The sequence below is a fragment of the Bos javanicus genome, unplaced genomic scaffold (genome assembly GCF_032452875.1).
Source record: "Bos javanicus breed banteng unplaced genomic scaffold, ARS-OSU_banteng_1.0 tig00000391_1, whole genome shotgun sequence".
Lineage (NCBI taxonomy): Eukaryota > Metazoa > Chordata > Mammalia > Artiodactyla > Bovidae > Bos > Bos javanicus.
Window position 1 is genome coordinate 705,080 of NW_026893628.1, and position 107,299 is coordinate 812,378.

At 45.9% G+C, this 107,299-nt stretch overlaps 3 protein-coding genes across 5 annotated transcripts; all 3 read right to left on the minus strand.

Annotated features, from left to right (window-relative positions):
• Positions 1–13,441: 13,441 nt before the first annotated feature.
• LOC133243946 (uncharacterized) lies at positions 13,442–15,905 on the minus strand. The gene is made up of 2 exons (XM_061410650.1): positions 15,266–15,905; positions 13,442–13,757 (listed from the first exon to the last, which is right to left on the minus strand). Exons 1-2 carry the CDS (start codon positions 15,873–15,875, stop codon positions 13,675–13,677), a joined length of 693 nt encoding a protein of 230 aa, XP_061266634.1. The 5' UTR covers positions 15,876–15,905; the 3' UTR covers positions 13,442–13,674.
• A 129-nt stretch (positions 15,906–16,034) lies between these two features.
• LOC133243951 (uncharacterized) lies at positions 16,035–28,301 on the minus strand. Its single transcript, XM_061410654.1, has 6 exons — positions 28,255–28,301; positions 27,752–27,843; positions 26,890–27,103; positions 22,059–22,281; positions 17,086–17,166; positions 16,035–16,444 (listed from the first exon to the last, which is right to left on the minus strand). Exons 1-6 carry the CDS (start codon positions 28,299–28,301, stop codon positions 16,193–16,195), a joined length of 909 nt encoding a protein of 302 aa, XP_061266638.1. The 3' UTR covers positions 16,035–16,192.
• On the minus strand, positions 27,195–98,777 carry LOC133243947 (liprin-alpha-1-like). 3 transcript variants are annotated; one of them, XM_061410652.1, is made up of 4 exons: positions 97,593–98,777; positions 84,068–84,164; positions 83,641–83,845; positions 82,584–83,013 (listed from the first exon to the last, which is right to left on the minus strand). In XM_061410652.1, the coding sequence occupies exons 2-4, from the start codon at positions 84,100–84,102 to the stop codon at positions 82,909–82,911; spliced, it is 345 nt and encodes a 114-aa protein (XP_061266636.1). In that variant the 5' UTR covers positions 84,103–84,164; positions 97,593–98,777; the 3' UTR covers positions 82,584–82,908. The 3 variants fall into 3 exon arrangements, with proteins under 3 accessions (XP_061266637.1, XP_061266636.1, XP_061266635.1); XM_061410653.1 differs by lacking the exons at positions 82,584–83,013; positions 97,593–98,777 and adding an exon at positions 27,195–29,801 and having other exon boundaries at positions 84,068–84,318; XM_061410651.1 differs by lacking the exon at positions 97,593–98,777 and having other exon boundaries at positions 84,068–84,313.
• Positions 98,778–107,299: the final 8,522 nt, after the last annotated feature.

Genomic DNA, 107,299 nt, shown 5'->3' on the forward strand with positions numbered 1-107,299 from the left:
GCATGCGCTGATCACGTGGCTATCATGCACTGATCATGCAGTGCCCCTGCAGGCAATAATCAAAGAGCTCAGCTGGCACGAATCACGCAATCAGCAGGCAATAATCATGGAGATAAGCTTGAATGAATCACGAAGCCCAGCTGACAATAATCAAGCAGCTCAGCCGGCAGGAATCACGCAGCTCAGCTGGCAGTTATCAAGGAGATTAGCTGTCTGTAATCCCGTAACTCAGCAGGCCCTGATCACGTGACTGTGCAGACACTGATCACCTGGCTGATCAAGTACTGATCACGTGACTGAGGATGCACTGATCACGTGGTTATCATGCAGTGATCACGTGATTGAATGGCGCTGATCATGTGACTGATCATGCGCTGATCACGTGGCTATCATGCACTGATGATGTGCCTCAGGAGGCAATAATCAAAGAGCTGAGCAGGCACGAATCACACAATCAGCAGGCAATTATTATGGAGCTCAGCTGTGACGAATCATGCTGCTAAGCTGGCAATAATCAAGCAGATGAGCAGGCAGGAATCACGCAGCTCAGATGGCAATTGTCCAGCGGATGAGCAGGCAGGATTCACGCAGCTTAGCAGGCCCTGATCCCGTGACTATGTGGGCACTGATCACCTGGCTGATCAAGTACTGATCACGTGACTGAGGATGCACTGATCACGTGGTTATCATGCAGTGATCACGTGATTGAATGGCGCTGATCATGTGACTGATCATGCGCTGATCACGTGGCTATCATGCACTGATGATGTGCCTCAGGAGGCAATAATCAAAGAGCTGAGCAGGCACGAATCACACAATCAGCAGGCAATTATTATGGAGCTCAGCTGTGACGAATCATGCTGCTAAGCTGGCAATAATCAAGCAGATGAGCAGGCAGGAATCACGCAGCTCTTCTGACAATTGTCAAGCAGATGAGCAAGCTGGAATCACGCGGCTCATCAGGCCCTGATCAAATGAGTGTACAGGCACTGATCACGTGGCTGATCAAGTACTGATCCCGTGAGTGAGCATGCGCTGATCACGTGGCTATCATGCACTGATCATGCAGTGCCTCTGCAGGCAATAATCAAAGAGCTCAGCTGGCACGAATCACGCAATCAGCAGGCAATAATCATGGAGATAAGCTTGAATGAATCACGAAGCTCAGCTGACAATAATCAAGCAGCTCAGCCGGCAGGAATCACGCAGCTCAGCTGGCAGTTATCAAGGAGATTAGCTGTCTGTAATCCCGTAACTCAGCAGGCCCTGATCACGTGACTGTGCAGACACTGATCACCTGGCTGATCAAGTACTGATCACGTGACTGAGGATGCACTGATCACGTGGTTATCATGCAGTGATCACGTGATTGAATGGCGCTGATCATGTGACTGATCATGCGCTGATCACGTGGCTATCATGCACTGATGATGTGCCTCAGGAGGCAATAATCAAAGAGCTGAGCAGGCACGAATCACGCAATCAGCAGGCAATAATCATGGAGATAAGCTTGAATGAATCACGAAGCTCAGCTGACAATAATCAAGCAGCTCAGCCGGCAGGAATCACGCAGCTCAGCTGGCAGTTATCAAGGAGATTAGCTGTCTGTAATCCCGCAACTCAGCAGGCCCTGATCACGTGACTGAGCATTCACTGATCACGTGGCTATCATGCAGTGAGCAGGTGACTGAGAGGCACTATTCATGTGATTTATTATGTGCTGATCAGGTGGCTATCATGCACTGATCATGTGCCTCAGCAGGCAATTATCAAAGAGCTGAGCAGGCACGAATCATGCAATCAGTAGGCAATAATCATGGAGCTCAGCTGTGAGGAATCATGCTGCTCAGCTGGCAATAATCAAGCACATGAACAGGCAGGAATCACGCAGCTCAGCAGGCCCTGATCACCTGACTGTGCAGGCACTGATCACGTGGCTGATCAAGTACTGATCACGTGACTGAGCATGCGCTGATCACGGTGATGATCATGCAGTGATCATGTGACTGAAAGGCGCTGATCATGTGACTGATCATTCGCTGATCACGTGGCTATCATGCACTGACCATGTGCCTCAGGAGGCAATAATCAAAGAGCTGAGCAGGCACGAATCACGCAATCAGCTGGCAATTATCAAGCAGATGAGCAGGCAGGAATCACGCAGATCAGCTGGCAATTATCAAGCACATGAGCAGGCAGGAATCACACAGCTCAGCAGGCCCTGATCACGTGACTGTGCAGGCACTGATCACCTGGCTGATCAAGTACTGATCACGTGACTGAGCATGCGCTGGTCACGGTGATGATCATGCAGTGATCATGTGACTGATCATGCGCTGATCACGTGGCTATCATGCACTGATGATGTGCCTCAGGAGGCAATAATCAAAGAGCTGAGCAGGCACGAATCATGCAATCAGCAGGCAATAATCGTGGAGCTCCGCTGTGACGAATCATGCAGCTCAGCTGGCAATAATCAAGCAGATGAGCAGGCAGGAATCACCCAGCTCAGCTGGCAATTATCAAGCAGCTGAAAAGGCAGAAAACACGCTGCTCAGCTGGCAATTATCAAGTAGATGGGCAGGCAGGAATCACACAGCTCAGCTGGCAATTATCAAGGAGCTGAGCAGGTGCTAATCCCTTAACTCAACACGCACTTATCACATGGCTGATCACGCACTGATCACGTGGCTATCATGCAGTGATCAGGTGACTGAGAGGCGCTGTTCATGTGACTGATCATGCGCTGATCACGTGGCTATCATGCAGTCATCAGGTGACTGAGAGGCGCTGTTCATGTGACTGATCATGCGCTGATCACGTGGCAATCATGCACTGATAATGTGCCTCAGCAGGCAATAATCAAAGAGGCGAGCAGGCACGAATCACGAATCAGCAGGCAATAATAATGGAGCTCAGCTGTGACGAATCACACAGCTCAGCTGGCAATAATCAAACAGCTGAGCCGGCAGGAATCACCCAGCTCATCTGGCAATTATCAAGCAGCTGAGAAGGCAGGAATCACGCAGCTCACCTGACAGTTATCAAGCAGAAGAGCAGGCGCTAATCCCGTAACTCAGCAGGCCTTGATCACGAGACTGAGCACGGACTGATCACGTGGCTTAGCATGAACTGATCACTTACTGAGCATGCACTGATCACGTGGCTATCATGCAGGGATCATGTGCCTCAGCAGGCAATATTCAAAGGGCTGAGCAGGCACAAATCACACAATCAGCAGGTAATAATCTTGGAGCTCAGCTGGGATGATCACGCAGCTCAGCTGGCAATTATCAAGCAGCTGAGCAGGCAGGAATCACACAGCTCAGCTGGCAATTATCAAGCAGATGTGCAGGCAGGATTCACGCAGCTCACCTGACAGTTATCAAGCAGATGAGCAGGCGCTAATCTCGTAACTCAGCAGGCACTGATCACGTGGCTGATCACGCACTGATCACGTGGCTATCATGCAGTTATCAGGTGACTGAGAGGCGCGGTTCATGTGACTGATCATGCCCTGATCACGTGGCTATCATGCACTGATCATGTGCTTCAGCAGGCAATATTCAAAGAGCTGAGCAGGCACGAATCACGCAATCAGCAGGCAATAATCATGGAGCTCAGCTGGGACGAATCAGGCAGCTCCGCTGGCAATTATCAAGCAGCTAATCCGGCAGCAATCACACACCTCATCTGGCAATTATCAAGCAACTGAGCAGGCAGGAAATGCGGAGCTCAGCTGGCAATTATCAAGGGGATGAGCAGGCACTAATCCCGTAACTCAGCAGGCCCTGATCACGTGATTGAGCATGCACTGATCACGTGGCTCTCACGTGGTGATCAGGTGACTGAGAGGCGCCTATCATGTGACTGATCATGCTCTGATTAGGTGGCTATCATGCACTAATCATGTGCCTCAGTAGGCAAAATCAAAGACCTGAGAAGGCACGAATCATGAAATCAGCAGGCAATAATCACAGACCTCAGCTAGGACGAATCATGCAGCTCAGCTAGCACTTATCAAGTAGATGAGCAGGAAGGAATTGCGCAGCTCAGCTGGCAATTATCAAGGAGATGAGCAGACAGGAATCACGCCGCTCTTCTGGCAATTATCAAGCAGAGGAGCAGGCGCTAATCCCGTAACTCAGCAGGCCCTGATCACTTGACTGAGCACGAACTGATCACGTGGCTGAGCATGCACTGATCACGTGAATGGGCATGCATTGATCACGTGGCTATCATGCTTTGATCATGTGCCACAGCAGGCAATAATCAAAGAGCTGAGCAGGCACGAATCACGCATTCAGCAGGCAATAATCATGGAACTCAGCTGGGACAATCACGCAGCTCAGCTGGCAATTATCAAGGAGATGAGCAGACGCTAATCCCGTATCTCAGCAGGCACTGATCATGTGGCTATCATGAAGTGATCAGGTGACTGAGAGGCGCTGATCATGTGACTGATCATTTGCTGATCAGGTAGCTATTATGCACTGATCATGTGCCACAGCAGGCAATAATCAAAGAGCTGAGCAGGCAGGAATCACGCAATCAAAAGGCAATAATCATGGAGCTCAGCTGGGACGAATCAAGCAGCTCAGCTGGCAATTATCAAGTAGATGAGCAGGCAGGAATCACACAGTTCACCTGGTAATTATCAAGCAGATGAGCAGGCAGGAAACACGGAGCTCAGCTGGCAATTATCAAGCAGATGAGCAGGCAGGAATCCCACAGCTCAGCTGGCAATTATCAAGCAGATGAGCAGGCGCTAATCTGGTAACTCAGCAGGCCCTGATCCGGTGACTGAACATGCACTGATCACGTGTCTATCATGCAGTGATCAGGTGACTGAGAGGCACTGATCATGTGACTGATCATGTGCTGATCAGGGGGCTATCATGCACTGATCATGTGCCTCATCGGGCAATAATCAAAGAGCTGAGCAGGCACGAATCTCGCAATCAGCAGGCAATAATCACGGAGCTCAGCCGGAACGAATCATGCAGCTCAGCTGGCAATTATCAAGTAGATGATGAGGCAGGAATCGTGCCGCTCAGCTGGCAATTATCAAGCAGATGAGCAGGGGTTAATGCCGTAACTCAGCAGGCCCTAATCACTTTCCTCAGCATGCACTGATCACGTGGCTATCATGCAGTGATCAGGTGACTGAGAGGCGCTGATCATTTGACTGATCATGTGCTGATCAGGTGGCTATCATGCACTGATCATGTGCCTCAGCAGGCAATAATCAAAGAGTTGAGGAGACACGAATCACGCATTCAGCAGGCAATAATCATGGAGCTCAGCTGGGACAAATCATGCAGCTCAGCTGGCAATTATCAAGCAGATGAGCAGGCAAGAATCACACAGCTCAGCTGGCAATTACCAAGCAGATGAGCAGGCAGGAATCACGCAGCTCAGCTGGCAATTATCAAGCAGATGAACAGGCAGGAATCTCGCAGTTCAGCTGGCAATTATCAAGGAGATGAGCAGGCAGGAATTGCGCAGCTCAGCTGGCAATTATCAAGCAGAGGATCAGGTAGGAATCAGGGAGCTCAGCTGGCAATTATCAAGGAGATGAGCAGTCGCTAATCCCGAAACTCAACAGGCCCTGATCACGTGACTGAGCATGCACTGATCACGTGGCTCTCATGCAGTGATCAGGTGACTGAGAGGTGCTGATCATGTGACTGTTCATGCTCTGATCAGGAGGCTATCATGCACTAATCATGTGCCTCAACAGGCAAAATCAAAGAGCTGAGCAGGCACGAATCCCGCAAGAAGCAGGTAATAATCATGGACCTCAGCTCCGACGAATCATGCAGCTCAGCTAGCAATTATCAAGTAGATGAGCAGGCAGGAATTGTGCAGCTCAGCTGGCAATTATCAAGCAGATGAGCAGACAGGAATCACGCAGCTCAGCTGGCAATTATCAAGCAGATGAGCAGGCGGTAATCCCATAACTCAGCAGGCACTGATCACCAGACTGGTCACGCATTGATCACGTGGCTATCATGCAGTGATCAGGTTACTGAGAGGCACTCTTCCTGTGACTGATCAGGCGCTGATCACGTGGATATCATTCACTGATCATGTGCCTCAGCAGGCAATAATCAAAGAGCTGAGCAGGCAGGAATCACCCAATCAGCAGGCAATAATCATGGAGATCAGGTTGAACGAATCTCGCAGCTCAGCTGGCAATTTTCAAGCAGCTGAGCCGGCAGGAATCACTCAGACCAGCTGGCAATTATGAAGCAGCTGAGCAGGCAGGAATCACGCAGCTCAGCTGGCAATTATCAAGGAGATGAGCTGTCGATAATCCCGTAACTCAGCAGGCCCAGATCACTTGACTGAGCATGCACTGATCACGTGGCTATCATGGAGTGATCACGTGACTAAATGGCGCTGATCATGTGACTGATCATGCCCTGGTCACGCGGCTATTATGCACTGATCATGTGCCTTAGGAGGCAATAATCAAAGAGCTGACCAGGTACTAATCACGCAAAAAGCAGGCAACAATCATGGAGGTCAGCTGTGCCGAATCATGCTGCTCCCCTGGCAATAATCAAGCAGATGAGCAGGCAGGATTCCCGCAGCTTAGCAGGCCCTGATCACGTGACTGTGCGGGCACTGATCACGTGGCTGATCAAGTACTGATCACGTTACTGAGAATGCACTGATCACTTGGCTATCATGCAGTGATCACATGACTGAATGGCGCTGATCCTGTGACTGATCATGCCCAATTCACGTGGCTATCATGCACTGATGATATGCCTCAGGAGGCAATAATCAAAGAGCTGAGCAGGCACGAATCACGCAATCAGCAGGCAATTATTATGGAGCTCAGCTGTGACGAATCATGCTGCTAAGCTGGCAATAATCAAGCAGATGAGCAGGCAGGTATCACGCAGCTCTTCTGACAATTGTCAAGCAGATGAGCAGGCTGGAATCACGCAGCTCATCAGGCCCTGATCAAATGAGTGTACGGGCACTGATCACGTGGCTGATCAAGTACTGATCCCGTGAGTGAGCATGCGCTGATCACGTGGCTATCATGCACTGATCATGTGCCTCTGCAGGCAATAATCAAAGAGCTGAGCCGGCACGAATCACGCAATCAGCAGGCAATAATCATGGAGATAAGCTTAAACGAATCACGAAGCTCAGCTGGCAATAATCAAGCAGCTCAGCCGGCAGGAATCATGCAGCTCAGCTGGCAGTTATCAAGGAGATTAGCTGTCGGTAATCCCGTAACTCAGCAGGCCCTGATCATGTGACTGAGCATGCACTGATCACGTGGCTATCATGCAGTGATCAGGTGACTGAGAGGCGCTGATCATGTGACTGATTATGTGCTGATCAGGTGGCTATCATGCACGGATCATGTGCCTCAGCAGGCAATTATCAAAGAGCTGAGCAGGCACGAATCATGTAATCAATAGGCAATAATCATGGAGCTCAGCTGTGATGAATCATGCTGCTCAACTGGCAATAATCAAACAGATGAGCAGGCAGGAATCACGCAGCTCAGCAGGCCCTGATCACGTGACTGTGCAGACACTGATCACCTGGCTGATCAAGTACTGTTCACGTGACTGAGGATGCACTGATCACGTGGTTATCATGCAGTGATCACGTGATTGAATGGCACTAATCATGTGACTGATCATGCGCTGATCACGTGGCTATCATGCACTGATGATGTGCCTCAGGAGGCAATAATCAAAGAGCTGAGCAGGCACGAATCACGCATTCAGCAGGCAATAATCATGGAGCTCAGCTGTTCCGAATCATGCTGCTCAGCTGTCAATACTCAAGCAGATGAGCAGGCAAGAATCACGCAGCTCAGCTGGCAATTGTCAAGCAGATGAGCAGGCAGGAATCACACAGCTCAGCAGGTCCTAATCACGTGACTGTGTGGACACTGATCACGTGGCTGATCAAGTACGGATCAGGTGACTGAGCAAGCACTGAGCACGTGGATATCATGCATTGATCACCTGACTGAACAGCGCTGATCATAATCATGTGATGATCACGTGGCTATCATGCACTGATGATGTGCCTCAGGAGGCAATAATCAAAGAGCTGAGCAGGCACGAATTACGCAAACAGCAGGCAATAATCATGGAGCTCCGCTGTGAGGAATCACGCTGCTCAGCTGGCAATAATCAAGCACATGAACAGGCAGGAATCAGGCAGCTCAGCAGGCCCTGATCACTTGACTCTGCAGGCACTGATCACGTGGCTGATCAAGTACTGATCACGTGACTGATCATGCACTGATCACGTGGCTATCATGCACTGCCGATGTGCCTCAGGAGGCAATAATCAAAGAGCTGAGCAGGCACGAATCACGCAATCAGCCGGCAATAATCATGGAGCTCCGCTGTGACGAATCATGCAGCTCAGCTGGCAATAATCAAGCAGATGAGCAGGCAGGAATCACGCAGCTCATCAGGCCCTGATCACGTGACTGTGCAGGCACTGATCACGTGGCTGATCAAGTACTGATCACGTGGCTGAGCATGCACTGATCACGAGGCTATCATGGAGTGATCACGTGACTAAATGGCTCTGATCATGTGACTGATCATGCCCTGGTCACTCGGCTATTATGCACTGATCATGTGCCTTAGGAGGCAATAATCAAAGAGCTGACCAGGTACGAGTCTCGCAAACAGCAGGCAATACTTATGGAGGTCAGCTGTGCCGAATCATGCTGCTTAGCTGGAAATAATCAAGCAGATGAGCAGGCAGGAATAACGCAGCTCAGATGGCAATTGTCAAGCAGATGAGCAGGCAGGATTCACGAAGCTTAGCAGGCCCTGATCCCGTGACTATGCGGGCTCTGATCACGTGGCTGATCAAGTACTGATCACGTTACTGAGAATGCACTGATCACTTGGCTATCATGCAGTGATCACGTGACTGAATGGCGCTGATCATGTGACTGATCATGCCCAATTCACGTGGCTATCATGCACTGATGATATGCCTCAGGAGGCAATAATCAAAGAGCTGAGCAGGCACGAATCACGCAATCAGCAGGCAATTATTATGGAGCTCAGCTGTGACGAATCATGCTGCTAAGCTGGCAATAATCAAGCAGCTGAGCCGGCAGGAATCACGCAGCTCAGCTGTCTATTATCAAGTGGATGAGCAGGCAGGAATCACGCAGCTCAGCTGGCAATTATCAAGCAGCTGAGCAGGCAGGAATCACGCAGCCCAGCTTGTCCTGATCACGTGACTGAGCACGCACTGATCACGTGGCTATAATGCAGTGATTACATGACAGAGAGGCGCTGATCAGGTGACTGATCATGCGCTGATCACATGGCCATCACGCACTGATAATGTGCCTCAGCAGGCAATAATCAAAGAGCTGAGCAGGCACGAATCACGCAATCAGCAGGCAATAATCATTGAGCTCAGCTGGGACGAATCACGCAGCTCAGCTGGCATTATCAAGTAGATGAACAGGCAGGAATCACGCAGCTCCGCTGGCAATTATCTAGCAGCTGAGCAGGCAGGAATCACGCAGCTCAGCTGGCTATTATCAAGTAGATGAGCAGGCAGGAATCACGCAGCTCAGCTGGCAATTATCAAGCAGCTGAGCCGGCAGGAATCACGCACCTCAGCTGGCAATTATCAAGCATCTGATCAGGCAGGAATCACGCAGCCTAGCTGGCAATTATCAAGCAGCTGAGCCGGCAGTAATCAAGAAACTCAGCTGGCAATTATCGAGCATCTGATCAGGCAGGAATCAAGAAGCTCAGCTGGCAATTATCAAGCAGATGAGCAGGTGCTAATCTCATAACTCAGCAGCCCCTGATCACGTAACTGAGCACGGACTTATCACGTGGCTATCATGCACTGATCACGTGACTGAGCATGCACTTATCACGTGGCTATTATGCACTGATCACGTGACTGAGAGGCGCTGATCACGTGCCTGTGCATGCACTGATCACATCGCTATCACGCAGTGATTACGTGACTGAGAGGTGCTGATCATGTGGCTGATCATGCGCTGATCACCTGGCCATCATGCTCTGATCATGTGCCTCTGTAGGCAATAATCAAAAAGCTGAGCAGGCACGAATCACGCATTCAGCAGGCAATAATCCTGGAGCTCAGCTGGGAGGAATCACGCAGCTCAGCTGGCAATTATCAAGCAGCTGAGCCGGCAGGAATCACACAGCTCAGATGGCAATTATCAAGTAGATGAGCATGGAGGAATCACGCAGCTCAGCTGGCGATTATCAAGCAGCTGAGCAGGCAGGAAACACACAGCTCAGCTGGTGATTATCAAGCAGAAGAGCAGGCATGAATCACGAAGCTCAGCTGGCGATTATCAAGCAGATGAGTAGGCAGGAATCACGCAGGTCAGCTGGCAATTATCAAGCTGCTGAGCAGGCAGGAATCACGTGGCTCAGCTGGCGATTATCAAGCAGCTGAGCAGGCAGGAATCACGCAGCTCAGCTGGCAATTATCAAGCAGCGGAACAGGCAGGAATCACGCAGCTCAGCTGGCAATTGTCAAGCAGCAGAATAGGCAGGAATCACGCAGCTCAGCTGGCAATTATCAAGCTGCTGAGTAGGCAGGAATCACGCAGCTCAGCTGGCAATTATCAAGCAGCGGAACAGGCAGGAATCACGCAGCTCAGCTGGCAATTGTCAAGCAGCTGAGCAGGCAGGAATCACGCAGCTGAGCTGGCAATTATCAAGAAGATGAGCAGGCGCTAATCCCGTAACTCAGCAGCCGCTGATCACGTGTCTGAGCATGCACTGATCACGTGGCTGAGCATGCACTGATCACGTGGCTATCATGCACTGATCATGTGACTGAGAGGCGCAAATCTCGTAGCTGATCATGCACTAATCAGGTGACGGCTCATGCACTGATCACGTGTTTATCATGCTGTGACCATGTGACTGAGAGACGCTGATCACGTGACTGAGCAGGCACTGATCACACGACTATGCATGCACTGATCACGTGGCTGATCATGCAGTGATCACGTGGCTATCATGCAGTGATCACGTGACTGAGAGGTGCTGATCATGTGACTGATAATGTGCTGATCACATGGCCACCATGCACTGATCATGTGCCTCAGCAGTCAATAATCAAAGAGCTGAGCAGGCACGAATCACGCAATCAGCAGGCAATAATCATGGAGCTCAGCTGGGACAAATCACGCAGCTCAGCTGGCAATTATCAAGCAGCTGAGCCGGCAGGAATCACGCAGCTCAGCTGTCTATTATCAAGTAGATGAGCAGGCAGGAATCACACAGCTCAGCTGGCAATTATCAAGCTGCTGAGCAGGTGCTAATCCTGTAACTCATCAGGCCCTGATCACGTGACTGAGCACGCATTGATCACGTGGCTGATCATGCACTTATCACGTGACTGAGCATGCACTGATCACGTGACTGAGAGGCGCTGATCACGTGACTGTGTAGGAACTTATCACGTGGCTGATCATGCACTGATCACGTGACTGAGCATGCACTGATCACATATCTATCATCCAGTGATTACGTGACTGAGCGGCACTGATCATGTGACTGATCATGCACTGATCACGTGGCCATCATGCACGGATCCTGTGCCTCAGCAGTTAATAATCAAAGAGTTGAGCAGGCATGAATCACGCAATTCTTTCCTTTCCTGGGTTGATGTGTACACTATATTCGAGGCACAATCTAAGGCATGAAGACATATCCATACATATAGGTTCTAGCTTTCAAGGAACTCATACAGCAGATTTCTACAAGTTAGGGCTTTTCAAATGTTCTAGAAGAATGTGAACGTTCAGTATGCTCCATTTTCATTTTAAAGAAAGATCGTTTGACTTCCATAGCAAAGGTGGAGACCTTCCAACATTTAGTCCAATACTTATACGTTGACCATTTCAGGCAAGTCTTGTGGTTCCTTCTGGAGGTGTGTGGCTCTTGCAGAAATGTGAAGATCTTCCATCGTCCTCAGACTTTGGTGTCATTTGCAATCATCCAGAAAGCTTCCAGGTCTAGGTTCCAGACCACCACCACACACAGTCAGTAGCCAACGGAGTGGATTCCAGGAATATGCGTTGTTAACCCGCATTACCATTGATATTGTTGCTGCACACTTAATGCAGTGGGCAGGGCCTGGATTGTCCACTGAGTCTCATGTGGAATGGAAAGAAGGGCTTCCCCCCCCACACACACCCCACCCCCACTGTTGACAGCCTTGTGACTAGAAACGGTCCCCGAAACAAGAATCACACAAACCAGAGAATCCCAGATGATAGTCCTTGAGATGAAGGAACTAAGCAGCTGGTTGAGATGGCACCAAGGGGAAAGGTTGCTCTTTTTGTCTTCCCCTCTACTCCTTTCTTCCTGGACGCCTTAGGGGTTCGTCATGGAGATTTGAAATAAAGTTCACAAAAGTCTTATGTGTTGAATCAAGATTTTGCATTTAACCATCTCTCAAAAAGGAAGAGAGCTTCACCTGCACATGTTTCTTTCAAAAACGTCAATTGCTTTTCAATTCTGGGGTTTCTCTCTTGCCTTGTTCAAGTAGCCTTAAGAGTAAAAAGCAACGAAAACTACATAAAGATTCAAAGATACCAACAAAGGACAGCTTCTGTTTCTGAAATCATCTTTCCATTTAGTAGAACACGAGCTCTATTCTTTGTATTTTGCCTAGGGAATTAGCAATGTCCTGGTTCAGATGGCAAGGCATCCACGCGCAGGAGACTGGGGTTTGATCCCTGGGTTGGGAAGATCCCCCGGAGAAGGAAATGGCAACCCACTCCAGTATTCTCGCCTGGGAAATGCCACGGACAGAGGAGCCTGATGGGCCGCAGTCCATGGGTCGTATCAAAGTTGGGCTCAACCCAGCAACTACGAACAGAAGTATTTCCAAAGACCACACTCAAGTGTGTGTGTGTGTGTGTGTGTGTGTGTGTCTCCTCTCACCGTCTTGGAGTCTGTCTCGGAATCTTCATGTATTTCTGCCTCTGTATCTCCTGACAGCCGGCCGCCGGCCCGTTCGTCTGGCCCCGGCCTCTGCCAGGTGCTCTGGCTCTGGCTGAGGAGCTTGCGCAGGCCAGCTGTCTCCCTTGGTGTGGGTGCGTGCGAGTGTCTGTGTGTCTGTCTGTGTGCCTGCCTGTGGCTCGTCTGCTCTCACAGGAAGGTCGAGTGCTTGGCCGGCGGCTTGGGGGCAAAGGGGGGCGTCGGTAGTGCGAAGGGGCGGGGCTGAGGCGCTCCAGTGGATCGCGCCTCCCTGGGTCCAACTGTGTTTGAGCACCAGGCAGGTGCCGGGCAGGATGGGCGCTCAAGATTCCCTGCGCCTAGGCCTGAAGGAGGTTTAGAGTCCAGTGGGCCACTGGTGTCGGGTCACGGCAGGCCCCGAAGATTGACACCTCTAGGGCCGCGTGGCCCTGATCAGCAAACCGGATTGGGGGGAGGCCCTGCTCAGCGAGGGCAGCCAGGCTTGGAGTGGCTGGGGGTGGGAATGCGCCAAGACCTCCGCACCCCTCAGCCTACCCCCCAGGCCCCACGTGCAAACACGCCCACCCTCCCAGTCACTGGGATGTCCTGGAAGCCCTTCGGGCCCCCGGGCCTTGCCAGGTGGTTGCTGGTCTGGTGTTGGCGGTGTTCGGGGGGCGGGCCGGCGTCAGCAGGCTGGTGTCCTTTCGCAGGTCGTGCACCTCAAGTACAGCACGCCCCCCAAGGAGAGGTGCGGCCTGTTGGCCCGACCTGCAGGTCAGAGTGAAAGGGCAGCGAAGAGCAAGGCTCTTAGGGCGCCCCACAGCAACCGCCTCTGTCTGGCTGACACGGTTGCCGTGGGGTGGCATGTGTTTTCCTCTTTACAACCTGTGCTTGCTGCTCTTCCAGTTTAACTTAGGAGCAGCCCTTATTTTCTGCATTTCTAGTTGTCACCGTTCACTGGGGCTTTCCATGTGGTGCTTGGGGTAAAGATCCTGCCTGCCTGTGCATCAGATAACAAGCGATGTGGGTTCGATCCGTGGGTCGAGAAGATGCCCTGGAGGAGGGCGTGGCCACCCACTCCAGTATTCTCGCCTGGAGAATCCCATGGACAGAGGAGCTAGTGGGCTACTGTCCCTGGGGTCGCAGAGTCAGACACGACTGAAGCAGGTTAGCACACACTCAGGTTTTAGTTCAGCCACTCAAGTGTGTCCGACTCTTTGCCACTCCGTGGACTGCAGCACTCCAGGCTTTCCTGTCCTTCAGTATCTCCTGGAATTTGCTCCAACTCATGTCCATTGAATCATCATGCCATAGAACCATCTCATTCCGGTGGCATCCACCAGAGAGGTGGCTGGGGTTTGGCAAAGTGCCTGGTCCCGCTGCGTGGGTGTGAACCTGCCCTCACCACTCCCTGACTGTGTGACCGTCACCATGTCCTCCTCTGTAAATTGGGAGGGGGCAACACCTGCTTGGGAAGGGGCACACACAGCATCTGGTATATAATCAATGCACCATCCATCGCAGCATTTTATATATTAATATTAGGGATCGCATTTAATAACCTGCTCCTTTTTCTCTCTTGTCACTTAACTGTGCTCCAGATCACATCTGCTTTACTTACCCCCGTAAATTCCACACCCAGCACAAACAAGACTCAACAAATTTGTGGCTGAAGAGGCAGGAACATACCCTGTCTTCAAGGAGATGAAGCCAAGCGAGATGAGGGCCTAATGATAACCCTGTGTGATGAGGGGACCCCAGGAGGACCTGCGTGGCTGTGGGGTGGGGTGGGGGCATGGGCAGAACCCCTGATGAGCTCCTGGGATGGGGAAGGTGGCAGGAAGGAGGGCGGGCTGTTCCTTGTGGGGTGTCCACAGATTGTACTTCACCCCTCACTGATGAGCACTTAGGCCGTTTCCAAACACGTGTCACTGTTAGGAGGAAACAATCATTGCCCAGCTCCTACTCAATTGATTTCGTACAATATGTTTCTAGCATTGGAGTACAATCATCTGCTTTTTTCATTCCATGCTCCATCCATCCACCCATCCAGCCAGCCATCTGTTCATCCAACCATCCACTCACTAATCAATCAATCCATCCACTCATTAACTCATCTGATCATCTCAGATCCATTGAGAAGACAGACGCCTCTTCCGCTCCTGCTCCCAGGAGGACCCCCAGCGTGAGTGACTGGAGCGTTGTGGGGACAATGGGGGAGACACAGAAGGGAGATGCCTGCAGGCCCTCCTCCCTCTGAACGGTGAAGCACCTACCTGGTCCTAATGCCTCCTTGTTGGGGTGTTCAGGCCGGCCCTTTTCCTTCTTGAGAAACAAGAAACAAGGGGCTGATGGAGGACTTGACTGATGCCCTTTTTCTTTGGGGCTTTGTTCAGTGAGTCCTGCCTGCTGGTGCTGCTGCTGGGGTTGTTCCCAGGGTTGTCCTGAGAGCCTGTCAAGCTTTAGGGAGAGAAAAGGACCTTTCACTGGCACCCTCGTGCAAACACACACCCCTCCACAAGAGCTACTGATAGAAATGGGCACCCAGCAACACTCGCACCTCAACCTCGCAGCAGACAGTGGAGTCTCCTTCACCAAACACACTCCACACGAGCAATGCAGGCTCCGAGACACAGAGAACCAACCCAGGAAGTTGAGATTCTCTGCCTCGAGCTCTCCCCCAAGGAGGCCTGGACTCCAGGCCAGCTGGTGCAGAGGGCACTCCGACCCTCCATCAGGGTCACTGCTCAGCAGGTGAAAACGCTCCAGCAGAAGGCAAGCTCCCCTGCTCTGGGCAGTTCCCCCTACCTCCTGCAGGGTTACTGTCCCCGGCCATGGCAGGAGAGCGACGGTCACCATGCAGGTCTGCTGGCCAAGTGACCACATGTGTCCTCCATGGAGTGCTGCCTGGCTCAGGACGGGAGCTTAGGTGGTGGTCTCAATGAGGACAGTGTCAGTCACAGGAGGGGACAGAGTCTCCTGAGAGGAGACCCCTGAGGAAAAGGGAGGGACCCTCAAGAGTGAACCTGAGAGGCACAGGGTCATCACTGTCAGGAACGTGCCCCAGGTCCGGCAGACCTCTACCAAGATCAGGAAGAAAGCTCCCACAGGAGTCAATCTGTAGAGAAGGACGTTTTCTAAAATCACTGAGGTCACTGAGCTCTTCTTCCCCAGCACCTGAAGTTCACCACTAAACACAGGCACTAAACCCAAGGGTATTCCTTTAAAATCATCCTTGCAACTCCTTCAAGACAAGAGGCACAGGGCTCCTGAAACTGATGGCGCACACACAGGCCGCTTACTTGTGGGCATCGCTGAGGTCCTCGTGGGTGGGCTGTGTGCAGCACCCCCGTGTGCAGGCGGTCCAGCCAAAGGGACCGCAGTGAGGCGGGGGTCGAGGTTTCACATTTGATGGCGGTCTTGTCATCTCCTACCTCTTCCCATAAAGCTGGCAGCTGAGGGAGTGAGGTAAGTGTCCAATTGGCTAACAATAGACTGTTTTGAAAATGGCAATCACATAGGCGTTACATTATAACCAGAAACTTATTTGAAAATCTATTAGCTATGCTAATAGCTAAGTACAAAAAAAAAAAAAAAAACCTTGTTCTAGCTTAATGCCATCTTAAAGGACTGTCTTGTTCAAGAGAAGCAGGGCTATGGGGCAACGAGAGCATCCAATTGAGTGCAGAGACCCTGGATGGGAGCCTCCCTGCAGCTGGGCCCCACCCTCTCTGGAATCCAGTGACCAGATGGCCCTGCCAGGCAGGAAGCAGAGCCACGCCAGCACTGTGGACCCTGCAAGGCATGAACTGCCCTGATGAAAGGACTTTGCTCATTGCCAGATGTTGCTCAGAAGCACCACAGCTAGAGTACGAAACCTCTCAGCAAAGCCGTCCAGACCTTTCTGTTTGAAGGAGAAAAAGACACAGCTTGTGCCACCACCCAAGATCATTTGTAATGATGATGCAGGTTACTGGAACCCATGACAACAAGAGAAACACAGAAAAGGTACCTAACCCCTCCACGCGAACACCATGTGCCTGGATCGTATTTCTCGGTAACATACAGACTCGGGGCTACTCACTGAAGTACTTACACGCAGTTCGAGTGTCATTCGCTCACAGTGGTTTCCGTAAAGCACCCCCTGGTCTTCACTAAGAGATGATCTTGTATCACCCTAGTGGGGTGGGAGGTTCAAAAGGGAGGAGATATATGGGTACCTATGGCTGATTCATGTTGAGGTTGGATAGAAAAGAAAATTCTGTAAAGCAATTATCTTTCAACTAAAAAATAAACAAATTAAAAAAAAAGAGAGAGAGAGAGAGAGATGATCTCTCCTGGACTCCCAGCGTTTCTGTTGGTCCTGGGTGTGAGGACAGGAAAGACAGTGGTGGCAACAGTGTGGGGAACAGATTAACCCCTCAGGGTCCAGACAGGTCTCACTGACACATCTGGGTGTGTGGTTAAGCCAGGGGAGGTTTTAGGAGACATGCATGGCATGTATTTTTATAAACAATGAGTGTGTTGTTTTAACCAACTAACCTGTGCCTTTTTAGTGGGATTCTGTAAAGAATACTGATCCCGTGCAGTCCCACGGGAGCTTGGTGACAACAAAGTGACAGTGCAAAATACAGCTGAACTCGTTTAACAGCAGCTGGATAAACTGGGCACCCTCTCCTGAGCTCTAACAAGAACCCTCAGACAACAGAAGGCTACAAAGGCTAGAAATTATCCACATGGAACTGAACAGGGATCGATCTCAAATTCAAGTTAAAATAAGCATTTATAAAAATCAGAAAACAGCAACGAACAGAGCAGGGAAGTGACACACCTGGGTTGACTATGGACTCAGTGGAGACAAACACCTGCCTCAAAGTCAGGGACTGCGGCCAGCCCCTTTGCCTGGGCCTTCTCCTGAGGAAGGCCTCTGGGTCCACAGCCTGGCTGCCCTCCCCCAGGATGGGAGCCACACCACTGGTGCCCACGTGGCCAGGATGGGCAGCACCATGTCCACTTAACAGGAGGGCAAAGCAAGCCACAGAGCAGGCGAGCAGCACACCGAGGTCACCAACCCCAGGGGGACAGCTGGTCTGCTGTGCCCAGCAGAATGGCTCCTGGGCACTGAGCTGCCTGAACTGGAGCACAGCCACCCCAGTCCTGTGGGAAGGCCCAGGAGTGCTCGGTCAGCAGGCTGGGAGCAGGAGAGGGACAAGGAAGGCCAGCCCTTGGGGCACTGGACTCCAACAACAGGGGCTCATCCAAATGACCCGAGGGGAGAGGCAGAGAGCTCCCTCCTGATGCTCCCTCCATCTGGGATGCCGTGATGGACACGAGAGCCTCTGGAGGAAAGGTAGCTGGATGGCACTACGTTTAAGTGTCCAGGCTCTGATCAGACCAGTCTGCACTGCGCTGCTGGCTGTGAGAGCCTGGGCAGGGGGCCCGGCCTCGCTAAGTCTCAGTGTCTATGTCTGCTGAATGGGGATAGCAGCAGCCTTGATCTCACCTGCGGCTGAAATGACAGACTCGGAAAGCACGTGCCCGGCACACAGAGTCTCCTGCACACTGCTACCCACCATCATTAAATTGCCTTCCCGTAAATCTAACATCTATGGCTCTGATTCAGTCATTTCTTATAAGAAAACACTAAGCAGAAATTCCATGGTGGTCCAGAGGTTAAGACTTGGCACTTTCACTGCCAGGACACTGGTCTGATCCCTGCTTGGGGAACTAAGATCCCATAAGCTGTGCAGCATGGCCAAAAACATAAGTAAAGAACATTTTAAAAATAAGAAATAATACTATGTCTATTATAAACAAGCATGAGATGATCAGAAGGCAAACAAGTGGGAGAAAGGCACACTGTTACAACTGTCCCAACGAATGACCTATTTCCAACAGAACCATCAGTACATTTTAAGTGGTGGGTGAGTTTCATCACTTCCATTAAAACGTCAATTATTCACCAGGACATAATCACACAGTGTTCATTCATGTTAAACGATAAGGACTCTTCAATACTTCACAGAGAAACAAAGGCGTGCTACATTACTAAATAGTTTACCTTTCGACACTGCTTCCTTAAATCACTAGGCTGATAGATGCATGCAAAGAAATGAAGAGAAACCAGATTTATTGCGACTTTGAAGCTAAAATTTCAAGTATCCGTAAAGACAAATACAGTAAAGCAAAAATGATGGCAAACATGTAAGTGACATGAAGATTTACAGAACATATGACTGGAAGCAGAACATTTTTTTTTGACCACAGAAGTTAAATAAGCTATTCAAGATTTACTAGAGAAACAGTATAAATTATTACTCATGAAGATACCATTCTATTACAACATCATGATTTATTAAAGCACAGCATTCTGTACAACAAAGGGCCTTAACAGTTGTCTATTCTCAGCCAAATCTCTCTATAAGTTACTTTCTCTTAATCAAAAACATGTTATACTTTAAATTAGTAATTTAACTGATGAGGAAGTTACCATAATATCTATTTTAACATTGAACAAATCTAACCAGCTCTTGGACATTAATGTAAAATCCTGACATAGAATTTGATTTAAAACTTCTTACAATAAATTCATTAAAGCAAGTTCCCTGTGAAAAATATGTAAGAATGAAAGCTAGCATAATAGCAGGTGCAGTCTTTACATTTTATTAACCATAGAAGATACTTTTTTAACGAGTCTAATAGAGACATTAACTGTGCAAAAGCTGATGAGATTTACAGTCTTAAATACAAGCACCAACACAGAAAGGATATTGTGTCAGTTCAGTTCAGTTCAGTTGCTCAGTCGTGTCCGACTCTTTGTGACCCCATGAATCGCAGCATGCCAGGACCCCCTGTCCATCACCAACTCTCGGAGTTCACCCAAACTCATGTCCATTGAGTCGGTGATGCCATCCAGCCATCTCATCCTCTGTCGTCCCCTTCTCCTCCTGCCCCCAATCCCTCCCAGCATCAGAGTCTTTTGCAATGAGTCAACTCTTCACTTGAGGTGGCCAAAGTACTGGAGTTTCAGCTTTAGCATCAGTCCTTCCAATCAACACCCAGGACTGATCTCCTTTAGAATGGACTGGTTGCATCTCCCTGCAGTCCAAGGGACTCACTCTCAAGAGTCTTCTCCAACAGCACAGCTCAAAAGCATCAATTCTTCAGCGCTCGGCTTTCTTCACATCCCAACTTTCATATCCATACATGACCACTGGAAAAACCATAGCCTTGACTAGATGGACTTTTGTTGGCAAAGTAATGTCCCTGCTTTTGAATACCCTATCTAGGTTGGTCATTAACTTTCCTTCCAAGGAGTAAGCGTCTTTTTAATTTCATGGCTGCTATCACCATCTGCCATGATTTTGGAGCCCGCAAAAATAAAGTCTGACACTGTTTCCCCATATATTTCCCATGAAGTGATGGGACCAGATGCCATGATCTTAGTTTTCTGAATGGTGAGCTTTAAGCCAACTGTTTCACTCTCCTTTTTCACTTTCATCAAGAGGCTTTCTAGTTCCTCTTCACTTTCTGCCATAAGGGTGGTGTCATCTGCATATCTAAAAGTCCATTAATTCTACACTTAAGAGGATCATTTCTTTATGTAAGCACAATCTCATTTAAGAATTACACATAATATGTAGTTTAGGATCCATCTACATTATGCTTATACCTGCGTGCTGCTGAGGCTAAGTCCCTTCAGTCCTGTCTGACTCTGTGTGACCCCATGGACTGCAGCCTACCAGGCTCCTCTGTCCATGGGATTTTTCAGGCAAGAGTACTGGAGTGGGTTGCCATTGCCTACTCCTGTAACTGCATAGTGATACACCTATTCAAATTACTGCTATGGGGGAAAAACACCATTTAACGAGACAGGAAGACAAAGCACAAACCCGACTAAGGGGACTCACGCTGTGGACCACAGCACTGCTATGACCAGAGGAAGTGGGGGGACGAGGGAGGGGAGATGGATGGGTAAACTACAGCCTCGTGGGCTGGGGGCGGGGGTCTGGATTGATGACGACTAAGCAGACAACAGGATGAGACAGGAAATCAAAACCAATGATGAAAGCAGACACACTGTCAGAGAACTCCAACAGCAAGGAAAACATACAGAACTGTTCTTTTCATAAATATTCGGAAAGAAATCAAGCATGAAACCACAGAGAAATCGTCAAAGAATTTTAAATATCAACTAATTAGCCAATGATGCAAATTATAAAAACAGTGTCAAAAGACCACAAAGTGGACTAGTTACCACTTCACAGGCCGCTAAAATGATTCACGGTTAATTTAATTACAAGCTGACTAACAATGCAGCTAACATGAAATGGGTGGTAACAGAAAAAAAGAGATAATACAAGTCCAGTTACAAAGCAGAGTGTTGTACACGTGGTTTCATGGGGTAAACAGCAATGCACTCACAACACCTAAGCTAAACACCCAAGAAAGCTGGAACATGTGCTTTAGAGCCGCACACTTTGTCACCAAAAGCCCTAGGTCGTCATCCCAGTTTTAGACTTGGAAAAGTGAGGCAGCCTGACATCTTCCCTGGGGCCCTGGGGCACTGGGCTTTTAACCTGGTTTCACACGCAGAGCTGGGCGGAGTGCGTGGCCAGGTCCATCAGCAAGCAGACCAGTGTAGATTCTTGGTTTTGTTCCCACCACATGCCCTGCACCCTGTAGCCAGGCATCCTCAATGGAAAATGTGCTGCACGGCTTTCCCACGCCATGACAGCTGCCTATAGTTACTTTCACAAAGCTGTCTGCTCCCTGAGAACAGAAACTTCCCTACAGCTGCTGTGCACAGCACAGGCCAGGTGCAACATTACAGAGGCAGGCTCTGGCTGAGTTCATGATGATGTGCTAAGTTGGTGGTCCAAATATCAAGACTAATTTGTCGCTGTGCCATCGTGGAATGATTAAAGACTAGGCAGTTTAAAAACTTTTAGACCTCTGAGCATAGCAAATGTACCTGATTTTCTTCTGGGTATAAAGAGAAAAAACAAAAAACAAACAAAAAATAGCGTGCTGGGGGAGGGATGCGGCAGGGAGGAGGCAGACACATACCAGAGTCATGATGCCCAGCTGGTCTCCCTCCTGTGCCAGGCTATGCCACCTCCTTCTGGGCTTGGGCAGGGGCAGGCAGGAGCCAGCATGAGAGGAGGTGGGAAGCAGGTTGAGGGAGCTCACTGATTTAAAACGACGGAGGCTGCCTAAGCTCCCCCTGCCCTCCCTGCTCTCAGTCTCCTCGGCCCACTGCTCCGTGTTCTCCTTCTCTTCTTCGATCAACCTATAATAGAATAAAATGCATCACCTGCCTTTGTCAGCAGAGGGACCTGTCTGGACAATAAATTTGGGCTGGCATTCTGTGTCATGATTAGCAAATTCCAGAAACAGTTGCTCAATGAACATCTCAGCCAAAAGGTTCTACTTTTCCTCTTTTGAATATTCTCAAACTTAGAATAACTTAGCGTTGAGTCTTACTGGCCCCTGATCATTCACGCTTGATTTCACTTATTTACTCTAACATTCTGAAGGGACCCTGGTGGCAACTCTCTTCCTCTGAGGAGATACCTCAAGTTGACAACCCTTACTTCCGCTGCTCTTGGGGCAGAGATGCACGTCAGTGCCTCAAGTCTTTTCCACTGGGAATCAGGAACTCTGTATAATCAAAACAGCAGTTCACAAACAAGCTGCAGTTTCTAAACACAAGTCTCCAGACCAGATGAAGTGCTGAGTTGATCTTTTTTTTTTTTTTTAAGGTTGTGTATATACAGACGCATCACTTGATGAAGTTCTCCACCAGTCTTGTCTGAGTTTCTGGATTCATGTCAATGTTCTGCATTAACCTAGAATTCAGTTTCTGCTCTTCTCCCCTAATGTGTGGTGGATGTTTTTATATAGCAGTTTAAATACACGATTATGCAAATAAAATGATTTTCAAATTAAAATACAAGATTCTTACAGACAGTAAACTCTCCAGCTTCACTTCTACTCATACATCTTGAAAGTTTTTCACTGTTGATTACAAGTTGATGGACAGAATTGACCATTTACATCAAGTCAACTTGTTGCATAAGGAAAAATCACTTTTACCTGACAACTTGCTGTAAAATAAAAATATTAATCTATAACCGTTCCATACTTCCTGCAGGGATGCGGAAAGACCATCTTTCTGAGCTCGTCTGTGCTCAAACACGGCCCACAAAGCTGTCTGTCTTGGCGTCAAATGGGCAGGCGACACCACCTGCATTTGCTGGTTGTCCCGTTCACCCCCTGCCTTTCCCCTGGAGCATCCCGCTCGGCCGACAGGAACGGGCACCTCGGCCTGGGCTGACGTGGCGAGAACAGTCTGAGCAGCAGCTCTGCCTGGTCCTGTGCAGGGTCACCAGCCTGCGGCCACTCTGAACATGGACTCGGGACACGGGCATAGCTGTGTGGGTGTGGCACCAGGCAGGCCTCGGGGCCCCCAGCCACCCGGCTGCACCCAGACCCAAGGCCCCCTGCTCACCACAAGGCAGGCCTTTGGATTCTATCCCGTTTTGAAAATTGTTATAACTGCCAAGATGGTGTCTAAAGAAAACATCTTAAATATACTGATGAGATGAGAAAAACTCAAACACATGTCCTTGGACCACTGTCTTACAACAAGCCAATCTTCACACTGCATTAAGTTAAAAAGGAAAATGCAGATCTGAGTGGGAATTTGCCAACCCCAAAACTCCAGCTTTCACCAGGTGGCTTTTCACCAGAACGTGGGGGGCTCTGAGGGACACAGGAGGGTGCACGGGCCATAGGGGACACCGCCTCGGCACCTCACCCACCTTGGGGCTCAGAGCTGACGGGGAACACCCCACAACGCCCCCCCCCCCCACAGAGTGCTGACACCACACCGTGGATAGAACGCCCTGGCTGACCGAGCTCTATAATCAAGGGCAATCTCAAAACTGAAAATTCTTGAAGTAGACCTGAGGTCAGGTTTCTTGCTATGGAACACTCAGACGTCCCTAGAAGACAGCTCCTCAGAGAAACCGAGTTTCTGGGGAGCCGAGTTCGCAATCACCCACTGGATCTCTTCATTGATGGTGTCCGGCTGCTCCTGATGCATCACAGTCAGAGTCTTGGCATCGGCCTGCCCGCTGGGCGACAGCTGAGTGGCTGAGCTGAAGAGGGTGACCCTGTCGCCCTCGCCGTCAGACATGCCCTCATCACTCTCGAACGCCTGGGCCACGTCAGCCAGCATGCTGGCTTGCTCTGCGTGCTCCCAGTCCTGCTCCTTCAGGGTCTGCATCTGGGCACGAGAGGACCACGTCTCGTCAGCAACATTCAGGGCAGCTCAAGTCTATCAGGAACTGAACCCAATTTTACATGGAAACCCTGACTGTGGATAAATGGGCCATGTTCATGAGACACTGCCATCTCTTAATTGAGCAGGACTGAAGAAACGGGCAGGGGGAGAATCCAGTTCCTAGATGGCCTGGTGACACCCAGGACGGCAGGCATTCTATGAGGTTATTCACAAGGGTGGGCTGATGGAGTCAGAGACAGAAACTGAAAATTACAAAAATACATCCATGCCTCCATCAGCCAGGCTGGAGGAAAATAAGAAAAAAGAACCCTTCAGCTCGGCAGCCGCTGGGTCCCTATCAGCGGTCATGTCTGGTACCAGTTCACCAGAGAGTGCCATCCTCGCAGGCTTCCAGCCCTCCTTTTCCCAGGCTGGTCTGAACACCCACAGACAGGAGCGAGCAGGGTCAGCCAGGAGACAGGAGGGCCAGCCCCCCTGCGGCTCTCCTCTCGGGGCACAGGCCCTCGGGCTGTTCTGGGGGATGGCCCCTCGCACCACAAGGGTGGCTCTGTCATCAGAGACACACGGGAGAGGGCCCGCAGGGCCCTGTCCCGCCCTCCGGCTCTCACACCTCACACCCTTCTCTCTGAAAACGTCCCCCCTGCCACACTGTCACCCAGGTGCTGCCTTCTTTCCCAAACATGACCTCAAAGGAACTGAGGGGCAGCCTCGAGGTCTTGGCTTGCTGGCTCCCTGTTCCCTGTGGCCAGTGACCTTGCCTCCTGTCTTCATCACAACCCCACCCCAGGGCTGGGCTACCCCCTTCGCTGGCTCCAGGACCACCTGCCATCATTCCTGCTCTGCTCTAGCAAACCAGCTGCCTATGGGTTCACCCCCATCAGCCCGGTCAGCAAATCCTCTCCCTTCTCTCGCCTTCCAATAGCACAAGGGGAACCAGCAGATTCCTCCTCCAGGGCTCCCTGCAGCACCCACTGTGGGTCTCTGAAAGCTCCCTGGGAGCAGCCTCTATGGTCCCCTCCCACCTGGTCTCTAGCTCTCTGCCAGCAGGCGGTGGGTGTGCCCAAACCTGCAGGGCAGCTCCCTGGGGGTTTGAGGAACCCATGTTACCAAGCCCCCTCCACTTTTTGCCCTCCCCCACACCCGCCCCAGCATATCTCTCCCTGGGCTCCAGGCCCTGCCCTCCCTGGGATTATTCCTCAGTCTCTTGCACCCCTTCTCAACCTTGGAATGCAGGGTTCCCCACAGCCCTACCCTTGCACCCCATCTCTCTCCACCGGCACCCGCCTGGTGACTTTAACATGCTCGTGGCTTTCAATGCCTTCTGTATGCCCACAACCCCAAGTCCACCCTGAGCTGAGTGAGTCCTCTCCCGGATGCAGGCCGGAACACTCAGCTGCTCTCCTCACAAGTCCCTGGGACACCCCATGGGCTTGTCCACCTCAACAGGGCTGAGGCCCGGCTCTTAGCTCCCCGTCCTGGCAGCCTTCCTCACCTCAGAAAACAGGCTCTGGCCTCGAGCTGCTGAGGCCTGAGCCCGGGCTCCTCCCTGACGCGGCCTGCTCTCTCCCTTGTCCCCACTGGTTGACACGACCCTTTTTCTATCTCCAAGTGGCTACTTCTCTTCCTGCCTCGGGGTCTCTGGTTCAAGGTCACCCTCCTGGTGTCACCTTGTTGGACACCTTGTTCACACACAATAGTCCCCTCCTCCTCGGACAACTTGGGCACTCTGGTCTCCTTTCCCTGCTCATTACTGTTCGACAGGCTGTGCGGGTTTAAAAAGGGGTCCACAAATTCTTCCATCCTCCTCCCTTCAAGAGGCAGAAGGGGCAACTCCTGCTCAGCCCCTGAGCGAGGCAGGACTTTGCAGCTCACTCTTGCAAACAGAAGTGAAGGTGTGCGGCCTCGGGACCAGGGTGCAAAAGGGCCTGGGCTAAACTCCACGCTCTCGCTCTCAGAGGGTGTTCCGAGAAGAGGCAGGCCATATGGGAAAGCCACACGGCAGGGACCTGGGCCTGTCCCCAGCAGCCAGGTGAGTCTGAGAGCCTGCCATCCAGCCCTGGGGAGCCTTCCTGTGTCTGTGCCCTCAGCAGGCCCTGAACCAGGCCCGCCTGCTACAATGCACAGGCACTGGGGACTTTGAGCTGCTCCCTAGGAAGTCACTAAGCTTTGCAATGATTCGTTACATAGCAGTGGATAATGAACACAACGGTTTTTAATTCACTGCTGGAGTCCTACTTCTGACCATGTCTGGCCCAAACTAACTGCTCATTGAATGTGGAAGCTCAAAACACAGACATGTATGAACAAACACATGGCATGAATGAGGTGAAAAGATAAAGGCACTTAAACTTCCAATGAGAATTCTTCTCACTATAAGCTGATGGATATGTGTATCCATTTACTCATAGGATGATTTCAAAACTGTGCTAATTAGTACCATGCTGGGCCTCACAGTAGGCCACAAGTTATCCAAATTGGTTATTTTAAGAAAAAAAAAAAAAAAAGCATGCCTTAAAAGTAAACTCTTAGCCAGAAAAAGGAAAATGGGAAGACATAAAGTGACCTATCAGCGCTTTGTTCCAAACCCACCTCAGGACCACAGTGTGAGGGGGCAGGTGCCTCACAAGGTGCCCACCAGGGACGGGAAGAGGGCCGCAGCATCTTTGCCTCTGACGGCTCATCCTGCAGCACTCCCAGCTGGCCTTTCTGGGGGCATCGCAGCACTGCCCGATCTCCTGAGTAGTCTGCTGGCTGGTCTGCCACAGGGAACCTGAGGTCCGGAGCCCTGCCCAAGTGGGGTCAGCTGAAACACACGGCAAAGCGCAGCGTTGTTAGAAGAAAAGAGAGCTCACTCTGTCAGTTGAGCCAGAGCCTGTCCATTTGGAAGATTGGCAATTTCACAGCAAAAGGGCCCCCGGGAGGGCACTGCCCTCCTGGCTTCAACAGCAACAGGCCGCCCGCTGCTCCGCAGACACTCAGGGCTCATCCCCAGCAGCTGGAAAACTCCCATATGTGGGGAAGGCAGTGCTGACACGAGGGTGTGGAGCTGACTAGGACAGGATCGGCTGTCTGGGGCTGGGGTGTCCAGGGTCCCTCTGGAGCCGACTCTCAGGTCCCAGGGCAGGGCCTGCACCTGCTCTGCTTTCCCCTTGGCACCCCACCTCCCCTTTGGCCCACGCCTGCTCTGACCTCCCTCTCCCATGTGAAGTCTGTGGATCACAATCACCGGTCTGCATGGAACACTGTCTGCACCGCTCTCATTGTTTTTAAAGGTGTCACAGACAACCCACAGCAGAAAGGGCTCGGACCCACAGGTCGGAGCTGAGCACCACTGGTGTCTCCCATTAAAACAAAGGCGAGCGTGTCACTGGACTCTGGGCTGAACAAGGCCCAGCACAGATGCTCAGGCCCTGAGCACTAAGGCCTGGGCCTGCAGGTGCCAGGAGCTCACTCAGCAGGGGCCTGCTGAGAGGCAGGGCAGCCCCGCCTTGACTGTGAGCCACCTGCACTGCAGGACCGCCCGGGCTCTGCTCAGTCTTGTCCCTGGGAAGAGGGTGGTGCCTTCACGTGCAGGAGTCCCTAAACCTGGGAGACAGGACCTTCCTCCGAGGACAGGACACCCCATATGTCTGCAGAGTGGCCAGGGCCGACCACCAGCTCAGCCTGCTCGGGGTCACACACTGCTCTGCTCGACGGTTTTGCAAGGAACACTGTGTTGCATAGGAGATGGAAGTCTGGAATCTCCCGGAGCCACACCTGTCTTCCCTCCTGTCTCCTCTCCCTCCTGACAGAACTGCTCCCTTCTCTGCTCCACATCCACCCAAGGGCCTGGGGCAAGAACACACTTGGGAACTGGGTAGGGGGTACGACACAGTCCCACTGTGGACTGTGGACCCTCGAGGGTCCTCTGAGGGCCACAGAGGCCTCCGGGTTGGGTCGCCCCCCAACCATCACCTCCCAGTCCCCTCGCGGGATGCAGCCTCCATCTCTTTCCCCCTCATCACCCGAAGCTCTATCCCCCCGGAGAAGGTCTCAGAGACAAGGTGACCAATTCCTCTGGGAGGCCCACTAAATATGCTGTGCCTGCCCTGCCTGTGAGCCAGGTTTTCAGTCCCCACTCCCTTTCTCCTGAGCCAGCATAGTGCCCCCCACCCAGCCCACAGTGCCTGCAAGCCCCACTCCGAAGCCCCACCTGTGCTGCTACGTCACTGCCGTGACCCCTCGAGATCTGCCTCCTGGAGACACCCCTCCCTCTCACCAGCCGCTGTGGCCCACTGTCTTCAGAGCACAGCGGGCCCTCCTGCCCCGCGGCTGCTTCCTCTTCTCGTCTCTCACACTCACTGACACACAGGGGACTGGCGACCAGGCCCCAGGTTTCTCCATCTGAGCCCCCCAACCATGCCAGGCCTTGGGTCCTGGCACCAGGGCCCTCCTCATTACCCAAAAACCCCCAAGAGCAGGAGGCCATGTCCACCTCCTCTTTCTCCACTGTCTACACAGTCTGGCTCACACTCACCTTGTCCACCCCAGGAGCAGGGGTTCCCCACTTCTGACAGCACCAGCTTCTCACCTTGGAGGAGCTCTACCAGCAAGTCCAGCCATGTCCCCTATCCATATTGCAGGGCATGTGCTCTCCTTGAACTACACCCACTGTGGTTTCAGACTCCACCTGCCAGTTTCTGGCTCTGCCTTTGTCTCAAGTGATATCCCCTTACTCTAGAAGAAGGCTGGGTTGGGGCCCTGGACTGTGAGGATCCCCTAAGTACACAAACACAGAAATATGCGTATGGGCTCCAAACTGTCTCCTAAGTCAGGCTTCAAGCAGTAGCCGATTTCCTACAGATGAATGAATGTCACCAGTTAAGCACTTAATGACCTTTGCTAAAGTTTGTCTCTCACTTGTGACCATTTTCCGTGAAGAAGCCAAAGAAACATTTAAATACTTAATAAGAATTACCACCCCTCGAACAATGAGTAAGAAAAATTCAGGATGCTCAGTAATCTGCTCGCCTCATTCACAAGCCAGGTGATTCCTCCCACCGCAGTCAATGGCAAGTCATGTCTCAGTCTCCATTCATGTAAAAAAGACTACAGGTCATTAACCTTCTGTGACTCTTCAGAAACATCAGTGTCACAGTCTGTCAGGCCCCTCAAATGAATACACCCAAATATCAACTGGTCACCCCCCACTTCCAAATCTCTGCCTGTGGTTTTGAGTGTTGTCAATACTGTGACTACCACTCCATGGTACCAAGTTTGACCCTAAGGAACGATGCTTGTCTCTTCCCTCTCGCTGGCCACGAAGCTACAGGCTCCTTGAGGTGCAACCATGAGCAACACCCAATCATACTGTCCACACACCAGACAGGCCCTTGTCACACTCGACAGCGCTGAGGGGAGCTGCCCGGGGGAGCAGCCTACCCATAGTGGAAGGGAGCCCCTCGCACTCTCATCTGGTCCAGTTCAGCTCTCAGGGTTTCCAGGTTTAGAATCAGCTGGTCCTAAGAAACAGCAAATGACACAGCCTGCACTGCTTGCTTTCCTGATGTAAAATGACTTGCACCAAAATGTGCAGAACAGGTTATGTGTGTAGGTATCCACTCTGAACATTTTAATTCTGAGAAAATGTTCTCTAGGAGTCCCTAGAAAATATAAACACTCAGAACAATATTCACCCATAAACCATAATGAGGAGGAAGTTCCATCTCAGGTGTAGAAAAGGTTTCTCTGGAGGAAACATGGCAAGCCATTAACAACGATGAAGTCTGTAGAGAGAAGCTGGACTTCAGGTGGGGGTTCGGGTCAGGGGGACACAACTCACTCTATTGCCCTCACTCCTCTCATTGCTTTAAACGGTCTCCATGGAGCTCACCTGCATTCCTGGGCATTCCACACATTCATTCCTCTACAGCCCACTTCGCTTCCTTATGGGGTAAAACAAGTCAAACGGGCCAAGTTTCCGAGTCGCTTGACTCAACCTGGCAGCTCTGTGCTGTCGGCCATGGCAGTCACTCGCCTCGTGCAGCCCCTGAGCACGTGAGACAGGCTGGTGCAACACTAGATGTGGAAATCACACAGAAGATTTCAAGACTCACAGTGAAAGAAGGATGTCAAGTAGCCCGTTGGGTTTTAGGAAATTTTTGATTGTGTAGGTGGCTCGTATTATCTTTCTGACGCACAGCACAGTCCACGTGAATGGCTCACGTTTTGTCTGAGCTTTTGGGTGATCCCTGAAAGGACTACTCAGAATTCTGAACCACACATAACAGCCACACACTCTAAATCCATCTATAATGCAAACACATTCAGTGTTCAAAACCAGAAGTGCTATACGTGTTATAGCAGTGGATTAGCCATAAGGAAAATGTAACTTGACTTCTGCTAAGCATCTGCTCAAACTCATGTCCATTGAGTTGGTGATGCCATCCAACCATCTCATCCTCTGTCATCCACTCTCTTCCTGCCTTCAATCTTTCCCAGCATCAGGGTCTTTTCCAATATGAAAATTCATATTAAAAAACTGGAAATAATTACCTCAAGCATTTTTTAAATGTAATAACAAAGTTGGCAAGGCTGTGTTTTATAAAATGAGCATCAATTTCAAGGTTTAAAAAGCTGTTTTAGAACCTACTGTATAAAAAAAATGGAGAAAAGACAGAAGAATGATCTAGTTGAGATTGGCTTTGTGTTAAAAATTGCTGAGACTAATTGACGGGTCATGGGTATTTATTATACTACTCCATCCACTTTTGTGCATGTTTGAAATTTTCCATTGTAATACGTTTAAAAACAGTTTATTTTCTGTTAGAACAGAGTCTTCTCCAGCAACACAATTCGAAAGCCTCAGTTCTTCAGGGCTCAGCCTTCTTTATGGTCCAATTCTCACACCCATCCGTGACTACTGGAAAAACAATAGCTTTGACTATATGGATCTTTGTCAGCAAAGTGATGTCTCTACTTTTCAATATGCTGTCTATGTTTGTCATAGCTTTCCAAGGAGCAAGCATTTTTTAATCTCATGGTTGCAGTCACCGTCTGCAGTGATTTTTGAGCCCAAGGAAATAAAACCTGTCACAGCTTCCACAATAAAGCATCGGCATTCAAAGATTTTTAAAGCAAAACAAAAGTTGACTTTGAATTGGCTTAGTCATAAACAGCATCCTGATCTCAACAGCCTCTGAACAGCAGATCTGAAAGTAAGGAAGAGCACCCCTGATCGGGAGCCATTGAGCTCTCTGCCTAAGCCGGGAAGGCGCCTCACCACAGGTCTCACAATGGGAGTCAGAACCACTGCCCCCTGGGAGCCCGTCTTTGAGGCTCTGCAGTCCAGGCCCAAGAACACAGGCATAGTGGGGACAGTACTGACATGTGAGGCTGGACCTGGGATCCCCACTCCATTTGTGAATGGTCTGTATCGCCGTATGGCCAACCTTTCCAGGAAACCTCTCTCAAGACTCGGTGATGCGAGCCTCCACCATCACCCTTTCCTGATGCGCCTTCTGTCATCCTACACATACACCGTGTCTGGACCAGCAGTTTGGCATGTGGGACTCCAGCGCCATGTCCAAGGCAAGCAGGCTCCACACCTGGGCGCCATGCCTTCAGTTTCATGGGCCCCGGGCTGGCATACCCAGGTTTGTCTGAGGGGCAGTCGTGAGGTCCACCTGTATCCCAAGCAGCTCCCAGACTGGCTGGTCAGAGCAACAAGCAGCCTCTTTGAACGTGGGGACGCCCTGGCTCCTGCCCACCACCTATGGGCGACCACCTCTGGCCCTGCTCCCAAGGAGGTGGGTGCCCGGATCAGCAGATGGGGCCACACATGCACACACTCGGAGGCAGAGAAGGGAGCGGCGGAGAAAGGCAGCCCTGGCCCCCGCCCAAGCCGTGTCTCCTGCCCAGACGCTGCCTCCGCGTCAGCACAGGCACCCGCTGCAGCTCCTTGTTCTCCTCCAGTTGGGCCTCCATCTGGCACAGCCTATTCTCGATGCTGTCATGACTCTCTTCCACCTGTCGGCCAAGAACAGCATCAGCTCCGCTCTCAACGACCCTGTCCTGACGGCACGCGGGCTGTGACCGCAGGGGCGGCAAGCGGACCATGCTCTGTGTGGACCACGGGCCCCGGGGTCGTGGGGGGCATGCCTGCATGCCTGCTCACGCAGCCTGTGCAGCTTTGTGTGTGACGCGTGGCTCACGGAGGGTGCTGGTCACCGGCTCGTGAGAGGAGACGTGCTCCCCTCTGCCCTGGGCCCCTCAACCGCCACTGCTGCGCCCCCTCCTTGGAGTGCATGTGGCAAGCCAGCGCAGGCAGCAGGCAGCGCCAAGTGTGGGACACGCGAGGCACACATTCTACCTTCCTAAGCTGGGAAGGAAGTTCGAACCGTTTAGCCTCCTTAGTGGCAGAGCTTCTGGAAGACAAAAGGTCGGACTACAAGGCCAACCGGGGACGGACAGCAGAGATGCCAGGGGAGAGGAGAAACCAAGCCTGGAGAAGATCACAGGCAGAAGGGCGCCCCCTGGCGGTTGTTAGTGACCCTGCTCTGGGAGGGTCTGCGAGCACCTGACACCGCCCACTGCCCACCAACGGACGGCCCCTCAGCTGCTCACTGAGCTCCGGGCAACGCTCCCAACAGCCACGCCAGCACAACCCCGCCTGACTCTCCTTCCCCAGCCAGTGCCCACTGGCAGCGCAGGGCAACACTTTCCCACCAGAAGGACAGGGTGGCTGACTGGCTGGCTGGCTGGCAGTGGGGACGATTCCCGTAGCAGCACCACATCCCTGGAATGTTTTTCATAAATCATGACCCCCACAGACACGACCGCCAGAAACATCATGATTCCACATGGTCACACAGCTCGGGCCTGAGGATCTGAGGGTGAGCAAACATCACTCGACTTGTCTGACTGTATCACTGTCACACATCCCTTCAAGGAGCGGAACCTCAGAAAACTCGAGAAGATGGCCAGGCAAGCTGCCTCAGCAGAGCCCACACAGCATGCTCCCATCTGTGAGAGAACGGGCTCCACAGATGTCACCAGACTCGTCTGAGGGAATCAGAAGGAAATTTCAGCATTCAACAGGCAGGTGGAGGTGGGGATGAACTGGGAGACTGGGGTTGACATATATACAGTACTGATACTACACATAAAGTCAATGAGTAAGGACCTAGGGTACCTAGGAAGTCTACTCAGTGCTCTGTGGTGAAGTAAATGGGCAGGAAATCTAAAAGAGAGGCAGATAGATAGACAGATAGATAGATGATTGATTCACTTTGCTGTACAGCAGAAATTGATATAGCAGTGTAAAGCCACTATACACCAATAAATGAATGAATGGATGAATGAATTTTTACAAAAGGAGCACAATGGGCCCCCTAGAACTTGTGGAAAGGAGGAGTCCACACCCAGGGTGCAGCACAGCGCCAGGGCTGCCCTCATGTCAGTCCACTGCCAACGGACTGCCTGGACCAGGCCTCTTCTACCCCAGAGACCTCGACGCAGAGGTGGGGAGGCAGCCAGTTGTGGTCTCTCCAGTGCTCTGCTCTTACGCAGCCATCCCAAGGCTGAGATCACCGGGAGAAGAAGGGACCCACAGTCCACCTCAGGCAGACACGACCACCGTCACTCCCTTCGCGGATGTCCCACTGCAGTTTCCTGTTCATGTCCTTGGACTTGAGGAGGTTCTTCCTGGCCATGTCCAGGTCTTCCTCCAGATCTGTAACGTGGAAAGAGAGGGCTGCCAGGCGCTCCTTCAACTGGCTCTCCTCCTGTGACTGCTTTTCTATGACTTCCTTAGTGCAATCACCTTAGTCAGGTCTTCCTCGTGGCTTAGAGAGCCGTAGGAGGGTCTCTAAGGGGGAAAGGAAGCCTTAGCCTTGTTTTGACAGGGAAGGAACACAGCACTTCCAGGCAATCGGTGAGGTCAAAACAAGGCACTAAGTGTACAAATCCAGGATGGATGGGTGGCTGGTACCTTCTCGTCCAGGGCCTTGTGGTGCTCAAACAGCAATTTCAGCGCCCTGAGCACCTCCACCTCACTCGTCATGTTAGCTGGGAACTGTGCCTGCCGCTTGCCCACTGTAATCCAGAGGGATGGAACGTACTGGGCAACCAGTAACCCCAGGTGCTCCAACAGCAGCTGCAGGGCAGGGCCAAAGGGGCACTTTCAACCTCATGCTTGACTTCAGGGCCCATAACTCCTTTCAGCCTAATGCTACAGCTGGAAATATGCTAAGGCACGTTGGAATCCTGCCAGATCAGTCTAAAGTTAAGAGTGGACTTCCCCAGGGGCCCAGTAGTTAAGACTCCACCCTTCTGCAGGGGTCATGGGTTTTAATCCCTGATTGGGGAACTAAGATTCCACACAAAGTGTAGCATGGACAAAAATGTAAGTTGAGAACTCCCCTCTCAAAGGTACTAAAATTACATTAGCTCTCATCATAAATTTGAAGTAAGGTATGAGAACCACGAACTTATCCACCCTGGTCTGCTCAGTGGGAAGATGTGAAAAATGACTTGAAAATCAGACAGAGTTTAAAGACAGCAACACGGAGGCTAGCGGTGACCCACGTGGGGCAAATGTCAACAAGTGAGAATCCCCCTACTGACCCTGGTATTGCTTCTTTCTTCTTTCAGTTCAGCAATTTCTTTTTCTCTTTTAAGAAGCTGCTCCCCGCATATTTTGAGTTCTACACTAGGAGTTGGAAACTCCTAGAAAACAGTTAAATGAGAAACTAAATGCAAACATAAATTAAAAAGAGAGCGAGACTGTGAAGACTGACCCTGTCAAGTCTCTCCAGGCTTCACACAAAGGATCTCCTTGCCCCTCCAGAGAAGAGGGGGTCCACTGACCCCAAGACCACACAGACCACCACAACTCAGACTGGCCTTTGGCCTCCACCTCGACCTGGCAGGCACGCGGCAGGGGAGAACCTGGAATCCAAGCCTGCCTTCTCAAGACCCAGGGACGTCTGAGAAGCTTTCCAAAACATAAACCTAACAACAAAGTGGATAAAGAGATTCTTAAATGACACACACACCAATGACCTAGAGCCACTGGGGAGAGTGAAGAAAAAAGGGAAGGTCGACAAGGCCACCAAGCTTTGGAGTGTTCCTCTGGGAAAAAGGCGGATGGCACCCCAAGGCCATCTGTTAGCCTGACTCCACTGAAGCCACCCAGTCATTCAGTCAACTGGTTAAAATGTTAAATTTATGTTATATGTATTTTACCACAATTTACATGCATGCAGGGCTGTCCACGTGGTGAACTTGCTCAAGCTGAACCACACGGAGTCTTTCGTTCTTCTATTTTTCTTTGCAGAAATAGAAAGATCCTGGACTACATATGCCCTACTACATACTGAGTGTCCAGCACCCAGAACAGTGCCCAGCACTTGTAAGAGGCATGTAGTAGACATGTGAAGCTATGAGGGTGTATGTCATACACGTAAGCAGTAGGTACCCATCATTAAAATACTGGACACATTGCTCTGTGGTTTGTAAGATGGGAGACATTAACGGGTTTAGCCTTTTTGCTTCAAAGAGTGACTCTCTCGCTCGATTCTCATGCCCCAGAGACTCCTCCAGCCAGTGTATTCTTTCCTTGGAAGAATGGAGACGTTAAGGGGCTTAGCCTTTCTGCTTCAAGGACTGACTTGATAGCTCAGTCCACGTGCCCCCGTGACTCCTCCAGCCAGTGTTTCCCTTCTTGTGGGGCCCCCGCCCATCCTCTACGTGGCACCTGCACAACCTCTTACAAGGTAAACTGCTGGGGTCGATCCTGCCCACTAAGGCCAAAATGCCCTGGCCGGCAGGGCCCACAACTATGCTAACAAAATGAAACACAACCCCAACGCTTCACTGGGTGAGGGCCAATCCGACGGGCGTAGTCCCTGGCTGCTCTCACCTTGTTGAAGTCCTTTAATGGACTGGAACCTGGTGGTCTAGAGTCGACGATAAGAAGGTAAAGGAGAGAAAAAGGCTGATATTCCTTGATTTATGCAGAAAGCCAATAAAGCCCCCGACACGGGACTTGCTCTGTTCACAGAGGCCTCAGGTGCCCTCTCGATGGAGTGAAGACGGAGAACACCTTCTCGAGAGGGTCTTAGAAGCCCGGGTAGGAAAGTGAACTCAGAGAGCCTCTGCGCTCCAAGAGATCACCCTGAAAGAGAGAGAGAGAGAGAGAAATACACGGGGACCAGAGCTCTGATGGAGCAAAGGTGTTTTAATCAACATGGTGTGGGCATATATACTGTCTTACAAGGTAGTTATTCTCAGCAAAGATAAAGATTAAAATTCCAGACTTACAAAACATAGGTGATCCATATTAAAGGGAGAGAGAGTTGTATATGATCACTTTTACCGTATGGTTCACAGGAAGGAAGAGGGTACTTATCACTGTACAGAAAAACTAATGAAGGAAATGCCTGGATTCTTCAGCCCACGGGAGAGGCTTGCCTCTCCTCTTCAGGAATTAATAAGGAGCAGAGAATTCCTGACAGATCCAAAACAGCACACAGGAAGCCTCTTGTTAAATGCTTCCTGACAATTCCCTCTATTTTATTATATTTGTAAAAAAAAAAAAAAAAAAAAGATCTTGACCAAAAGAGTTTGGTTAGTATTAAACAACCTTATAGAAAGGCGACAGTAAACAACAAATATAATTATCAAGACAATCACCAAAGCTACAGTTCCAGACCTGATACTGTGGGTAATACTTTGAAACCATCCTCATGGGTCTAGCCCAGGTAATTTGTTCAGCTAAAGTTTCCAAATTAGGGGAAGAGGGCAGATTTTTAGAAAAGGTTTTAAAGATTTTCTTTTATAGTAATTGTACATTCAGAGAGGCATTATCACATATATTTTGTAAATGAAATTTGATTTGTTCCCAGTTGTAGGCACTATGATTGACGTGAACAGGAATAACACAAAAAGCTTAAGGAAATAGAGGAGTTAATACAAGTATATAGTTTGCAATTAATACAAGTTACAGAACGTAAAAGTCTTATTAAATTGTAAATTTTCTATGGCTATAACAAAAGGAAGTGGGACACAGGCCTGTATAAAATATGACTGACTGTAGCAAAAGAAATAGTTACTATGACGACTGGTCCCTATGAAATGTCCAGTCCAAGTTCCAAGCTCTTCTGTGCTCTGATGCTCGCAGCAAGTTTCCAAATGGCCCATTGTTCAGGCCCACTCTGTTTATAGAGGACGATCTTAGGAGGAGGTGGGGCTAATCCACGGTCAGGCCACTCAAGAAGTCGTTTGCCATAGTAATGTTCCATCATAGTGTCAGTGACCTTCTGTATCACACACAGTGTTGTTAATATCATCTGAGCAGTCAGATAACCACATACCATGGGGTCCCCAATCAACAATTGTATGATTAGCCACAAACATTGATTTTCTTGATTTGGTTTGACATTTGTCCCAAGGAATGGGAGTATAAGTAAAGTTTTCATAAGTAAACCCTTTGCATAAAGTTCTTTGTTCTTTCCCTAACTCTTTCCCTAAAGTTTCAGTAGTATAAACATGGTTTACAGACAAAGAAAGGGCAGTAAATAATCCAAGCAGTGTCTGAAAGTCTTCTTTTGGAGGCAGGACGAAAGCCCAAATTTGTCAGCCCAAATTTGTCGGTTGACGTTTATGCACAATTTTGCTGGGCCCATGCACAAGGGAAGGACTTCATAGCCTAAAGAAATATTAACTAGTTTTCTTTCCTGCCCAGGGTGTGAAGGCCCTTTCATGTACTAGGGAGAAAGCATATGTATAGAGTCATTAGTTGAAATGATTGGTCCTCTCTCCGTCCATTTGACCACCTGTAATAGAGGGGGGTTGGGTATTAGTCTGAGCTTGAGCAGGGGGAGGTACAGGCCAAAAGACTGAGCATTGCCAGGAGGATGTATTCAGGACTTGGAGGCAACCCCTGTTGAGAGACCAAATTTTCAGCTTGATTAGTAGGGCTTTTATTTGTCTCCAAGTGAGGAGATCATCGGGGTGATACTGCCGAGGGCAGTGCTTTCTGGAGATTTTTGGAGCAGACATGGCCCGTATTGGAATTTCTTCTTCCTGGGGTTCTTATTTCATCTCCATTTTGAATGCCAGGGGGTTGAATCTTAAGAAGAGGTTAAAAAATTTAAAACAAATAAAGCTGTAGTAACAATAGTTATAGGTTTAGAAAATATGTTAGAAGCTAGTAAAGTCTGCTTTAGATAAGGAAGACAGTAGTGTACCTGTGTATTCCCCTTTTCAAATTTTTTTTATTTGTAACTTTAGTGTGTGATGTGTTTATTTTGACTATGTCTTGTGTCTGTGGATTATAAGGAATACCTGTAATATGTATTTATTGATAGGTATTACAATTTTATGAGGATCGGAGCCAATTAGAATTTTAGTCCTAATTCTTCCATTGATAACGATTAGAGCAATTAAATCGAGGTCGGGTGTAAGTGACTTTATTTCCATAAAACGGGTATAGATCCATTTACTGGGTGTTCTTGTTGGGCAATAAGTCCTGTGGGAGAATGAGAGGGGAGTATAAACAATTCTAGAGGTAAATCTGTTTGGATGCGAGTAAGAAATTGTTTTTGTAATTTATTTTGCACCAAACAGAGTTCTTCTCGTGCCTCTTGAGAAAGTGAACGAGGGCTATTTAAATCAGGATCTCCTTTTAAAGTACTAAATAGACTATTCAGTTGATAATTAGCAATGCCTAAAGAAGGTCTAATCCAATTAATATCACCTAAGAGCTTTTGCAAATCATTTAAGGTTGATAATTTATCAGCACGGATCTGAGTTAGTTGGGGAGTAATGTGTTGCCTATTAACAACGAACCCCAAGTAATAGTAAGGTGTAGAGGTTTGAATTTTTTCAGGGGCAATGATTCATCTAGAGTTTTTAAAGCATAGTTGAGCTATATCAAACATGTGTTCAGTGTTTAAGATAGATGGAGCCGGAAACAATGTATCATCCATATAGTGAATAACAAGAAAGTTAGGAAATTGCTTTCTCACAGGCTCAAGGGTTTTGGCTACGTAGTACTGACACATGGTGGGAGAATTCATCATCTCTTGTGGCAGTACAGTCTATTGGTACCATTTATGAGGTCTAATATGATTAGGATAAGAGAGAGAGAAAGCAAATCTCTATTGGTCTAAAGGGTGTAAAGGTATATTAAAAAAGCAATCTTGTCCTGGTTGCAATGCACCCATAGGTTTCACAGATGCACTAACTTTTCTAAGGTCTGTTAGGAGACTCCATTTGTTTGATTTTTTTTTTATGACAAAAATAGCAGAGTTCCAAGGAGAACAAGATTCTTCAATATGTTTTAATTCTAGTTGTGCATCTATAAGTTCCTTAGCCGCCTGTAATTTCTCTTTCGTGAGGGGCCACTGCTCTGTCCAAATAGGCTCGTCTTTCTTCCAAGTTATTTTAATAATTGTATTGTTTGTTAAATGAGGAGTGGCCACCAGGGAAAATGTGGAATGTATATCTGAGTATGTCATATCTTGTATCTTTTTATTAAAAGCATATATCTCACTTTTCCTTAGCAACTATGAAGTGTCTTGTATATTAGCATTTTATAGATTGGTGAATATATTTATTACATATAAATATATATTTATATTTATATATATCAATATATTATACATTATAAAATATATTTATTAATAGTTTAAAATCTCTTTAGTTTTTCTGTAAGAAAAACTTTTTGTAAGAGGAATTTAATGTTTAGTAATTAATGTTTTAAAATCTTATTTTTTTGGAAATGACCTAGCTATTTAATAAACTTTTATTATTTAGTTTAGTACAACTCTAGAAATTTAAGTTATTCCAATCCTAAGAGACTATTTTAGATTATAATAACAGATTATAATAATAGATTATTCTATTAAAATATAATTACTTTTAATAGTTTATCCAAAAATTTTTATCTCACACACACATATATATATATATAAAGAGTTATCTTTTTGTTGACAAATTTAGTTTACCTTAAACCTAGGCATAATAAAAGTATTATATAATGTTGATGATTTAAGACGTGTCTTAATTAGATTAGCAAACAATTATATTTAAATTATATTCATATTTAAATAATTATATATATTTAATATTTTTCAATTCACTTGAATTTGAATTTAAATAGAGCTCATTAACTTCATAGTGTCTAAAAACAAAGCTGGTATATCGATGGCAGCACTGCCAGATGTTGAGGGTTTCAGGTAAAAGATGGAATTTGTCTCAGGTTTTTGCTGAAGCAGACCTGGGGTTCCCTGCTTGCAGTTTTCTGGAATAGGTTTCCTTTCAATGTCAGATTTAGACTTACAATCTTTTGCCCAATGCATTCCTCTACTGTAGCGAGGGCAGATTTTTGGAGGTCTTTTATCTTTATATATTTTTCTTTTCTTTTTTTTTTAAGCTTTCTTAGGGCTGTCCCTTTTCAAATGGTTCTTATTTCCACATGTAAAGCATCCTTTATTTCCCTTTCTTAAGGCAGCAGCTATTGTTTCAGCTACCATTTGCATCTTTTGAGTTTCTAATCCTAGATTGCGACAAGCCTTCAAATAATCAATAGTCCCTTTCTCACGAATTGGAGCCATAGCTTTTTGACATCCCTGATTTGCATTATCACATAATGCAAGTAATTTGCAAGTAATTAAAGGTGTTTTAATCAACATGGTGTGGGCATATATACTGTCTTACAAGGTAGTAATTCTCAGCAAAGACAAACATTAAAATTCCAGACTTACAAAACATAGGCGATCCATATTAAAGAGAGAGAGAGTTGTAAAGCAAATAATTTCTCTAGTTGCCTTTTGGCTTCTCCAAATACACTACGGGAAATAGCAGTTTCTAATCTAGCTAAAAAATCAGCATGCATTTCGTTAGATCCCTGAACTTTAAATAAGTGATGAAGTAAAGTAGATAAGTGATGGGGCTTTCCAGCCTTTTTACCCATGTCTTAGTACTTACCGGCCTCAATAGGCCCTGGGGTCACTCTGTCCAAGAATCTGCCTACGTGCACCAAGTCCCTGTTCTGGGTGCCACTTGTTGAGGTCCTTTAATGGACCGGAACTTGGTGGTCCGGAGTTGACGATAAGAAGGTAAGGGACAGAAAGAGGCTGATATTCCTTGGCTTATGCAGAAAGCCAATAAAGCCCCCAACACAGGGCTTGCTCTGTTCACAGAGGCCTCAGGTGCCCTCTCGATGGAGTGAACATGCAAAGTGCCTTCTCGAGAGGGTCTTAGAAGCCCAGGCAGGAAAGTGAACTCAGAGAGCCTCTGCAGAGCTCCAAGGGATCAGCCTGAAAAAGAGATAGAGAGAGAGAGAGAAAGACACGGGGACCAGAGCTCTGATGGAACAAACGTGTTTTAATCAACATGGTGTGGAAATATATACTGTCTTACAAGGTAGTTATTCTCAGCAAAGATAAAAATTAAAATTCCAGACTTACAAAACATAGGCGATCCATATTAAAGAGAGAGAGAGTTGTAAACAGTCACTTTTACCGTATGGTTCACAAGAAGGAAGAGGGTACTTATCACTGTATAGAAAAATTAATGAAGGAAATGCCTGGATTCTTCAGCCCGCAGGAGAGGCTTGCCTCTCCTCTTAATTCCTGAGTATTCAGGAATTAATAAGGAGCAGAGAATTCCTGACAGATCCAAAACAGCACACAGGAAGCCTCCTGTTAAATGCACCCTGACATCACCTCAGGCCACTCTCCTTACAGGACTTGGGCCGAGGCCAAGTTCTTCCTTGTCTTGGCCTTTGTCTTGGGGTTGCAGCACTGAAAAAGCGCCCACAGGCGGGCCCTTCTGCAACCCATCCTCGCGGATGGGGGCAGCCCCCCATTCGGGGGCAACTGCTGTTTCACGGTAGGATACCTCCACTCCTGAGCTATAACCACCTATCTCACAGTACAACTACTGCTATTCACACTATGACCACCGCTCTCACACACACTGCTCTCACACACACCACTCCCACACTATGACCACTGCTCTCACACTATGACCAATAGCACCACTGTCTCAAGGAGAAATGGCACGAAGGCTCTGCCTCCAGCACGTCTCCCAGGAGCTCCGAACCGGAACCCACTGTCATAAAGGGCTCTGTGGTAACAGGAGGGTTGGGCTCAGGCCCACCGTCAAGGGTACAGAGGGGGGATGGGCTGCCAAAAAGACGACAGGTGAGTGTGGGGTGCAGGAGAAGGAAGGCCGTGCCCATGGCTCAGGCCCCCTGTCAAACATGACCCTGCAAGGTACTGGGTCACAGTCGAACCGACCAGTATAAACTCCTTCAGAAACCACCACCCCTGGGAATGAGCACATCTTCTAAGTGGGCTTCTGCCCCCTTTAAGCCCCAAACAAGCCTCCAGTGAGGCTACTGAAAGGGCACCCATGAACTCAAGGCCGTCCCCAGAACCCACCCGGCTGAGGAGGACTCACCACGCTAGCTGCCCCTCACTTTCACCCTGAGCTCGGTCCTCCCTGACTGACTCCCTCACTCAAGCTCAGCAAGGGCTTGACCAACCTCGCTCCAGGCACTTAAAATGAACCCACAGTGGGTACAGGGGTTCATTCAACCTGCTGTGAACTCGACCTTTTAACTTCAACCCTGGGCTGTCAGACGACTCTGCTCCATGGGGGCTGCAAGGTGGAGGTTCAGGGGTGTCCCTGCCTCGAGCCGCAACAGCCAGTGCCTCCCAGACCCCACCAGGTGCTGCCCCACCCTCCGCCCCCGAGTCTCCCACCCCTCTCCTGGCCCCACTCCCACCCTCGCCACTCTCCACTATCCAGGGCACAGGCCACTTGCTCCTGGCTCAGCCTGGACCTCTGCTGTCACTTGAGGGCCTCAGTCCGCAGGGTTCTTGGGGTCCTATATCCACCCATCTCACCAATTACACATTCTGGGAGAGACAGAGTACAGTTTGGAGTCCTGCCCACAGTTCACCCTGAACACGTTCTCTTTTTTTGGCTTTATCTACTGGAGTTCTCTGAGATGTGTTTTTAAAACCTCAACTGTTGCTTTCAAAAAGACTGTAAAATCACTGTGCTCAACTTTAAGAATAAAATCTTCATTTTCCACCTTAAAGTAAAACTGGAGGGAAGACTAAAAGCAGTCATTTTTTCAAACTGAAAAGAAAACCTACATGTGACCATGTCACAGAATACAGGTCACGTAACCCCTCCCTCCTCAGCCTTCTCCTCCACCACCAGCAGCCCGTTATTGCAAGGCCTGCCCTGGGCTGGCAGGGGCAAGGGAAGAGGGGAGACCAGCTCCTCTGTCTCCAGGCCACGTCGGCTGCTTGCTCCACCTCCTTCCCAAGTTCACGTGGCACTGAAACAGCCTGGGCAAGCTGGGGATTCTGACCAGAAACACAACCGTGGGTACTAAGCAAGGACACCTGGTTCTTGTTTTCCCCAGTATCAAAGTTGATCAATACAAGTACTGTGACTGTTACATGTGGCTTCAGATGACAGACTACACCCAGGGTGTCCCCACTTCCAGTGACAGATGCAAGCAGCTTGTAGGTCAGCCTACCGAGAACTAGAAAAGCTAAATACAGTTTAAAAAGAGGTCCTTAGGCAGCCACAATCCAAGATTTCAAACAAAAGGGAAGCCCAATGAGGGAGCTGAAGACTGAGAGGCCCGCTCCTTCCCTTGGGCCATCTGAACAAAGCCGACTCTGCAAAGAAAAGGCAGGATAAAAGTCAAGCAGAGGGGACTGGATAACACAGCTCTGGACGGTTCCTTGGGCTGGGAAGACAAAAATTTGAGTGCAGGCCTAGTGAATCAGTTCAGATGTCAGAAAATGTACCCAACACTCTGCCCGAACTGGTTGAGCACTATCTGTCACCTCGTGGTGCTCAGGAGACATATGGTGGGCTTCAGGACCTGCTGAGAAGAGGGCGGCCCTGGGAGGCAGCCCAGGCTTCCAGATGGAGACGCTGGAAAGCTCCTCCCTGGGCTCGGGGGGAAAGGTGGGTGAAGGCTGCTGAAACTGAACTTACAAGGAACCCCTAGCCTCAAGTTCATCAGGCCCTGAGTGAACAGACAGCTCTGTCCCCACTGGAGGTCTGTGTCAGAGGAGACTCTGGAGAAGACAGCATCACTCAGAACCTCTAGGGTTTTCCAAACATAATGTCCAACATGCAATCAAAAAAGCAAAAGAGGGTGTAACAACAAACAGGACCAAGAGAGAGAAAAAAAAAAAAAAACTGAACCAGATCCAGAGGTATCAGATGTATATCAGCATATCAGAGGTATGCTAGAGGTATTAGATGCAAATGTCACCTGTTGAAAAATATACTTGACGAAAGGAAAACTTTCTGAGAATCAAAACCGACTCTCGAACTTTACAATAACAGTGACTGAATTTAAGAACTCAGTCTCTGGCCTTAACATCAAATTGGACATAGCTGAAGAGATGATCAGTGAACTGAAGGATGGGTCAGGTAAATATATATATATATATATATATATATATATATATATATATATATATATGAGAGAAAAAAAAGATAGAATATATTGAAGGAGCCCCTTGTTAAACTATGTTGTTAAAAAGTATAAATGGGGACCCTCATGGTGGAGAAAAGAGAAAGGGGAATAAGAAATGCCTCCAGGGGTTGAAACGAAAGACCCTCTTGATGAAAGTGAAAGAGGAGAGTAAAAAAGCTGGCAAAACTCAACAGTCAAAAAAATGAAAATCATGGCATCTGGCCCCAGCACTACGTGGCAAATAAATGGGGGCAACAATGGAAACAGTGACAGACTTTATTTTTTGGGCTCCAAAATTACTGTAGACAGTGAAATTAGAAGATGCTTGCTCCTTGGAAGGCAAGCTATGCCAAACCTAGACAGCATATTAAAAAGCAGAGACATTATTTTGCCGACAAAGGTCATTTAGTCAAAGCTATGGTTTTTCCAGTAGTCATGTATGGATGTGAGAGTTGCCCCGTGAAGAAGGCTGAACGCCAAAGAATCGATGCTTCTGAACTGGGGAGTTGGAGAAGACTCTTGAGAGCCCCGTGGAGATCCAACAAGTCACTCCTAAAGCAAATCACACCTGAACATTCACTGCAAAGACTGATGCCGAAGCTCCAATATTTTGGCCACCTGATGCGAAGGACTGACTCATTGGAAAAGAACCTGATGCTGGGGAAGACTGAAGGCAGGAGGAGAAGGGGACGACAGAGGATGAGATGGTTGGATGTCATCAATGACTCGATGGTCATGAGCCTGAGCAAGCTCGGGGAGTTGGTGATGGACAGAGAAGCCTGGTGTGCTGCAGTCCATGGGGTCGCAATGGGTCAGATACTGAGAGACTGAACTGGCTGACAGGGACTGTGGCAAGAGTTGGTTCAAGAATCAGACCACTGACTCAAAAATGAAACCACACATTGGTTTCAGCAGCTTTGCAGGTGCCTAAGGCAAGAACAGCATGTTCAAGCGCTCAGAGGAAAAAAGGTGTGGCTTTTAGTGGCACAGCAACACTGAGAGCTGACTTTCCAAGGACAAGGAGGTCAGAAGATAATGGACTGGCATCTGTAAAATGCTGAAAAACAAATAACCACCAACCTGGAATTCTATACTCAACAAAAATACTCTTCGAAAGTGAAAGCAAAATAGAGACTTTGAGGGCAAATGGAAATGAGACAACTCATCCCCCACACACATGCACTAAAAAAATATTAAGGCAGTGCTTTGGGAAAAAGAAAAGTAGTCTCTGACGGAAATATAAAAAAACAAGTAGAGACCAACAACGAGCTAACTGTGAGGGTAAATATTAACTCTACAAAACAATGATGTTAACGCCAAATATATATCTAACAGTTCAAAATGTAACAGTGACAAGGAGGAAACAGTCGAGTCAGGGAGGCAGTAAAAGTACTAAGTTAGTCTTGAGTGTAAAACACACGTTGTGTCTGCAAATGTGCACCTAACAACCTGACAGAGGAGCACAGAACTAGAGAAACACTTCATAGCTTTAAAAGAAGGCAAGAGCAAAGAACACAGACTAGGTGGGACAAACAGAAAACACACAGCAACATGGTGTCTACACACTGAATATCAACATTATAAATAGAGCAAACACTCTCATTAAAAGATAAAGTGTCAAACTGATTCCAATGAAAACTGTACACTATTCACAGAGCTACATGTTAAGATGGAATATCTTTTAGACAGGTGACCCTAAAAGATACCCAGGCCAACAAGGACAGAAAACTGATGTGGCAATATCACTGTCAAATAGTCTCTAAAGAAAGAAGCATTATTAGTGATAAAAACGAGCATCTCATACTGACACAAGTTCAGTCTAGCAAGAAGATGAGGATTCTAAATTTGAATATACTTAATAACATAACCTCAAAATATCAATACATAAAAACTGATAGAAATAGAAAAGGAGTAACAGCCGAGTTCATAATCCCAGTGGGAGACGTTAAAGACACATCTCTCGTGGAACTGGGCCCCCTGGTATGTAGTCACCTGTAGCCATGAAGTACCTGAAATATGGCTGGCTCTACAATGAGATGCGCTGCAAGCCTAAAACACACACTGGATTTTAAAGACTTAGCATGAAAAAAAGAACGTGAACTATTTCATTAGGTTTTATCATGTTGATTACACACTGAAATGATATTTTATGTGTGCTAAAATAAAATATATTACAGGTAATTTCACCTACTTCTGCTTTTACTCAACGTGGCTACTGGAAGCTGAATGACATGAGTGACAAGCCTGATCTGACTGATACACATGGAACATTGCATCCCACTGATACATATTATTTTCAAGAGCCCAAGGAACATATAACAAAAAGAATATACATTGGGCCATTAGAAAAGCACAAATTATTTCAAAGGACTGAAATAATGTAGGGTATACTTAGGGATTGCAATGGGCTGACGGTTTATGGGCCCTCAAACTTCATCCGGCAGGTGGTGATGATCCTAGGAGGCAGGCACTCTGGGAGGGGTCAGGCCAGGAGGGAATGGGCTCCTGTGCTGCGAGAACAGGGAGAAGCAGCAGGCAGTCTAGGAACCAGGAAACAGGCCTCACCAGACGAGGCACCTGCTGGTGATCTTGGGACTCCCCACCCTCCAGGCCTACAAGAAACAACTTTCTGTTGTTTATCAGCTAGTCTACAGGATTTATAACAGTAGCCCAAAAAGACGAAGACAGGGCTCTTCATGGAATTAAGCTAGAAATCAAACAGGGGTCACTGGAAAAACCTCCACAAACATTCGGAAGTTAAATGACATACTGCTTGAAGAATTTCCTGATTAATAATTTTAAAAAACACAATGAAAATTAGAAAATATTTTTCCATAAAAGATAATGAAAATCTGGCTTATTCAAACTTGTGGGATGCAGCGAACTATGTTTAGAGGGTAACTTAAAGCCTTAAACACGTATACTGGAAAAGAAGGAAGGCTAAAAATCAATTAAGCCTCTCTCCCAAGAAACCAGAAAAAACACCATAGCGAATGAAACACAAGGCAGATGGGAAAAAAAAAAAAGAGCAGAAAACAAGGAAACGGAAAGCAAATATGAAGTTTCTTTAAAAAGAAAGCCAAAAGTTGGCACTTTGAAAGGAATGATAAAACTGATAAACCCCAAGAAAGACTTATTAAGAAAAAGAGACAAAGCACAAATCACCAGCATCAAGGGTTTTTAAAAGGGGAGACAACACATCTTGCAGATAAGAAAGATATTATGAACCACAGTTCACTTACTAATTGGAGAGTCTACTCATCTCAATAAATTCCTGGTAGGGGGGAAATGCTTTACTGAAATAGACCCACGAAGACATACAATATGAGAAAATTTTATTTTCATGAAAAAAATTACATCTGAAATTAAAAGCCTCCCCACAATGAAACCAACTGGTTTTGCCAATCAATTTTTCCAAAAATCTAGGGAAGAAAACAATAGTCTCACAGGAATTCTCGGGGTAAACAAGGAACACTCTGCAAACTTGTTTTATAAGACTAGCATAACCTTGATACTAAAACCAACAAGGAAGAAGTACAAGAAAGTAAAATTACAGACTCTGAGTATAGATGAAATAATCCTAAACAAAACACTAAAAAATAAAGTCCAACTGAAGGAGAATACATTGAGGTCAGGTTGGGGTTGTTGTAGAATCACAAAATTTTTAAAAGTTAAATCACCACAGAAAAGAAAAATCACCTGTTTCAAAATCTGCAGAAGATAAACTTAAGAATTTTTAATGTAATAATTTTAGTTCATGACTAAGAAAAAACTGCTTAGTAAACTAACAGAGAAGAATTTACATATTTTGATAAAAATATCTACGAAAAAGCTAATATCCTGTGTGATGGTGAAATAGTGAAAGCTTTTCCTCTGATAATTGGACAGAGACAAGGATACTTATTCTCACTACTTCTGTTCACCACTGGACTGGAGATCCTAGTCCGTACAATAAGTCAAGAAAAAGGAAAGGGTTATCACAGTTGCAAAGGGGAAAAAAAAGAACTTATTTGCAGACATAATTGTGTATACATAAAAAATACAATTAGAATGATTTGAAGTAAGTGGATTTACCAAGGGAATATAGACAAGTCAATTCTATCTCTATTAGGAATTTATAATGGCACTGAAAATATCAAGTTATCTAATTAAACATGTGCAAAACATACAGCAAACTATAAACTTCTAAGATAAATAAGATCTAAAAAAATGGAGAGCTATCTGTATTGTGTTCATGGATTACAAGAACAACATAAAAGGCACACACACACACAGAGTTAATCGTGTGAGGCGATGCATATGTGGGGCAATCATTCCACGACGTCTATGGGCATGAAGTCATCACAACGTAGACTTGAAATACACACAAACTGTATCTGTCAATGACTCCTTAGTGAAGCTGGGGGTCTAAAATCGGCGCCTGGCACCTGGTAGCTGGCAGGTGTGGGAACCCGGGTTCACATGCAGGCTGTACACACTCTTAATCACAGGTGAGACTTGAGGCAACCCAGCAACTCTCCATTTTTTTTTTCTGTTTTGCTCTGTTCCCCTTGCCATTTGTGTTTAACAGATATCCAGTATCGAGTGAGCAGCGTCAATGCAGCAATAATGTTTTCCCATCTAAGGCGGGAGCATGTAACACTAGCAGACTTCCCAATCGCCCTGAGATAACTGGAGTGCCCCATCACAACAGAAAGCAAAGAAACACGACATTCCCCGAGAGAGAGCTGCCCCACGGCAGGGGGAACTAGGTCCACCAGACGTCCCAAGGGGACCCCCAGGGGCTTGGAGCCCAGGCTGGGCCCCTCAGCTTGAGACCACACTTGCCTTTCCACCATTCTGCCGGTCCTGGCAGAAGAAAGCCAGGCCATGGAAGGGGGAGGGTGTGGCTGGCCCGTGGGACTCAGGGCAGGACTGACTTCCATCTGTGTTGGGCTCTATGTCCAGTTACCACCCTAGGTGTGTACAAAGCTCTTGGGATCATTGTAGGTTTTTGGCAAAAAGCAATGGAGCTGAAGTCACTTAGGATGGCTTTTAAGGAAAAAAATCCTCACTGAGGATTCACTCAGTGCCAGCCTCGGCCCCTAGTGAGATGCAGACTCCTGGTCATCCATGGCTGTGCCCACAGCCCACCAGCTCCAGGAAAGGACTCCGCCTTCTCTTCTCTGTGTGCCATGAACCTGCACAGTGGGCCTTCAGAACCTCAGGAGACTCACCCCACCCCCACTGTAGCCAGAACCCTCCCCAGGCATTAAAACAGCTGTGGAGTCACTTTGGCCCAAGCCCTGGTTACGGATCCCTAGAGCCCACTACAGCCTCTACAGCATGATTAATCAGGCCCTTTACACACAGATTCCTGCCTGTCAGATCTGAGCTTTGGATTCATGGTCAGCTCTGTCCCTCCCATGGCAGCCAGGTGGGACGCAATGCAGACAAAGGAGCTCAGGAGCTGAGTGTCAAGGGAAGCATTGAAAGGAAAGCGATGGATGCAACCCGTTGCAAACTGAAGGAGGGTCCCTGCATGTCTCAGAAATGGCCTCTGGTGTGCAGGTGTGGAGGAGGGCCCCCACGGTGCAAAGGAAAGAGAGGTACTCAGCGGCAAAGATACTCAGAGGTACTCTTGGCCTCTCCGGTAGCAGCTCCAGGTGGTAGCTCGTGAACAGTGGACAGCCAATGTGGTCACATGAGTGTGACACTTATTCCCTCACAAGGAAAGAGAAAGGGGGCAGGGTGTGGGAGTACCTGGAGGGTGTGGTGGGGAGGATGAAGAGAGGTGTCCCTCCTCTCTTCAGTGCAAATTGCTTTTGTGAGTCTCAGAGCTGCCAGAAGGCAGTTACCAAGTCAGGTCCCCACAGTATCCAGTGCGGGCTGGGTGCCTTAGCCCCCGTCACATGGACAAGCCACACCACATGGCTTTCCTGAGTTCTAACAGAAGATCTGGGGGTTTTGTCTAGGTACACACTTCCTTGCTGTAGCTGTGTTACCCACTTCTGTGAGCCCCCGTTTTGTCCTCTAGATAAAGGACATCAATTGCTACCTTAGCGGGTTGCCAGCTTAATCCCATGAAGACTAATTAGGGTAATCCTACAATTAATATCTGGCCTTAAGAGATATCAATGAATAGCTGGCCTTAAGAGATATCAATGAATAGCTGGCCTTAAGAGATATCAATGAATAGCTGGCCTTAAGAGATACTGGGATTCCCTGATAGCTCAGCTGGTAACGAATCCTCCTGTCATGAGGAGACCCTGGTTTGATTCCTGGGTTGGGAACGCTGAGCCACTACATAAGGGACAGGCTACCCACTTCAGTATTCTTGGACTTTTCTTGGGGCTCAGCTGGTAAAGAATCTTCCTGCATTGCAGGAAACCTGGGTTCAATCCCTGGACTGGGAAGATCCCCTGGAGAAGGGAAAGGCTACCCACTCCAGTATTCTGGCCTGCAGAATTCCATGGACTGTATAGCCCATGGGGTTGCCAAGAGTTAGACACGACTGAGGGACTTTCACTTCACTTTCAAGAGATATGACCTGAATTCAGATTAAACTGGAGTCTCCCAGTGTCATCTGGCATTTCTTCCCTGAAGCCAGCCAAAACTCACAGAGGAGCATTTCCAGGGTCTCCACGTAGCCAGCTGGACAGAAAATCCAGTGTGGTTCAAACAAGCTGACAGACAAGCAGGAGAGGACTCATGGGCAGACGGCCTCCCTCCGGCCTCAGGGGAGCTCCAGAACCACAGCAGGAACCGGCGCTCTCAACCCCTGGGCTCAGCAGTGCCCTCCTTCTCAGGCCAGCGGCTCTGCCCTGACGGGCGCAGGAAGGCCACCAACTGCCCCAGGCTGACCTCACTCCCCTCCCATGGCTGTAGCCTGACCTCACCTGGCCTCACCCCTTCCGGCAGAACCAGCCCTCCTCTTCCCTTGATTCCAGTGTGAGGCCCAGCCCTGGGCCCTGATTGGTCACCGCCCCAGTCCTGAGCCACTCACGGTGGCCAGGGAGGATGGAACACACCGATTGGCCAGGTCCAGGTCATGTGACCATACTCTCCAGGATACGTGCGAGCTGCTCACCCTGTGTCAGGGGTAGAGATAGTGTGATGCCCCCAGAGCAGGGCTGAGAGTCCAGTCCATGTGTCCGTGTGCTCAGTGTCCTGGGACATGCCTGCACATCCTCTCTACACACCGCTTTGTCCTCTGCAGACAAAATATTCATGACACACCTCTTCCCTTCCCAAGCGCTGTTTCACACACCCACATTCAAGGGAGCAAGACCTCCTGTTTGAAGGTAGGTTTGGAGATCCTCTCTTAACCTCTGGACTTGTTTCTTGTATTGCTACCACTGCTACTGCTAAGTCACTTCAGTCGTGTCCGACTCTGTGTGACCCCATAGACGGCAGCCCACCAGGCTCCCCCGTCCCTGGGATTCTCCAGGCAAGAACACTGGAGTGGGGTGCCATTGCCTTCTCCAGTTTCTTATATTGTTAGAATAATTTATTCAGTCTAAAACCCCCCACAAGCACCACCATATGCTGCTTTGCCTATTCAGGATTCTTAGCTGTTCTGACAGAGAAGGCAATGGCAACCCACTCCAGTACTCTTGCCTGGAAAGTCCCATGGGCAAAGGAGCCTTGTAGGCTGCAGTCCATGGGGTCGCAGAGAGTCAGACAGGACTGGGCGACTTCCCTTTCACTTTTCTCTTTCATGCATTGGAGAAGGAAATGGCAACCCACTCCAGTGTTCTTGCCTGGAGAATCCCAGGGACAGGGGAGCCTGGTGGGTCTATGGGGTCGCACAGAGTCCGACATGAGTGAAGCGACTTAGCAGCAGCAGCTGTTCTGAGGGCATGGCCCAAGGGCCTCCCAAAGGGAATGAATTTTGTCCAAGGAAGCACCTAAGAGGCTGAATCACTGAATCACTTTGCTGTACACCTTAAACAAACTATTGTAAATCAACAATACCTCAATTTAAAGAAAAGATATTCCCTCATCAAAAATTGTTCAAAATTTGTAAAGTTTTTCCTTCAATTGTTGGTTTTTAGTATGTGCCTAATTGGTTTGGTGGTGTTTTGTGAGGTAGGGATCCAACTTACCTTCCCCCATGGATACCAAATTGTCCCAATGGGACGATTCCTTTGTCCTTGAATAATTGAATATTTTTAAATTTAATAATGGAAATTATTAAATTAAATTATTGAGTTAATTTAATTATTAAATATTAAATTATTTTTATATTAATATTATAAAGTAATTTATTATATTGATTACATTAACTATTAACTATTAAATTAATTTATTTAAATTAATATTTAATTTATTTTAATTTAAATAATATTTCAATTATTGTGCTTGATTTATTCATATTTTCTATTTGTTCCTGATTCAGTCTTTAGAAGATTGTACTTTTCTAAGAATTTGTCTTTTTGTTCCAGGATATCCATTTTATTGTCATGCAGTTATTTCTAATTGTCTCTTATGACCCTTTGTCTTTCTGTGTCGTCTGTTGTAATGTCTCCTTTTTCATTTCAAGTTGCTTTGAGTCTTCTCCTTGTTTGTCTTGATGAGTCCGGCTAATGATTTGTCAATTTTGTTTATGTTCTCCAAGACGTATCTTATTGTTTTATTGATCTTTGCTCGTGTTTCCTTCATTTCCATTTATTTCTGCTCTGATCTTTATGATTTCTTTCCTTCTGCTAACTTTGGAGGTTTTGTGGCCATTTTCCTCTTTTTTCTACGTTCTTTAGGTGTTAGATTAGGTTGTTTATTTGATGTTCTTTTCATTTCTTGAGGTAGGCTTCTTGCATTGCTATAAACTTCCCTCTTAGCATTGATTTATTGCATCACATAGGTTTTGGGTTGTCATTTATTCATTGCCATTTGTTTTTAGGTATTTTTAAATTTCCTCTTTGATTTCTTCAGTGACCTGTTTGATTTCTCCATGTGTTTGTGTTTTTTACAAATTTTCCTATAAATGATCCCTAATCATGTATCAGTGTGATCAGAACAGATTCTTGCTGTGATTTCAGTTTCTTAAATTTTGCAAGGCTTGATTTGTGACCGAAGTTGTGATCCATTCCAGAGAGTGTTTCATGTGCACTTGAGAAAAAAAAATGTATTCTGCTGTTTGGTGATGGAATATGCTAAAGATATCAATAAGGCCCATCTAGTCTAATGTGTGATTTAAGGCTTATGTTTCTATATTAATTTTCTTTGTGGATGATCTGTCCATTGGTATAAGTGGGGTGTTAAAGTCCCCTAGTATTATTTTCTTACTGTCGATTCCCTGTTTTATGGTTATTTGTATTTGTCTTACGTATTTAGGTGCTCCTGTGTTGGATGCGTGTGTATTATTATTGCAATATCCTCTTCCTGGGTCGATCTCTTTATCATTAGGTAGTGTCCTTCCTTGTCTCTTGTAATAGTCTTTATTTAAAAGTCTGTTTTATCTGAGATGAGAATTGCTACTCCAGCTTTCTTTTGATTTCCATTTGCATGGAATACCTTTTTTCCAGGCCCTCAGTTTTAGTCTGTGTGTGTCCCTAGGTCTGAGGTGCATGCATTATCGACAACATTTATATGGGGCTTGTTTTTGTTTCCATTCAGCCAGTCTGTGTTTCAGTTGGACCATTTTATCCATTTCTAGGTAAGGTAATTATTGCTATGCATGATACTATTATTTACTTTATTATTCTGTTTTTTCCATGTCTATTCACTCCCTTCTATTTCCTGCCTAAAGAGCATCCTTTAATATTTGTTGTAAAGCTACTTTGGTGGTGCTGAATTTTTTAACTTTTGCTTATTTGTAAAGGTACTGAGATCTTTGAATCTGAGTGAGGTCGTAGCTGGTTGGAGTAGTCTTGCTGGTAAGTTTTTCCCTTTCATTACATTAAGTATGTCGTGCCACACCCTTCTGGCCTGCAGCATTTCTTCAGAAAGATCAGCTGTTAAACTTATGGGGATTCCCTTGTTCTTTGTTGCTCTTCCCTTTCTGCTTTTAATATTTTCTCTTTTTGCTAAGTTTTTCTTAGTTTGATTAGTATATGTCTTGGCATGTTTCTCCTTTGGTTTACCCTGTGTTGGACTCTCTGTGCTTCTTGGACCTGGGTGTGTTTCCTTCAACAATATAGGGAAATTTTCAGTCATTGTTTCTTCAAGGGAGAGTTTATCTTTCTCTCTTCTCCTTGAATTCCTATAATGTGAATGTTAGTATGTTTGATATTATCCACCAAATGCCTTAAACTATCCTCAATTTTTTGGCTTATTTTCTTCTTTTTGGTGCTCAGATCGGGTGATTTCCACTACTCTGTATTTCTTTGTCTTTTTTTTAAATATAAATGTATTTATTTTAATTGGAGGCTAATTACTTTACAGTACTGTAGTGGTTCTGCCGTACATTGACGTGAATCCGCCACGGGTGCACATGTGCTCCCCGTCCTGAGGCCCCGCCCCCTCCCTCCCACCCCACTTCCTCTGGGTCAGCCCAGTGCACCGGCACTGCTCTGTGTGTCAGCTTACTGATCTGTCCTCTGAATCATCCAATCTCTTGACTCATCTGCTGTATTTTTCATGTCAGTTATTGTATTCCTCCATTATAATCAATTCTTTTTTATACTTATTGCCTCTTTGTGGAGTTCTCACTCTGTTCTTTCATGCTTCCCCTGATAGAAGTAAATATCTTTTATTCGTTTATTTAATGGGTCCACTGGGGCTTGCTGTGTCATTGGCTTTCTCTAGTTGCATAGAGTGGGGGCTGCACTCAGTTTTGGTGTGTGGGCTTCCCATCGTTCTGTCTTCTCTTGTGGAGCACAGGCTCTAGGGTACATGAGTTCAACAGCTGTGACATGCAGCTTTACTTGCCCCGCAGCCTGGGATCTTAGTTCCCAGACCACGGGTTGAACCCTTGTTGCCTACATTGTCTGGAAAATCTTAACAAATGAACCAGCAGGGAAGACCCAGTAAATATCTTTATGACCCTTACTTTGCAGTCATTTGATGTAGATTATTTATCTCCATCTTGTTTAGTTCTTTTCCTGAGTTTATGTTTTAGCTGTTCATTTAGCGTAGATTCTTTGTCTCTTTTTTTTTTTGCCTTTTTGTTTCTATGCATTAATATTAGGTAGATGAACTGTGTCTCCATGTTGAATAAGTGGATTTTTGTAGAGTGTCTCCTATGCGGCCCAAAGGAACAGTTCCCCCAGGTCACCAGAGACAGGAAATCCAGGGTGTCTCCTGTGTAGGCTGAGTTTGGTGTTCTGTTAGATGTACCTGCGTTGCTTTGGGCATGCTTTACTTGCCCAAAGTAAGTGGGCAAGTGGGTCTGGCTGGCCCCCAGTGCAGCTGAATGTAAGCCCCACCTCAACAGTTGCAGGTGTACTTCTGGCTGGAGCTGACCTGGAGTGGGAATCACCTTGAGGGGATGCAAGTCACGGCTGAGTCCACCCACCGTGAATGGTAGGAAAGGAGGCGATTGTGTGGGAATCCAGGCCTTTGAGGGCAAAGCCATTTTGGAGGAGCGTTGTGGGCATGGCTGGGCTGGATATGTCTGTTCCACAGGGAACACAGAGACACAGCAGGGCAAGCAGTGCTAGCAAGGTAAGTGAGGAATGTCAGAAAAGTCTCCTTCTAGCACTGAGACAGCTGGGTACAGGGAAGATTTTTTTAAATGTCAAGTGATTTCATCCCTGGATAAAGTTTCAAGAAATCCTTGCCCCTTTGGCATGTGTCCTAAAATTAGTATATAATTCTCTTTCCCATGTGACCTGTGGCTACATTGAGCGTCATTACTGACAACATTCAGCGTCAGTAAGTTTGGCACTAATCTATTAGGCATGGGATCTTGGCTTACCACAGCCCCCAGCTCTCTCCCATACGTAGCTCTGCTGGTTTCAAATCAAGATATGGGGGCTTGTCTTCCTCATTCAGGTCACCAGGGCTCAGGTGCTCAGCATGTCCTCCCAGGGAAGATACCAAGTTTGTAATGTCCCCTCCTAATTCTGGGTCACCAATCAGGAGTATGGGTCCTGACTAGACTCTATCTCTCCCTTCCAATGCATCTCCATATTGTTTTTTCTTTACAACCTTAGTTGTGGAAGAGCTACTCCGCTAATTTTCAAGTTGGCATCTGGGTTTTCCATGTGAGGAAGCTCTCAGAATAAAATAGAGTAAGTGTCTCAAAAAGTGCCGTTTCAGTTTCTGTGGAAGCTGTCTCCTTGCGTAGGTCAGTGGTTCCCAAAGTGTCATCACTGGACCAGCCGTGGGAAGTGGTTAAAACTGGAGTTTCTTAAGGTCCACCCTGATCTACTGTATGAGACACTCTGAATCATTCCTCCAAGCCATACACATGCTCAATACTAAATTAACCTGAAACACATCTCCCCCAAGGTTCCAGGCCCACCGTGCCCCTTAGCTTTAACCAGGTACTACTGTTTTGCAATTCTTAGGAATTTTAGGAATTTGGGGGGCATGTTTCACCACTCTCACTTGGAAGATATTAAGGAATATCTAAAAAGTTGGACACGATACTTCTCTCTCGTCACCCATTGTGAGAGTTCTTAGTACATAAAGTAAAAACAAAGAACAATCTGATTGGTAAAGAAAATCCTACAGCAGGTTGGAAAGGTGCAGATGCTGCATTAAGATCAAGGTCTTGTACAAGGTTCATGGGAGTACAGGATGTACAGATATTTTGTAAACTTCATGGAAAAGAAACAAGGGTGGAGCAGAGTAGCCACTGGGCTTCAGTGACCCCCTACTGCTTAGCTGTGCACCTTCCTGCAGGTGTGATCACCACTGAACCCTGGGAAGAGCGCTTCACACCTTGAACTGTGAGGCTCCCCAGCAGGCTGGCCTGTGACCTCCTGGGCACCATCACCTTCTGCTGCTTCCTGAACTGGCCACGTTTTCTCCCTCTGCCTTCATCTCCTCTGCCTTTATCTCCTCATCTTTTGTGGGGTTGCCAGTACCTTGTGGTCTGTGCTGGGCCAAGGAAGACGCACCTTTGCACTTCTGAACCCTACTGGCCACCTGATGACACGTCATCCTCCCGTGATCGTTAACTCTGGCCCTGATGGGAGAGAGCTGTGTTCACTCACCACTGATATACTCTCTTTTAGCTAAAGAAGGAATCCGTTCTAATCATGCTTTTTAGGTGGCTGGATTTACCAAACAGAAATACACGAATCCCAGTTAAATTTGAATTTTAGGGAAACAATGAAAACTTTTTTTTTCTTTTGTTTAGTAGAAGTCCATCTCCTGCAATACTTGGGATGTACTTATACTAAAAAATTATTCACTGAAAACCAAATTTAACTAGATGTCTTGTGTTTTACCTGACAGGCTTACTCCCAAGGTAAAGGGGTTCCCATTTTAGCTTCCCATCCTAGGAGTGGCACTTTGTCTTAGAAAGGAATGTATTTAGTCATCAAAATAAGGTCAGACTTACCTGCACGCCAGCCATGACTTGTGACATATTGATCACATGTTGAAATGATAATACTTTTTGTTTACTGGATTAAAATATAATTTGAAAATTAATTTCATCTGCTTCTTTATGTTTTTAAATGTGGTTACTAGAAAATTTAAGGTATTATATGGAGCTTGAGTTTGTAGTCCATAGTACACTTCACTGGACAGCTTTGGCCTAGAGCAAAAGCCATGCTGGGGGACCTAACGACCATCGGGCAGGGAGTGGGGCACCCCTCTCCCCAGAAAGAGTTAGACTCTCCCCTTTGGAGTCGTTTGTAGCTGAACTGGTCAGGGGCATACAGATTCCTTGAGTGTAGTTTGTCTTTACAAAGATTTTATTGTTTGAATTTTTCAGTTCTGACCAAATCTTGGTGGTTTTTGATTGACGAGAGACCAAACAGGCCTGGAGTGCATTTCCTGTTAAGTATATTTATAGCAGGGTGCTTCCCAGGTGACTCTGGTGGTATAGAACCCATCTGCCAGTTTAGGACACACAGAAGACTAGGGATAAAAGTTTGATCCCTAGGTCAGGAAGACCACCTGGAGGAGGGCAAGACAACCCACTCCAGTATTGTTGCATGGAGAATCCCATGGACAGAGAATCCTGGTGGGCTACAGTCCATGGGGATGCACTGAGTCGGACATGCCTGAAATGACTGAGCATACACGTGTATTTGCAGTTGAATTATGACAGCAGATTGCGACACATGGGAAGAAGCAAGATGGGTGTGGAAAGGGGGTGATTTGGGAAAGGGTCTGATTTCTGGAAGCTGTACTGTGTTATCCTATTTACTCCTCTTTTTCTTCTTTTGGTTTTATGATTGCATACTGGTGGTGGCAAGACAACACTGACTGCATTTGCTAGAAGCAGATGTCCCCATTAATTTAGGTTTTAGAGACTGAAAATTAAGGAGGATGCATTATGCAATATGAAAGAAGGAATGAAAATTTCTTTGGCAGCATTCAAACTCCGAATATCTCCTGAGTTGGGTTCGTGGAGGTGGAAGTCTTTTTATATAAGTCTTATATAAGATATAAGACAATATCTTAGGATGATAGTTTAGTCGTAGGACTACAATTCTCCTTGATCATTCACTGCTTTCCTCTCCCTACCCCCTAACCTTCTGAAGTTCTTGGAAAGTCAAGAAACAGTAGTGAGAGCAAAGCAAATAAAAATTCAAGAGCTTTCAGGGGCCAAGGGCTTGGTCTCTGGTCAAATAACCTGACCTTTACTCAGTTCCATTTACAATCTCTCTTCTGGGAAGGCTTGGATGGTAAAAGAATCTGCCTGCAATGCAGGAGACGTGGGTTCGATCCCCGGGTTGGGAAGATCCCCTACTCCAGTATTCTTGCCTGGAGAATCCCCATGGATAGAGGAGCATGGAGGGCTACAGTTCATGAGGTCGCAAAGAGTCAGACATGACTAGCAACGAAGCATAGCACATGCCAAGCACAGCAACTCGGAGAACCTGCTCTTGCTGCAGGATCCACCTTCTGTCCACTTCCACTTTTCCCTCCAAATCTCACTACATGCTGATCATGTTGCCAGAGTGTCCTTCATAGGTGTCTTGTCACCAGTTTGAGGACATGACCTCCAAGATGTCAGGCCAGTGGGAAGTTGATGCCACATACCTTAGCAGCTGGCAGTCTGGCGCATCTGGTGATAATTTCATTAAGCTCAGCCCTCCCCCACCCTAGGTCTTCTTGTTGGCATTGTTGTTAATTTGAGGATTTCTGTAGGACACGTGTGACACATGGCTCTTCAGTAAGAGGAGCTGACAGCCTTGGCTGGCAGAATGAGGCATGGGGCTGTGTGCTAGGTTCCATTTTCTGAGAAGGAGAACACCTCAATTTCATGAGGCCTTGAGCTCTCAGACCCAAAGGAGAGAAACCAAGGGTGTAGAAGGTTGACAGGCACTGACTGGAAATCTGTGTGAGAAGGTGTTACTGCTGGCTGTGTCCTGTGTCTCATGCTGAGCGCAGAAAAACTGATGCTTTTGAACTGTGGTGTTGGAGAAGACTCTTGAGTGTCCCTTGGACTACAAGGAGATCCAACCAGTCCATCCTAAAGGAAATCAGTCCTGGGTGTTCATTGGAAGGACTGATGTTGAAGCTGAAACTCCAACATTTTGGCCACCTGATGCAAAGAGCTGACTCATTTGAAAAGACCCTGATGTTGGGAAAGATTGAAGGCTGGAGGAAAAGGGGACCACAGAGGGTGAGATGGTTAGATGGCATCACTGACTCAATGGACATGCTTTGGGTAAACTCCAGGAGTTGGTGATGGACAGGGAGGCCTGGTGTGCTGTGATTCATGGGGTCGCAGAGTCAGATTCGACTGAGCGACTGAACTGACTGACTGACTGACCACCACCATCATCGTGCATGGTCACTGGCCCTTGTTCAAGTCCAACAGGTCCAAGTCCCCTTATCCCCTGGCAGCCTTATTCTACTTTGTGTTTGCAGTGGACTTATCTGGACATCTCACAGTGGAATCATAGATTATTTGTCCATTACTGTTTAGCTTGTTTCACTTGGCATATGACTTCAAACTTTACTCAATTTGCAACACATGTCAGAATTTCCTTAGTTGTTAAAAATAAATAGCACACAGGCTCACCATCATGTACAGTCAGGGAATTACAAATGAAAATCGTGATATATCACACCACACCTCTTAGGACTGCTAAACGCCAAATATAAGATAATACTAATTGCTGGAGGGTGAGGAACAACAGCAATTCCTCATTTCTGGTGGAATGCATGTACAGCCCCCATGAGAGACAGTCTGGTAGTTTCCCCCAAAGCTCAACAGGTTTCACCTTGGGATCCAACAATCATGCTTTCAGTATTTACGCAGTTGCTCTGAAATTCTACATCCAAATGCAAACGAGGATGCAGTTTTGCACAGCAGTTCTATTCACAATGGCTACAAACTTGAAGAAATCAGGATATCTTTCAGTAGATGAATGTGCAAGCAAATTGGTATACACAGATATCAAGGGGACCAGATAACACCACCCCAAATTATGTCTGACATGAGTTAGTTTAGTTTAATTTAAAATAATAATAATAATAAAAATCTGAGTAGAGGTTGCCCCCTATTTTTTTTTAATGTGTTCATTTCTTTATGGCCATGCTGTGTCTTCGTTGCTTTGAGAGGCCTTTCTCTAGCTGTGGAGAGCTGCTTCTGCTCTTGTTGCAGAGCGTGGGCTCTAGGTGTGCAGGCTTCAGTAGTTGTGGCGCCTGCATGTAGTAGTTGTGGCTCCCCAGCTCTAGAGCGCTGGCTCAGTAGTTGTGGTGCATGAGCTCAGCTGCTCTGAGGCATGTGGGATACTCCTGGATCAGGGATAGAACCTGTGTCCAGCACATTAGCAGGCAGATTTTTAGCAGCTAGCTCACCAGGGAAGACTGAGGTTACCCTTTTGTGAGGTACATTTACATTTATGAGAGAAATCTCCATTTGTAAGGGTGTCCCCCTTTGAACCTAGGAGAGGAATACTTACATCTCAAGGAAGGAACACTTATCAGTGAAGAAGTCAGGACTTAAATCTGCAAACAATCATCTGTTTATTTACTGTGCTTTGCATGATAACCTGCCATAAATGGCCTCCGCCTTCCCCTCAGGTCTTTCTTCTGTTTGGGGTTGAAGAGCTATTTGTGGTGAAGTCTTTGGTCATTTCAGGGAGGACTCAGTTTTCCTTGGCATCTCCTGTCTATGAAAAAGGTATACATGTTCATTAAACTTCTTTCTCCTGATAACTTGTGTTTAATGATGGAGAAGGAGGGCTCAACCAAGAACCTGGAAGGGGAGAGGGAAATTTATTTTCCTCCTATATACATGCAAAGGAATAACACTCAACAGTGGAAAGGAATGAAACATCAACCTTGAAAGGGATAAATCTTAGATGCACATGGCTAAGTGAAAGAATCCAGTTGAAAAGGCTGCACCCAGTATGACCCCATTGTGACATTCTTGGAAAGGTAAAGCTACATAGATGATAAGCAGATCACGGAGTGGGGAATTGGAAGTGATCATTTAGGATGGATACCTGTCAATATGCATTTGTCTAAGCCTGTCACTTTATATAGTGCAAAGGGTCAATCAGAATCTATTCAAATGTACTTATGCATTGTATAAGTAAGTCATAGGATGGCATACCAAACACAACAGAATCTCAACATCACTCACTATTCTATCACTATTCAGTTCAGTTCAATTCAGTCGCTCAGTCATGTCCGACTCTTTGTGACCCCATGCATTGTTGGTGGGAAAGTAAATTGACATAGCCACTCTGGGGGGCAGTATGTAGGTTCCTTAAAAAACTGAAAAGAGAACTACCATACCACCCAGCAATCCCACTGGGTTTGCTGAGACTACCATAATTCAAAAAGACATATGCACACTCATGTTCATTGCAGCCCTATTTACAGTAACTAGGACATGAAATCTGGAGAAGGAAATGGCAGCCCACTCCAGTACTCTTGCCTGGAAAATCCCATGGATGGAGGAGCCTGGTAGATTACAGTCCATGGGGACAGGAAGAGCCAGACAAGACTGAGTGAGTTCACTTTCACTTTTCACTTTCATGCATTGGAGAAGGAAATGGGAACCCACTCCAGTATTCTTGCCTGGAGAATCCCAGGGATGGGGGAACCTGGTGGGCTGCTGTCTACGGGGTTGCACAGAATCAGACATGACTGAAGTGACTTAGCAGCAGCAGGACATGGAATCAACCTAAATGTCCATCAACTGTGAAATGGGTAAGGAAGAGTGCTACATATATACAGTGTAATATTATGTAGGCATTAAAGGAATTAAAGTGGGTCCTCTAAAGAAATGTGAATGGACGGTCAGTCATAAAGTGAAATGAGACAGAAAAACAAAAACATATATTGTATCTTTATATATATATATATATATATATATTCGTATATATGAATTTATACGTTTATCTGTCTATCTATAGGCTTCCATAGTAGCTCAGCTGGTAAAGAATCTTCCTGTAATGCCAGAGACCCCGGTTCAATTCCTGGGTTGGCAATATCCCCTAAGAAAGGATAAGCTACCCGTTCCACTATTGTTGGGCTTCCCTTGTGGCTCAGAGAGTAAAGAATCTGCCTGCAATGTGGGAAACCTGAGTTTGATCCCTGGTTTGGGAAGACACCCTGGAAAAGGGCATGGCAACCCACTCTAGTATACTTGTGTGGAGAATCCCCTTTGGCAGAGGAGCCTTGCAGGCAACAGAATGAACAGGATTGAGCAGCTAAGCACAGCGTATATGGAAAATGGTGCTGAGGCCCTTATCTCCAGAGCCCACATAGAGGCACAGACACAGAGAAGGACCTTGACGATGCAGCAGGGGAGGGGAGAGGTGCAAACTGAGAGGCCAGCAGGGACATGCATGCCCTTCTAGGATGTACGTTTCCTGTTGTTGCTTTTGTTTGTTTTTAAATTTCCTTTATTTATTTCTAATAATCCTCAGGTCTTTAACCAGACAGCTAGTGGAGAGCAGCTGTCTAATATACGGAGCTCAGCTTGGTGCTCTCCATTGACCTAAAGAAGAGGAATGAGGGGTGGGTGGGAAGCTCAAAGGGGAGCAGATATATATGCACATATAAATGATTTACTTCATTGTACAGCAGAGAATAATGTAACATTGTAAAATGACTATAACACAATTTAAGAAAGAGAGAGAAAACAAATAGGTGGTCCTGGTGCTACGACTCTGCACTCCCAAAGCAGGGAGCCCAGATTTGATTCATAGTCAGGGAACTGTATCCCACAAACTGCAACTGAGACCCAGCGTAGCCAAATTTAAAAAAAAAAATGAAAAATTACGAATGGCACAGACAGACAGCATAAAAAATAAAATAGTATCCATATATTTCTGATAAATGTTATAAAAAATGGGGACATTTCCTTTTCAGGAAAAGCCCTGACGGTTACTAGAAATAAATTAAGGAAATTTAAAAACAAACAAAAAGCAACAACAGAAAACCTATTATGCCAAACAAAAGAAGTCTGACACAAATGCAAACACATGATCCGGTTTTTATGAAATCCTAGACAATAGATCTAATCTCTCGAAACCAGCAAATCATTGGCTGCCTGGTGTTGATCAAAATGGTTGGGAAAAGGACAAGAGAAAATTTGTGGTGATGGAAACATTCTGTATCTTGCTTGTGGTGGCTGTACATGGGTGTATTTATCTGTCAGAAAACATACAACTATACTCTTAAATTTTACTGCATGTGGATTATACTAAGGTCATGAAACGATACTTAACATGGTTTGTCACTAGAGAAATGCAAGTTAAAACCACAATGAGAAACTATCTCACATCTAAGATAGCTTCAATGTAAAGATCAGAAACAACAGAATATGACAAGAGTGCACAGGATTAACAAGTGGTGGGAGAACGTGGAGACACTGGAACCCTGTATCTTGCTGGGGAGAATGGAAGATGATGTGGCCACTGTGGAAAAAAGTTCACACATTCCTCAAAAAGTTAAAATTGACCTATAAGCTGGCAAAACTGTTAGGGGAAGCACACTAATTGAAACTGCCCACCCTGGCCAGACACCATAGTAACCATTTGCATGAGTTGTTTTATGACAGGAGATCCTGATAAGGAATACGTAACTAATAAGCCACCACCAACAGGAAGAGTTCGGGAAAGGTTAAAAGGAGACACCATGTGTCCGTCCACTTCCCAGAATCCCTCTCGCTAGCATCCATCTTGGCTGAGCGATGCGAGTGCCACCAGGAAAGACTCTGAATTAGAATGATTGGCCAAAGACCACCTGGAAACTAATCCCATCACCATAAACCCAAGACTGCGAGCTACGCAGCAGAGCAGTTCTCCTGGGTTCCCTTACCCTACTGCTCTCCACCCGGGTGCCCTTTCCCAATAAAATCTCTTGCTTTGTCAGCACATGTGTCTCCTTGGACAATTCATTTCTGAGTGTTAGACAAGAGCCCAGTTTTGGGCCCTGGAAGGGGTCCTCCTTCCTGAAACAAAACTACTCTAGGTCTAAACCCAAAAGAATTGCCAGTAGGGACTCCAACAGATACTTGTACACGAATATTCATACCAGCACCATTCACAACAGACAAAAGGGAGGTGCAACCCAAATGTTCATCCATGGGCAATGGATAAGCAAAATGCTTTAGAAACACAGTTACCCCTCAAACAACACAGATTTGAACTGCACAGGTCCACTTACACCTGTATTTTTTTCAATAAATATATACTATGGCATGTCCCATGGTTTTTGAATCCACAGACATTTGAATCCACAGAGGTTATAGAGGGCTGACTGTAAAGTGTACACATATTTTTGACTACATGGAGGATCTTAATACTTTTTTGCTTTCAGAGAACTAATTTTGTAAAGGGAATGGTGCTCAGAGATATAACTTGATACTTTCATCTCCACCTGCCTACCTCCCATCTTCATTCTGAAGTCTAAGATCTGCCTCAGTATCAGCAGGGCCACAGCCATGACTTTCTGCCTCTACTCTGTTCCTGCAGGTGCCCCCCACCCCTCCCCCCATAGTAATCACTGCTTATTGTTTCTCAGGCCCAAACGATTCCATTCTTGGCTCCTTCCTTCCACCAGCTCGACATGAATTGAATAAAATAAAGTTGATTCTGTCTTTGAGATATATCTAGTTCTGCCCATACATGAGTACTTGCTTTATTACACTACTAGTAGCAGTGACTTCCCTGATAGCTCAGATGGTAAAGAATCTGCATGCCATGTAGGAGACCCCAGTTCGATTCCTGGCTTGGGAAGATCCGCTAGAGAAGGGATAGGCTACCCACTCCAGTATTCTGGCCTAGAGAATTCCATGGAGTGTACAGTCCAGGTGGCTGAAAAGAGTCAGACACGACTAAGTGACTTTCATTCATTCATTCACTGACTCAGTACCAGTGAGCAGGCAAGTAGATTTAAAGTAAATGCTGCTTAATTAACTGCCCATCTAGATGGAATAAAATCGATCCAACAAAAGTCAGTGCCAAGTGAATAGTGAACCTAAGTGGAAAGGAAAGAAAAACCGGTAGATGACATAGGGGAATATCTTCATGACCTCGGGTAGCCAAAAGTCCAAGGGCAGGAATTTGTGTCTGCTGCGTTCATGCCGCATCTCCAGTATAGATGCCCAGTGTTTCCAGAGGGAACATAAAGGAAACTTCAACACCATCTGGAGGAAACTACACACATGCAAGCACTTGGGTCATTGTGAAGACACACAGTGTTCTTAATGATCAGATTGAATGTCATATAAATGTCACTTCTCCTTAGTCTAACATCTAATGCAATCCTAATTAACAGCCATTTAGACTGATTTTCAGGATAAACTGATTCTAAGTTTCACATGAAAAATGAGCAAGAATACCTAGGAAAGCCTGAGGGAAAAAAGCCAGGTCCAGTGATGAGGTGTGATAAGGCCTAGCAGGAGATAAGACAGATTTTAAAGCCAGGATTATTATCATTTTTTTTTGAAGAATCCAGGCCACTACTGTTACAAGTTTCGTTATTGGCTCGGATACCACTACATAAAACACTATTCCGAAGACTCTTGACTTGTTAGGTGCCTCCCGATTCAGAGATCGGGAGGGCCCTGGGAGGCGCAAACGGAGGCGGCCGCGATCGCCTTAAATCAGAAAGTGGTGGATAAGTTTTTAAAGGTTTGTGCAGAGGGGCAAGGGGCTCGCCAGGGCGCCCAGCTGCAGTGCCCTGTAAGCCCCCTCCTTTCTCAGGAGGTAGAGCACAGTCTCCCTCCTTTTCTTCATCAATGGCAGAAACATATGATCTGCGCAGAAAGTGGAGACCCACCACCATCCACCGCCATAGCCTCCCCCACAGGCTATCTAACAGCCTCATGACAGGGGTCCAGGACATTTCTAATCACATTCCATAGAGCAAAAGCCTCTACAGGAACCCTTTTTGGCCCATGTTTCTCTTTCCCTGTTCCGGAGATCTTTTAACTGTTCGGTGACTGAATCTTTTTTTTTTTTTTAATTTTATTTTATTTTTAAACTTTACATAACTGTATTAGTTTTGCCAAATATCAAAATGAATCCGCCACAGGTATACGTGTGTTCCCCATCCTGAACCCTCCTCCCTCCTCCCTCCCCATATATGGTGACTGAATCTTATGGATGGTCTGATTGGGGATGTTTCTCTTAAGCTCTTAGGAGCATTTTTAGTTAAAAAAGACCAATCTTTATCAGAATGGTATTGGGCTGCTGCCTCTTTTAAATCTTTCTCATCTTGAGGTGAAGTATATTAATTATAAACAATTAACGAATTGTTTTTATTAATAATTTATAATTATTTATGCATTGTCATAAATAAATATATGTATTTATATAATCGTACATTTTAATTAATTAAAGTAACATACTGTAAATATAAGTATTTACAATAAATGTTTGTAATATTATTTAGGTAATGTAAATATAATGTAATTCATAGCTAATATTAAATATTAATCATATATAATGTATATACATAAGTATAATTAATATATATAATATAATAATGTAATAATAGCATTATTTAATAAATGTAATACATTTATATATTATTAGATTCATAAACATTAATATTAAAATTATATTATTTAATTACAAAATAATATTAAATCATTTTAATAAATTAATGTAAATTATTTATATATTTTATTACTAAATCACTTTGGCAATTAATGTAGCGGATTAACCAGATTCATGAGCAGGATCTAAAGCGTCTCTAATCATATTTCATAAAGAAAAGGTGTCAGTGGGGACCTTTTCTGGGTCATGTAAAGCATAATAAGTTTTTAGGGGCTTCCCTACTTTTTCCCAGATATCTAGGTTAACAGTGCCCTCTTCTGGAAACCAAGGACATTGCTCTTGTACAAATGTAAAAACGATTGAACATTAGCTTTCTTAAACTTAATTCCTCTTTTGTTTAACAGTTGTAAGATTACTCCTATAAAGAGTTGTCGTTCTTTTGAGTCATTGTTACCCGTGTCAGAAAATTATCTTTTTTACCTCTTCGTCGAAAAGATTTTTACTTCCCACTGTTTTTTACTTTACCTATTTTATGCACGGGGGTCTGCGGCATCCTGAGTGGGGTCCTAGCCATCTGAAAAACTGTACAATGGGGGAGACTTACCTTCGGGACTCTGTTTCAGGTGCCACTTAGCGGTGTCCAGCCCAGTTGGATCCAGGGATTCCCTCAGGAGAACGGTGTCGGCAAATAGAGAAAGTAAAGGAGATAGATAAAAGGGAAAAAAAAATAGGCTTAATCTTCCTTGGTTTACACAGAAAGCCAATAAAGTTCCTGACACAGAACTTGTTCTGGTCACGGAGTCCGCAGGCGCCCTCTCAGGTGGGGTTAGGACGCAGGACGCCCTCTCCCTGGTGAAGACGCAGGGCGCCTTCCCGATAGGGTCTTAGAAGCCCAGGCAAAAAGTGAACAGAGAGCCCCTGTGTTTTAAGTAGTCATCCTAAAAAAAGAATGGAGAGAAAAAAAGAGTGAAAAGGAAAAAAAAATGACACCGGGAGACCAAGCTCTGATGAAGCCGGGTCTGTAGCTTTATTTTCAAAAGGAGCTTTTATACCCTAAGTTGCATATTTCCAGAAGTGAAAGATACAGAGTTATATAGAGTCAGCTCAACATTACATCAGTTTCACCCTTATCAAAAGCAGGACATTTTTTGTATAGCTTTTTATAAACAAGGTTCTTATGTTGTGCACACCATCTTCTGGCCCTGTGGCCTGTTAACATTTTGAAACTCTTTTTTGATAAAGGTTGGTCGCCCAGAAAACCTGTTTTCCCTTTATCTTTTTAGTCTGCAGTCCCCCTCAAGAAACAGAGATACATTCTTATGGAACAAAGGCACAGTGGGTTACAACAAAGAAAGAACTTACTAACTCAAGGGTTTTATGTTGCTAATGCCAAGGCGACTGCTTGTTTTTCTTGCATACCAACTATTTTTGTTAATGTACTCCCAGGCGCACATTGGGTAAAGGACAAGGAAACTCGGCAGCAAACATTGGCTCAACAATGCAGTATTATTTTAATAAAGCTTTTTTATCGCTCGAAGGTTATGCTTGGGGTGTTGTGAACAATCATGTGCATTAGTTGTAAGAATGTGGATAAACCTGCCAAACAAGCTAAAATAGTAACAGAGGGGTTACAGTAAAAATGTTCCTTTCAAGCCCAGGAGACTTAGTAACTAGAGCCCTAAGTTGATTTGTTTCAGAAAAAGGTGGTCAGGGATAGCCCCCTGTAAATGTCAAAAAAGTTGGTGAAAAGCATAATATAATAAACAGTAGACAGACAGATTTTAGTTTTGGGGTAGATGCTGGAGCAGGACTAGGGAATCCCTTGAGTCCTGTTTCGCCTTTGTCTGTCAGGTCCTCTCCACATGATGTTTGTCATGGTTGGGATCTCTCGTGGTGGCTCCCAACATATATCAGAAGCTTTCTCTATCTCCTTTATACTTTAATAAAACTATTACATAAAAAGCTCTGAGCAATCAAGCCTCATCACTGGCCCTGGATCGAATTCCTTTCCTCCAGAGGCCAAGAATCCTGGCATCTGTCACAGCTCATCGCAGCAACATTTCAATACTGAAGGGATCCTTCAAGAACTAAAGTCTTTTAATAGTACAAAGCCATAGATTACAAAATGAAAATACATATGACCCCCCTAATTTGTGCAGCTTCACAGGTGCCACTATGTGGGTCAGGAAGATCCCCTGGAGGAGGGCATGGCAATCCACTCCATTGTTCTTGCCTGGAGAATACCATGGACAGAGGAGCCTGGCAGGCTACAGCACATAGGGTCGCACAGAGTGGGACACGAATGAAGTGACTTTACACTCACGCACCTTAATTTGTCAAGAAATAGCTGGAGTAACAGCAAATTTAGCCTTGGAGTACAGAATGAAGCAGGGCATAGACTAATAGAGTTTTGCCAGGAGAACACGCTGGTCATAGCAAACACCCTCTTCCAACAACACAAGAGAAGACTCTACACATGGACATCACCAGATGGTCAACACCGCAATCAGACAGATTATACTCTTTGCAGCCAAAGATAGAGAAGCTCTATACAGTCAGCAAAAACAAGACCGGAAGCTGACTATGGCTCAGATCATTAACTCTTTATTGCTAAATTCAGACTTCTATTGAAGAAAGTCGGGAAAACCACTAGACAATTCAGGTATGACCTAAATCAAATCCCTTCCAATTATGTAGTGGAAGTGATAAAAGAGATTCAAGGGAATAAATCTGATAGAATGCCTGAAGAATTATGGGCGGAAGTTGGTGACATTGTACAGGAAACAGTAATCAAGACCAAACCCCCCCAAAAAGAAATTCAAAAAAGGCAAAATGGTTTTCTGAGGAGGCCACACAAATAGCTGTGAAAAGAAGAGAAGCGAAAGGCAAAGGAGAAAAGGAAAGATATACCCATTGAAATGCAGAGTTCCAAAGAATAGCAAGGAGAGATAAGAAAGCCTTCCTCAGTGATCAATCCAAAGAAATAGAGGAAAGCAATAGAATGGGAAAGACTAGAGATCTCTCCAAGAAAATTAGAGACACCAAGGGAACTTTTCCTGCAAAGATAGCACAATAAAGGACAGACATGGTATGGACCTAACAAAAGCAGAAGATATTAAGAAGAGGTGGCAAGAATACACAGAAGAACTGTACAAAAAAGATCTTCACAACCAAGATATTCACGATGGTGTAATCACTCACCTAGAGCCAGACATCCTGGAATGTGAAGTCAAGTGGGCCTTAGGAAGCATCACTACAAACAAAGCTAGTGGACGTGATGGAATTCCAGTTGAGGTATTTCAAATCCTGAAAGATGATGCTGTGAAAGTGCTGCACTCAATATGCCAGCAAATTTGGAAAACTCAGCAGTGGCCACCGGACTGGAAAAGGTCCGTTTTCATTCCAATCCCAAAGAAAGGCAACGCCAAAGAATGCTCAAACTACTGCACAATTGCATTCATCTCACACGGTAGCAAAGTAATGCTCAAAATTCTCCAAGGCAGGTTTCAGTAGTATGTGAACTATGAACTTCCAGATGTTCAAGCTGGATTTAGAAAAGGCAGAGGAATCAGAGATCAAATTTCCAACATACGTTGGGTCATTGAAAAAGCAAGAGACTTACAGAAAAGCACATACTTCTGCTTAATTGACTACACCAGAGCCTTTGACTGTGTGTATCACTAAAAAAAACTGTGGAAAATTCATCAAGAGATGGGAATACCAGACCACCTGACCTGCCTCCTAAGAAATTTGTATGCAGGTCAAGAAGCAACAGTTAGAACTGGATATGGAACAACAGACTGGTTCAAAATCAAGAAAGGAGTAAGTCAAGGCTGTATATTATCGTCCTCCTTATTTAACTTATATCCAGAGTGCATCATGAGAAATGCTGGACTGGATGAAGAAAAAGCTAGAATCAAGATTATCAGGAAAAATATCAATAACCTCAGATATGCAAATGACACCACCCTTATGGCAGAAAGCCACGAGGACCTTGATGAAGAGCCTCTTGATGAAGGTGAAAAAGAGTGAAAAAGATGGCTTGAAACTGAACATTAAAAAAAAAAAAAAAAAAAACTAAGATCATTATTTTGCCATCAAAAGTCCACCTTCTTAAAGAAACGGATTTTCCAGTAGTCATGTACGGATGTGAGAGTTGGACCTTGAAGAAGGCTGAGCATCAAAGAATTGATGCTTTTCAACTGAGGTGTTGGAAAAGACTCTTGAGAGTCCCCTGGACTGTATGGCAATCAAACCAATGAATCCTAAAGGAAATCAGTCCTGAATATTCATTGGAAGGACTGATGCTGAAGCTGAAGATTCAATACTTGGGCACCTGATGCGAAGAACACACTCCTTGGAAAAGATCCTGATGCTGGGAAAGAGCGAAGGCAGGAGGAGAAGGTGCGACAGAGGACGAGATGGTTGGATGGCATCACTGACTCGATGGATATGAGTTTGAGCAACTTCTGGGAAACAGTGAAGGACAGGGAAGCCTGGCGTGCTGCAGTCCATGGGGTCACAAAGGGTCAGACATGACTGAGCAACTGAACAACAGCAATTATTTCAAAGAATTCAAGTGATGTTGCATGTAAAGACAAATATGTGAAAGCCTATCTCCACTGGCTTTTTTTCCAAAATGAATTTTCTCACCTTTTGCTTTATAAATTGAATTCATTTTACCCCCTTAATCCAGACTCAAGATTCTGTTTGTATACTGGGAAATTCCTCCACCAACATGTGTGTAAGCCGATCCCCTTTAAAGTCTGCTTGTTTCTGAGTGTAAATCTGCTTGCTCCCCAAGCCCCTGCGATGAGTAATGTCTGGTGACAGTAAGGCCCACCAGGTGCTCTGCCAAAGAGAAGCATTGGGAGTGACCTTTGACAAGTGAAGTCCCTGCCTCCCTCTGCACCTGCCCATCTGCTCTGGTGATGCTTAAGAGCCCACCAGAGGTGGCCATGGGAGGGGACCGCCTCGGGAACCAGGACATAGGCCGCTCACGTCGCGGCTCCCTGGTGTTTTAAAAGAAAGACCATACTTGAAGTATGGTATGGTACATTAGCTCTTGAAGTTTATGAGTGTTTGTTTTTCCTGTTTTAGGCGATGCAGAGATTAAAAATGAAGAGCACAATAAACACTTATCAGATACCGTGGATAAGCTTCTATCCGAATCAGATGAGAAACTTCAGCTTCATCTGAAGGAGAGAATGGCTGCTTTGGAGGATAAGGTGAGCCAGCCCCACGGCCTCTTTAGAAAGAGGCGCATCTGGCCTGGCCTGGCCTGGCCCGGCCTGTGTGTGGGGGAAATCTCCAGGATAGGAGTTGGAAAACTCTTCCCATAGAGGGCCCCAGAGTGAATGTCTTTACTGGTATGAATAATTGAGTAGCAGCATTTCATGCTAGTGAATAAGCGTGACAGCATCCACAGGCAGTGTGTAAAGGAACAGACATAGATGTGTGCCTGCAACCTTTACAGAAAGCATCAGAGAGCCAGATCCACTGATGGCCCCAGTGTTACCAGCCACCATGCTAGAACTTTCTTCTAGGTCCACCCTCACCCTTTCGTTTCTTTCTTAGAAGTTTATTTCTGGGGCTTTGCTGGCAGTCCAGTGACTGAGAGTCTGCCTTGCAAGGTCAGGGACGCAGGTTCGATGGCTGGTTGGGGAGCTAAGAGCCCACAGACCACGTGGCAACCACAACAAAGGAATCCCACATGACGCAGCTAAGCTAAGGCCTGACACAGTCTAATCGATAAGTTTAGTTCAGGATCTTTTACATAAAGTGATAGAAAAGACTGAATCAACTAAAAGCAAGTATTCTCATATTCCAACTCCAGCCTTCTCTCTTTTCATTTGCTTTGAAATATGGCTGAGAACCTCCACCAGAGCAGCTCAGTGGGCAACACTCTGGTTCAGGTTCGGTGAAAACCTGTCCCAGCTGCACCAGTGCCCTAAAGGCGAGGCCCAGAACCTTCCCTGAGGTTGGCGTTTGGGCAACACTTGTCTGAGAGAGACCAATGGTCACTACAAGTTCTGTGGCACGTTTTCCCCCCACAAAACCCAAGATGAAACACACACCTCACTAGAGACCACACAGTGTGGTCCCCTCACTTCACCCTGACCTGTGGGCTGGCCCTGAGGTGGGGATAGTTTTGTCTCAGGCTTGAATTTAGCATGTGAAACCTGTGCCAGTTTCCTGAGTGACCACTGAACTGCAAAAAGCTATAAGCAGTTTCACTTGTCCCGGGACCTGGCCTCCTTGTATCTAAAAGATCAGTCAGGGAAGGAGGAGATTGTCTGTGTACAAGTTAATGTTAAAAGTTGTCATCCAGCCTCGTGCTGGCACTTCACTCTGGGCGCGAGGTCTGCCACTCATCCCGAGGTGCTTTATGCTTTCAGACAGAAGAGTAGCCATCCCGCAGTCCATGCAACATCTGTAAGAATTGACACTAAAGCTGTTTGTATCTTTTTCAGAATGCTCTCCTATGGGAAGCTAAAAATGTTAAAAAGCAATTAGAAGAAATGCAAAACAACAAGCTACTTAAATCTCTAAATCGTTTAGCAATTTGTTAAGAGCTGAATTGAGCTGGGTTCATTGTTCCAGTCACTAAAGATGCTTAGCAGATGTCGAGTTACATTTTCCTTATGGCTAATCCACTGCTGTAACATGTATAGCATTTCTGGTTTTGAACACTGAATGTGTTTGCATTATAGATGGATTTAGAGTGTGTGGCCGTTGTGTGTGGTTCAGAATTCTGAGTAGTCCTTTCTGGGTTCACCCGAAAGCTGAGACAAAGCGTGAGCCTTTCACGTGGACTGTGCTGTCCGTTAGAAAGATAATATGAGCCACATATGCAATCTAAACTTCCTTAAAAACCAACGGGCTACTTGACGCCCTTTTTTCACTGTGAGTCTTGAAATCCTGTGTGATTTCCACATCTAGTGTTGCACCAGCCTGTCTCACGTGCTCAGGGGCTGCAGGAGGCGAGTGACTGCCGTGGCCGACAGCACAGAGCTGCCAGGTTGTCAAGTGACTCAGAAACTTGGCCTGTTTGACTTGTTTTACCCCGTGAAGAAGTGAAGTGGGTTGTAGAGGAATGAATGTGAGGAATGCAGGTGAGCTCCATGGATACAGTTTAAAGCAATGAGAGGAGCGAGGGCAATAGAGTGAGTCCTGCCCCCCTACCCGAACCCCCGCCCCAAGTCCAGCTTCTCTCTACAGACTTCATCATTGTTAATGGCTTGCCGTGTTTCCTCCAGAAGCTTTTCTACACCTGAGATGGAACTTCTTATTCATTATGGTTTATAGGGTTTAATATTGTTCTGAGTGCTTCTATTTGCTATGGGACACTTAGAGAATATTTTCTCACAATTAAAATATTTGGAGTTGAGGAAGGAGCCAAGATGGCGGAGGAGTAGGACAGGGAGAACACTTTCTCCCCCACAAATTCATCAAAAGAGCATTTAAACGTCGAGTAAATTCCACAAAACAACTTCTGAACGCCGGCAGAGGACATCAGGCACCCAGAAAAGCAATCCAACTCTTCGAAAGGAGGTAGGAAAAAATATAAAAGACAAAAAAAGAGACAAAAGAGGGAGGGACGGAGCTCCGTCCCGGGAAGGGAGTCTTAAAAAGAGAGAAGTTTCCAAACACCAGGAAACCTTCTCACTGCCGAATCTGTGCCGAGCTTTGGAAGCACAGAGGGCAACATAACAGGAAGAAAAAATAAATAAACAATTAAAACTCGAAGATTGCGAGTCCTACGGGAACTCCCCCAGCGGAGAAGCAGCGCAGACGCCTGCAGGCACCATTAACAAGCGGGGGCTGGGCAGGGAGGCGCAGCGCGGGCTGCATCGCTTAGAGTAAGAATCTGGCCTGAATACCCTAAGCACTATCTGAGCGAAATAATTTGGGCTAACAAACCAGACTGTGGGATATCTACCACGCGAAAAGCTAGCCCCAACCTAAGACCGCCAGGCCCGCGCACGGAACAAAGAATTGAACAGAGATAGCCGGCTGCAGACCTTCCCCCTCTGGTGACAGGCAGCCAGAGCCGGAAGGGGGCAATCGCAGCTCCAGAGAGACATTATCTATAAAACTGTAAGCAGGCTTCTTTGCTAACTAAAACTTCTTGGGGGTCTGGACGGTTAACATCTGCCTAAGAAGGTGCGCCGGTTTTGCGCCCAGATAACCAAGTGGCGGGGAGGCGATAAGTTGCAGCATTGGCGCTCGCCAAACACCTCATCACTTGAGCTGCTCGGACCTGGGAAGAGCACAATACTCAGGCCCAACTGAGTCTGCGCCTCTGAGGACTACCCGAGTGCCTGAACCTGAGCGGCTTGGACCTGGGAGGTACATACAACCCAGGGCCAGCCTCGGACTGTTCCCGGCGGAACAACCTAGAGCCCTAGCAGTGTGGGCAGGGAGGCTACACGCGCAGTGAGCGGGGGCAGACCCAGTGTGGCTGAGGCACTGCGAGCGCACGCCAGTGTTATTTGCTTGCAGCATCCCTCCCTCCCTCCCCACAGCGCGACTGAACAAAGAGAAGAAATACAGTTCCACCCATCAGAACACTGACACAAGCTTCCCTAACCAGGAAACCCTGACAAGCCACCTGTACAAACCCACACACAGCGAGGAATAGCCACAATAAAGAGAACTCCACAAACTGCCAGAATACAGAAAGGACACCCCAAACTCAGCAATTTAAACAAGATGAAGAGACAGAGGAATAGCCAGCAGATAAAGGAACAGGATAAATGCCCACCAAACCAAACAAAAGAGGAAGAGATAGGGAATCTACCTGATAAAGAATTCCGAATAATGATAGTGAAATTGATCCAAAATCTTGAAATTAAAATGGAATCACAGATAAATAGCTTGGAGACAAGGATTGAGAAGATGCAAGAAAGGTTTAACAAGGACCTTGAAGAAATAAAAAAGAGTCAATATACAATGAATAATGCAATAAATGAAATTAAAAACACTCTGGAGGCAACAAATAGTAGAATAACAGAGGCAGAAGATAGGATTAGTGAATTAGAAGATAGATTGGTAGAAATAAATGAATCAGAGAGAATAAAAGAAAAACGAATTAAAAGAAATGAGGACAATCTCAGAGACCTCCAGGACAATATTAAACGCTACAACATTCGAATCATAGGGGTTCCAGAAGAAGAAGACAAAAAGAAAGATCATGAGAAAATACTTGAGGAGATAATAGTTGAAAACTTCCCTAAACTGGGGAAGGAAATAATCACCCAAGTCCAAGAAACCCAGAGAATCCCAAACAGGATAAACCCAAGGCGAAACACCCCAAGACACATATTACTCAAATTAACGAAGATCAAACACAAAGAACAAATATTAAAAGCAGCAAGGGAAAAACAACAAATAACACACAAGGGAATTCCCATAAGGATAACAGCTGATCTTTCAGTAGAAACTCTTCAAGCCAGGAGGGAATGGCAAGACATACTTAAAATGATGAAAGAAAATAACCTACAGCCCAGATTATTGTACCCAGCAAGGATTTCATTCAAATATGAAGGAGAAATCAAAAGCTTCTCTGACAAGCAAAAGCTGAGAGAATTCTGCACCACCAAACCAGCTCTACAACAAATACTAAAGGATATTCTCTAGACAGGAAACACAAAAATGGTGTATAAATTCGAACCCCAAACAATAAAGTAAATGGCAACGGGATCATACTTATCAGTAATTACCTTAAACGTAAATGGGTTGAATGCCCCAACCAAAAGACAAAGACTGGCTGAATGGATACAAAAACAAGACCCCTACATATGTTGTCTACAGGAGACCCACCTCAAAACAGGGGACACATACAGACTGAAAGTGAAGGGCTGGAAAAAGATTTTCCATGCAAATAGGGACCAAAAGAAAGCAGGAGTAGCAATACTCATATCAGATAAAATAGACTTTAAAACAAAGGCTGTGAAAAGAGACAAAGAAGGTCACTACATAATGATCAAAGGATCAATCCAAGAAGAAGATATAACAATTATAAATATATATGCACCCAACACGGGAGCACCGCAGTATCTAAGACAAATGCTAACAAGTATGAAAGGAGAAATTAACAATAACACAATAATAGTGGGAGACTTTAATACCCCACTCACACCTATGGATAGATCAACTAAACAGAAAATTAACAAGGAAACACAAACTTTAAATGATACAATAGACCAGTTAGACCTAATTGATATCTATAGGACATTTCATCCCAAAACAATGAATTTCACCTTTTTCTCAAGCGCACATGGAACCTTCTCCAGAATAGATCACATCCTGGGTCATAAAGCTAGCCTTGGTAAATTCAAAAAAATAAAAATCATTCCAAGCATCTTTTCTGACCACAATGCAGTAAGATTAGATCTCAATTACAGGAGAAAAACTATTAAAAATTCCAACATATGGAGGCTGAACAATATGCTGCTGAATAACCAACAAATCACAGAAGAAATCAAAAAAGAAATCAAAATTTGCATAGAAACGAATGAAAATGAAAACACAACAACCCAAAACCTGTGGGACACAGTAAAAGCAGTCCTAAGGGGAAAGTTCATAGCAATACAGGCACACCTCAAGAAACAAGAAAAAAGTCAAATAAATAACCTAACTCTACACCTAAAGCAACTAGAAAAGGAAGAAATGAAGAACCCCAGGGTTAGTAGAAGGAAAGAAATCTTAAAAATTAGAGCAGAAATAAACGCAAAAGAAACAAAAGAGACCATAGCAAAAATCAACAAAGCCAAAAGCTGGTTCTTTGAAAGGATAAATAAAATTGACAAACCATTAGCCAGACTCATCAAGAAACAAAGGGAGAAAAATCAAATCAATAAAATTAGAAATGACAGTGGAGAGATCACAACAGACAACATAGAAATACAAAGGATCATAAGAGACTACTATCAACAATTATATGCCAATAAAATGGACAACGAGGAAGAAATGGACAAATTCTTAGAAAAGTACAACTTTCCAAAACTCGACCAGGAAGAAATACAAAACCTTAACAGACCCATCACAAGCATGGAAATTGAAACTGTAATCAAAAATCTTCCAGCAAACAAAAGCCCAGGTCCAGACGGCTTCACAGCTGAATTCTACCAAAAATTCAGAGAAGAGCTAACACCTATCCTGCTCAAACTCTTCCAGAAAATTGCAGAGGAAGGTAAACTTCCAAACTCATTCTATGAGGCCACCATCACCCTAATACCAAAACCTGACAAAGATGCCACAAAAAAAGAAAACTATAGGCCAATATCACTGATGAATATAGATGCAAAAATCCTAAACAAAATTTTAGCAATCAGAATCCAACAACACATTAAAAAGATCATACACCATGACCAAGTGGGCTTTATCCCAGGGATGCAAGGATTCTTCAATATCCGCAAATCAATCAATGTAATACACCACATTAACAAATTGAGAAACAAAAACCATATGATTATCTCAATAGATGCAGAGAAAGCCTTTGACAAAATTCAACACCCATTTATGATAAAAACTCTCCAGAAAGCAGGAATAGAAGGAACATACCTCAACTTAATAAAAGCTATATATGACAAACCCACAGCAAACATTATCCTCAATGGTGAAAAATTGAAAGCATTTCCTCTAAAGTCAGGAACAAGACAAGGGTGCCCACTTTCACCATTACTATTCAACATAGTTTTGGAAGTTTTGGCTACAGCAATCAGAGCAGAAAAAGAAATAAAAGGAATCCAAATTGGAAAAGAAGAAGTAAAACTCTCACTATTTGCAGATGACATGATCCTCTACATAGAAAACCCTAAAGACTCCACCAGAAAATTACTAGAACTAATCAATGATTAAAGTAAAGTTGCAGGATATAAAATCAACACACAGAAATCCCTTGCATTCCTATACACTAATAATGAGAAAACAGAAAGAGAAATTAAGGAAACAATTCCATTCACCATTGCAACAAAAAGAATAAAATACTTAGGAATATATCTACCTAAAGAAACTAAAGACCTATATATAGAAAACTATAAAACACTGGTGAAAGAAATCAAAGAGGACACTAATAGATGGAGAAATATACCATGTTCATGGATTGGAAGAATTAATATAGTGAAAATGAGTATACTACCCAAAGCAATTTATAGATTTAATGCAATCCCTATCAAGCTACCAACAGTATTCTTCACAGAGCTAGAACAAATAATTTCACAATTTGTATGGAAATACAAAAAACCTCGAATAGCCAAAGCGATCTTGAGAAAGAAAAATGGAACTGGAGGAATCAACCTACCTGACTTCAGGCTCTACTACAAAGCCACAGTTATCAAGACAGTATGGTACTGGCACAAAGACAGAAATATAGATCAATGGAACAAAATAGAAAGCCCAGAGATAAATCCACGCACATATGGACACCTTATCTTTGACAAAGGAGGCAAGAATATACAGTGGATTAAAGACAATCTCTTTAACAAGTGGTGCTGGGAAATCTGGTCAACCACTTGTAAAAGAATGAAACTAGAACACTTTCTAACACCATATACAAAAATAAACTCAAAATGGATTAAAGATCTCAACATAAGACCAGAAACTATAAAACTCCTAGAGGAGAACATAGGCAAAACACTCTCTGACATACATCACAGCAGGATGCTCTATGACCCACCTCCCAGAATATTGGAAATAAAAGCAAAAATAAACAAATGGGACCTAATTAAACTTAAAAGCTTCTGCACATCAAAGGAAACTATTAGCAAGGTGAAAAGACAGCCTTCAGAATGGGAGAAAATAATAGCAAATGAAGCAACCGACAAACAACTAATCTCAAAAATATACAAGCAACTCCTACAGCTCAACTCCAGAAAAATAAATGACCCAATCAAAAAGTGGGCCAAAGATCTAAATAGACATTTCTCCAAAGAAGACATACAGATGGCTAACAAACACTTGAAAAGATGCTCAACATCACTGTTTATCAGAGAAATGCAAATCAAAACCACTATGAGGTACCATTTTACACCAGTCAGAATGGCTGCGATCCAAAAGTCTACAAATAATAAATGCTGGAGAGGGTGTGGAGAAAAGGGAACCCTCTTACACTGTTGGTGGGAATGCAGACTGGTACAGCCACTATGGAGAACAGTGTGGAGATTCCTTAAAAAACTGGAAATAGAACTGCCTTATGATCCAGCAATCCCACTGCTGGGCATACACACTGAGGAAACCAGAAGGGAAAGAGACACGTGTACCCCAATGTTCATCGCAGCACTGTTTATAATAGCCAGGACATGGAAGCAACCTAGATGTCCACCAGCAGATGAATGGATAAGAAAGCTGTGGTACATATACACAATGGAGTATTACTCAGCCATTAAAAAGAATACATTTGAATCAGTTCTAATGAGGTGGATGAAACTGGAGCCTATTATACAGAGTGAAGTAAGCCAGAAGGAAAAACATAAATACAGTATACTAACGCATATATATGGAATTTAGAAAGATGGTAACGATAACCCTGTATACGAGACAGCAAAAGAGACACTGATGTATAGAACAGTCTTATGGACTCTGTGGGAGAGGGTGGGAAGATTTGGGAGAATGGCATTGAAACATGTAAAATGTCATGTATGAAACGAGATGCCAGTCCAGGTTCAGTGCACGATGCTGGATGCTTGGGGCTGGTGCGCTGGGAAGGCCCAGGGGGATGGTATGGGGAGGTTGGGAGGGAGGAGGGTTCGAAAAAAAAAGAAAAAAAAAAATATTTGGAGTTGATAACTACTCCTGTAACCTGTTCTGCACATTTTGGTGCAAGTCATTTTACATCAGGAAAGCAAGCGGTGCAGGCTGTGTCATTTGCTGTTTCATAGGACCAGCTGATTCTAAACCTGGAAACCCTGAGAGCCGAACTGGACCAGACGAGGCTACGAGGGGCTCCCTTCCACCATGGGTAGGCCGCTCCCCCAAGCAGCTCCCCTCAGCGCTGTCGAGTGTGACAAGGGCCTGTCTGGTGTGTGGACAGTATGACTGGCTGTTGCTCATGGTTGCACCTCAAGGAGCCTGTAGCTTCGTGGCCAGCGAGAGAGAAGAGACAAACATTGTTCCTTAGGGTCCAACTTGGTACCACGGAGTGGTAGTCACAGGACTGACAACACTCAAAAACACAGGCAGAGATTTGGAACTGGGGTGGGGGGCGACCAGTTGATATTTGGGTGTATTTATTTGAGGGGCCTGACAGACTGTGACACTGCTATTTCTTAAGAGTCGCAGAAGGTTAATAACCTGTAGTCTTTTTTACATGAATGGAGACTGAGACATGACTTGTCATTGACTATGGTGGGAGGAATCACCTGGCTTGTGAATGAGGCAAGCAGATCAAAGTGTAACACAACTGGGTGCAGATTTCTCAAGCCTAGTTCTTCTAAAGCAGAGTTACACCACATGTATGAAACGCTCAAACCAGGACCAGAACTTGCTGCTGGTACAACTCCTGTGCGCCAGTTCAAAATCCATTTCAGGTCCCTCCCTAGTCATTAAGTAACCAATGTGGGCAAAGTCCTAACATTAAAAGTGAAAGGTCTTAAAAACGCTTTTTCCAGAATTCTGTATGTATTAAACTCTGCCACCTAATCTCCTGTTGCCAAAGAGTAGTGTGAATAGCTTATACAAACCTGTGCAAATATTTCTGTTTTGAGTTCTCACACGGAATTACTCACACCAAGCTACTAAACAAGGACACTTGCTGTACCACATGTTGGAGGGGTTCTCTCTGAGATGGTCTCACGGGGGAGGGGTGGGCAGGGTGGGCGCTGTCTGTCTGTGCACAGAGGAGAGGTGAGGCTCACAGGAGGAGGCCTGAACCCCCAGCACTCTTCTGTTTTCACGGTGACCGTTAGGTAGTTTCTCATAAATCATGACACCCGCAGACACGACCGCCAGAAACATCATGATTCCACATGGTTACACAACTCGGGCCTGAGGATCTGAGGGTGAGCAAATGCCACTTGACTTGTCTGACCGCCGGTATCACTGTCACACATCCCTTCAAGGAGCGGAACCTCAGAAAACTCGAGAAGATGGCCAGGCAAGCTGCCTCAGCAGAGTCCACACAGCATGCTCCCATCTCTCCAAGAGAACGGGCTCCACAGACGTCACCAGACTCGCCTGAGTGAATCAGAAGGAAATTTCAGCATCATCAGGAACACATTTGACAGGGAGTTGTGGGGGTGGGGGTTGGGAGAGGATGAACCGGGAGACTCGGGTTGACATATATACAGCACTGATACTACACATAAAGTCAACGAGTAAGGACCTAGTGCACAGCACAGGGAAGTCTACTCAGTGCTCTGTGGTGAAGTAAATGGGCAGGAAATCTAAAAGAGAGGGAGATACGTAGATAGATAGATAGATAGATGACTGATTCACTTTGCTGTACAGCAGAAATTGACACAGCAGTGTAAAGCAACTATATGCTAATAAATGAATGAATGGATGAATGAATTTTTAAAAAGGAACACACTGGGCACCCTAGAACTTGTAGAAATGAGGAGTCCACAACCCAGGGTGCAGCACAGCGCTAGGGCTGCCCTAATGTTGGTTCACTGCCAACGGAATGCCTGGACCAGGCCTCTTCTACCCCAGAGATCTCAATGCAGAGGCGGGGAGGCAGCCAGTTGCGGTCTCGCCAGAGCTCTGCTCTTGCTCACGCAGCCATGCCAAGGCTGAGATCACCGGGAGAACAAGGGACCCACAGTCCACCTCAGGACAACAGACACAGCTGCCGTCACTCACTTTGTGGACATCCTGCTGCAGTTTCCTGTTCACGTCCTCGGACTTGAGGAGGTCCTTCTTGGCCGTGTCCAGGTCCTCCTTCAGCTCTGTCACATGGGCAAAGAGGGCTGCCAGGCGCTCCTCCATCTGGCTCTGCTCCTGCTTGTCTATGACTTCCTGGAGGTCGATCACCTTAGCCAGGTCTTCCTCGTGGCTTAGAGGGTCTCTAAGGGGGAAAGGAAGCCTTAGACAGCCTTGTTTTGAGAGGGAGGGACCACAGCAGTTCTGGGCAATCGGTGAGGTCAAAACTGCCTTCTGCGCTCTGGGAGCTCACAAGACCCTCACAGCCACTCAGACCTACATGGTATGTTGGTGAGAGGTCCCGACAGCCCCACACAGACTGGATGGTAAGACAAGAAGCAGACAGAGAGTGAGACCAAGGACTTGCCTTTCCATTGGCGCTTGGCATGTTTTCTTGCTCATGATTTACATCAAGCACCCTGTGCATTAGTATCTTTTCCTGGTTATTCTCCTCTAAGAATCATCTGCTAAAACCAAAAAATTGAATTAGAGTAAAGAAATAAGTAAAGACAGCAAAACACCTGGAAAAATTCAAGTGTAAACTGAAAACGCAACATAAAAAGAAAATACATGGTGATGCTATCCATCCCAAATACCACCAGATGATTAGAGTCAGAATTTGTCTTCTGCTGGACAAAGGGGTAGAGATCCTGCAACTCTGAGCCACAAGTCTAGTTTATTAGTCATTAAAATAACCCAGGTGGGCAGGTCCTCAATAAGAACGATAAATAACATCTGATGCCCACCACTACAGCCTTCATTCTTTTTTAAAATGAAAGGATTCAAATGACAAACCCTTCATGGAAATTACACAATGACTGATCAAACTTACCTCTTTATATGTGGCACCTAATTCTTCTTCTAACAAACTACACCTTTCGAGTGCTACTTGTAATCACGCTCTCAACTCAAATAAAAGGGGCCGAGTCACTGTGTGTTGATGTGTGTATATACGTTAGTACACTTCTTAGTGTGTACTCACCCTAATACATGGATACTGTCACAGAACACCTTTAATGTCTCTCATTGATCTTAACGTCAAGAAAACATGCTTGTTAACAGCTTTAAATTCTAACTTTGAGAGAACAAAATGTTATCCTAAATTAATTCTATTACCCAGTTTTTAACTGCAAGTTGATGTACAGAATATAATAAATCTGGAGACATTTATGCCAACTAACACTTTTTAACTGGGGGTTTCCCAGGTGGATCAGTGGTAAAGAATCCACCTGCCAATACAAGAGGGCAGGTTCGATCCCTGGGTTGGGAAGACTGCCTGGAGTGGAAGATGGACACCCACTCCAGTATTCACGCCTGGGAAGCCCCATGAAGAGAGGAGCATGGTGGGCTACAGTCCAGAGCGTCACAAAGATTTGGACGTGACTGAGCATGTACACAGGCAACGCTTTTTAATTATATAAAACTCTGACTTCTTACAGAAAAAATATATATACAAGAATTCAAGAAGCTCAAAAGTCAAGTAGTTACATAAATACATGCATCATCCACCTAACAAGACAGCAAGTGTACAAATCCAGGACGACTGGGTGGCTGGTACCTTCTCGTCCAGGGTCTTGTGGTGCTCAAACAGCAATTTCAGTGCCCTGAGCACCTCCACGTCACTGGTCATGCCGGCTAAGGACTGCGCCTGCTGCTTGCCCACCGTTATCTGGAGGGACAGCACATACCAGGAAACCAGGCACTCCAGGTGCTCCAGCAGCAGCTGCAGGGCAGGGCCAAAGGAGCACCTTCAACCTCATGCTCGATTCAGGCCCAATACCTCCTCTCAGACTCACCCTATAGCGGAAAACATGCTAAGGCACATCGGAATCCCACCAGTTCAGGCTAAAGTTAGAGTGGACTTTCCCAGGGGCCCAGTAGTTAAGACTCCACACTTCTGCAGGGGTCATTGGTTTTAATCCCTGATCAGGGAACTAAGATTCCACACAAAGTGTAGCATGGACAAAAATGTAAGTTAAGAGAACTCCCCCCTCAAATGTTCTAAAATTACATTAGCTCTCATCATAAATTTGAAGCAAGGTATGAGAACCCCGAACTGATCCACCCTGGTCTGCTCAGTGGGAAGGTGTGAAAAATGACTTGAAAATCAGACAGAGTTTAAAGACACCAAAACGGAGGCCAGTGGTGACCCCCGCGGGGCAAATGTCAACACATGAGAATCCCCCTACTGACCCTGGTATTGCTTCTTTCCACTCTAAGCTCAGCGATTTCTTCTTATTCTTTCAAGAAGCTGCTCCAAGCATATTTTTAGTTCCTCAGTAGGAGTTGGAAACTCCTAGAAAACAGTTAAATGAGAAACTAAATGCAAACATAAATTAAAAAGAGAGCAAGACTGTGAAGACTGGCCCTGTCAAGTCTCTCCAGGCTCCACACAAAGGATTTCCTTGCCCCTCCAGAGAAGAGGGGGTCCACTGACCCCACGACCACACAGACCACCACAACTCAGACCAGCCTTCGGCCTCCACCTCGACCTGGCAGGCACGTGGCAGGGGAGAACGTGGAATCCAAGCCTGCCTTCTCAAGACCCAGGGACGTCTGAGAAGCTTTCCAAAATATAAACCTAACAACAAAGTGGATAAAGAGATTCTTAAATGACACACAGACCAATGACCTAGAGCCACTGGGGAGAGTGAAGAATAAAGGGAAGGTCTACAAGGCCACCAAGCTTTGGAGTGTTCATCTGGGAGAAAGGCGGATGGCACCTCAGGGCCATCTGTTAGCCTGACTCCACTGAAGCCACCCAGTCATTCAATCAAGTGGTTAAAATGTTAATTTATGTTATATGTATTTTACCACAATTTGCGTGCACATGGGGCCCTCCACATGGTGAACTTTCTCAAACTGAACCACATGGAATCTTTTGTTCTTCTATTTTTCTTTGCAGAAATAAAAAAATCCTGGGCTACGTATCCCCTACTACATACTGAGTGTCCAGCACCCAGAACAATGCCCAGCACTTGTCAGAGGCATGTAGTAGACACGTGTAGCTATGAGGGTGTATGTCATACATGTAAGCAGTAGGTACCTGACATTAAAATACTGGACACACTGGTCTGTGCTTTGTAAGATGGGAGACATTAACGGGCTTAGCCTTTCTGCTTCAAGGACTGACTTTATAGCTTAGTCCACGTGCCCCAGTGACTCCTCCATGCAGTGTTTCCCTTCTTGTGGGGCCCCCGCCTGTCCTCCACGTGGCACCTGCACAACCTCTTACAAGGTAATCCTGCTGGGGTCGATCCTGCCCACTAAGGCCAAAGCGCCCTGGCCGGCAGGGCCCACAACTATGCTAACAAAATGAAACACAACCCCAACACTTCGCTGGGTGAGGCCCAATCTGATGGGCCCAGCCCCCGGCTGCTCTCACCTCAGGCCACTCTGCTTCCAGGACTTGGGCCGAGGCCAAGTTCTTCCTGGTCTTGGTCTTTGCCTTGGGGTTGCAACACTGAAAAAGTGCCCACAGGCGGGCCCTTCAGTTACACATCCTCGCAGATGGGGGCAGCCCCCCACTTCAGGACCTGCCAAGAAGGGGGGGGGGGGCTATGGGGCAGCCCAGGCTTCCAGACCGAGATGCTGGAAAGCTCCTCCCTGGGGTGGTGGTGGAAGGTGGGTGAAGGCTGCTGAGACTGAGCTTACAAGGACACCGCCCCCTCCCCAGCCTCAAGTCCCTCAGGCCCTAAGTGAACAGACAGCTCTGTCCCCACTGGACGTGTGTGTCAGAGGAAACTCTGGAGAAGGCAGCATCACTCAGAACCTCTAGGGTTTTCCAAACATAATGTCCAACATGCAACCAAAGAAGCAAAAAAGGGTGTAACAACAAACAGGACCAAGAGAAAAAGAGCTGAACCAGATCCAGAGGTATCAGATGTATATCAGCATATCAGAAGTGTGCTAGAGGTATCAGATGCAAATGTCACCTGTTCAAAAATATACTTGACAAAAGGAAAAATTTCTGAGAATCAAAACCGACTCTCGAACTTTACAATAACAGTGACTGAATTTAAGAAATCAGTCTCTGGGCTTAACATCAAATTGGACGTAGCTGAAGAGAGGATCAGTGAACTGAAGGACTGGTCGGGTAAAAATATATATATATATATATATAAGAGAGAGAAAAAAAGGATAGAATATATTGAAGAAGCCCCTTGTTAAACTACGTTGTTAAAAATTATAAATGGGGACCCTCATGGTGGAGAAAAGACAGAAAGGGGAATAAGAAATTCCTCCAAGGGTTGAAACTAGAGAGCCTCTTAATGAAAGTGAAAGAGGAGAGTGAAAAAGCTGGCATAAAACTCAACATTCAAAAAATGAAGATCATGGCATCCAGCCCCATCACTTCATGGCAAATAAATGGAGAAACAATGGAAACAGTGACAGACTTTATTTTCTTAGGCTCCAAAATTACTGCAGATGGTGAAATTAAAAGATGCTTGCTTCTTGGAAGGAAACCTATGACAAACCTAGACAGCATATTAAAAAGCAGAGACACTACTTTGCCGACAAAGGTTCACTGAGTCAAAGCTATGATTTTTCCAGTAGTCACGTATGGATGTAAGAGTTGCCCCATGAAGAAGGCTGAATGCCGAAGAATCGATGCTTCTGAACTGGGGAGTTGGAGAAGACTCTTGAGAGCCCCTTGGACTGCCAGGAGATCCAACAAGTCAATCCTATACAATTATGTAAAGTTTAAAAATAAAATAAAATTAATTTAAAAAAAAAAAAAACTTAAGAAAATGTGATTTAATATGTCTCTCCCATTAGTAAAAACATACATTTCTAACATATTTAAGGTAATAAATTTCTAACATTTTTAAGATATTACCTTTAAAAAGCTCTCTAGTTCATGTTCTCATCATCGTAACTTCCCCCACCCCTGCTTCTCTTCGACATTTGAGTTTTCTAACATTGCCACATGTGTAAGCCTACTCCAATCTTATGTTCTAACCCTGCTCTGCTCTCAAGTCATATCCACAGAGCATCTGCGTGCTTGAATAATTAATGTGCTTTCATGATATTTGAAGCTTTGTCTATTTAAATAAAACAAAGATATGAGACTAAAAAAAAAATAAAAAAAAAATAAATAAAGCAAATCAGACCTGAATATTCACTGCAAAGACTGATGCCGAAGCTCCAATACTTTGGCCACCTGATGCGAAGAACTGACTCATTGGGAAAGAACCTGATGCTGGGGAAGACTGAGGGCAGGAGGAGAAGGGGACAACAGAGGATGAGATGGTTGGATGGCATCACCGACTTGATGGTCATGAGTCTGAGCAAGCTCCGGAGTTGGTGATGGACAGGGAAGCCTCGTGTGCTGCAGTCCATGGGGTCGCAATGGGGCAGATACTGAACAACTGAACTGGCTGACAGGGACAGTGGCAAGAGTTGGTTCAAGAATCAGACCACTGACTCAAAAATGATAACCACCCATTGGTTTCAGCAGCTCTGTGGGTGCCTAAGGCTAGAAGAACATGTTCAAGTGTTCAGAGGAAAAATGGTGTGGCTTTTAATGGCACAGCAACACTGAGAGCTGACTTTTCAAGAACAAGGAAGTCAGAAAATAATGGACTGGCATCTGTAAAATGCTGAAAAACAAATAACCACCAACCTGGAATTCTATACCCAAGAAAAACACTCTTCGAAAATGAAAGCAAAATAAAGACTTTTAGGGCAAGTGGAAATGAGACAACTCATCACCCACACACATGCACTAAAAAAATATTCAGGCAGTGCTTTGGGAAAAAGAAAAGTAGTCTCTGATGGAAATATAAAAAACAAGTAGAGACCAACAATGAGGTAACTGTGAGGGTAAATACTAACTTTACAAAACAATGATGTTAACGCCAAATATATATATCTAACAGTTCAAAGTGTAACAGTGACAAGGAGGAAACAGTCGTGTCAGGGAGGCAGTAAAAGTACTAAGTTAGACTTCAATGTAAAACACACGCTGCGTCTCTGAATGTGCACCCAACAACCTGACAGAGGAGCACAGAACTAGAGAAACACTTCAAACTTCTAAAAGAAGGCAAGAGCAAAGAACACAGACTAGGTGGGACAAACAGAAAACACACAGCAACATGGTGTCTACACACTGAATATCAACATTATAAACAGAGCAAACACTCTCATTAAAAGATAAAGTGTCAAACTGATTCCAATGAAAACTGTACACTATTCACAGAGCTACATGTTAAGATGGAATATCTTTTAGACAGGTGAACCTAAAAGATACCCAGGCCAACAAGGACAGAAAACCGATGTGGCAATATCACTATCAAATAGTCTCTAAAAAAGAAGCATTTCTAGCGATAAAAAGGAGCATCTCATACTGATACAAGTTCAATCTAGCAAGAAGATGAGGATTCTAAACTTGAATGTACCTAATAACATAACTTCAAAATATCAATACATAAAAACTGACAGAAATAGAAAAGGAGTAACAGCCAAGTTCATAATCCCAGTGGGAGACATTAAAGACACATCTCTCGTGGAACTGGGCCCCCTGGTATGTAGTCACCTGCAGCCATGAAGTACCTGAAATACGGCTGGCTCTACAATGAGATGTGCTGCAAGCCTGCAACACACGCTGGATTTTAAAGACTTAGCATGAAAAAAAGAACGTGAACTATTTCATTAGGTTTTATCATGTTGATTACACACTGAAATGATAATATTTGGGGTGTGTTAAAATAAAATATATTACAGGTAATTTCACCTACTTCTGCTTTTATTCAATGTGGCTACCGGAATCTGAATTACATGAGTTACAAGCCTGATCTGACTGATACACATGGAACACTGCATTCCCACTGATACATATTCAAGAGCCCAAGGAACATATAACAGAAAGAATATGTATTGAGCCATTAGGAAAGCTTGAATTATTTCAAAGGACTGAAATAATGCAGAGGATACTTAGGGATTGCAATGGGCTGACGGTTTATGGGCCCTCAAACTTCACCCAGCACGTGGTGATGATCCAAGGAGGCAGGCACTCTGGGAGGGGTCAGGCCAGGAGGGAATGGGCTCCTGTGCTGTGAGGACAGGGAGAAGCAGGAGGCAGTCTAGGAACCAGGAAACAGGCCTCACCAGATGTGGCACCTGCTGGTGATCTTGGGACTCCCCAGCCTCAGGACTACAAGAAACAACTTTCTGTTGTTTATCAGCTAGTCTACGGTATTTATAACAGTAACCCCAAAAGCCTACGATGGGGCTCTTCATGGAATTAAGCTAGAAATCAAAAAAGGGTCACTGGAAAAAGCTCCCCAAACATTGCGAATTTAAATGACATACTGCTTGAAGAATTTCGTGAATAATAATTTTTAAAAACACAATGAAAATTAGAAAATACTTTTCCATAAAAGATAATGAAAATCTGGCTTATTCAAACCTGTGGGACACAGCGACTGTGTTTAGAGGGTAACTTAAAGTCTTAAACACATACACTGGAAAAGAAGGAAGGCTAAAAATCAATTAAGCCTCTCTCCCAAGAAACCAGGAAAAAAACATAGCAAACGAAACACAAGGTAGATGGGGGGAAAAAAGGAGCAGAAAACAAGGAAACAGAAAGCAAATATGAAGTTTTTTAAAAACAAAGCCAAAAGTTTGCTCTTTGAAAGAACTGATAAACCCCTAGAGAGACTTATTAAGAGAAAGAGACAAAGCTCAAATCACCAGCATCAGGGGTTTTTAAAAGGGGAGACAACACATCTTGCAGATAAGAAAAATATTATGAACCACAGTTCACTTACTAACTGGAGAGTCTGCTCGCTTCAATAACTTCCTAGCAGGACGGAAATGCTTTACTGAAATAGACCCAAGAAGACATACAAAATCAGAAAATTTTATTTGCATGAAAAAAATTACATCTGAAATTAAAAGCCTCCCCACAATGAAACCAACTGGTTTTGCCAATCAATTCTTCCAAAATTCTAGGGAAGAAAACAGTAATCTCACAGGAATTCTTGCAGTAAACAAGGAACACTCTCCAACCTTGTTTTATAAGACTAGCATAACCTTGATACTAAATCCAACCAGGAAGAAGTACAAGAAAGTAAAATTACAGACTCTGAGTATAGATGAAATAATCCTAAATAAAACACTAACAAATAAAGTCCAACTGAAGGAGAATACATTGAGATCAGGTTGGGGTTGTTTTAGAATCACAAAATTTTTTTAAAGTTAAATCACATAAAAGAAAAATAATCACATAAAAGAAAAATTACCCATTTCAAAATCTGCAGAAAATAAACAAGAAAATGTAATGTAATAATTTTAGTTCACGACTAAGAAAAAACTCTTAGTAAACTAACAGAGAAGAATTTACATATTTTGATTAAACTATCTACAAAAAAGCTAATATCATGTGTGATGGTGAAATACTGAAAGCTTTTCCTCTGATAATGTGAAAGAGACAAGGATACTTATTCTTACTACTTCTGTTCACCAATGTACTCAGGACTGGAGATCCTAGTCCATACAATAAGGCAAGAAAAAGTAAAGGGTTATCACAGTTGCAAAGGGGAAAAAAAGAACTTATTTGCAGACATAATTGTGTATACATAAATAAATACAATTAGAATGATTTGAAATAAATGGATTTACCAAGTGAATATAGAAAAGTAAATTCTGTATCTATTAGGAATTTATAATGGCACTGAAAATATCAAGATATCTAATTAAACATGTGCAAGACATATGGCAAACTATAAACTTCTAAGATAAATTAAAGAAGATCTTAAAAAATGGAAAGCTATCTATATTGTGTTCACGGATTATAAGAACAACATAAAAGACACACACACTCACACACACACAGAGTTAACCGTGTGAGGTGATGTGTATGTAAGGCAATCATTCCATGACGTCTATGGGCATCAAGTCATCACAATGTAGACTTTAAATACACATAAACTGTATCTGTCAATGACTCCTTAGTGAAGCTGGGTGTCTAAAATCAGGGCCTGGCACCTGGTAGCTGGCAGGTGTGGGAACCCCGGTTCACGTGCAGGCTGTACACACTCTTAATCACAGGTGAGACCTGAAGCAACCCAGCAACTCTCTATTTTTCTTTTTCTGTTTTGCTCTGTTCCCCTTGCCATTTGTGTTTAACAGATTCCCAGTATCGAGTGAGCCGTGTCAATGCAGCAATAATGTTTCCCCATCTAAGGCAGGAGCATGTAACACCAACAGACTTCCCATCGCCCTGAGATAACTGGGGTGCCCCATCACAACAGAAAGCAAAGAAACACGACAGTCCCCGAGAGAGAGCTGCCCCACGGCAGGGGGAACTAGGTCCACCAGACGTCCCAAGGGGACCCCCAGGGGTTTGGAGCCCAGGCTGGGCCCCTCAGCTTGAGGCCACACTTGCCTTTCCACCATTCGGGGGGTCCTGGCAGAAGAAAGCCAGGCCAAGGAAGGGGGATGGTGTGGCCGGCCCGTGCGACTCAGGGCAGGACTGACTTGGGTCTGTGCTGGGCTCCACATCCAGTCACCACCCTTGGAGTGTACAAAGCTCTTGGGATCATTGTAGGTTTTTGGCAAAAAGCAATGGAGCTGAAGTCACTTAGGATGGTTTTTTTTTTTTTTTTTAAATCCTCACTGAGGATTCACTCAGTGCCAGCCTCGGCCCCTAGTGAGATGCAGACTCCTGGTCATCCATGGCTGTGCCCGCAGCCTGCCATGGCAAGGGGAGGCTACCGGACACTGGGTGCCACATGGGGTTCTTCCTCCACTTTGAGTGAAGGGCTGCACCCCCCCAGGATGAACCCGGCTCAACCCTCCACCTCTGATGCTGAGGCGCCCATGCCTCCCACGACCGGAGGATCCAGCCTCTCCCGGGACCTCCGTGTCACTGCACAAGCCTTGTCCATGCGGCCCCAGCAGGCAGGGTGAGTCCTGTGCGGAGCCTCCCAGCTCGCTGGCCTCACTGCCCGCATCAGGGCCTTGTATGTCCACTGAATGAGTGGATGAGGGCCCCTCACAATGACGGTGATGGTGACGAGGAGGAGGAAGTGAAGCGGGCTGAGATCCAAGTGTCAGTCCTTGATTCAGCCATCTGTGTGTATGAACTCATTTAACCTCATGACAAGATTGTGTGTTGGGGTTGGGGGGTAGGGGGTGGGTCCTGCCACTGTTCTCACCTTGGAGCCAGCAAGTTCACTCTCAGTGTCCAGGGGTGGCTGCAGCCACTGGCCACAGACTGGACAGCTTTAACACAAATTCATCCCCCCCCCCCCAGTTCTGGAGTCAGAAACCTGTGATCAAGGTGTGGGCAGGGCTGAGCTCCCTCCAGAGGCTCCAGCGGAGGGTCCCTCTGGCCTGGTCCAGTCCTTGGGGGATGCCAGGCCACCCTGGGCTTCTGGCCACATCACCCCGACCTCTGCATCCATCTGCACAAACCTTCTCCCCTGGGTGGCTCTGTGCCTCAGATCACCCCCTCTTTTCTTCCAAGGACACCTGTCGTTGGATTTAGGGTCCACATGCATCCCGGGTGATCTGGTGCAGAGGTCAGGAACTTACTTCCATCTGCCGAGACCTTTCATCGGAATAAGGCCACCTCTGGAGGCTGCAGAAGGATGGATGGCTTTCGGAGCCACCACTCAGCCCACCATACTTGTCATGAAGCCACAGGGCAGAGCCTCACTGGGCTTGGTGAAGGGAGCTTCGAAGAAGCAGGGCTCAGTCCTGGGGCTGCCTCAAGAAAACAGTTAGGATCAGGACACTCGGGCACAGAGACCAGATGGGCAGGGCTCAGAGGTGTGCTGGTGGGCATGGGGCTCACCTGCAGGGAGCCTGGAGCCTGACATGACGGCCCAGGGCTGGGGGACACAGTGCATGGTTTGGGAATGGACACATCCCAGCACGGACGAGGGGAGGCAGGCCCGGGGGCTCAGGCCAGGGGAGTCCAGATCTTCCTGCTGCCCTCAAGGGGCAGGTCAGATGGGCACAGGAGGGAGGCGTGGTTTCAGCGACCTGGGTCGGAGTCCTGGTCTGCTGCTGTGTTGTCTCTGGTGAGTGACTCAGCCTCTCTGAGCCCACCGGAGAAGTGCTCGCTGGTGCCCGGGAAACAACGCATGCATTTTGGAACTGGGAGAAGAATCCTCGTCACTTATTGGTACAGCTCAATCTTTTCTGGAGGCCATAACCAATGTCTTTATGTTTGATGTTCATTTCAAAGTCAAGAAGTTTTTAAAAAGATATGTGTGGCAAAGGATTTAATTGGACTTGGACAGGCTCTTCTTTCTCCTTTATGAGCATGGCCATTTCATTATCATATGAGCAATAATGATATATGACTGAATATTCACATCACCAGTGAGAATTTCCCGAGTGCCAGACTCCAAGTTAAGTACTTTAGGATAACCCAGTGATGTAATGACTTGTTTCCCAGGTGGTTCAGCAGAAAAGAACCCGACAGCCAATGGAGGAGATGCAGGAGACCGGGGTTCAATTCCTGGGTTGGGAAGATCCCCTGGAGGAGGAAATGGCAACCCATTTCAGTATTCTTGCCTGAAAAATTCCACAGAGAGAGGATCTTAGGGGGCTACAGGGCTGCAAAGAGTTTGACACGTATGAGCCACTGAACATGCACACAGTCGTGTAAATACTGTTGTTATCTCTGACAAATGGTGAAGCTTCGGTGTTGTTAGTCATCAGATTTTCTCTGATTCTCTGTGACCCCACGGAGTATACGCTGCATGGAATTCTCTAGGCCAGAATACTGGAGTGGGTGGTGTTTCCCTTCTCCAGGGGATTTTTCTGACTCCCCACATATTGTAAGACTAAACTTGAGAATTCTTGTTTTTATTTCATTTCAAATAGCCTTTGGGAATCTGAAAGGACAGTGTAGGTACTTTCAAGATGTCTTCTGCAAAACAAAGCCCTTTCAGCAAATGGGGTCATAATATCCAGGTAGGTGTTGCTGTTGTAAGTGTCACATATCAGCCAGAGGCAAATTCTGAGCTCTTCCTCTGGCAGAAACAAATTGACAAAATAAGGCAAGAAAGAGAGCTGGGAAAACAAACCACATCAACAAGTGGAAAAGCATTCCCCATGAGACAAAGCTAGAGAAAAACCCAACATCCTTGTGGCCCAAAAACCCTCTTAGAAATGAATGTTCCATAGGGAAGAGATGAAACATGTCAAGTTCCAAGGAGAGGCAATGCCCATGGCCAGTGTAGCTTAGAGACGGCCTGACCACTCGATGAAGACACACACCAATGTAAACCCTTTGCAGACAGCAGTGACGGTCATCACCATAGTAAGTGTTTAGTCTGGGGACAACCTGCCCTGGGCTCCAATAAGCGAGCAGACCTGGTTCTCTTCCTCTGCCCCCACACCATTCACTCATAATGGCAGCTCAGGTGCTTTCGTGCCCTGCCTGCCTGTCTGGCTCATCCATGAGCTTTGACCACCTCCAGGGAAGGACTCTGCCTTCTCTTCTCTATGCGCCATGAATCTGCACACAGTGGGCCTTCAGAACCTCAGGAGACTCACCCCACCCCCACTATAACCAGACCCTCCCCAGGCATTAAAACAGCTGTGGAATCACTTTGGCCCAAGTCCTACTTACGGATCCTTAGAGCCCACTACAGCCTCTACAGCATGATTAATCAGGCCCTTTATACACAGATTCCTGCCTGTCAGATCTGAGCTTTGATTCATGGTCAGCTCTGTCCCTCCCTTGGCAGCCAGGTGGGTCGCAATGTAGACAAAGGAGCACAGGAGCTGAGTGTCAAGGGAAGCATTGAAAGGACAGTGATGGATGCAATCTGTTGCAAACTGAAGGAGGGTCCCTGCATGTCTCAGAAATGGCCTCTGATGTGCAGGTGTCGAGAAGGGCCCCCACAGTGCAAAGGAAAGAGGGGTACTCGGGGGCAAAGGCTCTTGGCCTCTCCGGTAGCAGCTCCAGGTGGTAGCTCGTGAACAGTGGACAGCCAATGTGGTCACATGAGCGTGATGCTTATTCCCTCATAAAGAAAGAGAAAGGGGGCAGGGTGTGGGAGTGGATGTGGTGGGTTGGATGGAGGGATGTATCCTTCCTCTCTCCAGTGAAAATCGCTTTTTTGAGTCTCAGAGCTGCGAGAAGGCAGTTACCAAGTTAGGTCCCCACAGTATCCGGTGTGGGCTGGGTGTCTTAGCCCCCGTCACATGGACAAGCCACACCATATGGCTTCCCTGAGTTCTAACAGCAGGATCTGGGGGTTTTGTCTAGGTACACACTTCCTTGCTCTAGCTGTGTTACCCCCTTCTTTGAGCCCCAGTTTTGTCCTCTAGAAAAAGGACATCGATTTCTACCTTAGCAGGTTGCTACCTTAATCCCATGAAGACTAGGGTGATACTACAATGAATAGCTGGCCTTAAGAGATATTGGGCTTCCCTGATAGCTCAGCTGGTAAAGGATTCTCCTGCCATGCAGGAGACCCCAGTTTGATTCCTGGGTCGGGAATGCTGATCCGCTACAGAAGGGACAGACTACCCACTGCAGTATTCTTGGGCTTCTCTTGTGGCTCAGCTGGTAAAGAATCTGCCTGCAATGCGGGAAACCTGGGTTCAATCCCTGGACTGGGAAGATCCCCTGGAGAAGGGAAAGGCTACCCACTCCAGTATTCTGGCCTGCAGAATTCCATGGACTGTATAGCCCACAGGGTCGCCAAGAGGTGGACACGACTGAGGGACTTTCACTTCACTTTCAAGAGATATGACCTGAATCCAGATTAAACTGGAGTCTCCCAGTGTCATCTGGCATTTCTTCCCTGAAGCCAGCCAAAACCCACACAGGTGCATTTCCAGGGTCTTCACGTAGCCAGCTGGACAGAAAACCCAGCGTAGTCCAAACAAGCTGGACAGTCAAGCAGGAGAGGACTCACGGGCAGATGGCTTCCCTCCGGTCTCAGGTGGAGCTCCGGGACCACAGCAGGAACCGGCGCTCTCAACCCCTGTGCTCAGCAGCACCTCCTTATCAGGCCAGCGGCTCTGCCCTAATGGGCGCAAGAAGGTCACCAACTGCCCCAGGTGAACTCACGCCCCCTCCCACTGCTGCAGCCTGACCTCACAGGGCCCCACCCCTTCCGGCAGAGCCAGCCCTCCTCTTCCTTTGAATCCAGCTTGAGGCCTGGTCCTGGGTCCCGATTGGTCAGTGCCAATCATGGTGGCCAGGGATGGAGCACACTGATTGGCCAGGTCCAGGTCATGTGACCATACTCTCCAAGACACGTGTGAGCTGCTCACGCTCTGTCAGGGATGGAGAGAGTGCAATGCCCCCAGAGCAGGGCTGAGAGTCCGGTCACTCTGTCCGTGTGCTCAGTGTCCTGGGACATGCCTGCACATCATCTCTACACACCACTTTGTCTCCTCTGCAGACCAAATATTCATGACACACCTTTTCCCTTCCCAAGCGCTGTTTCATGCACTGACATTCAAGGGAGCATGACCTCCTTTTGGAAGGTAGGTTTGGAGATCCTCTCTTAAACTCTGGGCTTGTTCCTTGTATCATGTTAGAATAGTTTATTCAGTCTAAAAACCCTCACTGAGCACCACCATATGCTGCTTTGCCTATTCAGGATTCTTAGCTGTTCTGAGTAGAGGGCATGGCCTAGGGGCCTCCCAAAGGGAATGAATTTTTTCCAAGGAAGTACCTGAGAGGCTGAATCACTGAATCACTTTGCTGTAAACCTTAAACAAATTATTGTAAATCAACAATACCTCAATTTAAAGAAAAGATATTCCCTCATCAAAAATGGTTCGAAATTTTGTAAAGCTTTTCCTTCAATTGTTGGTTTTTAGTATGTGTCTAATTGATTTGGTGCTGTCTTTTGAGGAAGGGATCCAACTTACTTTCCCACATGGATACCAAATTGTCCCAATGGGACGATTCCTTTGTCCTTTCTCCTGGAAATATCCTTTCTGCGTTTACACATTAAGAAGCTTCTTTTAACAATGCCAAGTATCAAGAACTTCAGATCTTTGGAAATTTGTACAGCACCTCAGAAGCATGTTTCCATTTCTGTGTCTTCTCTTCACACTTCACCATTGCCTGTTTCTAGTATACACAAGTACCCTCAGAGGGTTCTCTGTAGTGAACCATGTATGTTTCTGTGAGGTCAGAGGATGCGAGCACAGAGGAGGGACTGAGTGACCCTAGTGACCACGTAACCATGCTCAGCAACCTCAATATTAAGTCTGGCTGAGACTTCCTAAGGCAAGGTCTGTGTTTCTCCCTCTTGTAGTCTGGATATGCAAAATGATGTTAGTGGATTGGGACTGGGGTCCCTGGGTCCAGCAGTGTAGGGATATACCCATAGCCTGTTTTTCCATTATATTTTCCTCCTGTGGGCTCTGCTGAGCTGGTGTGGAGATATTTCTGCTAAAGGCCTGAGAGGTAGTCAATCCTTCTGCTTCTCATCCCCTGCCCTGTCTGTACTTCTGTCATTTTTTTAAATATAGCTAATTTTCAATGTTGTTAGTCCTTGTGTCATTTTGACTCTCAGGCACCTGTGGTTTAATAGACCTCCAAGTCCCAAGAGCTCTTTGCCTGGTGGAGACCTGGAGAACTCAGGAAACAGCACCACATCACACAGGAGCCCGGACCAGAGAGAAGGTTCTTGCCAGGAAGGCTCCATCCCTGCTGGGGGGGTGGGGTCGGGGTTCACATCTGATAGTGCATCCCCCGGGCCTTCGGTGCAGGCCCCACTCTGAGATCTGGAAAGGAGGTGGCTTCCCTCCCTGACACAGAACTAGTATTTTTTTTTGTCCTCGTCATTGTCCAGTCCCATTTGGCTCCCAGGCTCTACACTTGACCCTCACCCACAGGATCAGGAGAGCCCAGTTCTAGAGGAGTTTCATACAGGGAGAGGCTCCCGGAGACACTCCAATGCCCGGGCCTAAATAAGCATTTCCTTGGAGTTTCACAGCCCTGGGAGGAGATACTGGGTTTGTGTCCATTTTACAGTTGAATATGTTGAGCCTCAGATCATTGTGTGATTTGCCCTGGGTCACTCTGCAGGTCAGTGTAAGGTGGGATTTGAATCCAGACTCTATGTCTTGGAGCCTGTGACTGTACAGGTGTTTCTGCTTGTCGGTAAAATTTATTTCATGGTTGTTGTTGTTGTTTGATGCATTTGTATATGGTACTGTTCTGTTCTCGCTCTGATGGCTCATATCCTGCTACATTGCTGAGTTTATTAGTTTTAATACTTGTTACTTGGTGGAGTTTTTATGGTTTCATATAAATCCTGTCATAATCAAATAGTGGCAGTGTAACTTCATTTGTTCCAATGGGGATGCTTTTATTTCCTTTTCTTGCCTAGTTATTCTGGGTAGGACACTTCCACTACTATGTTGAACAAGATTGGGGAGAGTGGGCATCCTTGTACTATTCCTGATCTTTTAGGAAAATCTTTCACCTCTTTACCACTGACTTGGATGTTAGCTGTGGGCTTGTCTTATATACCCTTTAGGATGTTCCATGTTTAACCACTGTATTGAGAGATTGTTCCAAAATTGATGTTACACTTTGTTGAAAGCTTTTTCTGCAATTATTGAGAAGATCACATGATTTCATTCTTAATTTTGCTCATATTGTGTATCACAGTGATTGATGTGCAAATAATAAATCATGCTTGCAGGCACAGAATAAATTCCATTTGATCATAGTGTATGATTCTTTTTAATGTGTCTTCAATTTGGTTTGCTAATATTCTTTTGAGGATTTTTACATCCATGTACACCAGAGTCAGGGTTCTCTGGTGGTTCATATGGTAAAGAATCTGCCTGCAATGCGGGAGACCAGGGTTTGACCCCTGGGTCAGGAAGAGCCCCTTGAGAAAGGAATGGCTACACACTCCAATATTCGTGCCTGGAAAATTCTGTGGACAAAGGACCTGGTGGGCTACAGTCCATGGGTCACGAATAACTGGACATGACTGAGTGACTCACACTTACAAGAGTGCTTCTTGACATTCTTAATATCTAAATTTAAGATTTTATCTCAGTCAAAAATTACAGCCTAAGGCAAAAATGTCAAAAGTCCAAGAGTCCTTAGGAGTAAATGAGAATACGGCATAACAGATGAAAGCAAGAAGGACTCGACATAATGTACTTTTCATAAGAATTTTAGATCTTCAGAGGAATTCTCACTGAACTGAATTAAAATGCAAGCTTTAGTTTAAAATGGAAACCTTTTTTGGTATTACGTTTCTATGTTGAGACTGAAATGTTATTATTTATGTGTGAGATATTAAGCAATACTGTGTAGCTATTAAAATCATATTTTCAAAACCTTTAATGACATTTATAAGCACTTATAGTGGAAAAATAGCTAGGAATAGAAGATGATCCCATATAGCTTTAGATGACAGTACAAATGTGTTGAATGATAGTTTTCAGGTTGTATTTATTAATTTTTAATTGAAGGATAACTGCTTTACATTGTTTGGTTTGTTTTCCTCATACAACAATGCGAATAGGCCATAAGTATATTATCCACTCTTTGGTGAGCCTGCCTCTCACTTCCCACCATCCTACCCTCTAGGTCGTCACAGAGGACAATGCTGGGCTCCCCATGTTATATAGCAACTTCCCACTAGCTAGCTATTTTACATATGGTAGTAGGTGATGTTTCAGTGCTACTCTCAATTCATCCCACCCTCTCCTTCTCCAGCTGAGTTCACAAGTCCTTCCTCTACATCTGTGTATCTATTTCTGCCCTTCAAATATTCACCAGTACCATTTTACAAGATTCCATGTGTATGCATTCATATACTATATTTGTTTTTCTCTTTCTGACTTACTTCACTCTGTATCACAGTTTCTAGGTTCATCTACCTCAGTTAAACCGACTCGTATTGTTCCTTTTCATGGTTGAGTAATATTCCATTGTGTATATGTTCCACGACTTCTTTATACATTGTTCTCTTGATAGACATTAGGTTGCTTCCATGCCCTGGCTATTTTAAATAGTGCTGCAGTGGACATTGGGGTAGATGTGTCTTTTTAGAGGTATGGTTTTCTCCGGGTATATGGCCAGTAGGGGATTGTTGCATCATATGGTAGCTTTATTCCTACTTTTTAAAGAAACCTACATTCCTTCTCCATAGTGGCTGTATCCATTTACATGTCTACCAACAGTGCAAGAGGGTTCCCTTTCTTCCATGTCCTGTTCAGCATTTATTATTTGTAGAATTGTTGATGATGGCCATTCTGACTGGTGTAAGGTGATACCTCACGTAGTTTTGATTAGCATTTCATTAATAATGAGTGATGTGGAGCATCTTTGCATGTGTTTGGTGACCTTCTTAATGTCATCTTTGGATAAATTTGTTCATGTCTTCTGGTCACTTTTCAGTTGGTTGCTTTTTATCTGATATTAGGCTCGATGATCTACTTGTGTACTTTGTAGACAATCCTTTGTCAATTGCTTCATTTACAATTGCTTTCTCCTATTCTGAGGGTTGTCTTTTCATCTTGTTTATAGTTTTCTTTGCTGCTTATATACTTTGAAGTTTCTCTAGATGCCATTTATTTTTATTTTTATTTCAGTCATTCTCGGAGGTCTTACTGTGATTCATGGCAAAGAGTGTTCTGCCTATGTTTTCCTCGAAGAATTTTATAGTTTCTGGCCTTACTTTTGGTCTTTAATCCATTGTGAATTATTTTTGTGTATAGTATGAAGAAGTGTTCTAATTTCATTCTTCTACATGTAGTTGTCCAGTTTCCCAGCACCACTTACTGAAGAGGCTCTCTTTTCTGTCCTTTCTCCATTGTACATTCTTGCCTCCCTTGTCAAAGAAAAGATGCCTATAGGAGTGTGGGTTCATCTCTCAGCTTTGTGTCTTGTTCCTTTGCTCTCTGTTTCTGCTTTTGTGCCTGTACCATAGTGTCTTGGGAGTATAGTCTGAAGTCAGAAGGTTGATTCCTCCAGTTCCACCTTTCTTTCCAAGATTGCTTTGGCCCTTCTGGGTCTTCCCCCCCGCCCCATATAAATTGTAAAATTATTAGTCCTAGTTCTTTAAAAAAATGTCATTGGTTGTTTGATAGGAATGAATTGAATCTTCAGATTGCTTTGGGTAGTATAGTCATTTTCACAACATTGATTTCTTTCAATTCAAGAACAAGGCATATCTTTCTATCTGTTTATTTCAACTTAGCTATCTTTCATCATACAGCCTGTCTTTCTGCATACATGTGTTTTGTCTGTTTAGATAACTTTATTCCTAGCTATTGGGGAATAAAAATGGAAACCCACTCCAGTACTCTTGCCTGGAAAACCCCATGTACAAGGAGCCTGATAGGCTACAGTCCATGAGGTCCCAAAGAGTCGGACACAACTGAGCGACTTCACTTTCACATTTCACTTTCATGCATTGGAGAAGGAAATAGCAACCCACTCCAGTGTTCTTGCCTGGAGAATCCCAGGGATCGGGGAGCCTGGTGGGCTCCCATCTATGGGGTCGCACAGAGTCGGACCTGACTGACGTGACTTAGCAGCAGCAGCATTCCTAGCTATGCTATTCTTGTTGCAGTGGGGAATGGCACTTTTTTCTTAGTTTCTCTTTCTGATTTTTCTTGTTGTGCTGTAAGTCTGCAAAGGATTTCTGTGTATTAATTTTGTATCCTGGGCTTTACTAAATTCATTGATTAGCTCTAGTAATTTTCTGGTTCTATCTATAGGGTCTTCTATGAATAGAAACAGGTCATCTGCAATCAATGACAGATGGACTTCTTCTTTTCCAATATGCGTTCTTTCTCGTTTTCTTCTCTGATTGCTGTGTCTATGACTTAAAAAAAAAAACTATATTGATTAATAGGAATAGAGTGGGCCCCATGATCTTGATGCTGATCTTAGAGGAAATGCTTACATTTTGACACCATTGAGAATAATATTTGCTGAGAGATTTTCCTATATGACCTTTCTTATGTTGAGGTAGGTATCTTCCATGCCCATTTATGGAGTGCTTTTTAAACTGGTATTTAGTTTTGTCAAAACCTTTCTCTGCATCGATCAAGATTATCATATGCTTTTTATCTTTCAGTTTGTTAATATAGTGTATCACATTGATTGATTTGCAGATAGCGAAGAATCTTTGAATCCCTGGGATAAACCCCACTTGAACTTGGTGTATGATCCTTTTCATGTGTTTTTGTTTGGTTTTTGCTACAATTTTCCCCAGGATTTTTGCGTTGATGTTCATCAGTGATGTTAGCCTGTAATTTTCTTTTCTGTGTGGCATTTCTGCTTCCTTTTGGTTCATGGTGATGGTGGCCTCGCAGAATGAGTTGGGAATGCTCCTCCCTCCACATTTTTCTGGAACAGTTTGACCAGCATAGGTATTATCACATCTCTACCATTTGAGAGCATTCATCTGTGAAGTCCCGGGCATTTCTTTGTTGGAGACTTTTGATCCCAGTTAGTAGTGCTTGTGATTGATCTGTTCATAGTTAGAGCTTGTGACTGGTGTTGGTGCTTGACTTATTCATATTTTCTATTTCTTCCTGGTTCAGCCTTAGAAGATTGTACTTTTCTAAGAATTTGTCCATTTGTTCCAGGTTATCCATTTTATTGTCATGCAGTTGTTTCTAATTGTCTCTTATGATCCTTTCTCTTTCTGTGTTGTCTGTTGAAACGTCTCCTTTTTCATTTCAAGTTCATTTGAGTGGGCTGCCTTCTATGGGGTCACATAGAGTTGGACACGACTGAAGTGACTTAGCAGCAGCAGCAGCATATAAGGCTCAGCGACCCCGAGCTTTCCCAGATGTGGGATTTTTAGTGCTAAAACCAGGACAGCCCCGGGCAAACCAGGATCCTGGTCACCCTAGTTCTGTGTATCGTCTTCCTCAATCCTGAATGCTCCCCCTTGTCTGTCCCATCCCGTGTTTACTATCCAATACTCCTCATCCTCCGTTTCTGCTTGCACATCACTTCTGCTGCCCCCAGGGAGTGGTTTATTCATCCTGTCTAGGCGCTCTGGGGCTTCCCAGGAGGCACTGAACAGAAAGTGAAAGTGTTAGTCGCTCAGTCATGTCCTGACTCTTTTGCAACCCCATGGACTGCAGCCCGCCAGGCTCCTCTGTCCATGGAAATCCCAGGCGAGAATACTGGTACCTATGCCCTCCTCCAGGAGATGTTCCTGACCTGGGGATAGAACCCAGGTCTCCCGCATTGCAGGTGAAATCTTTATCATCTGAGTCACCAGGGGTGCTAGTGGAAAAGAACCCGCTGCCAGTTCAGGAGACCCAAGAGACGTGGGTTCGATCGCTGGGTCTGGAGAAGGAAATGGCAACCCACTCCAGTATTCTTGCCTGGAGAATCCCATTGATAGAGGAGCCTGGCGGGCTACAGTCCAAGGGGTCTCAAAGAGCCGAACATGACCGAGTGACTTAGGACAAATGCTCAGGCTCTCCTGGCAGTGACCACTGTGTTCTAACAGCTTCTCTGTCTCTCTTCAAGTTATAAACTCATTAAAGACTGAGGCAGTTTTTTTTTTTTTTTTTCCTTCTACCTATAATCTCAGAGCCTAGCAGAGATTCTGGTGCACAGTAGGTGTGCAATGAAGTTTTATTGATTTAATGACTATCAGTATCAACATATCAAGTGTCATCTATTTCATATGACTACATGGGATGTTATGGACTGAATGTTTGGGTCCCCTCCAAAACTCATATGTTGAAGTCTTAACCCCCAGAGCGGCTGTATTTGGACATGGAGCCCTTAGGGAAATGCATGAGTGTGTGCTAAGTCACTCAGTCGTCTTCAACTCTCTGCAACCACATGGACTGTAGCCTGCCAGGCTCCTTTGTCCATGGGATTTTCCAGACAAGGATACTGGAGTGGGTTGCCATTTCCTCCTCCAGGGGATCTTCCTGACTCAGGGATCAAGCCTGTGTCCCAATGCAGGGTGGGTTTGATCCCTGGTCAGCAAACTAGATTGTACATGCCACAACTAAGCCCTGGTGTGATTAAATAAATTTTTTTAAAAATTCAAGTAACCCTAAATTCAACACTATACTTTAAAAACAGCATGTGCAGATTGAGCCTATTCCTGTTACAGTCACTCTATCTATGTAGCTCTCTATTCATCCTTCTATCTGTATTTGTTATAACAGTGTTCACCAACTGTGGATATTTATAGTATTTCTGTGATCATAAAGTCAGGATGATTTGAACTTAGGTAAAAAAAAAAGAAGTGGAGAAGGAAATGGCAACCCACCCAGTGTTTTTACCTGGAGAATCCCAGAGACGGGGGAGCCTGGTGGGCTACCGTCTATGGGGTCGCCCAGAGTTGGACACAACTGAAGCGACTTAGCAGCAGCAACAGCAAAAAAAAAAAAAAAAGGGACACCAAGAGATCGCTCTTTGTCCCCCTCCCTCCATCCCTCTCGCTTTTTCCCCCTGCAGAGTCACCTAGGAAAGACTGTGTGAGCACACACTGAAAAGGAGCTCCCAAAGGGAGCTCTCAGCAGACATCCACCCTGTCAACATTGGGTCTCAGGCTTCCAGCCTCCAGAGTGGTGAGAAAACAAATTTCTGTAGTCAAAGCCACCAGCCTATGGTATTTTGTTATGGCGCACCCAGCGCGATAACACAGGGGTCATACCCAGTTCATATAACCATGCTGTGACGATTGATGGGTGTGGTCACACAGGCACACTCCTGAGTCAGAGAGCTGCTTTCTATTCCAAAACGCTTCCAATAATACTTCCCATCCCATTTTAAGAACATAAGTGTTCAACATGTCAAGATTGACAAACCTATTTTTCTATCATTCTGCTTTACTTCTGCAAACAAGTATCTTAGAATAGTAACTTCTGGGACTGGAAATGGTTACATGAATACGTGGTTCAGTTTCAAATGTATGACTAATATTTTTTGCAGCTAAGTAGCATTTTCTGTTTTCCAATGATACTTTAAAGCCCATTTATGTTACTGAGTATGCATAATTAATTCCTCCTTTGGAAATGTCTTTGTTTTCTCCACTGAGCTGGTGATTCTTCATCGTCCCACTCAAATCCTACCACTCCCCTCCCACCCCTGGCCACACTTGTCATCCCGTTCCCTGCCTCAAAGCCTGACATCTACAAGCTGCAGCCCCCAGGCCTCGCTGTTCTCAGCGCCTCTTTCTCGGCTCTTGACCAAAGGGAAGCACTATTAGAGTGTGAAGAGAGGAGTGTGAAGGGCGGGGAGAGAGAGGGGTGGGTCTTCTCCCTCCCTCCCTGCCAGAGCCTGGTCTCCACCATGGGTGCCTTCCTCTGTCATATAGCACCCATGCCGGGTGGCCCCTCTCCTATGACCACAGCTCTGGATGGGTTCTAGGAATAGCACACCCTTTCTCTTTTGTTTCTCCAGGCCCAAGGATGATGGAAGCTTCTGCTGTTAATAGTTCCCAGTGGCTTCTCCATTCATCTTGATTCTTTTTACCTTGCCCACAGTGTGAGTTAAGGGTTAAGTTGTAACCCCTGCCCCCAATTCCTATGTTGAAGTTCTAACCCCCAAGACCTATGTTGAAGTTCTAACCCCCTAAGTGACTGTCTTAGGAGAGTGTCTTCAAAAAGGTAATTAAAGTTAAACAAAGTCATACAG

Bases quoted from the DNA above. Each gene is read 5' to 3' on its own strand.
- LOC133243946 (XM_061410650.1), bottom strand. From the start codon at position 15,875: ATGTGGTCACTTGGCCAGCAGACCTGCATGGTGACCGTCGCTCTCCTG. The intron at 13,758-15,265 runs GTAGGTGCTTCA...TCTGACCTGCAG, and splicing joins CAAGGAGGCATTAGGACCAG to GTCGGGCCAACAGGCCGCAC.
- LOC133243951 (XM_061410654.1), bottom strand. From the start codon at position 28,301: ATGAGGGGGAAAGAGATGGAGGCTGCATCCCGCGAGGGGACTGGGAG. The intron at 27,844-28,254 runs GTGATGGTTGGG...CCCTCTTCCCAG, and splicing joins TCCCGCGAGGGGACTGGGAG to GGACAAGACTGAGCAGAGCC. The intron at 17,167-22,058 runs GTATGTGTCTGC...CCACCCCACTAG, and splicing joins AGCTGGGCATCATGACTCTG to GGTGATACAAGATCATCTCT.
- LOC133243947 (XM_061410652.1), bottom strand. From the start codon at position 84,102: ATGAGCAAGAAAACATGCCAAGCGCCAATGGAAAG. The intron at 83,846-84,067 runs GCAAGTCCTTGG...TTTCCCCCTTAG, and splicing joins TGCCAAGCGCCAATGGAAAG to AGACCCTCTAAGCCACGAGG. The intron at 83,014-83,640 runs GTGAGTGACGGC...TGATTCACTCAG, and splicing joins TGCAGCAGGATGTCCACAAA to GCGAGTCTGGTGACGTCTGT.